This window comes from Epinephelus lanceolatus, chromosome 12 (assembly GCF_041903045.1).
Source record: "Epinephelus lanceolatus isolate andai-2023 chromosome 12, ASM4190304v1, whole genome shotgun sequence".
In the NCBI taxonomy this organism is placed as follows: Eukaryota; Metazoa; Chordata; class Actinopteri; order Perciformes; family Serranidae; genus Epinephelus; species Epinephelus lanceolatus.
In genome coordinates, this window is record NC_135745.1 from 24,972,098 (window position 1) to 25,116,276 (window position 144,179).

General features: G+C 42.3%; 2 protein-coding genes across 4 annotated transcripts in view; both read right to left on the minus strand.

Moving 5' to 3' along the window:
- The window catches only part of c8b (complement component 8, beta polypeptide), a 12,303-nt gene extending 11,702 nt beyond the window's left edge, over positions 1-601 (minus strand). The window contains exons 1-2 of the mRNA XM_033650283.2: positions 443-601; positions 4-151 (exon numbers count right to left, since the gene is read on the minus strand). Coding sequence (XP_033506174.2) covers positions 4-151; positions 443-525 — 231 coding nt within the window. The 5' untranslated portion in view covers positions 526-601. The remainder of the gene's footprint in view (positions 1-3; positions 152-442) is intronic.
- Positions 602-3,053: 2,452 nt separating this feature from the next.
- Positions 3,054-71,974, minus strand: LOC117271832 (disabled homolog 1). 3 transcript variants are annotated; one of them, XM_078173151.1, is made up of 16 exons: positions 71,602-71,974; positions 45,712-45,927; positions 45,308-45,616; positions 32,970-33,109; positions 27,667-27,765; positions 25,047-25,178; positions 24,516-24,635; positions 23,986-24,024; positions 18,762-18,827; positions 16,014-16,073; positions 14,041-14,088; positions 13,683-13,791; positions 11,683-12,330; positions 7,489-7,616; positions 6,949-7,055; positions 3,054-4,675 (listed from the first exon to the last, which is right to left on the minus strand). In XM_078173151.1, exons 3-15 carry the CDS (start codon positions 45,375-45,377, stop codon positions 6,966-6,968), a joined length of 1,749 nt encoding a protein of 582 aa, XP_078029277.1. In that variant the 5' UTR covers positions 45,378-45,616; positions 45,712-45,927; positions 71,602-71,974; the 3' UTR covers positions 3,054-4,675; positions 6,949-6,965. The 3 variants fall into 3 exon arrangements, with proteins under 3 accessions (XP_078029277.1, XP_078029276.1, XP_078029278.1); XM_078173150.1 differs by having other exon boundaries at positions 45,308-45,927; XM_078173152.1 differs by lacking the exons at positions 16,014-16,073; positions 18,762-18,827 and having other exon boundaries at positions 45,308-45,927.
- Positions 71,975-144,179: the final 72,205 nt, after the last annotated feature.

A 144,179-nucleotide genomic window follows, 5' to 3' on the forward strand; every position in this document is an offset into this window, starting at 1 on the left:
TACCCTTTTCTTCTGACAGGTGTCACAGCGCGACCACGAGCTCCACTCTGATAAAACACAGTCCACAGGATGAACTACCACCTGATGGCCCACTGACCGAGCCTCACGAACACCAGGGTCTCCATCGCTCGCTGTTGTGTCCGCAGCTTCACTGTGATCAAGACAAATCAATTTATTTTAAGACATTTTTAGATGCAAAAGTGTTTTAATTTGATTGGTTACACACAGAACTACTAATGGATCTTAATCAGGAATAATACAGTTGATTTAATACCAAAAAAGTGACATAAATCGCATTTAATCTCACACTGAAAACTGTTTTGGAGCATCAAGTATCAGCATGTCTCTGACAGCAGGACGGTTACCTTAGTTAACCTCTATGTTAATTAGCTTTAACATATTGGCAATCTCTCACTAAACAGGAAGTAAAACTTGCACCTACCTCAGCAGCACCAAGCTCACAGTAACATAGAGTAGAAAGCGCCGCAAACTGAGAGCACTCGTCCGTGTCACCACAGGAAGCATGGCTGTGTGTTATTACGACTGACTGTGGACGAGGAGACGACACTGCTCATCTCTCTATGTAAACACATGCTGATCAATACCGGCCTGGATATGAACTCAGAGCTGCCATTAGACTCAGGGGTGGAGCTAAGTACACAGCGCTGCAGGCCTCAGAGCCACAAGACAAGGTGTCGGGGTTATTAGGTCGACTGTCTGTGTGTGTGTTACTTAATACAAGTGTGACACCAGCGTCAGGTTTACAGTGAAGCAGAGTCTGCAGGCAGGTTTAACAGGAGGTCTAAATGTGTTTGAGTTATCATTAACTTTATTGTGATGAATCTGAAAGGGCAAGGAAACATACTGTAGGTAACATACGACAGTGGTGGAACATAAAGGCGGTGTAATGTGGTAAATTCCTGTATCAGACCTGAAAACATGAGTCATGTTTGTGTTCTGCTGACCTTTAAACTTTGCTCACTGTCACTGATTTGGGATTTTACAGAGTGACACAATCACTCACTCAGTGAAAGCAACACACACACACAATGTCAGGGAATCAATCTAACACGACTCCACGTCTCTACTTGGGAAAATACATGTTGGTGACTGCTATCAAAGGAAACTCTCATCTTACAAAGGGCCTCTTAACGTCCGACACATTGTCAGTGGAAGTCAGAGATGTCAAGTTATGTCCCTCGATTATTCATGATAACCTGTATAAGTGTTGATTTGGTGATCTGTCATTACTGACGTACTGTATGGTGTTCGGAGGTAGAAGTCCTTATAGAGTGACCTCATACAATGGACTGTTTGTGAAGTTCTTTTATTTGAGAGCTCATTTCCTGTTTGATCTTCTTTCTTTCCAATTGTATGTTTTTTTCTTGTTGTTGTTTGCTCCTCTTCAGGTGATTCAGTAACATAATCAGCACTAAAAAGAACAAGTGATGATTATATTAATATCTCATATCACATTACAGTGATTAACTGCAGGGAGGATCTGTGCAGTACTGTGTGAGGACAGCAGCCTCTGTTGGCTGATCTTACCACCAAAATCTAATCAGTTCATTGTTGAGTCCAAGCTGACGTTTGTGCCAAATTTTTACAAAATTCCCTCAAGGCGTTCTTCATGAGAACGAGACAGTTGGATGTACAGACAGACAATGCGAAACCATAATTAAACAAAATAAAAAGTAATCAAACAAGTCACAACCAGAGAGGAGACATCTGCAGAGTCAGTATTGAAGGAAATGGAGGAATGAAATGTGACGCAGGGTGCTGTGCTTTAAAAACAAGTAAAAAACAGAGTTCTGATGAGGAGGTCTGCAGACACGGACTGACTGTCTTGTGTGCAGGGAGCTCACCTGGCCCAGGTGTGTCACATGACGCTGATTGCACTCAAACAAGGTCTGTAGCTCTGAAAGAGGAACACACAGACACAGCAGAGGCACCAAGCAACACCCAAAAAGCAAAACTAAAATGGAAACTTATAAAAACTAAACGAAATTGTAACGCTTATAAACTATAAAAATATAAACTGAAACAATGAAACCAACTGTGGGAACTAACTACAGAAGTAGAAGCAATAGAGAAAGGTAGTTACGATGAGCCCCAGTACATGCTATTATTATTATTATTATTATGAAGCACACACACAGAGTTTTAGGTGTATATATATACATATATATGTATATACATACAAATATATATATAATTTACCAACGATGTGTCTTACTGCCCTTTAATGTTAAATATGCTTGCAGATGTGCCCAGCTTGTCAGTGTTGACAGATTTTGCACCTAAATTAGCTGCTGTAAATCGTATAGTTTATTACATGATTAAACAGAGACTTGACATAGTCATCATTACATATCTGTATCTGACAAAAACTACAAAAGAAAATAGGAAATTATTAGTTTAACTCAATTGTTTTTTATACTTAAATTATAGTTTTTAATTGTTTATGTAGAATAAGCACATCATTTTAATACAATTTTACAAAAACAGAAAGCCACGATGGAGATGGTTTGCCTTTTTGAGGTCATATAGAGAAAATCGCACCATTTTTGATTTACAGTACCATGAGTTCTTCTTTGAGCATGGGCAAATTTCCGGTTGGCAATCGACCTTTCGCTAAGTGTGATGGTCCGACAAGCTGTCAGAGTAACTAACCATATGATCATATTTTTGGAAAAACAAAACAGTGATTCCAGAGAGAAGCAGACAGAGGGGTCTACAGTCTGTGTTTGAAGGATATATCCAGGATGTCAAACTGACTCAGCAGCCACAACAGGTTAAAAAGACAAAGATAGTTAGAAGCTAAAGCCGAACTATAGGCTACAGATCACAGTGTAAAAGTGAACCACCACATCACTGCTGATCGCCACAGAAGACAATGAATATAAAGGGAAACTTTGCTGATATTCAACCAGCTGTGTGGCATCGCAGTGTGTGCAGATGAATGGTGTTTGCAACTGCACTGTCTATATTTACACCCCTGTGTAGAAGTGACATATCTTTAAAGAAAGAAAAAGAAACATGAGCAGAAAACGTGGGAATCACATATTTTATTTGTGACTGAACAGTGGCATGGGTACAGTGTATGGGGAAGTCATAGACGTACAAAAGTCCTTTTTTTTCTCTTTTTCATGACAATTCTTAATTCCATAAATAAAATTTACAAAATATTTTGGACTATTTCTCATTTTTCTTACACGAGCAGGGGTACAGTTACCGTTTGTTATTGTAAGTCTAGCAGTTAATAGTGATATCTCTATTGTTCATATTATATAAAGTCGCCTTTCTTTCTTTTTCGACCGTTTCGACTCGGTGGAGCTGACCTACAATATGCCCAAGTGCTTTGTTACAACAATGACCTGTTTACTGTTTACAAATGACCTGACAAGAGGAACAGTGACTGGACAACGAAAATAAACCTGATAAGGCATCGAAATGCACTCTACTGTCTCCGAGCTTGTGGGTTTACTCTGCTTATTTATTCAAGAAACCAAAGAGATGTGATTTAAAGAGGCAAACTGTAAACAAAGCGACATCAGCTGGAGATGTAGAATATCTAAAAACAAGAATGAAGCAAAATCTGCCTCCTATTTAATAAAAAAACCTGTAACCTTTGAGGAGTCGCAGGGTTTTAAGTCGCTGTCTTTATGTTTGTCGACCCCGTTCATTTCTTTCAAGCTCAAAATGATGAGACAGGTACAGCAGGCTTTATTTTGAATGACCATGTAACACAGATTCACAGTTCATATCTCACCGACCGAACAGAAGAGACATTTTCAGAAGTGAAAAATAAACGGCTGCAAAAGCGAAACAAACATCCAGACGTCAAAGATGGAGGTGCTGGTAGGGCATTGCTTTGAGAGAAACACAGGTAGTTGGCATCCAAGAGGCAGAGAGCTATCGTATGGCACAGAGGCTCGGGTACGGGGGACCGGGGAGATTCTTATTTACAAAATAGATGTTTGGCAAATTTTGATTTTGATGCCTCAAAGTCATTTCGATCCCTCTAATGACTTGGCGTCATCAACTAAGAATTCACAGCTTATAAAATAGGAAAAAGATTTTTTTTTTGTAATTCGTTTCGGGTCTTGGAGGAAGCTGCAGAGAACAGTTTTGCTCACAGCTGAGTCCGCTGAATCCACATCAAGTCTGTTCATGCAAAATCGGTGGAGCAACACGATGAGAACATTTGGCAAAATCCATCTGCTGTGTGCAGTCTCTGCTGGTGGCGGCGGGCAAACCGAAGGTCAACCACATACAGTAGGACGCTGCTCCTCTTTAAAGGTTCCAAAAAATAATTTGCATCATCAGCGTCACCACGGCCGTTTAGCGTATCCTCACAGCTATAAACTCAACAATCCGTTACAGGAGGGCGCCATCGCCTCCCGATCAAAGGTCACTTCCTGGTTGAAAGGTTATGTGATTGGACGATAGAGCCAAAGTCTGGTTGTCATGCTGAGGAGTACAGTACAGTATGTGGCCCTCTGGAGGAGAGCGGATCCTTGGGTAGCCAGCTTATTACAGAACTGCCAAAATATAGGTTGAAAAAAACAGAACAAGTCTGTGTAATCCAGCTGTGAGAGACGCTGCTGCTCGTCTCTCTCGTCTTCTCTCTGTCATGAGCTTCTGTCTTTTTGCCTTTGAGAGCTTCCGTCCCCTGAAAGACAAGAGACCAAATCATGACACCAAACAGGATTAAGATGCATATTCAAGGACAAAATTTCAAAACTTTCAAATGACTTTTCAAGGACACACAATAAAAAATTCCATGACCATTCACAACCAATAATTCTCACTGTGACCTCGTCACATATCAACGTAGTCTGGGTGTGTTGGTTGTTGACGTTTCTGGGACGCCGTGTCAAGTTCTGCCTGCTACATGCATTGTCTTCTTTCAAAATACACTTATGTTTTCACAGGAAATTTAATGTTTACATACAGTCTCTTTCAAAATAAATGCACTACGTCAGTTCAACACCATGAATTGATGTTTTTTCCTTCAACAATAAAAACACGTGGTTAGGTTCTGGAAAAAAGAACAGGGTTTGGCTTTAGAATCTTAGGAGACGTGAACACCGCTCTCTCGGGTGAAAGTCGGTGGTTGTTGGACCACCACCCCTCCCAGCTGCCCCAGTCGGAATTTTGCTGCCTTAACTTTCATCCTTGTCCCGCCATGTTCCCACCTGACGCTGCCAGGTGCTGTTAAACTATAACGGCAACCAGCTGCGTATCATACCGACGTTAAAGGATGTCTTTTTCCATTGGTTTCTGGCGCTGCAAGTCACTGCCCAAGTGCCAGTTTTCGACGACTTCAGAGTGAGACCAGGCTCTCACAGGTTACAGTTAATGATCTTAGACTTTTCTTGTCATGCACTCAATCGATATATTTCTCTTTTAAATCAATGTTGGTGAGCACTTTTCCTTTTCCAACAGTGCTGGACATGCCAGACTGACTAGGGTAACAGACAGGCGCAACAATCACAGATGATCGACTGTCAGCTTGGTGTATCACTGTCTTTAGAACAGTGGTTTCCAACTGGGTCCATTCTGAATGGACCGCAGATGACTAACAAAGTTGTCAAGTTTGTAAAAAACACTTTATTTTGAAGTACAGTGAATTTCAGCACAAAGATTTTATTCTGAAGTGCCGTTTCCTGCTGTAGACTGAGTAACTAACAGACAGCTACTTGACAGAGACAGCACATTAGCTCAGCGACTTGGCCAAATGCAAGTATGACACCTAATATATTAAACTGTGTGGACCTTAAACTAATGACTATGGAGAAATCTGGACCCTGTGGCTGGACCAGTTGGGAACCACTGCTTTGGAGAATCCTTTTATTGTGACCGTGGAGAGGCACACCTGTGTAGTAATGATGCTGTTAAACCAGGGTCTTGACGTGACACACCTGTCAGGTGGATTGGTTATCTTGGAAAAGGAGAAGTGCTCACCAACATGGATTTTAAAAGAGAAATATATCAATTGAGAGCGTGAAAAAAGTTTTAGATCTTTAACTTAAACCTGTGAAATGGGAGCAAAAACAAAAGTGTTGTGTTTCATTTTTTTTCATTGTTAAACAGCTCATTCCAAGGTAAGAAAAACAAAACGATTCTTATTTTCAGGTGATTATGCACTATAGTAAAGATACATATTATATCATATTCCATTTCTGCCAGTATATCCCCCAAATCCTGCACACTGGACTTTTCAGAGAGTTAATGTGTTATGAAATAGCACAGCTAAACCGTGACACATTCTGATGCTCAGATGACCAAACGCTAAAATGGTTGTTTAATTTTGATGTGTTTAAGTTGCAAATTTTATCGTAAAAGCCTGTAAAAGAAGGTGAGATAAATTGTTTATTTAGTACTTATATTGATTTTTCAGTGCTACACATTTAATGTCTCTCTCTCTCTCTGAGTGATCCATGAAAACTGTTCTACACAGTGATGATGTGATCATGTAGGATGCTTCTGACATGTAGCTCCATTTTTTTTCTCTTAAAATATGCACAAAGGCCTCTGGTCCTGGCTTGTTTGAGTTAATACTGTCTTGTAAGCCCATGACACAGTATTAAAAAAATTCATTCATTCATTCATGAAGCTGTATTTGTGCAGTTATGACTCTGACCAGCAGGTGGCAACATTGTGCCTTCCTTATCTTTGGTTTGGGTGATGCAGAAAGGCATAATGACAGAAACTGAACCAAGGCTTTCCTCCAGCTGGCAGTGAACCTCATGAGCAAGGAAAAAGGGAGACAAATGGAAACATAAAGCGAATAAAGAAAGCAGGGTTATGACAAAATTAGAAAGGTGGGAGTCGTGGGACACTGGAGATGAAAAGAGCAGGAGAAAATACATGAAATGCCACAATGTGAAGACAGAAGATTAAACAGGCCAATAAGAGAGGAGGGGACCGTGAAATACCCACTCTGTGTCTGTTGTTCTCTAGCTGTCTTCCTGTGGACAGGTCTGATCCTGCGGAGGATCAGCAGCTCCACTGGGCGCCGGAGAGATCGACTTTGCAACAACAGAGCCCTGAGAGATAGAGGCAGAGCTGTAAAATTTCTGTTTAGCAGGTGACATGCTTTGGCAGAATCAACTATCCTCCAGCATGTGAGGACTCGCAAGATGTGCATCTTTTCCTCCCACATTTCCCAGAAAAACATAGCCAAACATTTAGGATAATGACTGTAATTACCTTCAAACAGCTTTATTATATATGATCTAATCAAGATGCTTAAATCATCTTTGACCTTTCATGTTTAATTGACTTGACATTTTTTCTGAAAAAGGGTAAAATCAATCCTGTTTAGTCGTAGTAATCACGTGACGTTTGACTGCATGTGATTACATTCGATGTACTTGAGAACAGATCATCCGTATGACGATAACAGATTGTAGCATCGGTTGTTAGATCAGATCCATGAATCTTATTGACTGGGATGTGACCCGGGGGGATGGGGCTTACCGATTGTTCCTCCTTGGCGTTGCTGGCGTTGCCCTCTGGGTCTACAGGGGAGAGATCTGTGGCGGGGTCACTGGCCTGGGAGGGGGGGCAGTCTGAAGACGAGCTCTGCTGAGGGGCTGGAGTGGAGGCTGCAGAGACAGGAAATGAGAAACGGTAAATCGCTCTGTAAATTCAGTAAAAGAAGACATGTTAACTTGGCTCCTAAGACTTGTTTACTGTTAAATGCTAATCTGCTCTGTGAATATATCTTAACATGCATAACCTGTACTGAGGAGCACTGGATTCAAATTTAGATCCTGACCTTTATTGCATGTCACCCCCTTGACTCTGTTTTCTATTCTACCTGACATTGTGTATTCTCTACACTATCAAATACAGCACGACTTTTCTGTGGTTGTATTCCCATGGATGGATTACTGAACAGGCCTGCTGGGCACAGACACAGGGGTCCTCCTGGCCTTCATCTACAAAATGTCACTCAAATTACTGACCAGGAAGAGACTCAAAATTTCCCTGAAGAGACACAAAAGATGCAAACAAATTGCAAACAGACATAAAGCCACAAAAAGATGCATAACAACTACAAAGAGATGTCTGTCTTTTGCATAACTGTGACCAGGGACTTGGTGTTTCTCAAAGTCAAGGATCCTTCCTTGGTAGGATGAGTCCTTCCAAGGAAGGATCCTACAGAGGCAAGGCAAGAGTCCCTCCTAGCATTCAGTGGACACACATTGGAACAAGCTAACGAGTGTCTCCAGGTGTGCATCATTAACCCTCTGCAGACTGATGGTGCGTTCGTTTTGTACTCGGAGGTCGGAAATTCCCAGTTCCCAGTCGGACGTTTAAACTCGAACGCACCCTGAGATCGGATTTCCAACTCGGGAACTCAGAGCAACCGCATCAACCCCGACTTAGGAATTCAAGATGGCTGCCAGTCACATACGTAGTAAGTAAACACTCTGCTAAAGTACTGTTTATAGCAATTTTATCTTATTTGTTTATTAGGTCAGCCTCATCTGCAGCGTTCATCAGTTGGAGTGCATGATGGTTTTGAAGCTGTCTATACTCCAAAAGTGCAAGGGCAACAAAGGCTTTCTTGCGGGCGTCCATGTTTTTTTCCGACTTGTCCACTGTTGTCAACTAGAATGCAAAAACTGTTGTCAACTCGGACGTGACGTCATTCCCAATTCCGACTTCCGACCTCCGAGTACAAAACGAATGCACCATAAGGGGGTTTCTGAAACAAATGTCAGCAGTATTTTAAAAGTCAGGTGTATGATATGTATGTTAAAAACAACTGGAGATATTACTCAAAATAAATGACATCTATCTAAATCCTGTTGAGCTCCGTCGTTTCATTGACGAGGCCCTGCCTTCAATTCTTTTCAAGCTAACTGTGCGCAAAGAATTGTGGATACTTTATACCCGCTGAGGACACACACATGCATCCTTTAAAATTCTCTGAATGACGGACTCTGTCCTCAGTTAGACTTTGAAGGATCCTTGACATTGGAGCAGTCCTTAAAGCGGGATTTGATGAAGAAGCATCCTTGAAATTCAGCCATTTAAGGATCCTTCCTTGACTTTGAGAAACACCTGTTGTGTCCCAATCCGCCAATGTGCACGCCCCTTCTTACCTGTCTGATCTCCTTAAATTATATTCAATCCTGTACTCTCAGAAAAAAACAGGCTGCAGGTCCTTTTCCTATCATGCCCTCTTCCTCTAGAATAACCTCCCCATGGACACCAAACAATCTGATGATACTCAGGTCTTTAAATCCAAACTTAAAACTTAAACTTAGTTGGTGATGCTTTGATGACTTCAGGCCTTAAATCTGTTACCATTACCAGTCTCAGTTAATCTATAAAGAAGTATTTCTTGCTGGAAAGATTTTCTTTTGTTTGCGGTAGAAATGCTAAACAGACCTGGGGTCTAGGTACCATGTCTGAAGGGTTATTTTTGGCTCCAAAGGTATCATAACAAAAGTGTTTGGTGGAAACTGGGCTTTAGTTTGGGTTGGAGAATACTGATAGTTCAGTTTTTTGGTTTTTGTTTGGTTAAGTTTAGTTTCAGTTTAAGCAGTGAAGGGGATGAACCGGGTTCGACGGCCCACTGCATAGTTGGCCCAGTGACTTCCTCATCTTTAGTTTTATTTCGGCTGGGATTTCCACCCCTTTTTGTTTCCTTCTTTGAGTTGTAAGTACAGTTCCATTTTGGTAATAATAAAACTTTGTTTGCTTTTCCCCCTGTAAACTGTGTCCGGCATCCTTCATATGTTCCGGTCTCTAGTTGAGCCAGCCATCCTTGTAACACACACTCACACACACACACACACAAAGCTGGTTGAAAATGGGCAAAGTATCCCTTTAGGCCTCGTACTTAGAGTCCATGTTTGTCCATAATATGGTAATTATAATTTGTGAAAACCACAGCATCTATCTGACCCTCCGTATGTTCATTGCCCCACAAGCACAAGCATCCAGGCTGTGGCTGTCGGTGTCTCATTGCAGATGCATGTTGTCCTTGTCTCACTCTCCCTCTGTGTGCTTGTTTTCTTTCTCGGGTCTGTGTGAACGGTGAGCTTGGCCTCTCGTGTGTTTGTGCAGTCTGTCCTCTTTTCAGGTCTCCACAGTGGAAAGGAGGTCATGTAGGTCAGGTACACTTGGCATCTGTAGTTGATCCCAGATCCTTATTTTTCATATGTTTGTCTACAATCTATAATTTTGTAATCCTGATCGTCTACAGTATAATCTTAATGTAAAGGTGTATTCTGAACACGACATCTACTGCACGTCTGTCTGTCCTGTGAGAGGAATACCTCCTCTGTTGCTCCTCCTGACTACTACTACTGTACTACAATAATTTCTTAAAGTTAAATGAAGACAAAACTGAAATCCTGCTTGTCAGCCCGAAAACAAAAAGAGAATTGCTGTTTCGTAATCTGGGGTATTAAACTCCCTGGATTAAATCTGAAGTGACAAGTCTCGACGTGACCCTTGATTCAGATCTAAGCTTGCTTCAAGTCCGACATTAACAAGGTGACGAAAACATAATTTTTCCACCTTGGAAACATAGCTAAGGTACAACCATTTCTAAATGGAAAAGATGCCAAGAAATACATTCATGCCTTTATTTCAAGCTGCCTCGACTACTGTAACACAGTTTTTACTGTCCTCCCAAAAAACACCACTGAGAGACTTCAGCTTGTTCAAAACTCTGCAGCTTGGCTAAGAACCAGAACCAAGAGGAGAGAGCATGTCAGGTCAGTCTGAGCTGCTCTGCACTGACTTCCTGTTACATACAAGACCTACATGGGCTGGGGCCGAGCTACACTGCTAATAGTCTCTTACACAGGTGCCGATGACGTCAGCATGCTGGCTGACTCTGTTAGCTTTGCCTTACACCCGCCTATACCGGAATTGTTGTTCCCTGACGCCGAGCAAACCTGACAAATATCCACACGTTTCTTCGGTGTAGTAGCCTGAGCCATGACTGACTACATTACAAATCCACAGAACAGTACTACGCACCGGTAACCTGCTCTCTGTGTTTCTGGTACGTCTCTGTTACATGTAACACACGTGCCATCACGTGGTCTGGATATCCCCACCCATTTCTGTTACAAAATGAAAGACAAATGTCCCCAGACTCCCATTCTGAAGTAAGGGAGACATTCACACCTACAGGTAATTTAGAGTCACCAATTAACCTGCATGTCTTTGGACTGTGGGAGGAAGCTGGAGTACCTGGAGAAAACCCACACTGACACAGGGAAAACATGCAAACTCTGCACAGAAGGGCTCGCCCACCTTGGGTTTGAACCAGGAACCCTCTTACTGTGAGGCAACAGTGCCAACCACTGCATTTCACAGCAACCCATCCAATACTTTTGGGGAAAATCTCACTCAAAACCACAAATGTGAACCTCATGGTGGAACTACAGGAAAGGCGGGGGGTCACCAAAGTTAGTACAATTCATCATCTGGGAACAATGGATGCCTGTAAAATTTCATGCGAATAGATTTAATAGAAGTTTAGATAGGGCAGCCTGTGGTGTTGCCACCCACAGAGCCCGACTGCTTCAAAGGCTAATCATGGTTTTTGAAATGCTTTATGCTTTTCACATAAATTGGTACAGATGACGGTTTAATAAGATGCTATTATGTAGAGCGACAATAATTAAAAACACTTACGGGATTCAGTGGACGGTGACGTGGATGTACCTGGGCTCAAGGTCATCCTAGAGAGATCAAGGTCACTACAGCTCCCTTCTTCTTCCTGGGTCGCAGCAGCTGAAGGCGGCAGCAGCTGACTGCAGACCAGTGTGTCCGGTACACTCATGAGGCCTGGGGTCCCGCACCTGCTCACCGCTGCTGACGCGACGCCAGATCCCACCCCTGCTGCTCCGGCTCCTGATGTAGAGGTACCCTCGCCTGCGTCTGAGTCCATGCCGAGGCTTTCCTTCCCCAGGCTCAGCTGCCTCTGAAGCAGGGCAGGGTCGGCCGTGTGCTGGGGGCTGGTGATGGCGGAAGAGGGGGCCGATATGTCGCAGGCTTGGGGGCACATGGTGGTAATGGGTACCAGGCCTTGGAGCATGGCAGCTGGTATGGCATGTCCCCCCACGCCCACGGTCTGGGCTGGCATATAGGCCGCCATGGCCGCCCACTGCTGCTGAGTGGCCGGGAATATGTTGGCCTGGCTCCAGATGACCGGCTGACCACCGGGGAGGACTTGAGCCACCTGGAGGGGCCCCTGCACGGGGAAGGCCAGAGTCTGGGCCTGGGCAGGAAACGGCTGCTGTGCCCACTGGGCTGCCTGCACCGGACCCATGGTCATATAACCTGGAACAAGAGGACGAGGAGAAACAATGAACATGATTAAAGGATATGAAGGCAGGAGAAGGAGGTGGACTTTATTACTATTATGAGCGCAGAATACATTTTGTCTCCTATGATTACAAGAACAAACCAACAATTTTCAAAATTGAAACATGTTCCTCTATTAATTTCGCTGGTTTGCAATCTTTGACTAACAATGACAGGCACTCAACGCTGAATTTAATAGACGAAGGGTTTATTAAAGGATAGTATTTGGAAGCTTTTACAGTCTCAAAAATATTATATATCGGCCGTAGAAATGTCCGCCTTCTCTCTCCAATATAATGGAACTACATGGCACTCAGCTTGTGGTGCTAAAGGGCCAAAAAATAAATTTTAAAAACTCACTATCGATGTCTCTTTCCAGAAATCATGACCTGGTTGCTCAAGATAATCCACAGACCTTGATGTGAGCAGTTTCATGTAGGAACTATTTTCTTTCTACTGAACTACATCCACCAACTGTATCACAGCGCATAAGGAAGTGTGCATCTACTGCTAGCTCACCTAGCACCACTGAGGTAGCAGATGTTACACCTCAGCTGAGGGGGATGCCATTAATGTTTATATCTTGCACTATCACAAGCATGAGCCTCTCATCCATGAGTAGATGCATGCTTCCTTCTGCGTGGTGATATGGTTGGTGGATATATTTTGGTAGAAAGAAAATAGTTCCTACATGAAACTGCTCACAACAAGGTCTGTGGATTATCTTGAGTAATCAGGTCATGATTTCTGGAAAGAGACGTTGATGTTGAGTTTTTCAAATGTACCAACAAAATTGTTAAATTACTGTTTTTCTCAATGGAGTCTGGCTTTGAAGAGAGAGCAACATATTGGTTTCAGTTCCCTGTTTCTAACTGCTGTCTGACACTAAGCAAAAGGGGTGAAAATATTGTAAGTATATTGCATACTGAAACTGATATTACTTCTTTTAGGTGACTTAAAAATGTTTTGCAGCACATTGCTTAGCTTCTGTGGCGGTACTCCTGCCTGCTTCTCCAAACTGGGGGCCTGTCGACTGCCATCTATTGTGTGAAATACACTGACTATGGGTAAGTAGCTCATACACCCACTTCAACAAATCCAAACTATCCCTTTAAGAAACATCACGTTACAGTCTCTCCATGGGTTATAGCACGCTGCTGCTTGATGTGCCGTCCTTATAAAAATGGAGGTAAATCCACATCCTGCAAAATCTCGGCATAGCTTTTCACAAACTACACATCAAAGTAAAAACATCCCCACCAGCACTTTATTCTCTTTCATGTTTTGTATTGTGGAAAAGACGCAGCGTTTCAGTCTGGGGTAGCTACCTGACGGCACAGAGGTGGGGCTGAAGGGGGCGTACAACTCAGCGGGAGTGTGCTGCTGCTGGCGGCTGCTCCTGCTAGGGTCCAGTGTGTTGGCAGGTGATGGGGGCATCTGGGAAGCAAAGCACACACACACACACACACACACACACAGATGTCACTACTATCAAAGTCACCTAAAAGTCACTGCGCTGCACATTTATCTTTAATCTGCAGCACTGTCAGATATTCAGGTAATTGAGATCACAGCGTCTGTCCTAATGAAACGACCTCACGTCGCAGATAAAATAATGTAATTTCTCAAACTTGTTTCAATTACACAAAGTTAATGGGGGTTTTAGTTTTGTGTGGTAATACTCACCGAGGGAGGAGTGGACATGTCGCCGAAAAGATCAAAGTGGTTGATGTTCTGCGAGTGGAACCGAGGAGTGAGGGAGAGAGAAAGACAAAGTCCAGTGATACATCACGACAAAGGGATCTGCACAGTCATGAAACCTTGAATTCATCTCCAGATAGGGTATGGTGGTTGCATGGGTGGGTAGGTGTGGGGAGTGAAACCTATTCACAAAGGCAGTTTGTGCTGCGGATGGCAAGAAACAACTATCCCCTCGTTTCATTATCAGAAAATGGATCTAAAATGAATCTTTCATGGCTCGCTATAATTGAGTGGGTAAAAGGCTATTCAGTCCCATAAAACAGGCTCTGATTAGATATTCCTATGTCTGCCAATCAACAGGGGCCCCCCGTGAGAGCCCGGGCCGCTTTATCATGCTGATTCGACTCTGTGAGCAGATACATACACAGAGGAGTGTGTTTATTTCATCAAATCAATGAAAGAAAGAAGCTCCTGGAACCACCCAACCGAGACAATGAGGCCACCTCACCCTATAGGCAGACGTGACCCCTGCTCTAGTCTCCTCTGTCCTCCACTCGCACTACTTAAAGGAGAGAGCGGGACGCGGCTATGGAATGGCTAAGTTGCATGAAATGTCTCTGGGGCCATGCACAAGCAGACAATGAATCACCGTCAAGAAAAAAAAAAGGCACAGAGACACACAGGATTGGCATGCTATAAATAAACACACACAAGCACAAACACACATTTAAACAAAAGAATGAAAAAGGGAGGAATAGCAGCAATCAGTGTTGCTGCTAACAGAGTGTTTATGTCCTCCTTGAGTAAGCTGGGACATGGTGGATCGCATACGGCACTTGGGAACCATTGAGGGGCACAGAATGAGTCTGAATTTGGGATAAAAAAAAAAGGTAAACATTGTACACAGAGGTCTCTCCCTGCAGGCACTGACACACATCAGGGGAGCTCGAGGCTCTCAAAAAGGCTCCAACTGAATGAACAGACAAGCAGTAACACTTAGAGATATGGAAGCGCTGCTGCTACTTATACTGGCATGGGCTGTTTGGGTGAGATAGCGAGAGGGCCGGGACAGTTTATCTGTTTGATATGCTGAGCAACAAGCAACACAAACAGCAGAGAGCAGAGAAGCACTTTGCTAGGGCTGTTTTCAAAAAAAGTTGCGTGGAAATTGTCTCCGGGTGAATGTTTGGCGAGAAATAGGCTTGAATGAATGTTTTTTTTTTTTAAGCGATTTGAGAGATGTAATAGCGTGGTCACTGCATGGTGGTGAAGAACTCATAAAGCCTACCAGGATGAGATGGAATATATTTTCAGTTTGATGAAAGAGGGGGCGGGGGATTAAAATTCTTTTTGTGCTGTTTTCTGATCAGAATGTATCGCTATTCAGCTTTGGCGGCCTCGACTGTATGTAGCCGTGATTACACTGCATGCAGCTCAACCCAGCAACCCACCTCGCCTACAAACCTCTCGTCCTCATCCTCTGAGGAAGACGGAACAGCCACCCCTTTAATTTTTTTCCGAGTCAGTCCGCTGTACCAACCAACTCTGAGCCGAGTTTGTCTCGACCATCTGGTCACGACATGCGTCAGATTCTGCACAGGATTGGATTTTGGAAACGAAGCCTGCCTCTCTAATGTCCTGTGAAATTGCTGACGTGTTTGACTTTGGTTGACCAATCAATTAGTCTTATCTCTTCGAGCAGGCTAGGCATGACCAATGTAGCTTTGTTTCATCGTCATCACAGAAAGCGGATGCAGACATAGATCCCCGTCTGCGCCGTCCAAGGTTTGGGAGATTCAGTTTAGAGCCTGTAGGCTGTACTACATAACTAAAACTATTAAACACAGAAGAGAAGTGTCAAAGGGGGCTCATGGCACTTCCTTCAAGAGGATCTTAGAGAGAGGTTTGCAAGTAGAAGAAGAGTAAAGAAACAAATAATAAAAAATAAAAACACCTACAGTCATGAAATGGCGTTTTGGGACATCATAGATCCCTTCCTTCTGCTGACTGGTTGGGACCTGCATTGGATTGGAGGTCGATTCAAATGTAAGTAACAGAGCAACACCCTTTTTTATGCTTTCTCTGGGTTATTAAAACAGGAGCTTACAAAAGTGAAACATGTCTATTGAAAAAGAAAAAGCTTTCTGCATCAATTTCAATTTTTTTCCTTCTCTTTAAGATGTAATTTTATCTTTTAGAGCAATGGGATTATGCAAATTCTACAGCTGTTTTGTTGAATCAATTCTACTTAAATCAATATTGATTGCAAACAATGCTTGAGGATGGTGCGTGCTGGTTCTGTGAGTATTAAGAAAGCCTATTGTTATTCTGCAACAGTACGTCTCAACTGGTTCATCTGACAGTGCGGAGAAATGCCTCGGCTCTGGCCTCCTTTGTATATTTCTATCACATTTACTTGAACTATCTGTTGCTCTTAACCTCGCTGCCTTTCTCCCCTATCGCTCCCTCCACTGGTTAACTTTCCGTTACATTTTCCCCAAGTCTATTGATCTTGTTTCATTCTGAGATCAAATGGCATGGCAAGTGATTAATCTCTCTCTCTGCATCTTTCATCTTCAGAGGAACGCAAGATACAGAGAGGCAAAAAGAGGAGGAGGAGGAGGAGGGAGAGAGGGAGAAAGAAAGGGAGGGAGGGGGGTGGGATTAAACCAAACGACGGGTCCCTGGAGTCCTAGCTGGTCCTTCAAATGGTCTAAAGCCAAAAGGTCAAAATGTTGGATATATAAAAGGAGCCTGGTAGACAGGCTTCGGGTGATCCAACCAGACTGAACAACTGACCTTGACTCCTCTGCAGCTGTTTTAGACACTACATTAAAGGAATCTTTTTAAACATGACACTCCTGTCTTTTTACTTTTAGCACCTTTAAAGTTCGAATCTTTAAGATTTTCATGAAATTACACAACCATAATTTTTTCAGCAAAGTATTTACACTCTATAATTGCCTCTACATATGGCTGTTTTAATTGGTAGTGGCGGGGTCCGCCATTGCATCTCATTAATGGCATTAACAAACATTAAACATTAACAAAAGACTGACTTTGATGATGTTGTGAAGTACTGTAGGATCATGGGAGTTGCTGACTTTATTGTTAAACAACCACAATTGCAGAAGAAAATCTATACGATATACAGACCAAGAAAGTTATTTAAGTTTTATTTGTGTTACGTTTGGTCTAGTTTTCGCATGTTATGCCATTTTGTTCCTATAAAACAGCTGCAACTAACGTAACATTAACTTGCTAATTTACCATTAGCATGAGATGAGCGAGCTGTATTTGGTTAAAGCTGCCATCTTTTTATTTTCAGCAGCTTTAAAGTTTTAATCCTTAAGATTTTTAATGACATCATACAGCTGTCATTTTTTCAGCAAGAGCCATTCATAGTATTTACATTATGTAACTACCTCTCTATATAGCTGTTTTCATTGGTAGTGGCGGGGTCCGCCATTCCTATACTGAGTTCACATGCATGCATGCATGTAAACAAGTGTAATTTTATCTTATCAATGACCTCAATGTTTAGTGTAGCTCTCATTACACAATATCGGAGCTGTATTTAGTTACTGTTTCACATTAAGCGCACAACAGGTAATTTCTACTTCTAAGGGTCTCTCAATCAAAGCAATAACAAAAGATGGACTCCGATGATGTCGTGAGGTAGCGTGGGATTGTGGGAGTTGTTGTCTTCATTGTTAAACAACCACTATTGAGTTCATGGACGAGAAAATGTGTTAAACTTTTAATCAGGTTTAGTTTAGTTTATTCATGTCATGTAATTTCACTCTAATAAAATAGCCGCAACTTAATGTAACGTTGACTTTAACGTAATGTAATTTTAACTTGCTCTTTTATCATTAGCATTAGATGAGTTACTGTAGCTAATGTGTAACGTATATTGAAATATCGTATCAATAAATTAAGACTACTGGATTACTGTGTTGCAAACTGGAGTGCAATTAATGAGAAAAAAATGCTGTACAACTGTTATTGAGTAAAATTCTGTAATGTATGATTTACGTTGACGTGTCTCCTGGTGTTTCCTGTTTCTGTAGAAGGTACAGCAACTAGAGTGGGTAAAGGTGATATGGCACTTTTGACAGCCGACTAAATGAAATGCACCGTTTTCTCTGGGTTTAAACATTGTTGGAAACATTAGGGCTATTATAAGTTCACAACTCAACAAATTATTAAACTCTGGGCTAGTTATTTTTAGACATTTCGATGTGAATATGTGACATGTTATATCTTTAAAAGTGTTCAACTGGTGACTTTTATTGTGAAGAAGCCACAGAAAATGCAATGTCTTTGTGAACACAGTTAGCGCTGATTTGATGCAGAAAATGACATGGTAACTTTTGAATTTTTTGACAGAGCAGTTTTAAATTATTGCTGGAAGTAACGGACCTAAAGCTTACACTTACCTAAACATGAACTAAATTCTTTTTAATATATCTCAGAGTTCCACTTGGTTCTTTTGGGGATTTTTCTTCAGCTTCTCTCAAACAGACCTTAGTTTGACCTACTCTTGGAACCTCAGAAAATCCTTTCTCCAAAAAAACCAACCTGCACTTTGTAACTTCTTTAAAAAAGGTGCTATAAAGTCATGTTGTTAGTACTGTTACTATTATCATCTATCACAGGGTATGAAGAGGGAGAAGAAAAGGGGGCAATGCTTGTCTTTGTACCTGATAAACGCTCTCCTCTGACTGGGGGCCACGGAGGGGTTCGTGTCCAGCCTCAAACACTATGTACTATAGAACAGAAGTAGTGGGCAAGGCGTAGAGGTGCAGAGAATAATGAGATGGGAAGACAGAGAGAAAGGTTGGTATATAAAATGGGGAGATACAACGAGGGGGCGATACATGACGAGAATAAATGAAAGCACAGGGGAGCGAGGATGGCGTCGAGTGGGGAGTGAAATGAGATCACGAATATGAAGGGTGAAAAAAAATGGGGCATGGGAAAGAGGAATGGGGAAAATGTGAAGAGAAAGAAAAAAAGAGTGAGGTGGGAAGAGGAAAGAGCACAAGTATAATAGGTCAGGCAGTAGTTCAAGGCAATGTGGAGGTCTAGAGGTCTCCCTTCAACATCAGCAATATGATGCTCCACCTCTTTGAGAGAAAATTGACCCAGAGGTCAGAATATTCGCTTCAGATCCAGGAGTGAAGTCCCAGATCGGTCAGTATCTCCTCTTAAGATTGATGCCCTTGTGAATTTCAAATTAAAGGCATAGTTTGACATTTTGGCAAATACATTTCTTGTCCAAAGTAAGATGAAAGGATGGACACCTTTCTCATATCTGTGTGGTAAATATGTAGCTGGAGCCAGAGGTGCTTAGGTTAGCTTAGCATAAAGGGGCTGCAAACATGCTATGTTTTTTACACCCTCGAATTCATTGTGTTCAATGAAGTCGTGCAGCAGGCGCATTCAAACACCAGAGCAACACCGCCACGGCGTGCACCTGTTCCTGAGTGCCTATTTTTCAGGGCACAGTGGCTGCGCCCTTTGATAAAATGAGTTCAACTTTTGGAACACAACAGCGCGCACTGCATGTCATGTGGCAAGGACCAACCAATCACAGCTGACAGATATATTTCCCTTCTTCCATAAAAATTCAATCTGATAAACAGAAAAGTTGATCATGTTAGTGCAGGGCTACCTGGAGCTTTACATCTGTCCCACAGACGATAGACCTACACACTTATAAACAGCACCTGAAAGTAGATCAGCTCTGTACTCAGGATTTCAGGTAAATAGGCTATAATATGGCAATTGTTAAGGTTGCTTAGCAACCTCAGATGCAACCTGCTGCTGCGCTCTTTAAAGCTGGCACAAAAATGGTACAAGAGTAGCACCCAGAGCCTGACCTTGTGTTTTCAAGGCAGTTAAAGATGCAGCATGTGTACAGCCCCTCGGACTGGAAACAGTTAGCCTTGTTCTGTCCGATTGTAATAAAAATCCCAGCTCAACAGTGTTAATCTGGGCAACAACCTATTTTTTAAGACGCCAATGAAACTAGAAATAAATAAAAATCAACCATTGAAAACAAGAATTATCACAAATAAACTATATTTGTCATCAATGAATAAAAACCAAAGATGGACAAATGGACAAATGAGCTACTTGATGCAAAATCTTATTAAACAACCTGCATTTGTCTGTAGAATCAGTATCCTCCACTGCCCAAAACATCTCTTGCTGCACTACTGTAAGAAATGTCTAACACTCAGTAACATTTTGTCTCTATCAGTAACGTTTTCTGACATTACAAAACATTTATGAACTTCTTCTGTAATCTACTGAGTTAAGAGAGCTGGCAGCAAAACAGCTGGGAAAACTACAAAAACGTGCAGGCAGCACACCAACATTTATAAAAAGATAAGTGCTGTGGACAACCAACCATCTAAATCTTCCTCTAAATGTTCCCTTCGAAATATCATTTATTAGCTTCTCCTCTCGATCTACCCCAGACAATAAAATGTACTTTAAATGAGCTGTATGTGAAATTCAGAGCATATCTATGATTTGGAGGTTGTTTGCACATGGCTATCAACATGGCAGCTAATGGTGCTAACAACAAAAACAGCGCTAACAACAGCAACAATGCTGACATAGCTAGTGGTGTTATTGTGGGGGGAGCAGAGGGTGGATGTTACGCATCCACAACGACCTCATTCTGCTTGTGTGGGAGGGGACGGTGCTATCAGTGGTAATCGTCCTATGAGCGCGATTAGCTAGCCGGTGGGATACACACACAAGGACGACATGCATGCTCTGCCAGACTTTGCTCCCTACATCAAAGGGCAGAGAAGGTCAGACTACAACACACACAGAGGGAATGTGACTTCATTCTCTGCTCAGGACGTCATTACCCCACCACATATTTACACCATAGCTTTAGTGTTTGCTGTTATAATAATGCTCTGAACGCCGTATACAGCTTGAATGACCAAGTGAGTGAACTCAGTTTCTGAATGATGAGGCGCTCTGCAGTGGAGCAAACAGGTAGCAGCGGTAATGCTAATGCTAACAGCAGAGAGCGAGTTACACAGTGTGTGCACTGTGTAAGCAGCAAAAAGATGCCTTTATCAGTAACCCCGCAATAGACGAAAACGACATCTGTAACCATGGTAACTGTATACAACAAAGATGGTGACAACTGTAGTCTCAAAATGCTTAGAAGACAGCAAAAAAAAAAAAAAAAAAAAAAAAAAAAGACAAAAATTTGACTAAAACTTTATGACTAAAGCTAAAATGTCTTATTTTTATTGACTAAAACCAACAACAACCAAACATATAAAACTGGACTAAAACGAATTCATGTTTGTCAAAAGAATAAAAATAATCAAGTGCTAAAGTTGACACGTAGGTGGATTTTGTTACGTTCGAACAGAACCAAGCTAATTGTTTTCCCCTATTTCCAGTCTTTATTCTAGGCTAGGCTAATTGGCTGTCGGCTCCAGCTACATATTCACTGCTCGTACATGAGAGTGTTGTTCATCTTATCAACAAATGTGAAGAAAAAGTGTATTTCCCAAAATGTCAAAGTACTCCTTTAAAGGAATACTTCACCCACAAAATCACCATTTGTTTATCATTTGCTCACCATGTGTTCACGTTGAATTTGTGAAGAAAACTTTTTTTTTCTCGTATGCCTCAGCAGTGAACGAAGAATCCAAAAACAGAGAAAAGTCTTGATGAATTTAAGTCAAAGGCAACTGCATTGAAAAACAGCAAGACTATATCAAAACATCCATTAGTGGCGTGCCTGGGCATGTGTTTGCTTTGTAACTAACCTGGAGTTTCATTTATAAAGCAATGTGTAGGACAAAAGCCAAAAAATGGCATGCACCAAAAAATATTCAATAATTTTTACAGTCGGCAGTTAATGTATTGAACCCATAGTTAGTATACAGAGGGAGAAAGTCAGTGTAGATAGGAGGTCGAGTTGGTGGATGGGTCAGAGAAACACAGGCTTTTGCCCAGAACACCATTGTGTGGGTGTTGTGTGAAAATAACTGTCAATGTTGACTTCTCTACTCTACTCTATGTCCCGCACCTAACAAACAAAGTCATTTTTAACCAAAAACACGATCTTTTCCTGAACCCAACCAAGTAGTTTTGGTGCCTAAACCTAACTGTGTCACCACCGCGTAATTTAACACACAACACATAATGTGGTGTTACGACGCCATAGTCATTTTAATGCATTTCTCTGAGACCTAATTATTTTTAACTCTACTCATGCATTCCATTGAAGGTGCTTTCAGGCCTAGAGGTGTCTTGCTTTGGTCTGAATCAGGGACTAATGTTGTTACAAAGTGGCATAATTGCCTAGAGTTGGTTCGTGTTCTCACGGCAGCATTTACAAGCAGACCAGATCAAATGCCTTGTGTGAGAAAACTGCTCTTGATTGGTCAGTAACATCCAGGAAGTAAACCAAACGTTGAAGAAGAGTACACTTGCAAGATAAATGTGACATTTCATAATGTCACAATGGAGGGACAACTACGCAGGTTGATTTTAGTGCTGTTCATCGTGGACTATATTGCTGTCATTGTTCATTTTAGTCAAACCATACAGTTTGAAAACGAGGCGCGGCTCCAACTAGAAAACAATGTTTTGATGCATTGGATGTGCTGAATGTGCATATTAAGGCAGTACAGGAGGAGGTGCACATTAATAATCCTCCAGGACTGTAACATGCTCATGTTTAACCCAAACAATGTGTCATGTGACTGCAGTTGATTCGGATCAAGGTCGGAACACGTTCTCACCACAAACGAACTGCACCAGGGTTAATTTGTAACTGGACTGAGACCACCTCTTCAAGAAGGTCTTGGTCCTGTTGTTTTGGTGCGCACCCAAGTGCAATTGTTGTGTTTCCACCTGCCCAAACGAATCACACTTAGGGGGCAAACCAACTTGAGTTCAACTGAACAGAACCAAACAGGGCAGGTGTGAAAGCACCCAGAGTTGCACATGCAGGGTACTCATCCATGCGTGAGACTGTTTATGCAGAAGTGTTTTAAATAGTGAGGTTTCAGCAAACATGCATGTGTGTGGGAAATACTGAGCATACGACTGGATAAATGCGACTTGGATTATACTGCACGAGTTGTATAAGAGTTTGTAAATAGATGTTTTTATTTAGTTTTAAACACGGCCCCCCTTTTCTCTAATTCAGCAAAAATCTTAGCAGTTTGTGGATTCTTTGTTCACAGTGGAGGCATGCGAGAAAAACAAAGTATTCTTCTTGAATTCAACGCAACACAGGCTGAGAAATCATATACAAATGGTCATTTTCTGGGTGAAGTATTCCCCTAAGATTCTGGCCACAGTCTGGAGTTTTGTCAACCAACATCAACATAATCGAAAGCTGCAAATGGAATGACTTTATGCAAAACACACTTCAAGAGCAAAGAACAGGGGTGATCTGGGAGGTGGTTGGACGTACCACTGAACATAGCATTCAGAGTAAGAGTTAGTGTTGTCTGTATTCAGTGTGAGCAAACACAGAGAAAAAAAAGTCATGTTCAGCCAAATAAATGCACAGGGCAAAAAGAGGAGGGGATAACAACCAGTCAGGGGGGCATGTCTTTGGAAGAAATCAGAACATTGACACAGATCAACTTAAAAAATATGGTTTTACAACACTGCACTGGCAAATGGGAGTTGAATGGTTGAACAAAACTGTCCACTAGGATGGTCTACTGTGTATTACTGGAATGGTGGAATATCATGAATCATTAATTCAAGCAGATCAGTGACTGGAGGAGATATTTAAATTAAGGATTAATTGTTGTTTTTTTAATTCCAAGCTTTAGGAGTGAAAACAGCACCAGTGAAGCTAGAAAAGCATCAAAGTCAGCAGTGTTTGGTTCCTGCTCTGTGAGCCTACAGACCTACCTGGTAAACTGGATCGTCCACTTCGTCCTCCAGGATGGTCTGTGCAGTGGTGGAACAGAAGGCAGATGACACATTTTGTTTTTTCATCAGTAAGACAGTGCAGCCCAATTTAGAGTCTCATTAGAAAATAAATGGAGGGAAGACAGAAAACAAAAATGCATTCATCTCAGTCTGTCTTTTCCTGCGAGTAAGCATAATTACACACCGACAGTGTGTTGCCTTTTAATGAAACAGTGATTTGGTATATTGCAGACACCTACGCAGCATACATTTGCTGTCACACATACCTGACTCCAGTAAAAAAACACAGCATCTAAACCTGTTGCATTTCCATAATATTTAGACATTCAGCATAGAAATCAACAGTGCGGACAAACACAGTCTGCGATGCACTTCAGAGGAAGCTTGAGAGTGTTAAGATTTCTGTTGTGTGAATGAAATGCTGGCTGAGATATAATGTGTGATCTCGCCTCCGAATGGGAACTGAAACTGAGAAAAAAAAAAAAAAGAGGCAGAAAATGTGCTCCTACCTGGTAGACTGCCTGCTCACACTGTTTGTCCTTCTGGGCTTTCTTCTCCATCTCCTCCCGCTGTTTAATGTCATAGATGAGAGTGAAGAGGTCGCGCAGGTCAATGATGAGAGGCTCCGCCTGGACGAGAGAAAAGGGACAAGAAAATGAAGGAGAGTGAAGGAAAGATGGAGAGGAAATGAACAAATATAAAAAAGAGATGACAGAAAAGAAGGGGAGGAGTATAGTAATGAGATCATGGTCAATGAAGAGCAATGTTTGGGAAATTATCTTAAAGGGATAGTTCTTAAACTGATACTGATTTTTTTTTAGGTGGCTAAAGTACATTTTCCTGTTGTCCCCGTCCATAGCAGCACAATGCTTAACTTAACTAACCAAACTGGGGGCATGCCAATTTACATCTACTGTCATTAACACACTGACTATGGGTAAGTGACTTGGTTTTGAACTGCTCTCAAAGATTTGAGCCTTGACTTAGATTTGCCTAAAAATAACTTTAAAACAGCTCCAGCAGAGTGGAAAAGTACCCACCGACTGTGCAGTCTTGATGGCCACAAACTTGTGGTGGCCCTCCTTTCCGCAGACGTAGCCAAAGGCCCGGTGGTCCCTGGTGTCCTTGGCGATGTAGCTGATCTCGTGGACTGAGTGGTGATGCATGAGCACCTACGTGGCAGAGATGTAAGCTGTTACAGGAACGAGTAGAGAGTAATCATACAGTCTACTGTATGTCTCGCAGCCCTGAAAGAGACAACTCAGCATCAATGTCTCTTTACAGAAATTATGACCCGGTTACTCAAGATAATCCACAGACCTTGTTGTGAGCAATTTCATGTAGGAACTATTTTCTTTCTTCCAAACTACACCTGCCAACTGTATCATCGTGCAGAAGGAAGTGTGCATCTACTCAGCTAGCACCACTGAGCTAGCTAACGTCATAGCTCAGTAGAGGAGGACACCATTAATGCTTATATCTCATGAAATCACGACCACAAGCCTCTCATCCATGAGTAGATGCACGCTTCCTTCTGCGCTGTGATACGGTTGGCAGGTGTAGCTCGATAGAAAGAAAATAGTTCCTACATGAAACTGCTCACAACAAGGTCTGTGGATTATCTTCAGTAACCAGGTCATGATTTCTGGAAAGAGACATTGATGTTGAGTTTTTCAAATGTATTTTTTGGCACTTTAAGCACCACAAGCTGAGTGACATCTAGTTTTATTATATTGGAGAGAAGGCAGACATCTCTATGGCTGATATCTCAACACTCTGCAACTCACACCAAAACAGTCTAGACTGATAAATCGCACGACAGGTAAAAAGAAAAATATTGTGATTTTGGGGTGATCTGTCCCTTTAAAGATGCATAAAACATGCCTTGTTTCATCTCTGCCTTTTTTTACAAGTACAAGTACTGTACACTGTGTTGGCAGGAAAAGTAGGTCAAACCTACTTTAAACATCTTTGCATATTGTTGAGCCAAACGCAACCAACCAACACAGAGGGAGCAGAAAAGTCTCTGAGAGAGGGAGGAGAGATACAAGGCTGTTCAAACCTCTGTTGCACAGAAAATATAGATACTAGTTAGAAATTTAGTAGCTAATCAAGCAGCAAGATGTTTGTTTTGTGCTGTTCCGTCAGATTGAGTCAATCTTTGATATCAGCAGGATTTGAGATGCTGTGAGACAATCCCTTTTTTTAAATCGACTGCATTATGTCTTCACACCAATTCTGACTGATGGGCAGCTCTGAAACACTGATCGAAAAATAGACACTCCCAAAATAAGCTCACAAAACATAAACACACACCCATATATACACCCTGAAGATAATTCAGCTGTCACTCAGGAACACCCACTTGCCGCTCCACTATTAGCAGAGATAAGCTGAGGCGCTGGGGAGGAGCTTTCACTTGAATATTAGCCGATATTCAGCGGGGAGCATCGCTGGTAACGCCTCAGATTAATGTAAAAATACAAAACTAATATGACTAGTCTACTCGATTCAGCGGAGAATCATGTCAGCTTTACATAAAGTATTTCCATCTAAATGCTTGCTGACGCGGCCTGCACTGGAGTGATCCCCGTTTCCCCATAATAACTCAAGAGGGATATTAAGTGTGGAGTGTTATTCACTGCCAGTAATCAGTAAATAAAATGAGGAGCATTAGGGGGCATGATTTCCAAAACAACAAATGAGCTTGTCAAAAAGCTGGGGAGCTGGTTGGTGGTGGAGGGGGGGCTTAATGTTTCTTTCTCATAGCAGGCGAAAGACACGCCACTATCACTACCAGTCATATTGAAAAGAGATTTTATCAAAGATTTTTTTTGGGGGGGGAGAAGACGGTTGGTGGTAGGGCGGGGGTCGGCAGCCACGGGACAAACTCTGTTGCATAATTATCAGTTTAGCTCTAACGACAGCTGAGGTGGAGCCGTGGTGTAATTAGCATTAGCGGCAATGATCATTAAGGGGTGGAACTGAGTGCTAATTATCGGTTAGCGCTGATGAGCAGAGTGGGCCTATCTAGCCAACACAACGCCCCAGGACGGGGGAGAGCCGAGCCCCTCGATCATCCTGTAATGGAACAGCAGGCCTCTGAGTCCGCAAGGGGGATGGAAGCCAGGATGGAGGCGGAAACAGCCCGTCTCATAACATCACCATAACATTGCTCACTGCGCTATCATTAGCAGGCAGACAGGGCCCCAGTGATCTTAAGTAGGTCCTGCAGCATACCCCTAATCTTACTATGAGTTAAACCAGTTTACTCAGGGTCAAATATCGAATGCAAGACCTGTAATTTAATGCTGTCAAGTTCAATCTTTATGAGCTAAAGGGCAATCTGTCCTGTGGAAATCATGCTGTTGCTCATTTTGCATTGATATTTGAAGAGGAATCTGGATTTTTCACATATGCAGAGATGGTTTTATGTGAGTGCAACCTTGTGAATCATCTTCCCTCTGCTCAGGTATTGTACTGATATGTCAACCGTGCCAGCCGGGCTTACAAGATGGCGGCCCTGGTAGCCGTTGTGAACTGAACCGTGCGAGCGTCTGCCCTCTGGATGTCCTATACTGTAGGCTCACAGTGCAGCAGCTGGCGGAGGCCTGGCGGTGCGGCTCTGCCACGCGGCCCTCTCGCTGACATGCTACTCACCCCTGATCTTTCACAGTAAATCTTGATCCCGCCGAAAGAGACCGTCAAGAACACTCTCTGCTTGTGCTCCCCTTTGGAACGTGCCGAGGACGCCATTCCCTGTAGGAGATTAAAGGAAACGACATGAGGAGATGAAAGGATATGAGCTCAGCATGGGAGACAGTGAGCCTTCTTCTCTTCCGACTCAGGTGAGTGTGACAGTGGGAGATGGGGGAGAGACTGGGAGGGGATTCGGGGGGGGGAAATTGGAGGGGTAGGGTGACAGGAGTTACATAAAGTGTGATAGGACAGAATGTTCTTTCATGTGCTGTTTCTTGAAGCTTCACTCTCACAGGAATTCACACGTTGACTTGTGCAGCGAGTCTTATTATTATTGCGGCCCTTTTTTTCCCCGAGTACCCTTTTTTCTCTCCCCTTTCTTGAAGTAGGTTTACTGCACTTCAACGTGACACACTCGAGTGCTAGCTAACAACAATAAGGTGAGATTTGCTGACAGAATGGATCGCGCTGCTGACCGACCGGCTCGCTCCGACAACTCCGACACATTGTGCTGACTGAACATCCAATCCAGCCTTTGAAGTACGTTTTTTCCCATGGATCTCGGCGGCTCCCCTTTTTCTTATATTCTCAGCTCTAATAAAGAAAACAATTAACATTTCCACCGTGTTCCATTTGACGCGACCTGTGTGCTTGACATGTCTTTCATAGAACAAAGCCTGCGGGTGAGGAGAGGAGGGAAGAAGGGAAAAGAGGAGAGGAGATAAGAGGAGAAGAAAGACCTGCCTGCTGCGCTGAGTGCGTCTGACAAAACTGCAGGCCCAGTAACACTGATGAGTGGTCGACCTCTTCTGTACATCAGCTACCCTCCACTTCACTTTTTTTTTTCTTTTAAGGCTTAGCTAATATTTAATACTCGAGCCATAACAGGTCACATTAATCACCATCAACCCCTGCCTCTGCAGGGCGATGTTAAAGGGACAGTTCACCCCAAAATCAAAAGTACATATTTTTCCTCTAACCTGTAGTGCTAATTATCAGCCTAGATTGTTTTAGTGTGAGTTGCCAAATCAGCCGTACAAATATCTGCCTTCTCTCCAGCATAATTAACTAGATGGCACTCAGCTTGTGGTGCTCAAAGCGTAAAAAATAAATACATTTGAAAAACTCATCAGCAATGTCTCTTTACAGAACTCATGACCCAGTTACTCAAGATAATCCACAGACCTTGCTGTAAACAACCTTTTCTTTCCACAGAACTACACCCGGCAACCATATCACCACGTAGAAGGAAGTGTGCATCTACTCACAGACGAGAGATGTAAACATTAATGGCGTCCTCCTTGGCTGAGCTGTAATGTTAGCTAGCTCTGTGTTGCTAGGTGAGCTAGCAGTAGATGCATGCTTCCTTCTGTGCAGTGATACGGTCGCTGGGTGTAGCTCCGAAGAGCGAAAATAGTTCTTACTAGGGGTGTAAATCACAAGTTTCATAATAATATTATGAAACTTCTTTGGACAATGGAACAGTATTTGCTAATATCAAAATGTGCCACAATATGATTTCGATTCGATTCAGTTCAGGGGCTTGTGACTGATATGAGACAGTATCACTGCATACCCTCATTGCTTTTTTTTCTTTGCTTATCTGCCCGGCAATAGCCCACTAGCACTGTTTAAATGTTTAGGATGAAGGTGCGTTTAGACGGAAATGGTGACAGACATACCATGAGAATTTCAAAATAAAGGCATATCTGAAAGATGACGATACATATCGATGTTCTCATTTTGTATTAGTGATATTAAACAGTTGATCATTGAAGCGATTTATCAATCCAGACTGATGTATTGTTATACCGGTAGTTCTATGCAATCTCGAAACCCATCGGCTATCATCTGATGATGATAAAGCCTCTGGGGCAACGGCTAATATTCCAGGAGATCTGGTACAGCCAGCGACTATCTGGGCCGTGACTTCCTCTTCTGTTTGCTGGTCATTGTTTACGGTTTGTTTAGCAACTTGAGACCGGTCCAGACAACATTTCGGCTAATTTATAAAGAGCTATCTGCAGATAAATTACAAAAAAGCAAACAACAAGCTAAATCATGATCAGACAATAGGTGACGGATTCCGAGATTGCAATTTTTCCAACGCATTCAGTTTAGCTCTTTTGCTTTCCACACGGACTGTATACCCGCAAGAAACCAAAGCCCATTCAAGCACTACAAGCCGAGTGCCATCTATTTTCATTATATTATTGGAGAAAAGGCAGACATCTTTACAGCTGATATCTGTAACATTGGACCACTCACACCAAAACTATCTAGATTGATAAACAGCACTACAGATGAGGGTAACAATATGTATTTTTGATTTTTGGGGTGAACTCTCCCTTTAAAGGAAAAATACCCATTCATCTTCATACAAATAAATGTACACTCATATAAGAAAATGATAGGCTGAAGGGATAAAGTGGGTATAAAGAGGGGAAGGGTAAAGAGAGGAGGATAAAGAGCAGAACAAGGAACAGGGATAAGGAAGAGATGAAGTAAGTGAGAAAGAGGCGGGCGGGCGGGTGAGTCGATATATGTTGTCAATCAGCGATCGGCTTCTCCATTTGGTGGATTAGTCCTCAAGACAACAAGAGGCAGCTCAATAGAGACCCCGTCCCCTCTTCTATCCTCTGCCCATATAATAGCAGGTCTGTATCGACTGCCCCGTTGACTGTAACTGGCTAGTGGTTGGTGACTGCTGGAGTCATATGGAGGGCAGTACTGAAATGTCAGATCCAGGCAGGGAAAAAGTTGTTTTATTGGACATATCGCTTGGAATGGATATTGGTGATGAGAGGCTTTGCCTTCTGGCTATACCGCTCCTCTCATGGGGCTTCCCACACATTTAAGCTGCAGCGAAGTGTGTGAGAAGATACTTAAAAAGCCATGCATATACGTCCTCTTTTTGAGGAGGATTTATCCCGTAGCCACCTACTGCAAAGATGCTTATGTGCTGCTTTTCTCCGCAACAAAGAGAGTGATAAGTATTTCCTGCCTTTTACTTTGGAGCCAGTAAACACAGCTGGCATTTAAGAGGATACAGAATAAAGTTTTGAGAAGAGGAAGCATTCTATTTCTGAGCAATATGTCATATTGATATTTGACAGTTTGCCAAACCCCTCCCCTGAATAGCAACTGTCCAATTATAGCTTAGCAGCTGCAACTAGGTTCTATCAAGCTTTGGACTTCTCCACACGTTGAAGCGATGTGTTACTCACATATTTGGCATTTGAAAAGTTAGGATGAAGTTTTTATCTCGGAGAGCTTTCCGTTCATCAAACAAACACTCTCACTTTTGACAGTGCCCTCTGTGCATCTACAATGAAAATAATGGCTTTGAGGGTGCAAATTTTGTGGCACATATAGCAAGCCCTAACAGTGCTGACCAAGCTAACAGCATTAACCTGGGAGAGAACCAGAGGGTGACCACTATACTTCTGCAACAACGCCACTCTGTCACTGTTAGTTGGGACTGCATTATCAGCAGTAAATGTCTTATGAACACAGTGCAGCCAGTGGGATAGGCACACAGCAATTTACATGCACTAACATGCACACACGACCAGCCCAGCTACCACAACAAAGAATAGAGAGGCGTGGATTACAACATGCACAGAAGGAGCACGATTTTGTTCTCTGCTCAGGACGCCATTACTCCATTATATCTTTTCAAAGCAGATAACTGTTTGCTGCTATATTAATGCTCTGATTGTCACAAACATCTGCTTTATTTGGTGTCTAACTAGAGCTGGTAAAAAACATGGATGTATAAAGAGAACTGGATGCAGCATTCATTCTTATAAAAGTTGCTCAGTGGTGCATGAAGCCCAAAACATTTAACTGTCGCTAAAAAAATTAGCTAGATGATCAGTGCTGCTTCAGCATCATTGGGCCACAGAGCAAGAGCACTAGAGACTTCCACCAGCGGAGCCAGCTATGTCCAGTTTAGCGCTACGCTAGCTTGAATTGGGATAAAACGATTTAATCTTGCGGCTCAAATGTTAACAGACCAAATGGATCTAATCCTGGAACAAGTCATTTTGTGAAGGCTGTGACACTCAAAAAAGTTTATCCCCTCATTTACAGACGCCTCTTTCACAATCGAAGTCTACAGGAAAAAGGTTTTTTGGGCCCAGTGGCATCACGTGACAGGCTTGGAAGTTGTAATATTGTGTGGACACTATGAAAATTGGTGTCAGAGCCTGGCGCACTTCCTGCAGGGCCTGGGGAAAGCTGCTAGCGTTCATCGTCATTCCAGCAGTTGACGACTGATGACACTGATGGTCACCAGTTAGAAATGAGAAGCCTGCTTTAGTCTATAACTGTCTGACGTCAAGGACCCATTGTTCAGAAAATTACTCAGAATATCAGGTGGGGAAATTTCATTGTGATATGCACATGTACGAGAACTGAAACCTTGGGAGCGGGAAGGAACAGTGAATTTACAGTATATGTATGTATAAGTCAACAAACTTATATTCTCAGCCCTTTCATCTACAATCACTAGTATTCAGATCTTCTTCCAACTTACTGTAGGGCTGAATTCGACCTAATTCTCTTGCAACATTCTGTAAAGAAGACTGGCTAAAATATTATCTGGGTCACATTATCACAGTTTGTATATGTGCTACAAGTGTAACCTCGTGGACTTTGCTGTAAAAATAGAAGGCTGTGACTGACATGAGAAGACATTCAAGAGGCAGACAAATTGGGGGGGGGGGGGGGGGGGGGGGGGTAGCGTTCTTGCAGTCACACACTAAAAAGTGAAAATTTCCCACATTAGTGATATAAGTGTCTCAGAATGGGAAGCCAGTTTGCCTCCAAGGTCAAAAAAGCTGTATGAATAAATGCGGAGAGCTTTGAGCAATACTAAAAATACAGCAGCCTATTAGAGGGAAAATAAAGTACAAAGCTGCAACCATTTTGCAAAAGATATAAAAGCAACGTTACAGTAGCTACACGACAAAGAGCTACGGGATAATGCGGTCGGACTTTTATTTGTTCCGTCTGGTCAGTTCTTTACGGAGCTTCAGTGAGTCATATACAGGACAAGACAGCTCCCATGACTCATTCAACGGACACTACAGACATGCCCGAGCATGCCTTTTCCAAATCTGACTGCGATGAGTGAAGAGACTCAATGATGTCCCCGTAGACACACACACACACACACACACACACACACACACAGAAGTCTGCACACACACACACACACACACACACACACACACACACACACACACAGAAGTCTGCACCTTCAGCTTCATCATGGAGTCCTGGCACAGCTTGTCCCCGCGCGCCGCTGTCACCTCATCAATCCCGATCAGCTTGGCCTTGTAGCGCACGCCATCTCCACGGAAACGCTTAATAAGCCCCGCCTCACTGCGGTCCTGACCTGCGGCAGGAGAGAGAAGAAGAGAGAAGAAGAGGGGATAAGAAATAAGGAGGTGAAAATGAAAGCGAGTGATTACAGCAAACAAGGTTGTAAACTCAACTGAATCCTACAACTTTAGTATCATGCCCTGCTTGAGGTATAGAGGCTACTCCGTGTGTGTGTGTGTGTGTGTGTGTGTGTGTGTGTGAGTTGGCTGCTCTGGTATAAATATTTATGGAATAGGAAATGCAGAATGAATTGCAAATTAGCAGCAGCGAGCAAAGATTGAAAGAAAATTGAACTCGAGATTGAAAATGAAGTTGGATAAAGCCGGTGGACTAAATGAGAAAACAACTGGAACATTGAGAACACTTTGCCGTCACCTATTGCACGGCGTTCACGCTGAAAGGCTCGGGTGGAAGGTTACGGGGGTGGCTAAGTCGGGGGGTGCTTGCTCCTACGCCTCACCCACGCCCACGGTTCCCATGGGTGCTATTGGTGGTGACAAACCAGCTTGAATGGCCACTATTGAGAGGAATCATCTCGGTCCAGCGCTCACCCATAATCCACCAGGCCCTCCCTGGGTGATGGATGTAGGGTGGTGGGACGGGTGGTGTGGCATGGGAGGGGGACATTTGCAAATGTGTGTCTGGTTGGCCTCGGGCTTTTTAATGTCATCCCCTCCCTTCCTCCCTCCCATTCCTGTTGCTGATTATTCTGTCTGTCAATCTCTGCAGCTGCCCTGACACCACCTTGACACCGACACCTTCCTCATTTTGTCTCTGCGCTATCTGCCGTCGCGCTTTTTTGATTATGAGGGTGTGAGCCTCGAGCGCTGTCTCGTGCATCTGCAAATGTGTAAACCAGCCCCTCGTAACCTGCGCAGGGTTTGTCAGACACAAACTCCTGCCGCATTTATATGACGAGATAGCAAAATCAAGGTCACCACCACCTTTGAGAATTTAACAGTTTTCAGGTCCCTTGCTCACTCGATTCTAGGTCACGAGACTGTACAGTGCATCAGTTAACGGCACATTTAAGTAGCTGTCTAAGCCGTGTGCGAGAAGAGAAGGTTTAATATCTCTAACACAGACTGTCAGGCTGCACTCAAAGACCCTATTATACCAATATGACCTTATTCCACCCAGAAACACACGGCACTGCCTTCCATGCTGCACAGGTGTAGATTTCAGGGTGAACTGAGGGGGCACGTCCCCCTCAATGTTTAAAACATGCGCTTTGTCCCTCTCAATAAAAACAAACAATTAAAGACATTTCCACCATGAACTGATACAGAAAGGCACAGAATGCAGGAAATTAAGTGTTCACAATTTTGTGGCAGATGACCCCCAAACTGGCCGTCTCATATGTGTCCCCAGGGATGCATGATATATATCGGGCCATAGATTATCAGTAATAATGGGAAATTTATAGTATTATCTATTATTCTGGTAATAAAATTATAACCGATAAACAGAGGTGATAATACAAAGCCAAATTGCTTTCACTGACGTAACTAGCGCAGCATCTACACTGTGGATAAACACAGAGAAGAAGAAGAGCAAGCGCAGCATGCTAACTACAGAGCCAAACATGCAGCCACCAGTGTGGACGTTTTTCTGAGTTTTAGAGGAAGACAACACAATTGTGCCAGGGGCAGTGTCCTGCACGGGGCTGGGTAGACAGATGACCCGCAAAAAGCTGTGTCACGGTTAAATATGTATATATATAAATTCATGGGTACGGGCATGGGTAAAAATGAACTACACGCGGGTGGGCAGCGGGTGAGAGCAAGAATATATCTTTTATTTTCTAGAATAAAACAAATGAAAAATATGAGGGTTTTTTTTTTAAGATTTTTTTTGGCCATTTTGCCTTTATTGGACAGGACAGGTAAGCGTGAAGGGGGAGAGAGAGAGGAGGGATGACATGCAGCAAAGGGCCACAGGCTGGATTCGAACCCGGGCCACTGCGGCAACAGCCTTGTACATGGGATGCTTGCTCTGCCACTAAACCACAGGCGCCCATATCCAACACATATCCAACCTCTGACCCCACTGTCAAACTCGTCACTGACATGGAGGACTCCAGTGATGAAACTTTGCAGCCCAAGAATGAGGTGGCAGCCTGCATTGAGTTCAAGACACCTTTTTTATTGCTTCTTGATCTCAGTCACATTCAAAGACTAAATCTGTGTGTAAGTATGAGAGAGTATAAGAGAACTTTCTGTTTCCATTGGTAATTTTGTTTTGTTTTCAGCTCCACTGATGTGTGGGGTGCCACAGGGATCTATTCTTGGTCCCATTTTGTTTTCCCTTTATATGCCTCCATTAGAAAGCATTATCAGTCATTTTAATGGGGTATCCTACCACTGTTACACTGATGACATGCAAATCTACCTGGCCTTTAAGCCAGATAATGTTAGCTCTCTGAGGGCTTTAATGGTTTAATGAGTGCCTCTTTGCCATCAAGAAATGGATGACTTGTAATTTTCTGCAGCTAAACTCAGATGAAACAGAAGTAATAATCTTTGGCCCTGATCACCTAGCAAGAAAATTACAATTTGTTTGGTCCACTGGCAACGAAAATATAGAATCTACAGCAAGAAATTTATGACTTTTTATTCTCAACTAAACTTTGAACCACATGTCAACAATCTCATACAAACCTGCTACTTCCACCTAAGAAATACTACAACACTAAATCAGCTGTGTCTTTTGCAAACCTTAAAAAGGCTTATTCATGATTTTGTATTCTCATGCCTTGACCACTACAATGCTTCAAATTGTTTGTCATTAATATAGGCCTATATTTTATCTACAAGTGCACGTCACACACTGAGCGAGCCGCCTGTTAATGACGCTGTCAGCAAAGCAGTAATGATTGTGCTAAGTGGCTAATGGGCATGTAGCTACTTCCATGTTTCAGATGATACGTCATGTTTGTAGTCGACCAATGAAGATGAGTTTACATATCACCTTGGGTTCGTCCTTCACCTTCTCAAAATGATCCCAGCCTTTGGATTTCCTGCCCAACATGTTATTAACTAGCCTCTGGAATAACTGCAGGTACCAGCCCTGGAAATTAGGGGTCACACACATGCCGTGTGTAGAGCTGATCTTCTTCCAGGCGCTGTTTATAAGTGTGTAGGCCTTATCGTCCGTGGGACAGATGTAAAGCTCTGGGTAGCCCTGCACTAACATGATCAACTTTTCCGTATTTATCAGACTGAATATTTACAGAAAAAGGGGAAGATATCTGTTGGCTGTGAGTGGTTTGTAACGTGACTCCTGTCTGACTGCTGAGCGTGGCCTCTTCCTGTGTCTGTCCTTTCAAATTAGGGTCTTGATTTATTTTGACAATGCGCGGCTCTTAATAGAGTTCCATGTTTTTTTGTTTATTTTGATTTGTTTTTTTCTGCGACTAAGCGACCAATGAAATCTTGCCGACTTATAACCTTTCTGGTTGACGAACGTTTGGCTGACTATTAGGGGGCAGCCCTAATATACACAAACACAGATGATATTTCTTCTTCCATTCTTGCAATTTACAAGGAAACATCAAAAACTAAAATTAGAAATTTAGAAAAAAAAAAGAGCAAATTAAGTGGCTTGTGCAAAAGTCTATGTTCGAATGCAGGCACTTGTCTTGGCTATGCACACCCTCTCACTAATTCATGAGGGCACAATTCTCTAAAGGGGGGGAGGGCTCGATGATGCTAAAGTCATTAAAGTCTCTAAGCAAGTGAATGTCAAATCTGGGTCTAATTCAGAACTGTTTCTTAGCCAGAGGATAATGAGTCTTATATACAGCCGCCGTGTACTTCTGAACATTAACAAGTCTGACGTGCACACACGTAGAGAAATTAACCCACTTTGATGACAAACTCACTCAAAAGACTGCAGACGTTGCTATGGATGTGCTGTTGCTTAAACCCTGCAGGACAGATGCAAGAGAGGGCTGACTCCTACGATAATTATTGCTGTACCTTATTCAAAGCATCCCTCATACAGCTACTGTAGTCTATTCATACAGTATTATGTATTCCATCCAGATTTTACTGACTCATACACTAATGTAATGTAAAATGCATGCTGCTCCAGTTGCATTTTAAACACGATCGGTCCAATTCAGTGCGGCTCTCTCAGATGAGCTCTAACCAGATGTTCTGTGCCATTTGTTTCTTTACATACAGCGCGCCATTTCCCCTAATAACACTTCAGGAGAGATTTAGAGGTTTATGCACAGATCCTCAAAAAAGTAGGCCTTGCATACCGAATGAGAGTCTTGACACAGTGGCATAACTCGTACGCTACGTGCTCAGGGTTCAGATCAAGACGAGCGAGTGTGCTGTATTTGAAAACTAAAGAGCTGCAGGGCATGCTGTTTCATGTTGTTACACACTGTAAGAAAGGAGAAGAGAGCAGGAGAAGGTGTGTGTGTGAGTGTGTGTGTGTGAAGGGGGGTGACACATATTCCTCTGGCTTTCTGGATTTACAATTACCCAAGGTTGACAATATTTCAGGCCCATAAGCCTGATGCTCATAATTTGTCTGACAGAGGGCTGCCTAAAGCATTGTCTACTGTTAGTAAGTGTATCCTACACATGGGACAACATGCCTGCCATTTGGGAGTCCTGGTGGTCTGAGATGCTGGGTTAGAATCCAGCCTTTGTCTCATCTCTCGCCTCCCAATATTTCCTATATGACAATATATTGTCCCAGAAGTAATTGCGATAACGATATTACTGTCAGTTTGACACCATTTTATGCCACAGATATAATCACAATAGCATAATAATGCCAGTATACGTGTTCAAAGAGCATTGAACTCTTCCTAAGAATATTCAGACAATGGACTTAAAATAATAAAAAGTAATAAAGTAATAAACACCTCTTAATATATACGAGTACATGTATAGGAGTAGCCCGATATTACTCAGTTTTAAAGTTAATACAAAATTTGGCTAGCAAAAACAAAACCAAGTGAAGCCTGATACAATTAATAGACAAGCTTAGAGAAGCTCCAGGAACGCCGCATTTATCCCTATAATCTCGCCAGTGCGCTGCAGTCAGCTCTTGGGTGTGGATGACCTGGGAGTTGGGTGGTTTGCTAGTGGATTTATGAAGGATGAAGTTGTTGGAAGGTAAAACTACAAACAACAGACTTCTTGGTTGTTGCCAGAGGTTGGCAAGCTAATGACTATCAGGTTGTGCCACTTGCACTCCAAAAGAGCAGCTGTAGGCCACCCGTTAACTATGCTGTGTCGTCTTCAAGTTTGGTTTTATCTTTTTCGGACTGTTGAAAGAAGCTTCATCAATCCGGTCTCACTCCCAACTTGTAAAATACCGAGGCTTGGTCAGTGACCCTTAGCACCAGATACCAAGGCGCCCTTCAGCAGCAGTATGAGATGCACCAGGTGTAGGCATTTTAGTGCACTGACCAACTGCCGTGGTATAAAGAGCGAGAAAGTCTGCATAGGGTGGGCTGGAGGGGAAGTGGATAGGTCAAACAAACTTTTGACTTTCACCCAGGAGCCTGCTGTTTGTGTCCACTGTCAAACCAAAGGTTAATCGATTTTAATTTTAATAACAACATAGTGTGCTAATATGTGTAGCCTACTATGCTAATGACGTATATCCCAAAAAGTTAAAGTATGTTAGTAACAGCGTCATATTTTGACGTGTAAGGCCACTGACCAAGCATCAGTATCAGTTGTAAGTGGAAATGTGTTGGCTTCATGTTGGCTAAAATGTTCTTCTGTAAACATGCATGTAAACACAACAGGCAATATCAAGGTCAGCAAACTGATCGAGGTCATGTCCATATATTGTGCGACGAGTCAGTAATGTTATGGTGACAGCCCTACTGTTGCCCTCATTTTTCAACGACCTAATAAAGACTTAAACGCCATAAAAAAGCCAAATCTTCAAAAAAAAAAAAAAAAAAAGGAGCTGAGATTTAACAGCCAGGACATCAGAGGGCTTCAAATCAAACGCTACAATCACCCACCTGACACACAGGCCCTGCACCAGGACCATGGAGAGAACAATTACTGTTCGCCCTGCTCCATACTGTTTCAGGGCTTGTCTCTGATCACAGTGTTGCATCCTCGCCACACTAGAACACTAGAATGGGGACAGTGAAGGGACAGATGGCAACAGATGGAGAGTCAGAAGTGCCCCTCCAGATATAAGGACTTGGCAACAAGAAACTTTTTGTTGGGGTTCTGGGCATCGAGGCAGCTTAACCTTTGAACTTTTCTGAGTGTGTATCTGTGTCCGCCTGTCTCTTCCTGTCAATGTCCCTGTCTACTAGATGGCCACACACGCCATGCATTATCCTATAATGAGAGTTTATACTATTGCCAACTGAGCCTCAAGTTCACCTACAAACGACGTACAATGTTAACCGTTATTTTGTGCGTCTCTGCACAGGACATTTGATGTCTCATGAAATGAAAACACTAGGTATGTCCTATCAGCACAGGGGGCTGATGACTTTAAGCAGCAGTAAAGAGAATGGATGTCTGAGGAAGGCAAATCTGTCCTCGCCATCTGCCTCCCCCATGTGCACCAAATAACTTTAATAAGCCTCAGCAAACACACAGACACACACTTACAAACATTAACAGCAGCACGTGTGCCCTCGTCCACCGATGTCAAAATTCCTCCACCCAACTTTGGCATCACAGAGCAGATCGAGGACTCGGTTTAATGACTGATCGTTAAAGCAGTTACAGAGTTAATGAGGGGCATTGTGCACATCGTCGATGCAGACCATTGAGTCACTGTAGAGTTACTGATGTGAGCCTGGTGGTGATGGGCGAGATCCTTCTTTAGGTAGGAGCTCCATGATGCTATTATCAAATTCATGGTGCAGCAGTGGGATGAACATTCAGTACCAGAAAATGATTTGGTCAAATGTGGGAAATAGTGTTTGAATAGGGTGAAATGGTTACTATTTGTACTGCCACTTACAATCTTTCCAATGTCATACATCCAGTACGAGTGCTGACTGGTGATTTCATCTTTTTTCTGCCTCCCTCTGTCTCTTTCTGTGTCTGTTTGCTGCGTCTTCGTCCTTCTCCTCCTCCTTTCTCAGTGTCTCTCTGTCCTCTATTCCTTGTCTTTCTTTTTGAAATGAATCGTTTTTTTTGGAACACAGATTACAGTGGGAGAGCAACAGTTGCTATGGAGATAGAGCAAAGTCACGCATGTAAAGCAATTCTGTTGATGGATAGAGGGGAGCTTTGGCTTTACCGTGGCAGTCGGAGTTTGCTGCTGTGAGGTTTTGAGAGGAATGACAATCTATGACATCCCTAAAACAAAACACAAGACAGTGTGTGTGGTGTCACGCTAAATGTTCTATTTTCCTCTAAAAAACGTTCTCTATTAAATTATGAAGCAATAATCAAAACATAAGCATCACATGCATTGAAGAATAATTATTATTATCAAATCTTTTAAGTCTCTCTCTGTCTTTCCGTCTATCTTTCAATTTTTTTGAAAACCATTTATCTGATCGACTTGGCTGGTATATTGTTAGGCCTCGAGGAACTGCAGTGTGAAGTGTGAGCTCTTGTGGTCTATGTATTAGTAGCGCATTATGTACACACTGTGTAGAGTATTGAGAGGGATTCCCTATAGAGTGTTGCAGGAATGAGTCCTTAAACCCAGAAATGAGTTCTGGTTCTCTCGTCTTGAAGTTAATGTTTTTTTAATAGGTTTTTGATTAGAAATAAGATTTGTGTTTAACATAAGCCTAAGAGATTTTCTTGTTTTGTTCTTCGACATAAAACACTTCAGTAAGTATCCCAAAAAGCAGGATGCTCACAAGTGGCTAAATGAGACTACAGAACAACATCATGACGAACACAGACTCGTTTTGGTGGCGACGTTCAGGTCATGCAACCGTGGTGTAGTTTGTTAATAGCATAACGTTAGCTTTTTACCTCTGGCAATTGCATTAATGCCTCAAAAATCATGAAGTGATGTTCATTTGTAAGATTATCTTGCTGAACAAAATGCATTAGTATCATAATGTTTCTTTGTCACAGGGCTTATTTTCTACCATAATCCAAAATCCAATGGGAAAATCCCATAGGCTTCTTGTAGAGTAGAAAAGGCATTGCTAACTTCTGGGCTGGCCAACAAAACACCATTATCACTGCACCAACCTATTAACTGTTGCACTGCTGAATGGCATGTTGAGCACAGCTTGATTTCCATTGCTTGCTACAGTACTTTCAACAACAGATGAAGAAAGAGAAACCAGGGATGTTACACTCAAACATTTAACGTCAGTGATCTAACCTTCATAATGAATTCTTTTGTTTCCAGGAATAAAAGTTCATAAAGTTCTTGCATGAGCTCTTCCACCCAAATAACTGGTATACTCTATAGCCTCGTTTCCACCTTTTGATATAGTACCTTTGGAACCAAAAGTAACCCTTCAGACATGGTATCTAGACCCTAGATCTGTTTAGTGTTTTCACCGCAAACAGTCCTCTTAAATGTGGCCGGGGCTGTTGTCACTCACTGCTCACTCCAGCACTTGCTATATTTCTTATAGAAGGAACGTCTGCAGTTGCAACTGTTGCACGCCAACAATTTCAGAACAAAATAAAACAGGCTGCAGTGAGAGTCTCTCTCCATGGGATATTTAAAAATAGAGGGTTTGTGCAGTTAGTCCTTCTCAGGCAAGCGCAGTAACGATGCTCCGCGATCCTTTTTTTTTTCTCTAAGTGATGATTTGAATATACAAAGTTCACATAATCCGGTCGAAATGAATACATATATTTTTAACTGTTTAAAGACTGACACATTACGAAAAGTCTGTGGCATCCAAGAGAGACAAAAACACCACCTAAACTAATGGTCAAAGTTGTCATACTGAAATTCAAGGTGTGTTGATGGATTCATGTTGTCAACTCATGAATTGAGTAACATTACAAGTAAATGTTCCACCTTTAAAGTTGCCGACAGTCGGCCCAGTGAATTGAGTTTATTTTCTCAGACTACAGCTGCTTTGAGAGGCAGCAAAACATCCTTTCATTTTGATAGTTACAGTTTACTCATGTAAAACTTGCCATGGTATGAACAGTGGTTACAAAACCAGCCACAGCTTGGCCCTGAGCAGAGGGATTGTCTGCTATAGACCAATGAACAGACTGCAGTGTTCACAGCTCCACCTTTTAGTACCAGATCTGTGTGCTAGGTACCCCAACAGAAGGGGGACCAAAAATGGGGACGGTACAGAACGATTCCATTGGTACCATCCACAACTTTTCACAGTGGAGACAGAAAAAATAGTACTGAACTAAACTGAACCGCACCAGACTGCACGGTTGAAAAGAGGTTTTTCATTGCTCGGGGATGCAACTATGTGATGGCAGATGCATTGCTCAGGACTCAAAGAAGTGCAGTGTCGAGTTAGAAGTTGTTTGGATGAGCTGTTCTTGAGAAAGCTGCAAGCAGCAGTACTGGAGGCCAAGCAATTGCCGTGTTCTGAACAGGCACATTTCAAACAAGCACTGCACTAGTCTTATAAAAACCCCAAAACCTGAACTTCCTACTAGGGTAAAAGCATGACCTGCCTTACTACCCTAACCTAGCTCACTACTCATGTCTAAACCTGACCAACTCAACCAACGAAGGCAATGAGTACTATCCATACGGCCCATCACCAAGATACAGATAGACACACTGGGTTTTGGTATTTTCATGGAAAATGTTGACGAGATGAAAAATACAGTAGCTGCAACCTCATCCTTTAAATCACACCAATCTCCTCTGTTGCTTCCCCCTATATGAGTATCAACAGTGCTTTGTCTAAACACATGTCATCAACATGATCCCCTGTAGTGTCCTTCACCTGCCCCAGCCTGAGTACAAACACCTCCAGCCGCGCTGCCTGACACTCTGCATGCATTTATGTTGCCCCATTTCCATTTATATGGATCTAAATAGCATCTTTGCTGATTGTGACAATGGTCCCTGCAGCACATGTGATTAACATGAGGCTGATAGCCTGTGCTGATAGCCCCCTCCAATGAGCCGCATGGCCACGTGTGTAATAGCCCCCTCCCTCCGCTCCCCCCCCCCCCACTTAACTCAAATCAATGGGCCCTCCTCCAGCCTGGCCATTTATCTGAGCGAGCCGACAGGGCCAGTGAAACAGCCACAGAGGACCTGGCCCCACGGCCTCGTTACAGCCAGCCCGCAGAAGCCAGATTTACTGGACTAGCTGGAGTGGCTTTATTCATGGATGGAGAAATGAGGGGGAAAAAAAGATGGAGAGAGGGAGGGCACACGCTACAGCATCCTCTTCTTGCTCACATCCTTCCCCCCCTCCCTGTGGATCTCATTCTTTCTACCTCTCAATCCCCTCTTCTTTCCTCCTCTCAGCCAATTCAATCCCATTTCAATCTCCCAGTGAAGTTTCGGAGAATGCCTCGTCCTATTACATCACTTATGCTGTTCATCAAAGCGACAGGGTGTGAATTACCCTGTCCATGACACCTAAATCATGGCGGCACCAAACCCTGGGGCTACATGGAATAGCTGTTACTACATCTGGATCCCTGGGATGAGACAGGGAGCCTCTCGGCGGGCTTGACTGAGTGAAGCTTCTCTCCAAGTAGTCCAGCGTTATTTAGCTCCATCCAAACATGACTTAAAGTTATGTTTACTGTCTGCCAAACATGAGAAAGCTGCCAGTTTACCATTCTGTCCTGACTCCCTTTTCTACAGGGAGTACTGGGCCGTCAGCACTAGACTGTTTTCTTACATGAGTCTTCATTATACTATTGTTGCTTCAACGCTAGGCATGCCAGTTTTGGTTAACTTTGCTTTTGACAGGCCAAGACCCATTAATCAGTAACTAATTGGCTAATTTTTAAGAAAAAATGAACAAAACTCAAAATTATATAAAATACACGAAGCCTTTCCTTTTAGTCTGGCGCTTCATTGACTCAATTTGAGCTCTAGCCAGGCCACCAGGAAGTGTACCAGGCTTTGGAGCCAATTTTCGTAGTGGCCAAAAAGTGGTACTGCAATTTCCGGGGTCCTTCACATGATGCCATGGTGCCCAAAACGACTTTTTCCCATTGACTTACATTGGGAAAAGAGACGTCAATAAATCAGTGGATAATTTTTTTTGGGGGTCCAAACCCCTGTGAAATGACTTATTCCACTATCAAAATTTAATCCATTTGGTTTGATAACATTTGGAAAGTCTAAAAGAGCCACAAGATTAAATAATTTTATCCCCATTCAAGTTCATGAAGTGCTAAACTGGAAGTTAGACGCTTGGTGGCTGTAAGTCTCTAGTGCGTCTGCTCTATGGGCCCTGTGATGTGGAAGCAGCGTCAATCACCTGGGTAATTTCATACTGTGGAAAAGAGCTTTTTTGGTTTCATGCTCCACTGAGCAGCTTTCATGGGAAGAAGTTCGCAAGTTTCTTAATACACCCATGACTTTAGCACCACATTTCAAAAAGCTATCCATTTAGAGGTGGTGAAAGTTTAATGTTTTGTGATGTAAATGTAAACGCATTTTTTTTTTTTTTTTTTCATTTTTATGTTAGCCTTTGCTGCTCTGCAATGCGCACTAGCCGGGTCAGGTGGGAGCAAGCTAGCAGTGCTGCTCATTCGCCATTACCGTGGGATGATGTTGCTACAGAAACATCGTCGCCACCACTGGTCCCGCCAAGGTGGACCCAGTGAGTAAGCGGCTACGTTTGAGACGCAAAAGCGTCACCACTAGCCATGCTGACACTGTTAACGGTGCTGACAGAGTGATGCTAAAGGGGGTTTGTGGCTTACAACTGAGCTGCATACTCACAGGGGTGACCTGAGGGGGGACCAGAGGGGTGGGCACAATGTTTCCACAGCAATGCTGTTAGGTCAGGATGATGTTACAAGCAGAATTGGCCAAATGAGTAGCTAGCTCCCACCTAACCCAGCTGGTGCACAGTGGCCAAGGATAGCTAACCAGTGGAGATCAGGGGAAAGGGCAGTGGGCACTTTGTTTCCACTTGTTAACGCGGCTAGCTGTCTGTCTTCCACCGCACCCTGGTGGTGTGTAGTGCAGTAAACTGAAGAGTAGAAAGATGAACACGTAAAATACCATGGTTAACTGGTCAACAATATCCTCAGCGGTTAACCACTGTCATCCTTAATTAACACATTTGTTTGGCAAGTAGCATCTTACATACCTTTGATCCTCCTGGACTCCTTTCGCTGGCTGGTTTTGACACCCGGCTGGAGCTCGGCCTCCGCTGACATCCTCCACTGCTGGGTCCCTTGTCCTGCTTACAGCAGATCCACCATGGGTTAGCAGCACACTAGCTAATCCTCCCAACTCCCAGTGTCCAATTCCCCCACACTCCAGTCTTTCTTACAGTCGCTCTTTGGTGGAGAAAATCTCATTCAAATCCATGATGAGATGTCTGGTACTCCTCAATAAATGAAGATCCAGCATTGATGGCTACGCTCTGTCACTGCTGGCCCATGGCATACGAGCACTGCCGAACAACACATGAAAAGATGATTGAGTTACGAGCTAGGAGATCCTCTCGAGAGCAGCCTCAGATCAGATTTGACATCTTCTGGAGTGTACCTGAGTTCTCTCCTTGAAGGTCAAGTATCACATGGTCCACTGTTGCTCTTTTCTGAGGGTCCACCTATTACTCAGGAGTAATTCCCTCTGGGGGGACACTGCAACATCGATTGAATCAAATATTGTTCTTCAGAGTAGGTCAGGAGTGGATATTACACTTTGGTGGAGCACTTCAGATACAGTCCGACAGTCCATCACAGTCACTTGCTCCGAGCACTGCAAGGCGGAGAGACAGGAATGACAGTTAATGTTAAGATGGAGGTGCTTAAGAATTAAAATGACATAAACACATGGCCCTTGATCACTCATTACAACATTAATTTCAAACACAAAATGGCAGGCACCAATTTAACAAATCAACAAAGATGTTATTATCTCTTCTGGATCATCAATCCTTAATGAGTGTGAGGAAAACGTGGGCCCACCCTGTAAGGAGACCCGTGGCAACGTACTTGACGCTCTTGCTTTATGTACAGCTTGTGAGTAAACACAGTACATTAAAGCATGACCGGTGCTTCTGTGCATAAAAAGCAAATTTTCAGAAGATGGATTGTTAATGCTCACAGCTCTGGCCAATGGCACGAGAGGAGGGGAAGTAGCAGAGAGCGATGAATGACAGGCTGTTTCAGAGCAAACTGTGGTGGAAATCCTGGCACAGTCGTCTATAAACTGGAACCCCCCACATTGTGCTTTAATGCCCTTGAATCATCCACTGCTAACACGGGGGCCATGCCAAGCTGGCACCGCGGCTGGCACCGCTTCTGTTGGCATGGTGATGGGCCATTGTTGGAGAAAGAGGCCTTCAGCTTACCCCGGCCTGAAAAGAGCTGCTGCACATCGAGCACCGGGCACACATTATCCTGTTTGACATTGTTTGACATTGTGAGACTGTGTGGTGAGAATGAGTGTGATCTGAGCGTCATTTTAAACATATTTGTAAGACAAGCCATTTTATTTCAAAGCTCCGTATTTTTTCAACACTGTGTCTCCTCCTGGAACTGACAGAAAGATGACTTGTTAAATGGTCACACAAATTACAAATAACACATTCTTTCACTTCGTGTACCTGCATTTTTTGCCCAGATTGAGACAATGCTCCATAAACAGTGTCCCCTGTTAAATCTGGATTATCCACAGACCTCGATGTGAGCAGTTTTCACTGGAACTACTTTCTATCAATAAATAGTTCCTAAGAATGCTATTCTTAGGGCCTATCGCAGTGAGGATTGTGGATTATCCAGAGTAACTGGGACACAGTCTGTGGATAGAGATGTTGCTGCTGAATTTTTCAGATGTCATTTTTCAATGTTTTGAGTTCCCCAAATGGAAACCCTCCTCCACTGTGTTGTGGTGGTGTCAGAAATCTCAGAGACTGTTACCTGTAAACCTGGCTGGTAGCCACTTACCTAAGAAAAACATCTAAAAATCTATATGTTACTATTGTACCATTTATCCAAACACGTCCAATCTAATCAACAGAATAGGTGATTTGCCAATGACTCCCACAATGTGACATATGACTGTTGCAGAGAACCAGTGACAGGCATAGTTTTAAATATTTGGCTAATGTTATGAAAGATAGCGGTTAGGCACCAAAACTACTTTATTAGGCTAAGAAAAACAGTCAGGGTTTAGGCTAAAATGAGTATGTTTGTTTTGTAACTTACAAAACATACGTAAGTAACGTACTCAACTTAACAAACAGCGGTCTCCTGGGTCCCCCGTCTGTTTGACTCATCCACCCACCCTGACCTCCTCTGTATATAGAGTGGCACCTCTTTTTTTTTCTGTTTGATTGTTTTTTAAAAGAGGCATGACGATAAAGTATATCGTATCGTAACCCTATCAAACCTTATCATATCGTATTGCATCGCATCTTATCCTGCCCTCTTCTGCCTTACTCTACCTTCGATTGGCTTGCTCTGACATTTTTATCCTAACCCTTATCAGTCTCCGTCCTCTTGCCTAAACCTAACCTATCCAACAAACAAAGGCAACAAGTACTAGCCAATCACAGGGAGAGTAGGGTGGGTCATTCCTTCACCACTGTATGAAAAAAGTGCTATGTGCTATGTTGACTTTGTAGCTCTTTAAGGCAATGGTCACACATGAGCAAATGCAGGCTTGTAACCATAGCCTGCCGAAGTTCACCAAAGTTAACTCCACACGATGCAAACATGCAAATTTACTTTGCAAATTCTGGAGCAATTTTTTTCATTGTTTTGCACATGAAATGAACAGGAGGCAAATATTCGCCAATGTTGATTTCATGCACGTGTATCCGCAACCTTATACTACGTCACCTGACTTCCTCTTTTGCTCCTGTCATAATTACTAAGGCTACTAGTGGTTGCCACCAAACAATAAATGTTAATATGAGTTGTAATAGGCTGCTTGCACAGACAACCTATACAACCGTTTTTTGGGGGTGGATGGTTGGATTTATCCTGAAGAGGGATACGAATATTACAGAATGTAACGTACAGGGTTCTAAGGTCACAAATGGGGTTACAAGACTAGATACTGCTGTAATGGAAACCTTCCAGATAAACCTTTTTTTCAGTGTAGAGATGCATAGCTTTGTGCAGTCCTGTATGTATGCATTAAACAAATTGATGTATGAAATAGCCTCTTTACAGCTATCTGCCTCATTTTCATCCCGCAGACAAGTCCTTCAACCCTCCCATTATTCCAAAATGAACTATGATGTTAAGACACATTTCATTTCCTTTAACAACAGGTCATTGCGGTTGCTTCATCACCACCGGTTCTCCTTGTGCATGACTGTCTAGACCATGTGTCACCCTTCATGTGTGCTTATGAGGCAGATAATGTCACCCAGGTCTGGGCGAAGGGGCAATCTCCCCATAAGAACGTCTCAGATGGAGCCTTGGAGTGCCAGCGATGGGAGAAGTATTTTCCATGTCACAAAGAACCTTATCAGAATGTAATTTTCATTACCAACGAGGGAGATATGCCTCATTGTATTAGACGGAAGAGCGATTTAATGTGATGTACGGCTGCTTGTCAAAACCAATGCTATCTAGGTCACCCAGACTCCCCAATCTGCTCTGTGTTTTAACAGCTCCCAGTGTCTCTTATGATTTGGGTCAGAGTTAACGAGCATCACTCGTTTCTCCAGCTACTCTCAACTGCGAGGGGATGTCAAAAGCCCTTGACAAAAGCCACCCTTTATTTATTAATTTGTTCATTTTAGTACTACCTTTCTCAAGCGCAAAGGAAAACTTCCTTGAGGGAAGTCAATTTGATTTCTGCTTGCCTTTCTTTATTCCCTTCCATCAAGCCGCCGCCGTCTTTGTCTCCGTCTGCCAGCGTTTCACAAATCATCTCTTGAGATGTTTGTTTCCTGCTTGCGTCAGACTCTTTGCCCCGTAACCGGATTACTGAACAAAAACAGGCATGCAGTGTGAGAACCTGATGTATGGCAACTCTCTCTTCCTTAACATGAGGCATATCAATCATGCAAGCTATTGATTTTTCAGGAGAGGACTTGAGCGTATACCTTGACAAGGTGAACTCGGCCCCCAGGGCAACATGCAGGTGCATATATCTTGTCATGCAGTGTCAGTGTAGTGGGATGAGATGTGATCTGAATCTTTTTCAAGATGGGGAACAAGTCGTTCTTCGTTGTTTTGATCAAGATTGTCAGAAAGATGCCTACAACCTTTAGTGAGTTGATGTACAGGTCAATCAAAACGCTACCAGTCACATAAAAAATAACAGAGTGTAGTTACTGCTTTCACTGCTTCATAATTATGTAATTAATGCACATACTGCTTGACGTAATAATTTGGTTGCAATGAAATAAAAACTGTAATTTAGATTTATGTTGCAGAGAGACAAGAGTTGTAATTTACAACAAATAGATTGAGTTCTATCTTCCCAGTTGCCTCTGTGGATGAGAATGATTCATTAAGGCTGATCAGATTTTCAGTCATGTTTACCATCTCTGAAATATAATGGGCAATCACTGAACACTTGCTGATTTTTAAATCTGATCATTCTTGAGATTTTTTTTTTTAAGCTCCGGCATTCTTGTAAGTCACATTTCCTCCTGAGACCTGTGTTTAATAGACTGCACAATCAACCTCATATTGTGAGACAAGCCTCCGTGCATCCTGCCACCGATGAGTAACAAAGGTGGAACAGCCATCTATCACTGGATATGGCCAATTACACCTCCATTCACTGTGGTCCCGATGGAAGGCGCAGTCTGTGCTCTCCAGTTTGCGTGCGGCTGCTGAGGACCGGGGACGCCCCCCATCCACCAGACCGTCTCCATCTCTTCCTGGCCAAGGCTGGCATGGCCTGGGGCCGGTGCAACGTTTGTTCGACAGACCGGCTTTGGCACCTCGCGCTGGTCATCTTTGTTACAAAATGCCCCCCAGCTTATGGAGTGGGACACAACTGTCACAACCTGGTCGAGCAATGCTCCTCTGAATAGCCCTGCTGTGTTACCTTGTGTCATCTATGGCAGCAGAGGCCGGCCAGCTACTGCTATATCCTCTCTTTACATAAAGCCTTTAGTCAGTACTGTTGTGTTTATTTTTCCAAGGCTGGACATTTTATATTAATCTGAAACAGCTCTTATCACAGCCTAACAATCGACAATAAGATCGTCTTCTGTGGCCTTCCAAGTGGCTGATAACCGTTGAATCAAATATAAGGTTAATTTGTTTTTAGACAACCGGACTGCCAGAAGAAATGTTGGCATTGTATGTTTCTGCAAACCACTGATGAGTAACATTTACACATTATTATGTAGCGGATACATTGAAACTTAATGTGGCAACAATGCTTTGGTTAAAGTACGGTTAGATGTAGGCACAAAAACCACTTGTTTATAGTTAGGTAAAAATCATGTGCGCAAGTGCGCACCGCTCTGCCGCCGAGCTGAGCGGGCGCGCGAGAGGGCGCATGTCACGGCGTCTGCACGCTGTGATGACACCTCGGCGACGTGCGTCCAATAGCAGAGAAGAGCCTGAAGTAGACCCGGAAGCGGTCGCTACAGCTCCATGGTGACCGCTTCCGAGCCTGAAGTAGACCCGGAAGCGGTCACCATGGAGCTGTAGCTCCTGAACGAGCCTGTACTCCCCCAAATCCTGTCCTCTGTGCCCTACCCCTCTGTGGGTGCTGCGAAAGCTCTGTGTGAAAGAGGCTTAAGTCCTGCAGAGTTTCAGAGGACCTGGAGAATGTTTTAGGATAGTAATAACATTATATAAGATAATCATATTGCGAAGATAATATATATAAGATAATAACATTAAAGACAAAATTAAATTGCAATAGGCCTACTTTTTCAAAACTTGATGATTTTACCTTTCTGTACATTTTGTATACAAATTCATTAAATAATTTTGCTTGTAAATGTCTATTTGCATCACGTTTATTACGGAAAACACATTATTTGATCAATTTACATTGTGGCCCTAAAGTTCTTTGTGCGCTCCTTACTTTTTCAACTTAGAAGCACATGTGCTCCTTGGGAAAAAAGTTAGCGTCAAGCCCTGGTTATGTAAGTGTTCATACAGGGAAGCTTATGTACCTATAAAATTATGCATTGATAGACTGATTTACAGTGTCTTTCACAAAACTATGGGAAAAACAATTTTTGGGGCCCACAGGACTACGCGATGGATCTGGCAGTTGTAATCATATGGTTTGGCCACTGTCAAATGCTTGCTGTTCCTGTATCTAGTTCTTTTTATACATCCATGCATTTACCATCTTTTTAGTTTACAGTGTTAGAATGTTGGCATTTACTATTTAGCACTAAGTACAGATGAAGCTAATGGGAATGTCATTAGCTTTGCAAGTGTTTAGTCATGAACATTTAAGTCTTGATGATGGCGCTAGATGAAGACTTAAGTTATCAGCAACTTTATTTCAGTTCATCTTAAGGGGGGAAATGAATATGTGAACCAAATTTCATGGCAATCCATTAAATAGTTTTTGGGATATTTCGCTCAAAGCAACAAACATGAACTCCATGGTGGTAATACCAGAAAAGTCAAATCACAAAATTCAATAGGATACATGATCCGAGTTGTCAGTAGGTGGTTGCGCAAAAGACCAACCGACAGACTGACTGAACCACACAGCTAGAATGGTTAAAAACCTAGCGGCAACCTCCAGGTGCCAAGAACTACAGTTCCTCTAATGGCCACTTGAGGCTGGCTTCAAAAGCAAGTCAATCCTCATAGACCTCCGTGTTAAAATATCCATCTTTACAGTAAAAATAAACATGTTTACAGCCTGGTGCAAAAACAGTTTTGGTCTTGACAGCTAATTTAAACATTTGTGACAACTGTACGAGGGGTGAATTTTTGTATACCTCATCTGTTTACATTTTATTAAGGCTTGAAATTATGCATAGGTAAGGATGGATCCAGGCATCACTACAGTCTGCGTCACCCATCTCTCTTGCACAGCTCCACCCTTTTGTTCAAATATGGTCACTTCTGGCTCCAAAAAATCAAAATGGCGACTGCTGAAATGCTGAAATCGAGGCTTCAAAACGGCAGTCCACAAACCTATGGATGACGTAACTACGTCCAAACTAAGTAAATTACCAAGCTCTCTTTTAGCTAGCACAAAGCAAGCAACATTTACACCAAGGGGAAGCAGAAGAAATGGGGACAGTGACCCTGTATTGACATGGTACTATAAATTAAACAATTCCTTGTGACTTCTGCAAGGATTTATGTGAAGGAAAGCTAAAATATTGCAGCTAAAGCAGTAGAAGGACCTCTCCTTTCTTCTTCTCCTCCTCCTCTGCCTTGCTGGCCTTCCAGGGGGAACTGATAGCCTCTGAGCTCAGGCTGTTCAGCCACGGCCCATTAGTTCACCTCATTCTGACAAGATGGAGGGCCTCTGACGATGGAACAGTCAAGTGTGCGAGCGGAGGAGGAGGGGAGGGAAGAAAATACATACAAAAAAATTCAGTTTGGGCATTTGAAGCGCTCTCGTCTACTTTCTGAGGGAAAGGGAGGCCTCATTGCTTCAGGTTCAGCAGCTACAGCTGGTAAACTAAATAAGCATTGCCACACAGTTGCTTTGCCGTGCAGATTTATGTCAGCACAGGCCTTGGAGCTGTGCACTCAGTTAGGCGTGGCTCCAACATGGCCGGGCAGAGCTGCGCAGAGGGCAGTGAGGAGCTGCCCTCTGAAGTGCTCCTGCATTATCCTTTTACCAGCTCAGCTGCAGGATAACTGGGCCCAATTTAAGATGGAAGAAGAGCGAGGACACGATGTGTGTGCGTGTGTGAAGGGGGGGGTGGTCTCTTCAAGTCTGAGACATGACATAAATGAACAAACACATTCGCGCTCACACAGCAGAGGTCTCAAGATGCAAATATTAATGGGGTTTATTTTGAAGGTTTGCATTTCTTAGGCTGCTTCTGCCTCTATAACAGACACATTCAGGCTAATAAAGTGTCACCAGCTCCCTATGGTGACAGTAAACAATAGCGTGAAAACAAGATACATTTCCTCCTTTTTTATTCATCTAATTCCACCCACCGAATACAGCAGGTCTGGAAACATAGCCGGCGTGAGACTCCCGGACCCCTCTCAGAACAGTTAATTGGTGGATCTGTCTCTCCAAAACACCTCCTCTGATGTTACTCTGTGGCTTCCCCGAGGAGTCTTTAATTCACTGTTGATTTGGTTTGTTGTTGTGCTGTGTCTCAGCGTCTGAACAGTGTGTTAAAACAGCCTATTTACCACGTTCGGTGGGAGAGAGAACTGGGCAGGCTCCAGAAGGCCTGGACAAACACCATGCTACCTCACAGCCAAGCTCTTCTCCTTCTGTCTCTCTTTTCCTCTCTTTTTGATTTGCTCTGTATTTATCATTTTTAATCTAAACAGCCTTTTTTTTTACTCTTTCAATTTCATCTTTACCTCTTTTTTTTTCTCTCCTCCCACTCCTGTTCTCTCCTGCCCTCTTTTTCTTTGTCTCCCTCCCTTCCAACATAATGCCTATTTGTGAAAAGAGGTTGAAGCATGTTTTATTTTGCTGCCACCCCCACCCCTGCCTTCCTTTGTGGGTTACAAAAGAACTGTGGATACCTTGGTTTGGTCATTATTTCATGCGGAGAGTAATTAATGAGACAATTAGGGACTTTTCCCTCCCTCTGTGTTCCCTTTGAACTAAATAAATAGCCAAAAGGTGTCCTCTTTAATTGCACGTGGGTCATGGATATAATTTAGATACGCAAGCAGCCTCTTTATGAAACTCGACTGTGAGTAACCGTTTCACCGTTTGTTGTCCTGACTGCATTCATGTCTTAAAAAGACACAAATTTGATTCAGCAGCACTGTGGACAGGCAATATGACTATCAAGCACAACAGCGATCCAGTGAAGCTGAGATGAAAGTTGCCATGATCAAAACTGCAGAGCACAAAAACATTACCTGCAGTCTGCGGGACAGCATTAATGAAGCTGAAGTGAAGCACCACACACTCGTTTCAAAACAGGAACCTTTTCGTTTTTCTACTTGCTGTCACAGTGTCTTATTGATGTTGTCATGATGTGACATACCTCATACACAAAGTGTTGGGGAGTAGTTTCGCTTAATGTAAATGAAACAGCAGTGTGACATATTTTGGACTAATGCAAGTCAAACTTTTTAGGTCCTAATTACTGTTGTCATTTTGAGCCTACTGAGGGACTGTATGGAAATTATCGGAGACGGGGGGGGGGGGGGGGGGGGGGGGGGGGGGCAGAACTGAAACTTCTCCCAATTGTAGGGGAATTACGGTGGCCGACGCGGAAACAGGAATGGCCTATCTAAAGCTAGAGTTTGATTTGTCCATTCTAATCTACTGAAGAAGCAACACAGCGGACTCTGTGGAAGAGGACCATACTGTAAATAGATATAACCGGCTCATTCTAAGGTGACGAATAATTACAATTTTCCGGTGATTATTAACTAATGAAACCACAATTGTGAATATTTTATATGATTTCTGCCAATAGGTTCCCTTAAATCCTACACACAGGACCTTTAAGCATAGAGCTGCGCCAGTGCTCACTTTATTTACTCGCTGACAGTGATAATAGCTGTAAAGTCAGTAGCTATTGGCCGGAGTGTTTGACAAACAGGACGTTGGTAAATGCTCATTTCCATGTCAGCTCAGCAAACCACAGATTAGTTACATTTGTATGTTTCATACGTATCATATCAACGTTTCTAAAGTGACGTAGTTCGGATGACATGTTTATGAGCTGACTTTGTCATCACGAAGAAGAGCAACTGAGTTGGCTGCCACGCCGCATCCAGCAGCAGACTAACAAACAACAAAAGTGGTATTTTTTACCAAGAGGTCGGACATTTCCAGCATGTTTGTGCCCACAAAACTGGGTATTTTAAGCTAAAACATGATGTTTTCCAAACCCGAACCAAGTGGGTTTTGGGCCTAAACTCAACCACATTTTAACAACAGCGTAGTCACAACATCAAATTGAAATGTAAGTTTCAAGATAAGTTTCCGTAGTTTGCAAAAATGTACTATGTCAACAATTATTTTGGCAACTGGGGTGTCCATATTTTTTATTTCTAATTTGCAATTTAGTTATTATTGTGAAAATAACTGTTCCATTCACATACATAATTTTTAGTCTACTATTCACTGTCTTTTAGCTCTGTTTTGGTCTCTACCAACTCCTGAGGGAAATATCTGGCTCTTTAGTAGCTAAATGCTCCACTACGCTCATCACTTAGTCATTAACTTTGTATGTGTGCTGTTTCGGTACTGAGCAGGTGGGTCTGTAAAGCTTTTCATTGAAAACAGCTGTCTGCTGTGACTGAGAACAACAATGAGAACGGTGAGAGTGCACCAAAACAGCAAAAATGCAACAGGTTTTCACTCCCAACTCAACAAATAGACTGTGACTATTATGCTCTAGGTACCCCTCTAGCTTCCTGTCAGTTTCAGGTTGATACATACATACAGTGTTTTTTAAAACTAAACTTCACAGGAAAATTCGGAACCACAGCTACTTAAGGTTTAGGCAACACAACGACTTGGTTAGGTTAAGAATAAGATCATGGCTTGGGTTACAAGACGCTGACTTTTGGTTCCACACAAGACACATACTGCACTCCCCTGGGTGAAATTTGTGATTGTTTGACCCATCCATCCACCCAGACCTCCTCTCTTCTTGGACTTTCTTGCTCTGTATAATACGTCAGTTGCTAATATTACGAGGGATGGGTTTACGTTGGAGTTAATTGAAAGCCTGGTGAATCTCATTCAGACAGTAAAGGTGTGATATCTAACAAATTAGTGCCCCACGAATGGAGTTGTCATGTTACGCTCGGTTAGGTTTCGTAAAAGACACAAGGCTGGCCCCATGTCACGTACTTAATGTAAATTTATGTAGTTAACGTAAAGTTATGAAGGTAATTTTTAGGCAAGTAAAGCTCTGTAGGTTAGGTTTAGGACAAGAAACGTGGTGATGACGTACCTTAAAATAACTCCAAGTTCCTGGAGGAAAGTCCTGTGTTTGTTTGCCCCATCCACTTCCTTAACCTGCCTCCTTAAGCAGATTGTCACTCTTTATGCTACTTCCATCTTTACTCCCATCAGCACTTGGTCACATGAACGCAGCCTTCATAATAATGTGGGTTATATTCGAATTACTGCCTTATGATTACATGGGCTGCATAGGAATTCTTTTGCACTATTGTAGGTATACTTATGAACAATGCATGAGAACAGCCTGCAGTAACACAGGCCAGAGTCCTGCACGGGTCCAGTTTTCAAGATCCGCCCCGACCCGACCCGGCGACGTACAAACCCGCACCTGAACCGCAAACCCGCGCGTCAGGCCAATTAGTAGCGCAACCCGGTCCGACCCGTTGAAACACGACCCGCAGCCCGACCCATAACCCGGATTTAAAGTAATCATTTTGGGTCATATTGGCTGAATATTGAACAGCATATCGCCACAGTTAAGGTGCCAGTGAGTAAACAACGACCTGAATGAAGCAGCTCTCACAATAAAAACCTGACTTCAGCTCCATCATCAACCCTCTGTGTTCTTCTACCATACAAGTGTAAAAGCACTCGTTTGTTACGTTTAATGCTTTTAAACTTTTAATCTATGTAAAGGAACTTTACATGTATAGCCTAATAATAGACTTACTTTCAGTCCAGAGCGACGTTCAGCAGTTACGAGCTGTCACGTGTTTTTGGAATCCATCAAGGAGAGAAGTAATCCATCAGGGAAACACTTCAGAAACATTATAAATTGATAGTTGTACGTTTTATCCACTTATTTCTTAAATACCTAAATAATTATTTACTATTTTGGAAGCGGCGCTTGTTAGACAGTGGCAGCCATGTTGATTCTGTCGTCCAATCACAAATTGTATTATTAGATGGTGAAACGCGTGTAAACAGCTGAACCAATGACCGTTGCGAAATAGCAGAGGCGATCCTCAGAGAGTAAATAATGACCAAGATAGTTATCAGTAGTTTACCGAACTAATGACTGATGTGTTTATCTAAAACCCGCGATTGACCCGCATGTTATTTTTTCCACCCAGATCCGAACCCGGGAAAAAATGTTTTTTTAAAAACCACCCGCAAATCAGCTGTTTTTACCCGACCCAGTGCAGGACTCTGACACAGGCAGAGGGGTGTGACAAAGTGTTAGTGCTTGATGACCCGGGAATGAGTACCGCTTGAATGTTGCGGGTTAACCAGCGAAGCAATGAGCTGAAAATTACTTTAAAATTTTGTTAAGACGAGGGGAGCTGCAGATTCAGATGATAATTCTCTGTAGTTTTACAACTATGAGCAACCCCTTTTCACATTCACATCTTTTTTTTAAAGATATTTTTTGGGCATTTTTTGCCTTTAATGGACAGGACAGTTAAGTGTGAAAGGGGGAGAGAGAGAGAGAGAGGGGATGACATGCAGCAAAGGGCCACAGGCTGGACTCGAACCCGGGTGTGGAGTTCCTTTCACACTGCTGCGTCTGGCAGAAATACGCCTGAGAGGAAATATAGCAGTGACTGACATTACATTCAAAAGAAAGTTAGCACGTGTAATGCTTCTTGCTGTGATCACGTAGATGGGTTATGTGGTTTACTTTCATGACTATACGAGTTTCTTGTAGGCAGCTGTAGGAGCTCTTCAAAACACGGAAAGGATTATTTTTCTCCAAATAAACTACTGCTCTTGTTAACATCCCAATTAGTGATATTTTGCATTGATGTGATTTTGTTTTTGCAGCTGTACTGTAGATATCATCACTTCCACAAAGTACTTTTAACTTTGTCTCTCTTGAGGGCGCCTTTGTTGAAGCTCAACTTCTCCCACTGTTAAGTAACAGGTGTCTCGTAAAGCTGTACTTTTAAAGAAGCTTACACACACACTCACACATAAACTGTCTATTCCCCTGACTACAATACAGTATGTGCGGGTGTAATTAGTGAATGTCCCACCACACCTCAACGTCTCTCATTAATCTCTCATGAGTGATTAGGCTGCTGCGACGTATGGAACCACGGGAGGTATGAAACCGGGTGTGAAACTGTTGTCATCTCATATGTTATCGCACTCCGGAGACCGGGAGGATTAAACTACGCCGGGCACAGCCCATTGGCAGCTAATCATGCCGCTAATGATAAGTGAAATATTCGACTGCCTCTCATTACAATGGTATCGCAAGGTCAAGATCTCACACAGATCGCGAACACACACAAACAGTGCCACTGTTGTCTCTCCGAGGCGCCGCTTCTTCAGTCGCTCATGTTTTGTATAAACCCAGAGCAGAGGCCTGGTATAAGCCTGAGTGAAGCCTTCTGAATATGACACTTGATGGCTGATTAGAGCAAAACATCAGGGTAGCCTCCAACTGTGATGCTCTGATGAGAAGTGATCCAAAGGGTCTCGTCAGAAGACGTCATGCTGACCGCCGTTGCAGTGCCAGATGCTTTTCGTCAGTGCAGCTCCACATCAAAAAAACAGAATCTGTTCCCTGCAGGCGCCACAACGAGAGAGATCTCCATTTAATTAAAAAAGGTACAAAGTTACAAATTAGAGCAGCTGCAATTACTCTGCCTGGGCAGACATTTAGGAGAATCAAATGTCAGCAGCTATTAAGAGTGAAAAGTTCATTTAGCATTTTACTTACATGTCAGATATGATTGTCCCTGAGTTAAAGGAATATGTCACCCCCAAATGAATGAATGTATATCACCCTGTTTGTTTGTTTGTGTTATTGTGTGACTTTGGTTTTTTAAGGTGTTAGTTCAGATTCTCTGAAATCACACAAAAACAATAAGGATTTAACAGATCGAGGCAGTGGTAGACCAGCAGCGCCCGTGTTCAGCGAGGTAAAATGACTGTTTTTGTAAGTGGAGTCTGGTTGAAGACAGCATTATGTTTCACTGTCAGTTCAGTTCTCAACTAGAAAGGGCTGTGTGTTTGTGAAATACTGAGCATACGATTGGATAAATGAGACTTAGATTGTACTGCACAAGTTGTGTGGAAGTTCGTAAATGGATGTTTTGATATAGTTGTGCTGTTGTTAAACGTGGACCCCTACGACTTCAAATCACAGAATTTTTTTTGGATTCTTTGTTCGCTGTGTAGGTATGCAAGAAAAACAAAGTTTTCCTCACAAATTCAAAGTATTACAGGGTGAGTATCTGATATACGAATAGTCATTTAGGGGGTGAAGTGTTTCTTTAAGGTTTGGGAAAGGCCATGGTTTTGAGTACCTAAACGAAATGTTGTTTTTGAGTATTTTGCAGACATGTTGAGTATGGACATTTTGTGATTTAGAAAAGTTTTGTAAATGTTTGCTTATTATGTTGAAGAAAATGCATTCTTGGAACCCATCGACTGTATTTGGCGTCTGACTTCCGGCAGACGGCGATACGGCATTCCGGTTTGATTTGGGTGGAGGAGGCGAATTTCCGTTTCCGACTTCCGTTTATATATAAGTAAATATGCTGAACCACTGCGATGGATTCAGAGTTTGCAGTGACGCCAATAATGTTCCACCTCGTTAGTTCACCGCACAGACCATTTAACCTGGCAACAACTGCAGCCGGCTCAAACGTGATTGGTCAATATCACGTGGACTACAACCGGAAACCAGGGCTCTTCCGCTCTTCTTCCGGAGGCAAGATCTCCGGGGTTTGCCTACAGACTCTACATTCACTGAATGTAGAGTCTGTATATAGAGACTAACTAAAATGTAACTGAGGTGTCATGTTTTCCTACATCTCTACAGTGTAGTAACTGAAAGATGCATTAAATAGTCAGAGATAATGGACTATTCTGCTCACTTGGCCTTGTCCTCCATGTTGGCCACATGAGAGTAACACCAACAGACAACCTACTGGCTTAATCTAATTCATTATACGCTCAGTTGCCAGTTTATTTGGTACACAAAACTAAAACTAATGCAGTCTAAGACAACAGTCCTGCAGTATATTCTACCATCACCAAGGTTATAATGCTCAGTTTCTGTTGATGTGAGTGTGGAGGTATTTTGGAGGCTGCAGTTGTTGGTACGATTGAATTGTTTTGCATTACTCTGACAGGAGTTTCTTTTCTATAAATAAAGCTGAACTAAATATCAGAAACACAACAAACAGCCTCCGAAATGACCATTAAGTTAAATCAACACCTCTTTTAAAACAGTTTCACTGAAGAGCTGCTTCCTTTGTGTGCGAGTGAATAAACTTTTATTGTCATTTAATGTTTGATTACTCACAACTGTAAATGATCCAAACGGGGGGAGATGTGCTGCGCTCAATAAGGAAAAACATGAATCAGAGGATGTGAAATCGCATGAGAATTGAGTTTGATAGCTCCTCTAGGCTGAACTAAACATCTCAATTACCTCCAGGGGGTTGAAAAAGCACTACAGTAAGGAGATGTGGCAGATACAATATTTAAATTGACTGCCAGTGGAAGAAAAACCCTGCTAAGCTTATATTTGATTACATATTTTATAGAACACAAACACAAATGCACGCACAAATGCACCTCAGCCACTGTAGAGCCTGCTGCTGCCAGCCCGCCACACTATTATAATCATCAGCCACATATGGAGCTGCTGTCCCGCCTGTGGGGAATAAGGTTGTAGAATGGGCCAACGGGATGAAACCGAAAGGACCTCACTACTCAGAGGTGATGAATGCTCTGCTGCTTATGGAGCCTCCTGTAGTGCATCTGTGAAAGCAGATGAATGGGGAGGAGAGGCTGATAAATTGGGTCACACGAACGTAGCGTTTCTGGGTAATGCGGTGAAAACGCTGGAGGAGTGCAGTTGGGTGGCTGCACGTGCCTACAACTAGGGCAGAGCTGCTCCAACTTGACTCGATTTCCTTTCTTTGGCTCCTCTCGTGCTCCTGGCATTATTGAAAAGTTACGCTTTTAATTGCAAAAACACACTCTGTTTTTTTTTTCATTTCTTGAAGTCACTCCCTCAAAACAACTCGCATAAAATTAAAATAGACCCAAATAAAAACAGCCTTGTTGGTTGATGGTTTGCTCCATGGCTTCACAAACAAATTCTAGGTTGATGCTTATATTCAGGGACATAGTATTAATATGTATTGCACCATTTTTGCATGTCAGTCAATTGTGCAGTAACTAATTTGTTGAAAATTCAACATTAAAGTGTAACTTTGGTATTTTTCAACCTGTTTTTGTGTCTAAGTGAATAATTGTAACCACAGTTTTTGAAAGTGGTCCAGTATTGGATGAGAGGCAGCTGCAAAACAGGCTGCAGTGTATCCACTTGGGGCATGTTTTCACCATCTAAATTTGCTTGTTTTTGGCACTGACAGACTCAGATTGTTTTTGTAAGTGTCTGAAAACATTATGAAAAGGATCCCTACTGAGAAACAAAACTTTGTTTTTTTTTACCTTTGATCCAGTCGGTTTGTTACTGTCTTCCTTGAACCACTTAACTAACTTCACAATGAGGCTTCTCCATGAGCGAGACTTGGTTAGACACAATAACAAACAGACTGGATCAACAAAAGATAAAGAAAAATTTATAATTTCTCTGTAGGGGTCCTTCCCACAATGCCGTCAGACACTCGTACTAACAATCCAAGCCTGTTAGTGGCAAAAACAAACACTATAAGCAGACATAAATTGACAGTGTATAATTGCCCTGAGTGGTTGCAGCCTATTTCGCCACTGCAGCTGCACCAACTCCAAAAACTGCTGTTCCCATTCATCATTTCCACACAAAAACATGGGAAAACTGGGTCAAGGTTGAGATATACCGAAGTGTCCCTTTAATTTATCTTCAAAAAGTTAATTTCCTCTGAAAATCATAGAATGATTAAGTATCTAAATGCTTAAAATAATTATTATGAATCTTGATTTCAGATATTTGTTCCTCTGTTACAGATTTCTCTGCATAAAATGGACAAATATAAGATCCAGTGACATAAAAAACCCCCCAAAACATTTTATCCTGTGCCCCTGCATTAATTGTTTCTCTGAATAGGTCAAATTCCATAAAACTTCAATTATAAGCAGAGTCCCAATTAAATCCTGAGTCCCTTTTACTAACTTTTAATAGAAGTTCTTTGGTTTTATAAAACTAGGTTGTTGGCTCCTTCAAATTATGTGTCCATTCCTCAATTACCCTGTAAGTCATTCATATTCCTTTAGTCTATAAGGGTCTTCGGATCAAAAGAATGAAGAGTTTTTCATAAAAATGAATCAAAGTTGTGAGCACTATTTTAACAGCATAAAGTGGTGATGTGTCGGTATGCCTGGTGCCGTAACCCATCATGAATGATTCATAATTGATATATCATCTAAAGCCTAACTTTTATTCAAGTAATATTCATACTGGTTTGAATAAACAATGTGATTGTATTTCCTGATCTTTGCTGAAGAACAGTTTTGTGTGAAACGAATTAAAGTCCTGTCCCGTGTAGAAGCCTGTCCCAAATGTAGGCCTGCTGATTTCAGTGATTTAAGCAAATACTACCCCGGCCAATAATTGAAGTTTTACGGTAAGAGTATTTTGAGTCATTTCAAGTGTTGGTATATCAAAATCCCCTTCTTTTAGCTTCCTGTTTTAGGGTTCAACATATTCGATGACACATCCTGCACTCACTAGCAGATAGATAAACATAGCCAATCAAAAGGAATTTGGGATGATCAGCTGAGCTACCTCATTATGTACTGTAAAAGTGCACTTAACCCATTGTGGTAGTAGATGGTTATATCTAGTTATGTCATGGGTCGGAGGAGTGTGGCTTAATATATACATTTCTAACTCCTTCTAGACCTCCTAATCTAACGAAGCAACATATCCTTATATAATGGTTTGTTTGATATCTAACAAATTAGTACCCAGCGAATGGAGTTGTCATGTTACATACTTAGTGTAATGTTATATAGGTTGGGTTTAGCTGAGGGAAGTTACCTAGGTTAGGTTTAGGAAAAGAAACATGGTGACGATGTACCTCAAAATAACTTAAAGTTATAAACACTGGTCTCTTGGGGGTAAGTCCTGTGTTTGTTTGACCCAAGCACCACCCCTACCTGTCTCCTTAAGCAGACTTTCTCCTTTTATACTGCTTCCTTCTTTACTCCCCATTGGTCACCTGATTGCAGCCTTCCCAATAACGTGGGTTACATATAAATTCTGGTACGTTACTTTTCGTAGGTATACGTACAAACAGAGCATGAGAACAGCCTGAACAATGCAGGCGACAGAGATGGGGATGAAGGCCAGCAGTCCTCTGCACATATTGATCATGATTTGATCAAATCCCTGTGGAAATGTTACCTGATCATATATTTAATTTCACTCAAAAATAAATAAATAAAAGACACCCAAACTGTTGTTTCACAGGGCCTTTAAAGGCCCAGTGTGTAAAATGGGTTGAAAACAGTTGAAAACAGTGACATCAGTGGTCAAATTCTAGATTGCAGGGCTCACTCGCTCACCCCTCCCGTTGGGTAAATGACGGTGGCCTCGTAGGGACAAAAAGCCTTGCGCACGACTTTTTCAGGAGTAGGTCTATCTAGCGACGAGGTGAATGTTTATTTAGAAATCTAAGCCATGTTACGATATTGTAATGAATCCCTCACGAGCAGGAGACCAGAGGAGCGTTCGGGAAAAAGGCCCGTTTATTTGAGCACTCCAGAAACTCTGGTAACACTCCAGTCCGTCCCAAACTCTGACTCTTCTAGCGTAACAGACACACTTAATAACTTTACACACAAACTCGTTTGCCATACTAAGTGGGGACCCCCCTCCCCTCTCTGCTACGCCAATCTCCAGCCCGCACACTGACTGACAGCGTAGCCGGTAAACAGTGCTCAGCTGTTTATTTAGCCTAGCAATATCTCCGGACTATAGTAGCTGCAATGGACGACTTTGAACGCGATTTTGAAGAGTTTCTTGTAGCGGACACAGACCCAGAGCCATACCTGTTTGAGCCGGAGCACACAGATGAGGAACTCCATGTGTTTGATGCTGAGCGGGTGAGAAGAGAGGCTGAATGCACAGAATGGGATTCAGTGCTACTGCTGCCATTGTTGGGGAGATATATCACCAGGAGGAAAAGCGCCGCAGAGAGTGCATCACAAGGAGTGAAGTTGCGTCTTCTTTTCCTCGCAGATGACGGTTCGGGTTCATTCTCTCCTGTTGCGTGGTAAGTATGGTCCATTCGCAAACTTTATAACTAAAAAAACTTTTCACTACTCTCTATCGACGAACTACTAACACTCTCTGCTGTTTCTTTCTCCTTCTTCTTCCCTTCCGCTGTCTTCGTTGGTTCATTTATACACATGAAACGCGTTCTCTGGCTGGCTGGATTGTCCACTCGGTCTGCTGTACGTACATGGCGGCGCAAGATGGCGACCTCTCTAAAGCAAGGCCCTTGATATATATATATATATAAAAGCATAATTATAAGGCTACGAAAACCAAACGAATTTTATTTTATAGCGATCATACACTTGTATAAACATATTAATGGGTAGAATATTCAGATTCAGATTCAGATTGACAATAAACCATGCCAAATATTACACACTGGCCCTTTAAAAGATAAATGAATTGAAATATCTGAATGTCAGCGTGACATAAATCTGTGGCAGCTTTGACAGCAAATTAGCAGTATCGACCTTTAAAAAAATGCGTAAACGTCAATCATTAACACTTATCATGTGCCAGTTTACATGTACAGACAGTCTGTGTATGCCACATCATCTCACATCACATATCTGGAGCTTTGTGCGTTCATTGCTTTTGTTCTCTTTTTGGACTGCGCTCAGCTCCCATCTAATTTCATTAATTTAGGGTTGTGGAAGAGCTTGATTGGGCGGTGGGGGCACGGAGGAAAGGGTGAGGGGGTCCTTTACCTTGGCACAGATAAGAAGACAAACTAGATTTGAGGGCGGATAGATCTTGTCGGCAGCACACGCCGCCTCTTGGCAAGTAAAGCGAAGTCGATATTGAGCGGGGGCCTTTCTTACCTCCTAAGATTTACAGTATCTGGAGCTCCACAGCCTCATACTTCAGTAGATGGATGAGCATTTCATTCGGAGCCAACTGGCACAACATGAGTTGAGCTGAAGGTCATTGTGACTCATTTCCAGCACGGAAGCTGGGTGGCTGGAGACAGAGCCGCTAAATCTCTACTACTGCCTTGTTTTAATAGTACAAAGACGATGGCTCTGTGAAAAGTACTGTACAGCACTGGTGCAACACACATGTACAGAGTGTACAGTGCCAAAGACGGTTGAGAGTACAGTAGTAGGGAGTGGGTACAGATTGCCGTAGAACCTCGAGGCATATGGCAGGGCGCCCCATGCCTCCCAGCTAATTGAGTCCTAATGAATCACTGGTTTGGCATGCTACATGTCCCTTGTGATGGCTGGTGTCATTGATGCATTGAAGATGCCCAGTCCTCTGGAAGTGAAGCGGGCAGTGACGGCTGCTCCGGCTGAACATGGGAGGCAGACCGACACTGCTGGCTTCACACTGAACACTTCACTCACTCACCAGATGTTACAGGTCAAGGCACAAGGATTACTAGCTGCCCGGCTCCACACAATGGAAATAATTGTGTGATGGGCTGGCAATTCACTGGCCCATTTGATTCCAGTAACACTCTCTATAGTGGCGGGGTCGCGGCCTCATTGTCAACTCAACAGGGTCAGTGTGATAAAGGAAATAACTGTGGGAAAACACTTGTAGTCAGTGGTGCCTGACTGCAGTTTCTGCATGATTTACATATATATCTATAATTGACCAAAGTCCATGTGAATTGATGGACACGTTAATTACGCATTAATTGCCATTAGCAACAATTATTATTACTCGACAGATAACTTACACTTCTCTTTTTTTCAACATGTAATTCAATAATAAAGAGCATTCTGATAAGGTTTGATGCTTCTGTAAACAGAATGGTCTACTTACATAATGTCTAAATGGATATTGGAAAGCATTTAATGAATTCATATGTAACAAGATACAAACGGAAATAGAGTTGCAATCTACAGTCTCATTACATTATGAAAAAAAAAACAGAGTTTAATGTGCAAGATAATATCTTCTATTCTCTGGGGTCTGTGTTCAGTTTTAAAAGGGTGGGTTTAAATGCTCATTTAAACATTTTCCAATATCAGGTTTTATATTTCGCACAACAGCTTACTGGTGTCTGAGTAAAAAGTGAGGAGTGTTTCTGTTATACTGTGAGGTCTATCTAAACATTTTTTTTTCTTTCAACCCAATCACCAGAATAAATATTGGCACTGTACATTTCTGCAAACCCTGGATATTTGTACATTATTATGGAGTGTATATGTTCAAATTTTACATTTCTATAGACTGTAGGATAAAGTTTGGGCTTTAAATACCCAGTTTTGTGGCAGGACCCCTGATGGAAAGGCAGCAAAGTCTTGGCAAAAAAACCAATCCTTTTTGTGGCACTATCCTGGCAGGAAATTCAGCAATGTCTCTGTAAAAAACAACCGCTTTTTGTAGCACTATTGCAGCTGGAAATGTGGAAGAAAAAACAACAGTTTTTATCGGTACTATCCTGGCAGAAACTGCATCAATGTCTTGGTCTAAAACATCTACTTTTCGTGGCACTATCACAGCTGAAAATGCAGCAATGTTCTGGTAAAAAACAATCCCCTTTTGGGCTCTATCCTGGCAGAAAATGCAGCAATGTCTCTGTTAAAACAACTTCTTTTTGTGTGACTATTGCAGCTAGAAATGCAGCAATGTTTTGGTAAAAAAAAAAAAAAAAAGAAAGAAAAAAAAGAAAAGAAAAAGAAAAACATTTTTCACAGCACTAACCTGCCAGAAAATGCAACAATGTCACAGTAAAAAACAGCCGCTTTTCATGCTGCTATCGCAGCTGGAAATGCAGCAAATGCATGTGTCAGTAAGGAACAACCCCTTTTGTGGCACTATCTCTGGTGGAAGCACAAGGGAGATTGCTAAAAAACAAAACACCTACATTTGGTGGCTAAAAAGCTGCCAGAAAAGTTTTGGCAACACTGTGGTTAACATTTGGTTGGATTTAGGTTTTAAAACACTTCGAAAAAGATCATGTTTTGGGGGGATAATCCCCACTGGAAAAGCAGCAATGTCTCAGTAAAAAAACTGCTTTTCATGCCACTATCCTGCTGACAGGTTGCTACATTACACCCAAGTTTGGAGCCCAAAAAGTGACTGTGAGCACAGCAATGAATAACCTGAAAAAAACAACCAGTTTTGTTGTTTGTTGGTCTCAGTGGTCTGCAGTTGTCTGTAGTATGGTAGGCATGTCGTCAAGGTAGAGTATATGATACGTATCTTAAGTATCCATAATTTGCAGAAATGTACAATGCCACCATCTGGGCTGTTTCTTTGCAGGACAATTCTCCTGGAAAATGTTTCAGTCACGGTTTGACATTTTGGGGATTTCTATTTACTTTGTTGTTGAGTTACACAAGAAGATCGATACCACTGTTACGATGGTACGCTAAAAATGAAGTTCCTGGAAATGTACGGTTAGCTTAGTGTAGCCTAAAGAGTGGAAACAGGAGGACACAACCATCCTGACTCCTTCCAAAGGTAAGAAAATCGGCCTTGCAGCACTTCTAAAGCTCACCAATTAAAACTTTACGCTTGTTTGTTTAATCTGTACAAAAACTAAAGCGTAAAAACAATTGTTTTATGGAGGTTTGGTGCCAGACCATTTGTTGGCTGGGGCCATGTTGCAAGGCAACCAGCAGAGACTCCAGGAAGTGGTCCCAGCCAAGAAATAATCTGGCACATAACCCCCATAAAACAGCAAACTGTTCTACACTGCGATTTTTGTAAGGATGTTCTCATCTCACTCTTGGCAAGAAAGTGAATTAAAGTATTTCCCAAAATGTCAAAATATCCCTTTAAACTTCCCTTGAGGGAGATCTGAGCTCCTTATCTGTGCCTCCTCTTACAGCTTGTAGCTTGAGTCTTTGCTTCTGACACATTTGGTTGCCACCACCCTCCCGTTGCACTCTCAACTTCAGATGCACCTGTCATGTTGATTACACTCCCGACGGAGCGTGTGCATCATTCAGCATCCTGAATGCACCGCTATCTGAGCAATCTTTCTTTTTTGTTCAACCGAGGCAGCTGGGATCACCTCTGACCTGCCTCTGCCAAGGGCCATATCTCCATTAATGAGGAGACTGGATGTTTTAAGGCCACCAGCAAAATGAGAACTCAGACACAATCTTGCAAGCTCATTAAAACTACTTTTATGAAATATTTAGGCCACTCCAGCAATCGTGTGTCTAATGCTGAAACGCTACATTTATGTCAGTGTAACCCCTCTTCGTTAGATGCATTATCTCAGAGCACTTGGAGAAATCTCAAGGGAGTTCAACTTAAGGTAATGCCACTGCAATATGAAGACAAACAACAAATGTGATAACGCACCAGGCTTTAGCAAGACAAAAGCCAAGAGGTAACACTATGGCAAATGGGCGAGACAAACCCAAAGGATTACAGGAGTGCAAAACAACAACCAGCCCAAATGTTGTCCCTGCTTTGTTGTAATTGTGCCGAGATAACATGAAAAAGAAATAACCAAACCACTTTCACCATTTTACAATAATTGCGAAAGGGGGAAAAGGCATTATGGTCTTAATCGGATAAGATATAGCTCACATATCCACTCACTGCTTTTGCTGTCAGGAGCTAAATTAAGTGTCTTGATTCCACTGGGAGACCCAACAAAGAAGCCCTTATTGAAGAAGTTAATGCTCTCTAGTGTTTTGTTCAGCTCCAAATTAAGCCCCACAACTCACACTGGGCTGCAAAGAACTGTCTTGGGATGACAACTGGAAATTGTACTGTATGTGTGTGAGTGTGTCTGTGTGTGCAACACATGTGTCCTACAATCGAGCCAGCAGTGAGTGCAGCTTAGGATCTGTTGCAGAACATCCTCTGTAAGGAGATTATAATAGGCAGTTTGGCCGATCGGCAGAAGTCGCAGATGAACTCTGGCACCAATGTCAAAAACGCTAACGCCCGCCCTTTGCTTACACTCCGCCTAGCCGCAACATAAACACGACTTATGGTCATCTGAGCCGACGAGATGTAGGCAAGCAACGTTATTTCTCCATCAGCTTGTTTTATAGCTGCTAGCTGTTTTGTTACTGCTTTTCCACAGCAATAGTCAAGGCCATTTTCCATCTAGGCCTGTTCTTACATAAGCACTCAAGCATAAAACACAGGACATCATGACAGACATATGCTCCAGTACTGAACTGTGCATCTGAACTGGTCATGTTGGCTCATATTCAGTTTTAACCAAGGGGGGATTTGAGGTCTGATTGGCTAAAATCATTGAAAATCATGGAAGGAATGGGTTAAATATTCCACCAGTAGCTCCTCGTATAGATACTTTAAGGGATAGTTCAGATTTTTTTTAAGTGAGGCTGTATGGGATTCTTATCCATAGACAGAATGTTACAAACCATCAGTTGGCACAACACCAGTTTGGAGAAGCAGGCTGGAGTCCAACATGGAAGCTGTAATGTACTGCTGTAGAGGGGGTCAAAACATTTTTTAGCCACCTAATAAGTGTTTAGTGTTTGGTGTATTAAGAGTATTCTTACCACTCTACTTTGATGTCAGACAGGAATTTCCCGGGAAAATGAAGCTGTTATTTTGCTCTCTTCAAAGCCAGACTGCATTGAGAAAAACAGTGATTTAACATCCCTGAACACAGGAGTTGCTGGTCTACAGCTGCCACCATCAGTCAGTTTATTTGTGTCATTCTGTGACTTTGGTGTTTAAAGGTTAGTTTGGATTCACCACAGGCACAAAACAACAACAAAACTAGCTACCCAATCAAAGCTGCGGTAGACCAGCTGCTCCCGTGTTCAGAGAGCCAAAATTACTGTTTTTCTCAATGGAGTCTGGTGGCTTTGACAAGAGTATAGATGGGGAAGTGAAGCCATTAACGGCCTCCCCATTGAAACAGACTGTCTGATGGAAAGGTAAAGCAGTGAAAATACTCTAAATATAGTGGACAGTTAATCTGATACTGACTGTTTTTAGGTGGCTGAAATGTGTTTTGCTGCTGCTTCCGTCCACAGCCGTACTTTGCTTTGCTTCCGTGTTGGACATCAGCCTGCTTCTCTAAACTGGCGTGCCAACTGACATCTACTGTATGTCATACACTGACTATGTAGCATAAGCACCCCATACAACTCCACTTAAAAAAAAAATCCGAACTATCCCTTTAAGAAATTGTTTCAGTATTAGTGTTACAACAAAATATTCTGCAGAGCAAACCTATTTTTCACTTTTGGGACTCAAATAAGATCAAATAACTCGTTCATATGATTATTTTAAAGTGCTGGTGGGTCAGTATGGATACATATGACACCTAAAGGACATGGCAGACTATAAAAAGTTGAATCCAAATGTGTTCTGTGCAAGAAAATGCGAATCATTTGCCGATCCATCCACCTCTCATCGGGAAAATCCAAATGTGGGCGCAACTGCAGCCCTGACGCAGTTAGACTTCCCCCACGACAGATGCTTCCACAATTAGCAGGATAGTTTTTATCCCCACATTGACCCATGAGCACGAAGACCACAGGACTCACTCTTGTACAGGCCTATGCGCTGCCTTGAAGCAGACTTTGGCTCAGCGCTGCCGGTCAGACCGGTGCCGCTGCGCTGCGCAGCGCGCTCCCATCTAACCATCCATCCACAGGTACTCATCCCCGTCAATGCAGCCCGCTGAGCATTTTCCCCCGTTTCAGAACAGCGATCAATACATTTATCAACATATGCGTCATCATGCACTCAGCATCAGAGCCGGTTAACACGCAGTCGTTTGAAGATGACTTACTGCTGTTGCAGCAGGACATCTCTTCATTTGAATATTTGTGGAGGGAGGGGGGGGGGGACGAGGCTGGAAAAGCTTTGAGCTTGTATCTTTACTGACATCTATACAGCAATATAACCTACACATGAGAGTCATGCATCGAAATCATTTCAAAACGACATTTCCAATTTGTGCGCAATTCAATATGGGACAGCAGGCTGACAGCCGACCGGCGTTTGCGCTTTAAAGGACTCCACATTCAAATCCACCAAAGCAACATCGATGATCTGTCTCACGAGCTCATTTCTGATCCCATTTGTGTCATTTCCATCACATATGTGACTGTTCCTCAGTCATCCGTGGCGGACTGTTCCGCAACCCATTCTCATTCAGCGGCCAACGCATCCTATCCATAAATCCTGACATGTCGCGGGAGCTGCCTCGCATCCTTAAACAGCCCTACAGTTTCACAATTTTTAAAACACCGCTTGTTAATAGAGAAGCTCGAGATGCCACTCACCTTTTCTCAGCGGATGCTTCTCTGGAGTGTCCCATTTATGCGTTTTAATCCACATCTGTGTCCCCTTCATCTGAGCGCTCTATTTCCCCCCCAATGAGAGGAGAGAGGAGACAGGGAGAGGGAGAGAGCGTGTTTAAGAAAATCCATTTGTTAATTCCATTTGCCGGACACACAAGGTGAAATCACATTGCCTCGCTTTTTTTTCTCTTTTACATGTTCAAAATTCTTGCTCAATTCTAAGATCCCGTAAAGCCCTATCTTCTTCCCCCCTCTCTCCAGCTCTGAAGTTGCCTGGTTACCCCTGTTTCTCATTCAAGGAGGCTGAGGGCTGCATACAGCGGCCAATCATAGCAGCAGCCGGAGAGATTAACTATTTCTTGGCTCCACTATTCTAGACTCAGGCGAAAATGAGGAGAGTGGGCGGGGAAACTGGGCCCCCGGTGACAGAAAAAAAATTAAAATGCACAGAGAATAATGTAGAGAGGGGATCCGTTAGAGGGAGAATGTGTGGAAGGGGGGGGAGGGGACAGGGGGATTAAACATTTTCGAAAAATAAAGGCTTGGGAAGAGGAGGAGGGACCAGTTGCCACTTCTCACTATAACAAAGATGTAAGTGAGTGATATTCCAGCTTCTCAGGATGTTATGCAAACTGCAGTGGAGCAGCCTCCTTCTCCTCCAGTGGACAATGGGTCTTAAAGGAGCAGAAATCCGTCTCATTTCTGAAATCCCCAAAAAGCAATCCATCAGGGTAATTGATCGCCCCCCTTTAACCAGCCATCCGTCAACTCTCTCTCCTCCCCCTCCTCCCTCTTCCCTCACCCCTGTCCCACTCAGGTCTCCTCATCATAGGCCGTATTGATTTCAATTCCCCCCCTCCAGCCGGGGTGAAAGGTGTAAGGGAGCGAGCCAGCTTCAATCACCGGTACATGGCACGTGGGGGCGTAATGACCCCCCACCTTCACTGCTGCTACATCCAGGTCGAGCAACCTCACACACCTACTGTATGACAGCCTTGACCTTTGTGAGTGGCTGCAGCCTGCGCACCAGTGGCTTCAGACCGGCCCCGACAGGGGGGCCATGCAGAAGTGCTGGTGCATTATGGGGGCACAGTCGGGGGTCCTGACAGCGTGGCAACAAGCTTCTCAAAGAGACAGTATGAGGGGGGGGTGGCCCATGTGTGGGGGCGTGCACAAGACTGTCTGGGACATTCCAGCAGTAGTGTTGTGTAGCCAGATCTATCTCCACAGAGCTGCGTCAGAGCTACAGAAAAGTCTGGGATCACAGACCATCATTCTGCTATGGAGAAAAAACAACACATTCTCACTCCGACCTTGTCGCATGTCGACGTTTGGTCATGGACTTTCCACATTCCACACACAACTGCAAGATACCCTGGGTGTGTTGGTCGTTGATGTCCTGGGACACTGTGTCAAGTTCTGCCTGTTATATCCATTGTCTTCTTTCAAAATACACTTCCATTTTCACAGGAAATTTACTGTTTACATACAGTCTCTTTCAAAATAAACACAATACGTCAGTAAAACTCTGTGAATTGACATTTTTTTTGCCTTCAACGACAGTCTTTTGGGACACAAGCACCGCTCTCTCGGGTGAAGGTCAGTGTTTGTTGGACCCATCCACCACCCCTCCCGCCAGCCCCACTCGGACTTTTGCTGCCTTAACTTTTAACCTTGTCCCACCGTGTTTCCCCTGATGCTGCTGGGTGCCGTTAAACTATAATGGCAAATGGCTGCATGTCATGCCGACGTTCAAGGACGCCTTTTTTCATTGGTTTCTGACACTTCAAGTCACTGCCCAAGCGTCAGATTTCGACGACTTCGGAGTGAGACCAGGCACGAAAAAAACGTTCTGGCTTGTTTGTGTTTCTTTAAACCAATCACAGTTGTCTTGGGCGCCACTATGCCCAGCATGCAGTGATGGTGCTCTTGCAAAACAATGTCCGGGGGTTAACTTGTTTGGGTGGAACAGTTGCATGTGTGGAGGCGACACTGTCATTAAAATGGCTACGTAAAAGAGGAAAAAAAAATCCAATCCTACGCCACCTTGTGATTCAAGTTTAAAGGAACAGTGTAAAATATTCCTGGGGATTTAGTGCCATCTAGTGGTGAGGATTGCAAATTTCAACCAGCTGAAACTTTTCCCAGTTAGAATTCCTTCAGTTTCATCTCCAAAACAAACGGCTCAGGTGGTTAAAACCGGTAAAAACAATGAATAAAGCAGTTTCACATTACGAATCAGTGTTTCTCCTACCCTGTTTGTCACGTTGGAGACCGGCAGCTAGCTTAGCACCTGCTAATGTGTGCTCACCTTCTTTCTCTGATAACGTAAGATCCAGATGTTCAGGTTCTCACCGGGAGCTGACCAGCTGCAAAATACAGTGGCCGTCACAAAAACGCATAGCGCCCTTTCTACAGTAAGTGTTTGGTTTGACAATTCAGCGCTACTTTAGAAACATGGCAGTGCAACATGTCTATCTCTTTGGACGAGGACTTGCTTCCAATGTAGGCCTAAACAGCTCATTCTAAGGTAATGAAAACAACAATTCTTATTTTCAGGTGATTATAAATGAAAGAAAACATACTTGTATGCCCCTGAATCTTACACACTGGATTTTTAGATGATAAGAAATACAATCATAATTTGATAATCAGTGCCATTTTTTGTTACATCTTAAATGTCATTGAAAAGGCATTTAAGAGATTCCACATTACAAAAAGATGTCAGTCATATCTGATTCATGCTTCGGAGCAAAAAGAGTTCACACGCGATTAAATGAAAAGTTTCTCTTTTCATTTGTTGTTGTTATGTTGCAGCCGCTGTGTATGCTTGATGCATCGCTGGCTACACTCCATCCCACAGATTACAAATGAAAACAACAGTGTTGGGGTCCTCCCTCCCCCCACTGCCGGACGAGAGCTGTGCACGCGCATGTGTGTGTGTGGGTGTACAGTTGTGTGTGCAACACACAGGCAGAAGTACACACACTCGCACACACACTTAGCGGTTGATTGACGTGTAGCTCTTGGCTTGAACACAGCTTAATCCCGCTGCTTTCACAGATGGACTCAGTCTTCCTCTTTTTGTCTGGTGTCACCAGCAGTGGCATGTTATACATTTACACACACACACACACACACACACACTGTACAGTACCATGTACTTTTGTTTACTGGAGAGGGAGGCTGCTGTGTGGATTCTAATCCCCCTCTGTAACCCGCCCTCCCTTTAGCGGCCACCCCTGCTACTGCACATACACACTCACACACACGCACACACACAAACACACACACAAACGCATCTACTCTTTGGTCATTAAAAAAACAAAGGAGGTCAGTATCAGGCAGCTGGGTCCTGTGAAGCGAGAGTTAATCCTCATTTTCAAGGCCCACAGACAAAAAGAAGCCTCACAGATGAAATGTTTCATGAGTCACACATGAACACATCGCTCCTGTGCCACCTTGTTCATCCATGCATCCATCCTTCCGTCCACCTTCACAACAACAGAGAGAGTGTGTTGTTGTTTGGGCTCTTCGTAGGTTGCCGCGGTGTATTATTAGCACGAATCAAATGGGGAGGAAAGATTAGACTCCCCCCCCCCCCCAAATCGTATTCCACTTCTGCAAAGGCTTTGATTTCCATGTAGATGGAGGCGTGTTGATAACGTCGGGGAACTGCCCCGGAGAAATGAGGCAGAGCGATAAGATAAGGCAAGCAGATCCCCATCCAGACAAAAAAGACAAAGAGAAGAGTCATCACCCCACATGGCGGTTAATCTCCATTCAATCCAGAGATTACCGCAGTCAAAATTCTCATCACTGCACCCCAGCAAATGATTAGTCATTCCCAGAGGAATGGTTAACTGGTGCCCCCCCTCCTCCGTGAAATCTTGGAGTGAAAGCTGATCAATAACTAGTTGCTGGTTACAATGACAGAGTAGCAGTTTTGGGATCACAACACATGTACTTCAAGAGCACACACACACACACACACACACACACACACACACACACAAAATGCTGATTTGCGACAGTGTTTCCCAGCCTGCCAACTTACTAAAGACTTGACCACTGATTAGTCCATTCAGCTGTGTTCTTGACACAAGTAAAGAGTCAACAGAATGAGCACGCTCTCCAGGAGAGAGGCCTTTTTTCTCAGCATTGTGCTTGGCCTAAACTGACTTCTATGCTAATGGACTGTTTTAATCGAGTCTAATCGTATTGTCATATCAGCATGCGAGCAATTAGTATTCAGAGAGGGATGGCGGGGAGAAGCCTGACATCGATAAATGACACGTGACCCTTGACCCCCACTGCTACGGCTGCTGAAAAGTTCCTCTTCTTTTATCAGTCTCACCCCAGGCCTCTTCATTTCCTGTAGCATGGCTAATCATAATGCACTCACACACCAGCAGGTCCAGAGGCCACACTCCTCAGGGGACGGAGCGCCAAGCACCTGTGGTAAAGTAATATACCCTTTTTTTTGCTGAGGGAGATAAGCAAGGTGTTCAAGCTAACTGCCAGGTCATGTGTAGATTTTTCACACACATATGTCATGCTAACATGTAGTGTACATTCTTCTAAATGAGAAACATGTTGTAGCATAACTCCTAACACTGTTTTAAAGCTGCACTAATCAATATTTTTATACTGACAGTACATCAAATGACCATGTTTGATAAGAAAGAGTTGCTTAGTGACCATCAATCAGGTCCTGCTGCTAAGCACCAGGCTTGGGCCCACCTTCGGTGCTGGGACCCATGCTGGAAAATTACATGTGTTATCCAATTGGGCAACTCAGGGCTGAATAATAAAGCCAATGCAGAAGTGCCAAAAACTGCAGTTCTTTGAATGGCCACACGAGGCTGACTCCAAAACAGAGTAAATCCCCACAGACCCCCCATGTAAAAAATGCCCAACTTACAGGAGAAATAAACATGTTTACAGCCTGGTACAAAAAAAGTTTTTGGTCCCCATCGTTGATTTCCCACTTAATGACAACTGTATGGGGGGTAAATGTTTATATAACTCACCACTTTACATTTTGTTAAGGCTTAAAGTTATACATAATTAACTTATTACATTACTATGTACTATTAACTACTATGACATAATTAAACATGATTAAACATAGCAAAAACTTAGATGTGTGACTGGTGTCCATAGATCCAATAAATATATGGATGATGACTCTAGTGTCCAATGCAAGAAGTGCACTTTTTTACAGATGGATAGAAACCTTACAGAAACTACCTGTACCTATTCGCTTGGAACATTGCCGGGACAGAACCGACCTGTCAGGTACATGGCATGTTTTGTGAAATATTTAATTAAAAAGACGTATGAACGAAACATAATAACGATCTGACTGTATATAAAGTAAAACCATATTTTAGCAGAATAACATTACTCAGATTCACAATTTGTTCAAATTAGATAGACAAGTTCTTTTTAATCATACAAACTAACCTGACAACCAATACAGGCAACTGAATTGAATCAAATAGCCTGTTAGCTAGTTAGCAGCCTGTTAGCTAAGCTAGCACACTGTCATACGGTCTCTCCAAAATCCACCACAAAATTTAAATTTTTTAATGTATTCAGAGCAGATTCCAGACTGAAATATGATTAGGGGGAGTAGTTTCGCAGACACATCGAATATCACAGAGATTTCCCTAGGAATGAATGGACTTCCAGTTGCCTCATCTCCATACATATACATAAGTGGAAAGGAAAAACACTGAATAAAACAGTTTCATGTTACAAATCAGCGTTTCTCCACTGCTGTTTGGCGAAAACAGGCCGACAACATGGCGATGTCCATAGATGAAAACCCACTCACCGTGTAGATATAAATGTCAAATTCCGAGGTAAAAAACAAGATTGTTATTTTCAGGTAACTGTAAAGTCAAGAAAACATACTTATCATATTAGACTCAATTTCTGCCAATATATCCCTCTAAACCTTCACAGTGGAACTTTAGGCAGCAAATAACTTGTTCTAACCGCATGAGTTTGCTAACGTTAGCTAGCTATGCTAATGTTAGCGAACTAATGTCACTACAGCTCACATAAACATTAGTTTGCTAACAGCTTTACCATAGATACCTAACGTTAGCAAACTCACAAGGTTAGTAAAAGTTATTTGCTGCCTAACATTAATATTAGGTTTCAGCATTTACCTTGGTGTTATTGTTGGAGGGCGTGTGGCTTATTCAAACTAATAAACCTATGCTAGCTAATCCTGATGATCATCTCTAGGGGGCATACAATATTTCAGTCTTCCATATCCAAGCTCTGGACTGGAAAAGGTCAGACGGAGGAGGTGGGACCGAGCCTGGAGCTGTGCAGCTAAAAAGTTCTCAACAAACTCGAAGATAATTGTCACTTAACTTTAGTTCCCTAAAGCTTTATGGGGCATTTAGCATCTTCAGCTCATTGTACTGGTTTCCTGCCTCAAACTTTACTGTTACATTTTAGTCTCACAGCTCTCATCAACCTTATTTCCAGCTGTTTCAAGCAAAAATAGCTCTGATAAAACCATTAGATGCTACCTGCTGAGCACCAAACATTAGAAAGACAAAGGTAGCCACGAGCTGACAAACATAGGCTAGTGGAGCATTTAGCAGCTAATGAGCCAGATATTTTTCCTCTGCAGTTGGTGCAGAACAGAAAAGAGGTTGTATGAGTAAATACTGGACTAATAATCGTCAACATGACTCTGCCTTAATGCTCCGTGTCTGCTGGAGGTGTAAAAAGCCAGCTGTTTGGCTAACACGTCTGCCATATCACCTTTTTATGTCAATGCTGAGTGTGTTTACAGCTGGTCCCACTGCTCCCAAGTGGCCGAAAAATCTATTAATACTGCTTTAAGCAACTTTCCACTTGAAAGACTATGTGTGTTGTTAGCACCTTCTTTTCCCTCTCAGTTGTCACTTCAGATGTCTACTCTCAAACAGCAAGGTATTGAATAAGCAGAGAATTAATGCAGCCATACTGCTATAAAACATGTGCAGTGCTGATACTCACCAGGGTTTTAAAAAATGCGTCTGTGTGTTGCGCCACATGTTTAGCTTTGTGTGTGATGCTCTCTGCCATTGTTGCGTCTTGTCTGAGTCTAAAAGCCACAACACCAGCTCATTAATCTCATGTAGCCGGACCAGCTGTCCTGTCAAGGTCATGAAGGTCTGGAGAAAATCTTGCTCATAAAACAAGAGATAATCAGACCATGGAAACTCAGAGGGAGCCACTCTACTGTCTTTGAAAAAAATGGGACCTCTGCTTTACTTTCAGTTTGGGTGGAGGGAAATTTAAGGCTTCTATGTCTTCTAACTAACCCTAGGTTTCTTGAACATGCCTGAAAGTCATGCTTGAATTAAACATTAACCGAAACTCTAACGTCTGTCAAGTGTAAATGCATCATTGCTAAAGACCCTTTTAGGGCCGACGTCACAATGACGTTACTTCATTAGCTGGAGGCAAAACACGACTCTCCACCACAGGGCTGTAGGCTACATAGGAGTCTTAAAATGTTGTCTTGTTGTGTTATTGGGAGCCAGAATAGAAGCAGTCATGGCTCAAAACTTACAATTAATACTATAGCAGCCACCACTGCCCGTCAACAAAAATAAAGACAGCTATGGTTAAATGTGATAAGACAAAAGGACTGGACAGAGGTGATCATCAAAAATACTCAAATGTGCAGCACACTCTTCATATCAGACGTTATGATGTTATATCATAACGTTAAGTGTATTAAGGGTTATCATGTCCACCTCATCAGAAATTGGGGAGGTATTAAGAGGAATACTGGATTTCTCTGTAACGCTAACTTTTTAGCTCATTAGCTAATTTTAGCTTCAATAGCAAAACAAACTGGAGGACACCGTTCAAGTGTCGTCCTCCTTTGTAAGACTGGCATAGTAATCAACCACAAAGCTTCCTGTGACATCATCCATCCACTGAGTGAGAGCATACGGGTCGGCCAGTCTGGTCCCATTGGTCAGTGTTTACTAATTCAAGTAACACTCGCAGTTCCGGCGAGTGAGTGACCTGACATGGTGCGTTTGTAAATTCAGTCTGACGCTCTACACTAAAATGAGAGCCCTGTTGGTCGATGAAACAGAGCGAAACATTGACTCTGCTCGGCGTTCTGATGCTCCGTCTTCCCAGACAGAGTGCCTAGAGTCAGCTTTGCCACTCCTAGAGTGCGGTGTTTTGAATAGTACATTCTGACAGTGCTCTTAATTATTCCAGTTTGTGCGCTCCCACACTCTGAATGAATACTTCCGAAAACACCACTTGCATCATCTTCCTCCATTGTCTACAACAAGCCAACAGAACTTAACAGCTAGCGCAAGCTAAAGTCTGTTTTGTTTTGTCTCCAGCTAAGGCCCGCCCACCAAAAACATCATACTATTTACTAACAGTGAAAGGGTCTATAAAGCAAAATACAAATTAGCAATTTCTTAATCCCCTTTAACAGATTTTAGGAACAGTTCACCCAAAAATCACAAATACAAATATAGATTGGAGATATCAATATTTCCAGCACTCTACAACTCACACCAAAACAGCCTAGGTTGATAAACAGCACTAGAGATAAGAGATAAAATATGCATATTTGATTTTGGGGTGAACTGTCCCTTTAAAATGACCGTGCAGTATGGATGCACTCAGTCTAACCACAGCATGAAGGATACATGCGGTTGAAGCTTAAGCTCAGGGTGTGACTGTTTATTAGCTGCTGATATTAAATCACAAGAACAGGAAATAAAGCAGATGGACAATGACAGGTGCCAGTTTTCATTTTGGGAGAGAAAAAGCAATGGATTCATATCCATCTGCTGAGCTCGCATTTTTAATTAGAAGCGCTAACACAATGTGGTTACATTGCATCTGTACACTATTTGGATACAGGGTAGTGTACAGATTCATCTTCTGCCAGTTATTTGGGGCCTGAACATCTTGATTATTGTCTGTTGTGGAAATTTGGCAGACTTTATGGGCCATTTGCATCTTTTTTTTTTTTTTTCCGCTCCTGCATTCATGCTACATTCCTATTGTTTGTTGACACTATATGAGCAGATATACATATTTCCATAATATTAAATGATAATTTGATTGTTTGTCTCCTGTTAATGGGGCACAGACACAGTAGATGTCTTATGATAAAGGTTAACTATGCAGGAATTGTCAGCTACTGTTTGTAAAAAGAAGGTAGACCCCAGCTTTGTCTGTTTGGTGTTTTGCCCATAGACTATATAAAATAACTGACGTAGCCATTGTGACATCACCCATTTTGACCATCATCATCTTGGATTATTGGAGCCAGAAGCACTGTTGCCAACTTGGTGACTTTCTCACTAGATTTAGCAACTTTTCACACCCTCTCAGCGACTTTATTTCTAAAAGCAACTCGCGATAGATTTAACAACTCACTCAGACCATCAGGAAAAGGAGAGATAAATATATTGTGATTCATTCCCATGCAATGCTCTTATAGCGATCAGTGTCCATGGCTCTCCCGCCATCTCTCCTCTCCTCTGGGTAGGTGCAGGATTGGAGTAGTGAGTTTCTATGGTTACTTTGATGTTCTCCCTCTCTGGATTTAAAAACATGATAAAATTGGTGCACTTAAGTATAAAAGCTACAGCTCTTACGCCATGTTGGGGAGTTTTCTATTGAATCTAATTCAGCAAAGTTTTAATGCTTCCATTAATGCATGATGATGTCACCAATATGCAAATGAGCATGACATTTCTGGTGACTTTTAGTGACTTTTTGAGCTAGTGCTAGCTACTTTCATTGAAAAAGAGTTGGCAACACTGGCCAGAAGTGACCATATTTGGACAAGAGGGTGGAGAGATAACCCTGACGCTAGCTGCTAGCTTGGATGGCATGGTGCATTTACAGCTACGGTTAACTGCGATGATGGTAATGGTCACAAAAAAAGTCTTAAAAGCATTAAAACAAAATGTACTTATTGAAAACCTGAACATCCGACTCCTTAGAGGGTCTTTTAGTACAACCAAACACTGAACAAGATTTTTTAGGTGACCAAAATGTTACGATTAATTGTTGTGAACTACAAGCACTGAATTAGTGACAGCTATAGCTACGCCTATACTGTCAATCTGGGATTATGCCATGTTTACGTTATCGCACCCACCTGTCACTTAAAGCAGCCACACCCTTTACTTTAAGCCTTAATATCATTTAAATGGGTGAGTTATATAAAAATTCACCCCCTGTACAGTTGTCATTAATGTTGAAATTAGCTACAGAAACCAAAACAGTTTTTTTGCACCAGGCTGTAAGCAGGTTAGTGTCTGCTGTGAAGTTGGGGACTTACATTTGGAACCAGACTCAAGTGGCCATTTGAGCAACTGCAGTTTATAGCATCGGCTTCATTTTTCAGACCCAGAGATTGCCTCTTCATTTCACCTTGCTTTTTTAATTTTTTTCCTCAGCGCTGTGTCCACGATTTCCTGAGCCTCCTATTGGATGTGCTGCTTACGGTCTGGCTCTTGAGGTGCTACCTTTTTATGAAGTCTCAACCTTACCTATGCACTGTGCCCAGGAACTTCCCAAACACAGCAAAATAAAAGGAAAATTAGAAATTTCCACAACAAAGTTTGGCTGTGTGCCTGCTACCACCACTGATTTCAAGAAAACCATACCAGTTATCAAAATGCCCATTTAGCCCAATAAAGTCCCAAGTCTTCTGAAACATTAAAAGTTTTAATAATTTTTCATGTCCAAGTATGATTATTTGGTTTAGCCTTAAAGAGGAATGATTTTAGCTCTGTTCATGTCGAATTCTTGACAATCTCCTAGTACATTCATGGGAAATTTAATGCAGTTTTTGCGATTTCCATAAATGCAGTTTGGTGAATCTCTGAGAGAAGTCACAGAACACCATTCCTAATTATTCGGCATGTTTTGATGTTTTTCTTTGCCAATGTGCTGGCAACACTGCAAGACGAGCATCATGCCAAAAATTTTATAGAGGAAGAATAAGAAATAAGCCCAACAAATAATATATAGTTTGCCGTCTGCTGCACAGCACGCACCCCAATAAGAAAATACAGGCAGAAGGTCTCTGCAGGTAAGTACACTGACACACACTTCTAGTGGGTCATAAGTGATGATTGAGAGGGATTACTTTTGTATTAATTTCATTGTTTTGCAGGAAAATCCTGAATTGTATACCTTTAACATGTTTTATCACTTATCTTTTAAACCTATCAACAGGTCAGTCCCCCATCTACAGGTGATATGAGTCTGAATATTTCACTACACGTGAAGAAACAGCGAGGTGGTGTCTTTGCCCAATCAGCAACTCTGAGCACACAACAGCTTCTTCGGGGTACCATGGAAACACACGACACCCCGCTCATGTCCGGTTTATCAAAGAGGCTCTTTATGTTAGCGAGTGCACTGAGTATTTAGTATTTCACACACAAGCACGTATTGTACGCACTCTTTCCACCCACACATCACTGTGATCAAATTGTCACAGGGGCCTGATGACAGAGACAATGTGACAGTGTGTGATTTATTGTGTCGGCAGAGAAAGTAAAAGAGGGTAATTGAGGGGTGAACGGAGGAAACAAAGTTTGCAGGTGTCAGCGTAACTTTGTCTGCCATCAAAAGGACTATGATGAATTTATTCATGGGTGGGTGACGCTGCCAAGTCAAGGACAAACACCATATAATTACCCCATAAATTTAGGAAGTGATTAATTCTAAATTCCAGCTATTTAATTAAAATATGCAAATAGACAGCCATCGTCGTAACATGCGACACACTTAGCAGAGTAACAAAGTTTGACTGGAGTTCAGTCACTTTTGAACAGCCTAAAAAAAGAAACACACACACACTCACACACACACACACTACATCTGTCTCCATTGCACATTTGCGCCATTGCGCATCACTGATTTACTGAGCACATTTGGGTCCAACAGTGGTGACTCAAGCAAGCTGACTCCTTCAAAGCAGAAGAAGAGTTGGAGAGCCATTACAGATATAATTGGATTTCATTTCAACCATGTGAGTGGAAAAAAGACTTGTCACCACCCTGGAGAAAATGGAGCCAAAAAATACAATCATTGTATTTACTGCACTGCATAGAGGGGGAGTGTTTGTGTATATGTACAGATGTGTTTCACACCGTGTGCCTCCGCCTGTGTGTGTCTGTGTTTGTGTTTTTCAGTGGGTCGTGTGGGTGTGTGTTGCACATCTCGCCGCGTAAAATCCCAAGAGACACACACACAAGTGTCAAATGAATCCAGAGAAAGAGAGAGAAATGGGTTTCCCTGACGCTCTTTAAAGCGATGCATCAGAGAGGGACAAATTGAAGACAGTAAATGCAGGACAGGAGGGAACCGCAGCTTCAGCCGGGCCTCTACACTTTCGGAAATAAGCCTCGCAAATTGTATATCATGTCTGTCACTGTTGCCACAGCAAAATGCCCATCTTGACAAGACCTTCAGCGCACGGAGCCCCGAAACTGACAAAAAGGCCATCAGACATGCACTTAAAGATGGAGATAATGTTATGATGATAGAGGGATGGTTTAATGCTTTAGCTGCTGTTCCATGAGTTTATACAGTGAAGCTGCATTCATGAAATAACTGTAGACTCATAAGAACAATACACATTAGTCCATCATGATAACCCACTGTTAGCCCTCTCAATTGCTCTATTGATGTTACACACACATAAGCACATGTATAAATCCTGCATTGTACATTTTTGCAACCCACGGATATATTACATTTGCACATTATTATGTAGCTGATATAATGAAACACTGTTGTGAACATGTGGTTAGGTTTAGGCACATAAACCACTTGGTTAATGTTGTCTTTTTTTATAACTTGTTAGTTTTTAGTAGGATTTTTTTGTTTCACTATTACATCTCTTCATTTTATTATTTTATTTTATCATTAATTTTTGCTATTTTATCTCTTTTCCTTTCCATTTTTATTTTATTTTTTGTATTTTTTTTTCTAATTTATATAATTCATTTGACCGTTTGTTTATTTTTTATTACCATTATTGTTTCCTTTTTTTAATTATTATTTCTCACTTAATTTTACCATCTCTCTATCTCTCCATGTCTGGAAATGAGGATGATTGAAACTTAGACAAAATATCCAGTTTTGAAGGCACAATCCTGACAGGACATGCAGCAATGTCTCTGCAAAAAACAACCACTTTTTGTTGTACTACGCCCTCTGAAAAAAAAAAAAGGCGGTGGGTCACTACAAAACACCCACGTTTGGCGGCTATGAAGCAGCTGGAAACACAGCAATGACTCGCCAAATTGTGCTGTTTGTTGGTCTCCGACAGGGTTCTGCAGCTTGGCAGCCATCTTGCCAAGGTGACACACCATTCATCATCCCCCTCCACCACCCGATGACAAAGTCAGCTCATATACTACGTCACTTTGAAAACACTGATATGATACATTGGTGAACTGTGCAGATGTAACGTATTTGTGGTTTGCAGAAAGTACAATGGCAACATTTTCTTCGGGCGACTGGGCTGATCCAGGACCAATCTCTGATCTGAACATTCATGGACACGCTCATCTCATTATCAGTATGAGGAAAACTGGAAGTGTTTCGTGGGGAACAAGGACTTAAATAATTAAATCTGCACCAAGACAAAAAAAAAGAGCTGAAAAATAAAATAAGATAGTGAAACATAAATCGGGGAGTAAAACAAATGCATGCACTCACATCCTTCACATTTCTTTTTACACTGCAGTTTAATTATTTAAGTAACAATATTATTTATTTATGTATTCATATATATTTTGGACTTGTCTGATCATGTTATAAAAGATACACTTATCCGTCCAGTAGAGTTGTTGAGTGGAGTTGAGAAAAACATATCAGTAGGGTGGAGATTATTTCATATATTTCCAATGCAATTCAACATGGTTTAAACATTTTGTGCCTATCTTGACATTATAGCTGGGGTAGGCAGTTTGGGGGAAATGGCGTAAAAGCAAAAAACAAAAACAAATTCCACCATATTTTGAAAATACAGCCTCCTCCTCCAGCTCTCCCCTCTCTCATTTTAATAATCCTGATTGCATCAACAATAACTTAACAGGCTTTAAAGCTCCTTGAGATGACACACTGTGATTTGAGGCTCTAGCTAACATTAGCTAGACAAACATGAACGTGAATTAGCCACAGCTGTGAGCCTTTGGCTTCTGTTAGCAGAAGGCTAAACTATTAGCAACATTTTCTCTCCATCTCTTAAACACCTGACTGATACTGACATGTTTTATTTTGTTTATTGTCAGACTCTCTTTTAGACTCTTTTTTTGGTTTGCAGTGTAGGCAGGTGTTGCTGGAATAGCAACTTTCTCTGCAGGATTCTCCACCTTTGAATCAGGCTTTCACCATCTGAGGGGACGTGCCTGTGCATCTGCATTTGTAGAACCAACCCATTCCCAGGTTGTCAAATACCACTGCTTTGTCATGGCCCTTGCCATCTCATAAGGACCCACAGGGCACCCTTTAGTGTCTCCTTGTGACGCACAGCTGAAAAACATTGTAACATGTCGTTAATGTTGTGAAACAGTTGCGATTAGGTTAAGGCAACAAAACTACTTGGTCAGGTTTGGAGAAAAGATCATGTTTAGCGTTAAAGTTAAGTGCGTATGTTACGAAACATGAGGGACGTCAATGTGCAACGACTGTACATACATTATGCAATGTTGTATTAAAACAAGAATGGCTTTAGGTTTCACACAAGACACAAAATGTGGTCTCCTGGGTGAAAGTCTTGTTTTGCTTGACCTGTCCACCTCTTGCTCTATGCAGACTTTCTCGTTCTTCTTACTACGTCAGTTGCTCTCAGTGTCAATTATTGTTGCAGATGGATTTACACTGGAGTTAAAAGCCCAGTGTGTCTCATAGAGGCACTACAGGTTGCCTTTGGCATCAATATTACACGCGGAGGGGTGTGACAAAGTGTCATGGCTGGTGGAAAAGCCAATAGGAATGCCCTGTAATTTGCCAAAGTCTGATGTCACAGCTAGATTTTCTGAAGCCTGAAAACAGAGCTAAGAGGAGGTGCAGAGGTCTATTTTCCCTCAGCCCACCTGGATTACAACATGCTCAAAGTTTATTATGAGATTTTTGTCCAATGATGCACAAAAACTACCTATTGCAATTTTAACGCAGCAACCTGCCATATTTTAAGACATTAACATTTTTGAAACAGGTGAAGAAGCTTTGTAAACAAGTCAGATCTCCTCATTTGTTGCCACATGCTCTCACTTTTTTTTTTTTTGAGGAAAACAAGATGTTAGGACTCAATCCTAGATAAATGATGAGCAGAGATGGGTGTATTTTGCAGCGCGGCACCCAGATGCCACACCGGTCTTTTAGGAACATGCCAGAAAAGTGGAGCTCCGCACGGGGAGTTGAGGCGAGGGAGGAGGGAGCCTGGGAGCATTTGATTTCCCATCAAGCACATCCAAATGCCTTCAGACCTCCCCTTCACATCCCTGACAGGCACACCTACATACACATCTTCGCATCATCACACTCCTGTGCACATGCAGACAGATGGGTGCAGCTGCTGCACACCTCTCTGTGTCTAACTGACATATATATTTAACCACCCACACGTACTTTACATGACACACACGCACGCAAGATGCAAATTGAGGCACACTGACACACAGGCAGGTTTTTCCACTCGCTGCTCCACGTGTGCAGGGCTGCCCCGAGATATTCACCAGAGATTTGGGAGTTTAAATAGTGCAGAGCCCAGATTGGAAGCTTTGATCGTCATGCAGGAGTCAGCTCACCAAAATGTTGATGATGGGTTATTTAGAAGCTGGAGGCTGCTTTGGACAAACACACACCACTACAGACTGAGCCTGCTTCTCTGGCATGTGCAGTCTGGGTTTCCCTCTCCTCCCACCGAATCCCCATCTCCATCCTAAATGTGCCAACCTTTTGTTTAGAGAGTTTTTATCTGGCAGAATATGAAGCTTGACAATACACAGAAATGATAATAAGGCTCCTCTTCTGATATTTCCAGGCTCTGACCCAGTTTTGATTTGTTCCACGGGGGGCGATACATTGCTTCAGAACACAACTCTAAATCCTAATAAATAGTGAATCCGCTCTATAATTACACCAGAAACTTTCCCGGTGCAAAGAAGCGATGTTTGATGGTGGATTGCTGGATTTCATCTAAGCCGGCCAGCCAAGTGTGATATTTGCAACCTACTTGGAAAGGAAATGATTTGCAGGTACATGAGGAAATGAGCCGGATTGAGAGGGATGCTACATGTGTGCAAGTGTCTTTGAAGGAGGAGGAGAGAGGCGGGATCTGAGGGAAGCAGTGAGTGACACAAGGAGACACAAAGGTAGAGGACAGTGGGAGTAAAAATGAAAAATAGATACAGAAAGGGCCAGATGGAGGTTTGAATATTCTGCTAACTGCCATCCCTCCACATGTACTGTAGCGTGACGTGCGGCTGTCGCCATAACCTGCCCGATGAAGGATGAGGTAGATGCGTAATGGTGTAGGAGAGGAACTCAAATGTCAGTCGGTAATGGGCAGCCTGTTATATTAATCCCAGTCAGGGGCCTCCTTAAGACTCCAACATCCTTGGGGAGGAGTGTCATAAAAAATAACGCAGTAAAGAGAACTGTGTAGCAATGCAGCATGAAAAATGCCCTCCATCTGCAGTGACTCAGCCAGTGAATCCAAGGTAAAGAGGAATATGTTTGCCCTCTCTTTTTCTCCTCTCATCTCCACGCTCCCTCCCTCTGTCTGTCTCTCCGTCTCGCTCTCCACACACGCTTCAGCTCATAGACTCGTGTCCACACGGACAAAAAGGGAGACACTTGCTTTAGCACATTATCAAGGCCTGCGCACGTTCATCGGGTCCCGCGTATGTACATACGATTCCAGTCACTGTCCTCAAATAGACATATGAATTCATGCACCCTTGCTCAAACAATCACCACTCTCTTTCCTTTTCTAAATCAAACAGCAGATGCAGGCGTTTTCTTCTTCTACCCCCTCCAGTTAGCTAATCTGTTAATTCCACATTCCCTGGGTGAGACAGACAATAAGGACCATGGGCTCCAACGTTAAAACCCCCGGCTATCCGATCTACATGGTGAGACTGTCTATTGTTACGGGGCTTTCTAATGTAAATAGGCAGTGTAAACAACAATCACTACATGCTACTGTCCTAGATAGATACTACTGTGCACCGCAACGCCATTAAGCACAAAGACATATTTACGCATGACTGAGTACGCTCACATTCATAAGTTGCAGTAGACCGTAGTGAGGCCGAGGACAGCACATGCATAAACAAGCATGAACTCTCTTTCAGATGAAGTTCACAGTTACTACGTTTAGATGCACAAAATATGCTGGGTGTTTTGTCCTTATTCTATAAAAGACAATATTCATACTAAGCTCTTTACATGGCTAATGAAAATGACTGTTGTGCATACTCCCAACATGTCGTTTATCAGATCAAAATACGTAGAAGTGGAACATGTTGGAACACTTGTTGGAACGTGCAAACACAGCCTACCTCTTTCATTCCTTAAGCCACCTACCTGAAAAGGTTGGTGTTGCCATATTGGTGAATATCCAAAAACCTGTTGATGTCCAAGTCTTTCATCATGTGTAAAGGTAGTGTGTAAGATTTAGGGGGGTTTAGTGGCATCTAGCTGTGAAGATTGTACATTGTGACCAGCTGAAACTTCTCCCGGTTAGAAAGAAAGAGGTTTTAACCTGGAGCTGAATTGTCTGCAATGGTCTCTTCCTCTCCAAAATAAACAGACCAGGTGATTTAAACAGGTAAAAACACTGAATAAACCAGTTTCACGTCACAAATCAGTGTTTCTTCTACCCTGTTTGGCAAGTTGCAGATGGCCTGTAGGCATAGCACCTATAAAAGTGTGCTCACCTTATTTCTAATCCAGTCATTTGGGAGGTTTCTACTGGGAGCTGAATTATCCGCAGAGGTTTCTTCCTCTCAAAAACAACTGGAGCTTGTGATTTAAACCAGAAAAAACACTGAATAAAGCAGTTTCACGTTAAAAAAACCCTGCTTTTTCTGACGCTGCTCATTGCAGAGGGACTGCTAACTATGGTGGCCAACATGAAAACGCTGATGGCCCAGTCCAGGGGCAGTATTTCATTTGTCTGTTCTGGGCTACTGTAGAAACATGGCAGTGCAACATGACGAGGATCCGCTCCCTATGTAGATATAAACGGCTCTTTCAAACGTAACGAAAATACAATTATTTTTTTTCTTATTTTTTACTTTCTAATGCCAATATATTCCCCTTAATCCTACACACTGTACCTTGTAGGCTTTCCTTTAGGGCATGCATCTCTACTCCACAGCCTTGCAAACTGCTGGCTAGTTGGTTTATGTACAAAGCATCCATGACAAGGCATGGAGCTGACCGTAAACAGACTTGAGGCTGTGTGTCGCAAACTGCGGAAAAAACCCCAGTTGAGACACATATTCTGAATGGCCTGTAAACATGTACAAATAATGCTTCTAAAACCTGAATAATATCGACATATCCCATGTCTTCGGAAAATGCTACACTAGGAATATCCAAACAGAATCTGCTGTTTACATGACCTGTATGAAATTCAGAATATTGTCATATTCAGAGTTATGTGGAATATCTGTGTTCATGTAGACTTGTCAGTCAGTGTGGAAAGTGCACTGTGCGTCATTCAGTGTCCTGAACTGTTTACAGTGGCATATAGTCCCACAATAAAAGCCTCTACCTCTTGAGGGGATGTAAACATTCACTGAAGGTGTGTGAATAAATCCTGGTATTTATGAAACCACTCAAATTTAATGAGCAGTGAATGGAAGCATATCATCGCTTCTTCCTGTTTGCCAAGGCAGTCTGAGCATGTTTATTTCCAGGATGTGTTACCTTTGCATGACTTCACCCCGCGCCGTGATAAGTTTGCTGATTTTTTGATTTTCAAACCAGTGCACCTGTAATTCGAGGAGCGACTCCTTGTTTGCCGGCTCGTGTTGCATTGAAAATCCCTGAACAAAAGTGGGGATTTTCTTTTTTTTCTTTTACAGATGACATAGCATCCACGTGCTGTTTTCGGGTTTTGAATCTTATCCTGTTTTTGATCATATCTGGGAAATGACATTTACACAGAACACAGAGCAGCCTGGTTATTCATACGCATTTCTGATCATCTGTATCAGTTCAGGTGCGTTTGTCTCTGTCGTGTCTGTGCCGACTGAGAGAGTGCAGCAGCTGAGGAAGAACCCTGTAACCTGTTTTTGACTTCCTGGCCTCTGCTGCCTTCACTGTGCTGCTGGAATGAGCTTCTCCTTTATCTGATCCCCAGTAAGAGCGAAGAAACGGTCTATCCTCCACATTTCCATTGTCAGACACATGCTTTCATTTCAGCATATAGCCCATCATTGCATCATTTATGATCATATTTTTTGTCTTACTGACTGACTATTACATAATTTAAGTAGCAGACGCACTGCAAACACAACATGGAATGTGTGCAGGAGATCACAGGATCCTGGTTTCCTTTGGAGTTCTCCAGTTTACATGTAGGCCATTTTCACAGCAGACATTTTGACTTGTCATATGCCACATTCACATTGTATATTTAAGACGGTAATTATGAACAGCAGAGTGGGGGAAAAACATTAATGTCAGCTGTCAAGTTGTAATTCAATGAGTCGGAGATATCAGGAAGTTCTGGCAGCGACATTATCTCCCATTGAAAGAAAAGAAGAAGTGTCAACAAACCCGTTTCAATGTGGTCGTGCAGCAACAACCACGGGTAGCTACAGCTCAATGAAATCTTTTATTAACAGTTATACAGTCGATTGTGGTTGATTTTAAAGAAGCTATATGCTGTTTGTTGCTGGGTTGTTTTGATGAATAAGTGCTTGAAATTTGTAACACATCAAAAGTAGGTCATTTAGGTACAGTGGCGTATTAGGACCATTGTAGGTAAATACACAGCTGGAGGAGGGGGGTAATATTACCTAGAAAAAACTCAAAATTTCCCAGATTAAAGTGGTAAATTTAGGAGAAAAAACTCACAAATTTATGAGACAGATACTGAATACTAGTCTCGCTCACCGGACCTTTCTCAAGAAAAGAAAGGTCTGGCTGGGCCGACTCTCACTTTGAGATTGGAGAAAAAAACGCCCCAGCTGCTTGTATTTCTTTCAACCAATCACAATCGTTCTGGGCGGTGCCACAGCAACGGTGCGCTTGCAAAAATATTGCCTGGGGGAAACAGGTTTTGGTGTAACACACCCACAAAAATATCTCCTACAGGACGCGAACCATGGCAGAAAAATGGCTACATCCCCGCAAGATCAAACACCGCAAAAGTTAGTAAAGGACGTGCTGAAAACGGTTGAAAACTGCACAACCGGAGGTGGTAGGGCGAGACTTCAGCGAGTGGCTCGTTCCGCCCAATGAGAGGCTGATCTATGCAGCGAATTTCCACCCACTCAGACTACTGAATACTCTCTGAGATTATAAAGGAAAAGATCATGAGAAAAATGCCTTCAGGACCTTCTGACAGAAAGTCAGGTGTCATATAAATAAAGGGAGGAGTCATGGTGGATGAATGAGTCATGCATAGGACTTTCACCCAGGAGAGCTGAAGTTTGTGTCGTGTGGGAGCCAACGTTATTTTACACACTGTGTACATAAATGTTAGCAGAAAAGCTTAATAGGCCTGTTCGCATTAACGTCATATTCTAACCTTGCTTGAACACCCAGGGAGGACGTCCAGCTCATGGCCAGGTAACATCCCAGATGCCGACACAACTTTCGTTTTGAAATAATTTTTGAACCATAAAGGGACGTCTTGATTGAAAACTATGAGTCGTTGTGTTTTGCTTACCTTGGGATGAGCTGTTTATATGTAGCCTAAGTACGGAGGAGGTCCTCTTCTTCGGAGACTGTCACATTGTTTCTACAGTAGCCCAGAATGGACAAACCAAACAATAGATAGGGCCATTCATGTTTTTGCTGTTGTTCTCCTACACACTTGCCATATGACAGAAATTTCAGTTGATCGCAATTTGCAACCTTACCTCTAGATGCCACTAAATTCCTCACTCTAAACCTTAAAGAATGAAATTTCACAGTTACTTAAATGCCAACATGGTTAAGTTGCAACAATCACAGCAATATAGTCCACGATGAGCAGCGCTAATATAAACCTGTGTAGTTGTTCCTCCATTGTGACATTAGAAAGTGTCACATTTATCTTGCAAGTGTACTCTTCTTCAACGTTTTGTTTACTTCCTGGATTTTTCCCACATGGAAATTCTGACCAATCAAGATCAGCTTTCTTGCACAAGCCATTTTATCTGGTCCACTTGTAAATGCTGCCGTGACAACACGAACCAACCTTTGTAGCAAAATCAGTCCCTGATTCAGACCAAAGCAAGACAACTCTAGGTCTGAAAACCATCTTCCATCTTCATGTGAACTGTACAAACAATCTTGGGATGCCTTAGCTATTGGTCTGAGACAAAAAGCCTCCAGGGTTTGCGGTCAATATTTCAAGGGCTCTGAAGTAGTCAGCAGATATCCAGGCCAAGACTTCATCTTTTGTGCAGCACTCATTGTTTACAGTTTGACTAGCAACTTGAGACAGGTCCCAACAACATTTCAGCTTATCTCTATACACAGATATCCACATATGTATGCAAACAAATAATAAAAAACAAAATCATCAACAGATGATAGCTAATGGGTTGCATTTCTGTCAATGTGTTCCACATCTTCTGCTCTCCACATGGACTGTTTTCCTGCAGGCAACCAAAGCTCGCTGGTCAATACCACTCAGGCTACAAACAAAAGCCAAAATGCTTCCAATACCAAAATCTTGTCCCGTTGCCTACAGATTCTGCACACACACACACACACACACACACACACACACACAGATATCTGTGTGTAGACCATTTGATGTGGTTGAAAGCTCCAGAAAAAGCTGGCAAGTGGACCCTAAATCGGGATTGTTTTGCTAAACCAGGTGAAATTTGGTTAAAAAATTACATTTGTTTAACTGTTATTTGCATTTAAATGACTTTATTTCCTAACCACACACTGGTTTACTTGGGTATTGTATATGCACACACATGCAGTAAATGCTGTGGGAGCCTAATGCAAATAATTCTGCACTAGAATAAATAATATTTCCCTTCCATTGACATACTGACACCCTTCCTGACATTAAAATAAACCCACAGTTGTGCACTTTCTGCACACATGAGAACACATGCAGGCAAGTCAGAGGGAGAGAGGGAGAGAGCACGACAGCTTCTGCCGTGGCCTCACTCATCCGTGGCCTGCTCCGATGCAGATGTGCTCTCTACCTCGTTAACCTCGACCAATGGGAGCTGCCCGCGCGCAGCTGTGCGGCCGACATGCCGCTCTGCCTCACCAGACTGCGGCGCTGGCACGAGGAGCCCACTGGCACCAAGTCAACACATACTCACATGCTTGGACACATGTATGTACACATACAGTACACGCTAGTGCTCACACACACACACACACACAAACACACAAACGACTAGAGAGTGCTCAGACATGACTGTGTTTTCAAACAGGATGCACCTCTGCTCAGACTCGGAGCATCTCGCTGCACAGTGTGCTGGCATGTATTACACGCAGTCACCTTGTTCAAGGCCAGAAATAAATAGGTAATTTATTGACAGGGGCGGGTTTCCTCATCACATTCAATTACACTTTGCGAGGGGCCTGTAGAAATTTATATCTATTCCTATAATGTTCACAGTGGCTCTGAATCCTGCAGGGCTGCAGCTACTACTACCGCCCGCTTTACAGTAACCATAGCAACTACTTGGGGCTACCAGGGCTTTGAGGGGAGGAAGGTCAAGGGTTGAGTTCTGTTCAGTGGAGAAATCAAATCTGCTCTTTGCCTAGGCAGCAGCACTGAAGATTGATGTCCAGCAGGAGAGGAATCTGTGGAGTGAGTTGCTTTGAGGGGTTCAGGCTGCTCTGACCCGGGCTAAAATCTGCTGCCCATGCCCACTGTGACTGAGTGCCTATCTGACTGATGCAGAGGCTTTCCTGTCTGCTGAATCAAGATGTTTTTATCTGCCTGCGTGAACGTCCTGAAACATCAGAGGATTGGAAATGCTGGATTTATTCCAGGCTACTCTCGGTCAATCAGTTTGCAGTCTGTTGATTTGTCTCTTTTTGCCTTTTACATCAGAAGCGAACCCACAGGTGGTCGCTTACTTTACTGTAGCCATGGCAACTGCCCACAGAAAGCCGGGAGTGTTTGGCGTAGAGTAGAAGAAGAAGGAAAAAAACCCTTCACTTACCTTTAGAGGGGCAGCTCCTTGATGAGCGTGGGTGGTTTCTCCTTTGCTAAGTGCATTTTAGGCTCTGACGGACCTCTGACTCAGAACAAAATGGACACTGCCCGCTGCCCCCTGTCAGCCCAGGTGGGCCACGTTCATTCCCCCCTCAAGGCCGATCCACAGATGGGCTGAGCCAAAAGGGGGGCGAGTTGTGGGGGTGGAGGGAACTGGGCACAGTCCTGGCACGGAGGAGCCGAGCCATCTGCCTGTCAGGACTGCTCCATTTCAGACCCCTGCTCTGGCTCTCCAGTGTTCCCACCACAGATGGACAGCCTTCAGAAAGGTGTTAGTCATGCCTGGGCTGCAACACAGTGACACTAGGAGGGCCGTACAGTCTGGCTATCATTAAAGCAAAGGCTGAGCGAAGAAAGCAGGATGGAGGGAGGAGTAAATCGGCTGTGTGTTTGAACAGGTTAAAGGGGTTACGACGAAGAGCAGGGACCAGTCAGTAAATGATACTTGCACACAACATTGAGTAAACACTGTGTGGATACCAGATTTTAAAGGAACAGTGTGTGAGATTTAGGGGGATTTCGTGGCATCTAGCAGTGAGGATTGCAGATTCTCCCAGTTAGAATTCCTTCAGTGTTTTTACAGGGAGCCGAATTATCTACCCAGGTGTCTTCCTCTCTAAAACAAACTGTCCAGGGGTCTAATTTATAAAACACTGCGTACGCCCCAAAATGAGGCCTGAAGACAGGACATTGATGACGCAGATGGTGAGGTGGAAACATGATTGTAGAAATTGTTGAATATTTTTTGGCGCATGGCCATTTTTAGGTTTTGTCCAGCGTACATTTTTAGTATGGATCTTATGCATTGTTTTATAAATGAGACCCCAGGTGATTTAAATAGGAAAAAAAAAAACAAAACTGAATAAAGCAGTTTCACGTTACAAATCAGTGTTTCTCCAGTGCTGTTGGGCATGTCGGAGACTAGCTGCTAGCCTAGCATCTGCTAACGTGCTTACTTTTTTTCTGATAACATAAGATCCAGACATTCAGGAGGTTTCTCCTGGAGCCGAATTATCAACAGCGGTCTCTTCCTCTCCAAAACAAATGGACCGGGTGATTTAAACTGGTAAATCACAGAATAAAGCAGTTTGACGTTAAAAATCAGTGTTTCTCCTATGCCGTTTGGCATGTCGGAGATAACCTGCTAGCCTAGCACCTGCTAACATGTTTCTTTTTTGTTTTTCTTTTCTCTGATAACTTAAGATCTAGATGTTCAGGAGGTTTTTATCGGTCTCTGCGTCACACATACGAAACAGGTGATTGAAACCGGTAAAAACACAGAATAAAGTAGTTTCATGTTAAAAAAAAATCAGTTTGTCTGACGCTGCTTGTTGCGGAGAGGCTGCTAACTATGGTGGCAACATAAAAATACAAAAAAAAACCAAAGACGTGAATGGCCCCATCTAGAGCCAGTGTTTGGTTTGTCAGTTCAGGGCAACTCTAAAAACATGGCGTAGATGAAGACCTGCTTCTAAGGTAGCAAAAACACAATTTTTATTTTCAGGCAATGATACACTAAAGAAAAATACTTCTATTACAGTTATGCCAATATATCCCCCTAAATCCTACACAGTGGACCTTTAAATGCAGCAGCCCACAACCCCTCATTCTACATCCAGCTCCCACACAGCACCACCACTTCTCTCCCTTTTGTCCTCATTCTCTGGCTCTTACACCCCTGCCTTCCTGTGTCATTTTCCTTTTCACTCCTGTCTCTTGTGTGTTCCCACATGAGCAACGTCTGAACACACAAATGCACTTTATTTTCTCACCTAGGTTTCCTGTCCGTCCGTGCTTTGCTTTCCCCATCGCCCTCCACCCATTCACCTCATTTTAGCCTCACTTTTCCCTCATCACATCATTTCTTTTTGACCTTTTATTTCTCCTCCCCTCTCCTCTCCACTCTCCCTGTCAGTGGTAGCCCCATCACTAATCCGTTGGGATGCAGTGCAGCATCTCTGCCGGGGTTTTCTGGAAGTGGATTTGTAAGAGAAACACCAGTAAGCCTCTCGCTCCCCCTGTCTTAATGGCAGATTAGAGCCTTGCTCTGGCATTAAGTCGACAAACACACAGAGCCGTCGCGGAGCCTCGCAGGCAGGTACAGGAGTAAGGTGGAGAAGCTCGGGGAGAGACTCGACATCTGTCAGAAAAGTGGGAGCGAGAAAACAGGGGTAAAAAGAGGGGGGAGGGCGATCATCGTAAACTAAACATAAGCTGCTTAATGTACCACCTGCTAATTCAATTTTTCACAGGAGAAGAAACAGGTATGGTGAAAACGCACATGAACCCCCCGCGTGTTTACCTTTTCATGGTGATGTTGCCATGTTCGCAGAGGTTGACCTTTTTTCAAGACGTTGGGTTTGATTGCTGCTCATACTGGCGGAGTATTTTTGTCCCCCTGTGCAGCAAATATAGACCATGTTTGCAGTTAATGTCACATGACACAGGTGGTATTTTAATACAAAGGGAAAAGGTTTGTAGAATCTTAATCTCATACCAAAGTTTTTGCTGCTGCTTTTAAACTTTAAGATGTAATTGCATATGATGATTTATAAAAAACAAATCTCTATGTTTCATATTTGTCAAATATATAAAATCTCCATGACTGAATTTAAATTATGTACTTTCTCTGGAGCTATATCTGAAGGTGTGAATTAAAGAAGATATTTCACTTATCACATTTTGATCTTTCTAAAAGCAGCCAAAGCTTTTAAACTCTGGACTGAGTCAGGCTAGCTGTTTCCCTCTGTTTCCAGTCTTTGTGCTAAGCTAAGCTAACTGGCAATGGGCAGTAGCTCCATATTTACTGTGCAGACACCAGTCATCATTATCGTCCTTCTCATCTAACTCTGCAAGAAAGCCACTAAGTGTATCTAACAAAATGTTTTCTGCTAGACATTGTGTTACTGATTGGTTAGAACAGATATACCATTTTTTCTTTTTTTACTTTTTCTTTTCTCAACATTCAGTGGCAGAACACATTTTCACTATAAAAAGCTGTGTGGTTCATAGAAAGTAATGATGTCTTTTTAAAGAAGCAGCCAAAGGAGCAGCAGCAGTTTGTTTGGAATAAGTAAAACTGCCAAGTTTAGATGAGCGGAGATACGCTCCGTGGCTATTCCTGCCCCCACAGGAGTTCAAACCTCAACATAAACTGAGTGAGAAAAGAAAGAAACTGAGCATTGACAAGACAACAAACAAGATAAGATGGAAGTGAGAAGAAATACGAACAAATGTCTCTTCGCTCTACAAATCACAATGTCAGTCTGTCAGTCGAACACTTGGGTCCAGCCTGAATAATCTCAGCAGCTATTAAATGGAGTTCCATGAGATCTTATACAGACATTCACAGTGTTCAGAGGATGAAGGCCAACCAATCAGCAGAAGAAATGTTGGCAATGTACATTTCAGCAATGTAAGTTATTAGAGCAGATATGTTGAAGCTTTACATTTGTTTACATTTCTAACAATGCCGTGGGTAGTGTGGCATTATGTTTAGGCACAAACACTAATTTTCGTTGGATAAAGGTCATATTTTGGTTTTCTGGGGGCTGAAGATGCTGATGATGTCTTGCTAGAAGCACCCCATTTTGATGGCACAATCATCGCTGGAATTGGTGCAATTGTCTCACTAAAAGCACACTATTTTGATGGCACGATTGCTGCTAGAAATGCTGCCAGTATCTTGCTAAAAAGCCCCTCATTTTGGTGCCACAATCGCTGCTGCAAATACCGCCTACGTCTCCCACCCTGTTTTGTTAGCACAATTGCGGCTGGAAATGCTAATGATGTCTTACAGGAAGCATTCCGTTTTGGTCGCACAATCTGCTTGAAATGCTACCAATGTCTCACTAAAAAGTATCCCATTTGATGGCACAATCACAGCTGCAAATGCTGCCTATGTGTTGCTAACAACACCATGTTTTGATGGAATAATCGCCGCAGGAAATGCTGCCAAACACCCTGCTTTGGCAGCACAACCACTGCTGGAAATGCCACTGATGTCTCGCTAAAAAACACCATGTTTTGATGGCACCATTGCCACGGGAAATGCTGTTGATGTCTTGCGAAAAAGCACCCATTTTGGTGGCACAGTCGCCACTGGAAATGCGGCTGAAGTCTTCCAAAAAAGCCCCCCTTTTGTTCTTTGTTGGTCTCAAACAGTGGTCTGCAGCCTGGCAGCCATCTTGCCTAGGTGTCATGCAATCCACGGTCTCCTCCAGGCCCTAATGACAAAGTCAGCTCATATAACACGTCAGTTTAGAAATATTGAAATGTTTGTATGAGGCGTACCAATGTAAAGTGTCCACGGTTTGCAGAAATGTACAGTGCCAACATTTTCTTCTGTTGATTCGACTAATGAAAGATTTTGATTGCCTCTATCACCACCAAGAGGTGGAATTCTTGTCTTTTAGTTAAATGTCTACACAACTATTGGATGGATTACTACAGAATTAGGAACAGATATCCACAGTGCCCAGAGAATGAATTCAGGAAACTTTGGTGATGCCCTACTGAGACTTTTGTCACAAACTGTTGTGCGTTTTTCTACGAAAAGTAATGCACCAAAATTCGTACATATCCCATGTTATCATGAGTTGGCATTCTGTGCATAGCCCACCTATTTTAGAAGGGTGTGATCACGTCACAAATGCGCAGATGGTAGTAAACAAGGAAGCGGGTTAGGGAGGTGGATGGGTCATAAAACACAGGACTTTTCCCATGAGACAGGTGTTTAAAACCATGTGAAATTTGAGTGAATATTGTCTGCGTTTTAGGGTACATCTTCACCATGTTTGTTTTCCCTAAACCTAATGAGTGGGGCGCTAATTCATAGAATATCATACAAACTGTTGTATGAGGATACGGTGGTTGTCATAGGTCAAGACTCTAGAAGGACCTTCTTCTAGTTCTGACCGCAAGCATTAGCGATACATTATAATGTTATTGACTTGATTTTTGTTATCAAATTTATTTTCATTCTGTTGTGATTCTTTTCGATGAGATAGCTATAAGTATAACTAAGTGGACATTACTGTGTTTGAGCTGAGAAAATTAAGTTCCGATGGTTTCTTCACCATCTCTAATTTAACAGGCCGTGATCATTTTGTTTAGAGGGTATGTGGACAGGCTGTACCTGTAACCATCAACATCACCACACCTACAGCTCCACTCTTCAAATACCAGAAATCTTGTCAATCATTACTCATAGTAAGCACGTACTAAAATCCCTACCCACACTGGGTCGTTCCGGACCCGACACTGAGAACCAGCTGTCGACACACTCCCATCATGGACGTCTTCATCTGCTGATCCTGCAGATGATCAGACAGCTGGACGCTGCTGCCTCTTCGCTCCTGTGGCCGCTGTATGACACAGTCAGAGGGACTAACCTAACCTTGTGTGCCAGGTGAGGTGGGCTGACAGCAGAACAGGACAGAGGGCTTGTTACTGGGTCAGCGCTGTGAACCGGCACTGCGGCTCACACACCTGACCTACATTACGCTTCATGTAGCCTGGGTGATCCGCGCTCCGGTATGCAGGAGTCTCTAGACAGAGTTTGGAAAACATCAGATGAGCTATAGTACTGCTAGACGGAGAGCGTACCTGATGTGTATGTTTACTGCACTTGCTCATACATTTTTCTTTTAGTTCAGTGATACTTTGATGTGTTTTCTGTAAAATAATTTAGGTGAAAAATATGATATAAGCATCTTGGGTTTTTCGTTATGTTTGCAGCCTTCCAATCAAAAATACCACTACTTTAAAGAAGTATGACACATTGATGAGGATCTAATTTAAAAAACAAAATGTACGACCAAATTAAGAGACTTTCAAGCAATAATTTGAAGCCTGTTAGCTCATTTACAACCTATTTAGGGAGAAAATTGACATAGTTATACAAGATATGAAAAAAAATCTATAATTTTACATCTTATATACTGGTAAAATGTGTCAGAAGTCAGAACTGACTGATAATTTTAATGATAAACGCACTTCTTTTTAAGTAATTATTCAGATTCAGCATCCTCAGCTTCTTCCCCCACAACGTCTTCTTTAAATATACAAAACTTTCATCCTCATTAGAGCTGTGATACAAATTGAAATCAATATGGCACTACCACAGAATGATATGTGAGCAGCCTTATTTATTCATAGAGAAAACATCAGTGGCGTCTCAAGTCATGTAGCGGTTGGACACAATATTCCGTCTGATCCCACAGCAGACAGATTTATTTTGATTGTAATGTGTGCCTCTCATAAGGGGAGGAGTGGGATGTGTGTGAGTGAAGGAATCATGAGAGTGAATTTGCGTGGGTGCCAGAAATGTGTAGTTTTTAATCTTTATAATATTCCTGAAATATTTGGTTCCTCAAACAGGGGATGTTGCAGGCGTGGTAGGTGTGTTACAATTTTTGGTCTCTATTTAGTCTCTGTCTCTAAAACTTGTAAACTTGCAGACACACTTATTAAAGAGTTAATGTGCTCATTTTTGACTGGAACACAAGACTGATGGATAATTCTTGCTTAATGTGCACAATGATTGACAGGATTAATGTAACTGCAGTGGTTGAAGTGCTCAGTGGGTACTTAGTTTGTTTCCCTTTACTATAATACTATTATACCAATGCCATAGTAAATGCTCATTTCTGTTTTGCTGGCAGGTTTAAAGAGACTTGGAACAAAGCACACTTGCCTTGGTTAAAGGTAGAGATGCAAGACAATATTGGCAAGCAAGTATCGGCTGATATCGGCTTTTAAATGAACTCTCAGAATCAGCCAACATGCTTTTACTTACTTTGCACAATGAATGACTATTACATTATGTTGAAAAGTACTGCATTTCATGTCTCCATCAGCTGGTGGGCCATCATGATAAGAGTATGCATGCATAATATGATGTTAATTCCACTACAGAAGAGACTGGATGATCACTAAAATTAGGTGGGGAAAAAAGTGGATATATCAATATCAGTATCGGTTATTGACCCAATAAGTTATAACATATCGGCATCATTTGACTAATATCCCACAGAAGTCGGGCGATATTGAGAAAACATGTTGTTTGAGATGTTGAGACGACACAATAGTACAGTGGTTAGCATTGTCACTTCACAGTAAGAGGGTTTCTGGTACGAACCCGGGGTGGGGGAGCCCTTCTGTGCGGAGTTTGCATGTTCTTCCTGTGTCAGTGTGGGTTTTCTCCAGGTGCTCAGTCCAAATGATTAATTGGTGACTCTAAATTGCCCGCTTGAATGGTTGTATGTCTATGTGTCAACTTTGTGATAGTCTGGTGACCTGACCAGGGTGTACCCTGCCTCTCGCCCAGTGTCAGCTTGGATAGGCTCCAGCACCCCCGCGACCCCCAACAGGATAAGCGGTTACGTAAAATGAATGAACAGATGACTGAATATCGATTTAGAATAGCCTTGGTAGTAGTGTCCATCGTGTCTTTGATGTTCGCCATTGTTGTTATTACTCCCCGTTGGTTCTGGCGCACTGATTGGCACTGCTTGAGTACTGCCCATGGTGCTGTTGGCTATTTGAGCCCCCCTGCGGTGCTCATTGGTTGTTTTTCATTTTAACCAAGAAACTGCTGTTTCATGCACGATGCCAAACAAATCAGTCAACCTAAATTCAGCAGAGTGGGCAGATTCAAAGGTCTGGCCCCAAGTAAACATCACTACTTTTGATAACAACTGAGTGGACGTTTCCATTTTGAACCCTGAAGAAAACACAGAAGGACCTGCCCTTTAACCATTGTCCTTAATAAGTGTGTAATTCAAATTAAACTTGCAGGATACTATAGCAAAAGTCTGTTGTGCTTTCTGTTATGTCACCAGTAAATCTTCAAAGATTAAACACACTGCAGCGTTCTTATTTTGTTGATATCTGTTGATATCAGTTAAAAGAACTGTAGTGCACGGCTGACTTGTAAAGTAAATATGTAGGTAAAGACATGCATGTGTTGTTGTGTTTGTGTGTCTCCGCCAGCTACTGACTCCTATTGCACATATGTAGCTATGTGTTTTGATGTGTGGGTCCCTCCTTTGTGGAGAGCCTATTAGTGGGACAAAAGCACATGTTTCCCTTTTCATTTGAAAGAGATCATTGGATTTGCACAAAGGCAACCCAATTTAGACATCTCTAACAAAGCTCGCCTTCTTCCTCCCTCTCCCCTCTGCCTCACTCTCTGTCTCTGTCTCACATACATTCGCACATTTGCATGCTCTTTGAGGAAGTGGCGGTTCTCATCCAAAAGCCCAAGCTGTGAGAAAAGGGGATTGTGGAGGCAAGCGACTGAGGGGACAGAATTAGTGGGAAACAGAGAGACAGAGCGACAGAGAGGTGTGTATGGGTGAGAAAGGTCCCCTGAAGAAGCTTAAGTCCGCCCTGTTTTAAAACGCTTTGATCTCGCTCTGAAGCCGCTCACCCTAGAGTTAACACTGTTGCTTTATTAAGGACCTACTCTCCTCTGCTCCGCTCTCAGCTCTGTCAACACTTTTTTTTTTTTTATTTTGGAGCTCAAATTAGCAATTCAAATGGAGGCTATTTGGATATGCTCGCCCAGCTTCCTCCCCTCGGCTTTCCAGGCAGTTTGACAATATTTTTGTTAAGCCCCATTTCCCCCTAACGCAACTGTAGCAACGGGGGAGAGAGAGGAGATGGGTAGATGGGTAGATAGAGGGGAGGGCGGGGGGGACGGAGGGAGGGAGGGCGAGCATATGTAGCGAGTGTTAGTGTGGAAGGTCAAATAGGAGACAGAGTGGCCCTTGCCATTTGGCGTGTTCTCTCCGCTAAGCTAATATGAGGGATAATGACGGTTATTGGAATAATATGGTCTCGTTTAAAGCTGAAAGGTTTAAATTCATTCAGGGATTATAACGCAGCGCCACCCTGCCATTAGATGATGAGACTGTTTTTTTACACTCGCCGGCTGACCTGAAGGACACAATGTACAGCTGAACCCTCACACTGTTTTCAATTAAATTCCCAAAATGTGACAATTTCTCCCTTCAGAGAAAAATGTCTCTTAAAGCTGCACTAGTTAATATTTTATGATAACAGTGGATTAAAGTGTGATGTGAAAGGTGTTGCCCATAGTGCTGAACCCACAGAGAATTATCACAAAACAGTTTTCCTCAGCTCCATGGAGTTTTTCTGGTTGTAATTAAGCCAATTGTTTTGATTTTGGTGCCTGGAATTTTACTGTTTTGGTTCATTCTCATTGCCCTTATCAACTTTGTTTTCAGCAGTAGAGAGCAGCCATCTTGAATGGAAGAAAAAGCTCTGAAAACCTGCTGCACAGTCGGGGTGTAAAGATCCATCGATCTGGATTGATTGTTTCGATTCAATGATCAACGATCCATATCATCATCTTTAGGTGATGCCTTTATTTTGAAATTCTGTGTCACCGTCAAACAGCAGCAGGCAGAAAATGACAAGCAGCCAACGGAAAGACAACAAGGTTAACTCTATTTACTCATGAATAAATCAGCATTGTGGAAGTGTTTTTAATTTCTGAGAAAATACAGTTCAACGACAGAGCACATGTCGTATGTAAGCAATGCCGTTACGACATAAAACATGACGTAACATTACCTGCCTGGCTGGGCCTCTCACCCCACTAGCTTCTTGCAGTGACGCAGCAACATTAGCTGCTCTGTTTCAACAACGTTTGGCTGAAAAGACGTGAATATGCCCGCTGAAATTCAACTTTGCTGTTCTGTCAATAGTGGCGCATTAACAGTGGAGCATTAAGCTGTTAAAGAGACAGATTTTTCTCAGGAGGTGGTGGAGACCAAAAACAGAGCTAAAAGCAAGTTAATATTGGACTTAGATTTGTCAGGTGGACAGAGACACAACTCCAGATGAATGCCAATGTTGCTTCACTGCAGGATGTGTCAATAAAACACTGCCAACACTGAAAACATTGCCGACATTTTTGTAATAAAAACTTAACAAGGTGATTCATTTTGTGCTCTTTGCTCGTTTTTCTGTTATAGAATGCATTAATGCAGCTTTAAAATCACGACCACGACTCATGTTGGAAAGAAGTGAAATTAAGCAGTGAGGAATAAACATCTTGTGAAAAAAATTCAAATTTCTTAATTTTGATAGACACAGGAAGAACTGAATAGAGTGCTGCATATTCAGAGATTTTAATTATCATTATAAAGTATTTATTCACATATTGGATATTAGAGGTCAAATGGCTTTCAGCCACGGTCATGGTCACTAAACTTGTGAGCATTTTAATATTTAGACTCACCTCTGTCTCATATTTGTTATGTAAAATAAATCTATGCTGTAACAGCTCAGAAGCTCTCTGTTCTCTCTGTTTAAAGTGGGCAAATAAACTCCAGCCAAATAAAAATGAATAAACACTCAACTATACATGAAAGAAAAATGGGTAAGAGGGCTTAACCTTGATTCAGTTATTGGCAAAATGGGGAAGATACACATCCACCAATCCATGGAGATGGAGGGAATTCTCCTGAAAAAATCTGATTTGTCTCTTTATTACACCCATACTAAAGCAGACTAAGCTTGGATGCAGGGATTTTTTTCTTAATGCACCGCAGAGATTTTTCATTTTCAAGCATATACATTGGATTGATCTGAATAACTTCAGTGTACTTGAAGTATGCACTGTGCAGCGGTATTATCTAAGAAAATAGGATCGGGACTCGGTATCAGCAGATAATCGATATTAAATGACTCGGATCAGGATCAGGGGCAAAAAACTTTATAACTCACTGTCACTCAACACTCCTGGACATCCCAGGAACGCACCTGCAAAATCCATGAGTGCGGACATTTAGACTCACCCCTAGTGAGCCCGAGCCCACCCTCTCTTCTAAATATGGTCACTTTTGGCTCTAAAAAACAAGATGGTGACAGCCAAAATGCCAAACAGGAGTCTACAAAACCAATGTCATGGTGGCTACACCCATTATTTTATACAGTCTATGAGACATGTACATGTATATTGAGACTGCAAGAAGAACTGTAAGACAATGGGAAAAATGGACATTATACAAGAAAATAATGCCATATGGAACAGAGTACGGCTGGGCGATATGGACAAAAATTGATCTTGTTATTTACAGGTTGACTGGCAATACATGATGTATATTTCGATATTTTCTACAAAACGGGCTACATGTTTTCAGGTGCAAGTCAAAGCCACATTTGAGATGTCACAAGCAGTTTCATAAAATCAGACTGTGATAAAATAGATGCAAAGAAAAAGATTCTAGTCCCCTGTTTGAAAACATGCAGCTGCACCACAGTTAGACCTCCAAAACACAAGTCGGCGATTCGGTTTCTGTGAAGTGCTGTAAAGTTTAATTGATTCAGAACACACATTAAACATGGCTTAATAGCGACGGTTTCAAACACAAGTACACAAATCGGCTTCATTGTAACTCGCAGCATTCACAGACAAAACATTTGTCCTTTGCTGAACACATTTTCCCCACAAATACAACATGCTAATGTTTTTAGCACAAGCCTATGGCATTCTAAATTGTATAAATTAGCCTTGTGGCTAGCGGACTTTCGTCTACTCATATGAAGCCAGGGACAACAGCAACATGTAACAAAGGTAACGTTACAAAATTCAGCTCCATTACAACTCACAAGGTTCACCAGCAAAACAACTGTCTTATAAAACACATTATTAAACACGTTTTCCAAACAAATATAACATGCTAACGTTATTAGCACAAGCCTATGGCATTTTACATTGCATAAAATAGCCTAGCGACTAGCGAAGATTTTCTCTGCTCATATGAAGCCAGGATAAATCACACACAAGACTTATAATGCTATTTTATTGGAGGCTTTACTGTATTCGCAATTTATTGTTTCTTATCTGTGAAATTAAAGTAAATAAAAGCTTTGTTTCTACTGAGAGGGAAAAAACATACCAGCATATTTCCCTAACAGTTTTTTGTTACATTTTTGTTAATGTTACCAGTTTCTTGCTGATAAAGATTCATATGGAAAAAACACACTCCAGTAAGCTCCAGTGAATCAACCAATCATTCCTTCTGGGTTTACCTTGGTGGTGAGGCCAGTCTATAGAGAGTGATGAAAGCAGCAGGAAGATCCCATAACGAGTGAAGTCACACCACGATGGCTTTAAACATTACGATTAAAGGTACTTTAAAGCAGAGTAAACACAAACACTCACACCCAAGGCTGTACTCATTAGCAGGCGTGCACATGCTCATCATGTACAAGAATACGTGCATTAGCCAATAGTCTTTTGTACAAACACACAGTCTGAGATGAAAGAATCAAACAAACACACACACAACTTCTCACTCTTCCAAACATCTTCTAGAGGACATGAGGGTGAAATTAAATATTATATTCTCTACTCTGTGTGAGATGTGGGGAGATATAACAACAACAGCTAATGAAGCGGATGATATATCTCCCTCATGTGTGCGGCCTCTATCCCCAGCTCAGCCACAGAAGCCAAAACTGTGGCTGGGCTGGCACGGCCCGTCCAATTTAACTCCATCAGATTGTATGTTTGTGCAGTATTATCCAAAACAAATAGAGGCGGGCGAGGGGGGGAAAGTGACAGTTAAATGCTAATTCAATATGTCTCCGTCCTGTCAATCAGGTCCGACTGATTAGCGGCGCTTGTTCGTTTAAATGTGTTGTATCACCTCCTTGCCAAAATATAATGTGATCCTTTCATGCGTGGTAGGGCCCGGGCTGCAGCGCAGTGCTAAGTCAGCACTCTAGTTAATAAGTCCTTTTCATTAAACAAGCGATCATTAAACATTCATTCATTCACTCATCCTCATTTGCATTTTCTCATCATAAAAGCATTCATGAAACATTCATTTGTTCACTTGTTCTCATTTGCATGGTTTCAAATGCATTCTTCAAGGAATGAATAGGGCAGGAGCAGGCAGAGAGCGCAGGGAGGACACAAGTGAGGATGAGAAAGAGGACACGGAGAGGCCGAGGAGATTGTTATTACTCCGTTTGGACCATCTGTCCTGTAAATGACAGTAGAAATTAGATTATGTTTCCCCTCATCATTATGTAGAGGCACTCGCCATGTAACAAAAATTGCCTGTTGCACAATGCAGGGCCGCGATATGAAAACAAATCATTTCTGGTATCAAAGCATGCCGAGATGGGAAACTCATTCTTGGTTGTGGCTGAATAACGCACCTGCACGAGCAAACGACATCCCATTTTGAAGATGATGCGACTGGATAACAGTTACGCCGCTCTGTGCAGCTGCCCATATAACCATATCCCAAATAATAAATATTGCAATAATATACAACGAGGTCACGCATATGACAATACACTGCATCTTTTTAGTTCGTTTCCATTTGATCCATATTGTATGATCGAGCTCCTCCCTACATGCTCCCCCCCCCTCTCATGAACAGGCTACACATCAAAGACATATTCAACAAATCCTCTGTGAAATAGAGCAGCTTTGCTCCATGCAACATTGCTCTGGGTGCAACTCCCAGTACACACAGTATGGTTTGTATATGTATGTGAATGTCAATGTGATAAATTGAATACCGATGATGTGGCGGGCGAGAGATCATCGTCATACGTCTGTAACCCTGGGAGCATTCTGCATCCTCCATCCTCTCTTCATTACCTTCTCCTCCTTTCCTTTTAACTTGTGCCGTCAGGGGAGACATCAATCTGAGTGACAGGTTGTGTGATCCTCCTTCTGGGCTTGGTGGGAGAAGGAGGGCTGTCAACATAAATATCCTTCCTGGATTTGTGGCGGACATGGAGCAGCCATGGCCACCATGAATCTTCATTCATGATCACAGGCGGAAAAACAGGAGCCCATCAGCATGGCTGAAAACCTCGCCATCACCCGCAGACACCACCCTCTCCTCCTCCCCTCTGCAAACTACATGATCAATACTGTCAGGTTGGTGCTTGTTCTTGATTGTTTGCCCATTTTTATTTCCACACAGGCGGATAATGCAGACAGGCGGCCGTGTCTCCTGGTGGCTTTTCTTCCTGAAACAAGCTCAAACACTTTTCTATGAACTGTATCTGCATTCATGTTGATGTAGAGGGCGAACTCGAGGCATTTAACCATCTCAGGTCCAAACATATCATGAGATAATGGGAAGTAATGACAGAAATTATAATAACTACCCCAAAGGATACCTCCTAAACTCAAAGGCCACATCTGGCGTCTCCTTATGTTATCTGGTAGCTGCTGTCAATATATCTGTATGAAGGAGGTCCCTGTTAGTGGCAACAATTAGTGTTGAGTTAACGAACAAAACACATACAAATAAGAGAAGGGCACTTGGAGAGCACAGACCTCTGCCAAGGTAATATGCCCTGTCTCGCAATGTAATAAAATTAAAGATAATTTGTGTATCTGCCCTGCAATACGGATCCTGTCCAAAATTTACTGGGTTCTTCCTTGGCCCCTGCTTCAACCTTTCATTAAGTTTCTTAAAATGAGGCCAGTCATTTTTTCATAATTGAAAACCAAAAATAAACCAAAACTAGGGCTGCAGATGACTCAGAATTACAGTACAGGCCAAAAGTTTGGACACACCTTCTCATTCAATGCGTTTTCTTTATTTTCATGACTATTTACATTGTAGATTCTCACTGAAGGCATCAGAACTATGAATGAACACATGTGGAGTTATGTACTTAACAAAAAAAGGTGAAATAACTGAAAACATGTTTTATATTCTAGTTTCTTCAAAATAGCCACCCTTTGCTCTGATTACTGCTTTGCACACTCTTGGCATTCTCTCCATGAGCTTCAAGAGGTAGTCACCTGAAATGGTTTCCACTTCACAGGTGTGCCTTATCAGGGTTAATTAGTGGAATTTCTTGCTTTATCAATGGGGTTGGGACCATCAGTTGTGTTGTGCAGAAGTCAGGTTAATACACAGCCGACAGCCCTATTGGACAACTGTTAAAATTCATATTATGGCAAGAACCAATCAGCTAACTAAAGAAAAACGAGTGGCCATCATTACTTTAAGAAATGAAGGTCAGTCAGTCCGGAAAATTGCAAAAACTTTAAATGTGTCCCCAAGTGGAGTCGCAAAAACCATCAAGCGCTACAACGAAACTGGCACACATGAGGACCGACCCAGGAAAGGAAGACCAAGAGTCACCTCTGCTTCTGAGGATAAGTTCATCCGAGTCACCAGCCTCAGAAATCGCAAGTTAACAGCAGCTCAGATCAGAGACCAGATGAATGCCACACAGAGTTCTAGCAGCAGACCCATCTCTAGAACAACTGTTAAGAGGAGACTGCGCGAATTAGGCCTTCGTGGTCAAATAGCTGCTAGGAAACCACTGCTAAGGAGAGGCAACAAGCAGAAGAGATTTGTTTGGGCCAAGAAACACAAGGAATGGACATTAGACCAGTGGAAATCTGTGCTTTGGTCTGATGAGTCCAAATTTGAGCTCTTTGGTTCCAACCGCCGTATCTTTGTGAGACGCAGAAAAGGTGAACGGATGGATTCCACATGCCTGGTTCCCACTGTGAAGCATGGAGGAGGAGGTGTGATGGTGTGGGGGTGTTTTGCTGGTGACACTGTTGGGGATTTATTCAAAATTGAAGGCACACTGAACCAGCATGGCTACCACAGCATCCTGCAGCGACATGCCATCCCATCCGGTTTGCGTTTAGTTGGATGATCATTTATTTTTCAACAGGACAATGACCCCAAACACACCTCCAGGCTGTGTAAGGGCTATTTGACCAAGAAGGAGAGTGATGGAGTGCTGCGGCAGATGACCTGGCCTCCACAGTCACCGGACCTGAACCCAATCGAGATGGTTTGGGGTGAGCTGGACCGCAGAGTGAAGGCAAAGGGGCCAACAAGTGCTAAACACCTCTGGGAACTCCTTCAAGACTGTTGGAAAACCATTTCAGGTGACTACCTCTTGAAGCTCATGGAGAGAATGCCAAGAGTGTGCAAAGCAGTAATCAGAGCAAAGGGTGGCTATTTTGAAGAAACTAGAATATAAAACATGTTTTCAGTTATTTCACCTTTTTTTGTTAAGTACATAACTCCACATGTGTTCATTCATAGTTTTGATGCCTTCAGTGAGAATCTACAATGTAAATAGTCATGAAAATAAAGAAAACGCATTGAATGAGAAGGTGTGTCCAAACTTTTGGCCTGTACTGTATGTCAGTCAAATCAGATTCAGCCGTTAAATACGAATAGTCAATGATTCTTTTTTTCTATATCAAGTTCAGAGCGTGACATTGGCGTTCACGTAATACAGTAAACAAACTAATGGTGCTAAGGATGGATCTGAAATGTGCAACATTTTTTGCTGACACTAGATATCAAATAAAAGCCAGAGACTGTGTCGTAAGTATCTGTGATAAATAGATAAATAGGTAAATTCACCACTTCCAAGCAGAAGAGAGAAAATCAATAAATAATAATAATAAAAATAATAATAATCTCTGAGCCTTACAGTTCTCCTCTGTGCCGCTGCATCGTGTCTACAGACATCTGTTTCAAAGCGTAGCGTGACAGTCAAGAGTGCTCAATCTGCAGCAAAATGTAGGGACCAAATCTTCCACAGAAGTACACTGCACAGCACACTGACAAGCCAAAAAAGACTCGAAGCTATCTCAGTCGACTGAGGGGTCTCCGACTGATGATTAAAATCTCCGGACCAAAAACATAACCTGCTTGGCGGAGGCAATCTTGGAACTCATCAGCTATCATCTGATGATGATAAAGCCTCTAGGAGCGATGGCAAATACTTTGTGCTGATCCGATGTAGTCAGCGGATATCCAGGCCACGACTTACTCTTCAGTGCACCAGTCATTTCTGCATTTTTACATTACCAAAGGTTTATGACAAAATCACTTGACGACACCAACTCCCGTGAGTGCACAGTGACAGAGGAGAGATGCTGTGCTGCTGCCAGAGGAGCCGCTGAATGAGTTCCCTCTGAGCAGTAGGTCACTAAAAGAGTCTGAGAAGTCCGGGGCTGTTCATAAAACATTCAGGACGCCACAGTTTATTCCACACTATTGAAGCTGCTCCTCTTTTTGGAACCACAGCGGAGTTGGTAATAATTTCACTTTCAGCCACACTTGTTTTTGCTGTGGGTTACAGTATGACGTCAGTGTCAACAAGTCGAAATATCGGGAGTATCAAAACATGAATTTTTCATATGATATAAAAAATTATACCAGTATCGTGAAGGAGATGATATGCCACACCCCTACCACTCGGACTACAAAGGGAAACCAGAACACTTCTGATACTAAAATCTTGTCCTGTTGCCCACAGATTCTGCAAACACATGTAGATACTGTATCTGTAATCTGAGATGTGTGAGTAAAAACATGTCTGACAGATCGCAGTCTGTACACGGGGTAGGTTACTCTCACCCAGATGCGCTCTCAGCTACCGAAATTTGGCATCATGAATGGGTACTTGGTTTGGTACCCTAACCTATTCTTTTAAGCTCTGATTTGGTCTCCACTGACTCCTGACGTGAAACATCTATCATAACAGCTAAAATAATCCACTATGTTTACCGTAGGTAGTTGCTTCGTTTCTTGTTGACCATAACACCAAAACACTGATTTGAAAAATGCTAAAAAAAAAAAAAAAAAATGATGCAGAGCTGAGGGGCGGAGTTTGGATGATAAATGTGTTTATTATGAAGAGTGACACATTTCACAGCACATGATTAGTACAGATTTAAAGTTTTTTGCTCAGGTCCTATTTTCTCAATATGTTTTTTGAACAATGATGATAGTCTCACTCAGTCTATTGAGTTTATTAAACTTCAAAGAGGGATAGCTGGTCTAAACTACAAGCTGTAATTTATGTTCAGTTTCAAACTGTTGGTATATCAGTGTTTACCACTTTTCCTTCAGTTCCCATTTACATCACATTTCCATGCTGTTGCTTTGCCTTCTTAATTTATATGTAGTCATTTTTCAATTATACACCCAGATGCACACAGTGACATTAACGTTGCAGCTCAGTGGGGAGTGACAAACCCCGAGGCCTCATTTGTTAAAGAAACTCGGGCACAAACATTGCTCCTGTGACCAAAGTCACAAAGTTAGTTTGTTTTAATGAAAAACTGATCTTGAAGCTACAATACTCCAAAACCAAAATAAATTAATTTCTGAGCGTGAGCTCACCCAAAGCCTTGACTAATTCTAAAAAATGATAAACTGTAAACATTTGGGAACAATTAATGACCCTGAGGCCACTGCTTCGTACCAATTGAACTGCGCTGAAAAAACAGATTTTGTTTCCCAATTCATCTGCAGAATGAGCAGCACCAACAGAGGTACAGGAAGGTTAGAGGATTCATTGGCACAGAAAGCCTTCAGGCAACACACCATCTTTTTCTCTTTCACCTTGTTCGTCCACGGCCAGTTACAGCAGATGCAGCTTATTGCACTCTGTCTTCCTCCCTGGGACGTTATTAAAGATTACAGGAGATAATCGCCGTGGCATCATGCCGGATGCTGGGATCAGGAAGCACAATATCATCACATACAGAGCAGTTCACTTGGGGAATACTGGACTGCTCCCATGTGTGGGATCTGCCTATAAGTCCGACAACTGTTACAAGATAACACTGCGCTGCCAGATGCAGTTAAAGGGGGGCTTAAAGGTATAGTACGTGATTCAAATGTACAGTACAGGCCAAAAGTTTGGACACACCTTCTCATTCAATGCGTTTTCTTTATTTTCATGACTATTTACATTGTAGATTCTCACTGAAGGCATCAGAACTATGAATGAACACATGTGGAGTTATGTACTTAACAAAAAAAGGTGAAATAACTGAAAACATGTTTTATATTCTAGTTTCTTCAAAATAGCCACCCTTTGCTCTGATTACTGCTTTGCACACTCTTGGCATTCTCTCCATGAGCTTCAAGAGGTAGTCACCTGAAATGGTTTCCACTTCACAGGTGTGCCTTATCAGGGTTAATTAGTGGAATTTCTTGCTTTATCAATGGGGTTGGGACCATCAGTTGTGTTGTGCAGAAGTCAGGTTAATACACAGCCGACAGCCCTATTGGACAACTGTTAAAATTCATATTATGGCAAGAACCAATCAGCTAACTAAAGAAAAACGAGTGGCCATCATTACTTTAAGAAATGAAGGTCAGTCAGTCCGGAAAATTGCAAAAACTTTAAATGTGTCCCCAAGTGGAGTCGCAAAAACCATCAAGCGCTACAACGAAACTGGCACACATGAGGACCGACCCAGGAAAGGAAGACCAAGAGTCACCTCTGCTTCTGAGGATAAGTTCATCCGAGTCACCAGCCTCAGAAATCGCAAGTTAACAGCAGCTCAGATCAGAGACCAGATGAATGCCACACAGAGTTCTAGCAGCAGACCCATCTCTAGAACAACTGTTAAGAGGAGACTGCGCCAATCAGGCCTTCATGGTCAAATAGCTGCTAGGAAACCACTGCTAAGGAGAGGCAACAAGCAGAAGAGATTTGTTTGGGCCAAGAAACACAAGGAATGGACATTAGACCAGTGGAAATCTGTGCTTTGGTCTGATGAGTCCAAATTTGAGATCTTTGGTTCCAACCGCCGTGTCTTTGTGAGACGCAGAAAAGGTGAACAGATGGATTCCACATGCCTGGTTCCCACTGTGAAGCATGGAGGAGGAGGTGTGATGGTGTGGGGGTGTTTTGCTGGTGACACTGTTGGGGATTTATTCAAAATTGAAGGCACACTGAACCAGCATGGCTACCACAGCATCCTGCAGCGACATGCCATCCCATCCGGTTTGTGTTTAGTTGGACAATCATTTATTTTTCAACAGGACAATGACCCCAAACACACCTCCAGGCTGTGTAAGGGCTATTTGACCAAGAAGGAGAGTGATGGAGTGCTGCAGCAGATGACCTGGCCTCCACAGTCACCGGACCTGAACCCAATCGAGATGGTTTGGGATGAGCTGGACCGCAGAGTGAAGGCAAAGGGGCCAACAAGTGCTAAACACCTCTGGGAACTCCTTCAAGACTGTTGGAAAACCATTTCAGGTGACTACCTCTTGAAGCTCATGGAGAGAATGCCAAGAGTGTGCAAAGCAGTAATCAGAGCAAAGGGTGGCTATTTTGAAGAAACTAGAATATAAAACATGTTTTCAGTTATTTCACCTTTTTTTGTTAAGTACATAACTCCACATGTGTTCATTCATAGTTTTGATGCCTTCAGTGAGAATCTACAATGTAAATAGTCATGAAAATAAAGAAAACGCATTGAATGAGAAGGTGTGTCCAAACTTTTGGCCTGTACTGTATATAAAAGGGTCAACCCACCAATAAAAATTCAAAACAGAGGGTTTGAATCTGCTGCTAAGACTCACAAACTGATTAACAGGCCCCTAAACACAGGGTCTAACGTAAGACAACAACTAAAACTAAAGTATCAATGTTTTTATATGGTGTTAATGCCTGTTCACAACAGTGATGCTTACAAACACTAGTTAGATTTGATTAGCTCTTAGACAGTTAGATGAGAAGGTCAATATCACTTTCATGTCAGCACGATAAATATAAAGCTACAGCTAGCAGCCACTTAGCCTAGCTTAGCACAAAGACTAGGGGAAACAGCTAGCCTGGCTGTGTCTAAATATAACAAAATCCGACTACCAGCACTTCTAAAACTTTCTGATGAACATGTTTCATTTGTTTAAAGGGCAATTCCCCCTAACACAAAGACACATGTTTTTCCTCTTACCTGTAGTGCTATTTATCAGTCTAAATTGTTTTTGTGTGAGTTGCAGAGTGTTGCAGCTATCAGCTGTAGAGACGTCTGCCTTCTCTCCAGTATAATGGAACTAAATGGCACTCGGCTTGTGGTGCTCAAAGCGCTAAAAATATACATTTGAAAAACTCAAACTCATCAATGTCTCTTTCCAGAAATCATGACCTGGTTACTCAAGATAATCCACAGACCTTGTACAATTACACCTGCGTGTATCTACTCATGGACAAGAGGCTCGTGCTCATGACAGTGCCAGATGTAAACATTAATGGCGTCCTCCGCCGAGCTGTATAGTTAGCTAGCTCAATTGACCCTTCGCTAAGTCCCGTTCTTGGTCGCAGACTGACCAATCATAATGTAGCATTGGGCCGGCTCAGACCAGGGTCCGACAACAACACAGCTCTAACGCAATCGTTTCAGATTTCCTTCATTTTCAGGCTGGTTTTGTGGATTTGGAGTTAAATGTTGTCGTCTGTTAATGATACTCGTTACCTGGAGAGGTTGGAAAAAGATATATATGTTTCTCCCCTGTTCCAAAACCAAAATCAAACGCTGAAAAGTGTAGGGTTAGCTAGCTAGCTACTGAAGATATAGCCTACTGAATATACACATGATGCTTTTGCTTTTTAATGATTATAACGGTGAATAAATACCAACCCTGCTGTACAGGAACCAGTGAAGGGAAGCAGGTAAAGTTGCCAATATTAAACCAGCTGTGTGTCATCGCAGTGTGTGCAGATGAACAGTGTTTGGCTTCCTCTGGTGCCCCCTTACCCTCCGCTGGACCAATGGCGGAGGTCCAGTGGCAGGGGGCATGGGGAAAACCAAACACAGTTCATCTGCACATACGGCGATGACACACAGCTGGTTAAATATCAGCGAAATATCACTTTTTTAACATTGTCTTTTGCCTCAATGTGGTGGTTCACTTTTACACTGTGATCTGTAGCCTATAGTTCGGCTTTAGCTTCTAACTATCTTTGTCTTTTTAACCTGTTGTTGCTGCTGAGTCAGTTTCACATCCTGGATACATCCTTCAAACGCAGACTGTAGACCCCTCTGTCTGCTTCTCTCTGGAATCACTGTTTCATTTTTACAAAACGATGATAATATTTCTCAAGAAGTGCAGTTAGTTACAGTGTGGGCTCCATGCTTACTCTGACAGCTTGTCGGACCATCACGATGGGGTGGGGCTTAGCGAAAGGTCAATTGTATTTGGAAAGTGATAAGCTATTTCATTAATACAGAGCCACACTTTGATCTTGACAGCCGAGTTTAGCTCAAATTTATATTAAAAAACTGTGTACCACATAGCTATATCACATTCCAGTATGTGTTTGCATACAGTACACATCCATAGGGATTTGCAAGTTTATGTTCCCTGCATTTAAATGACCTTCCATAACTGCAAAACACCAGCTGAAAACATGTCACTGCCGTCAGAGGAAAACACAGAGCCTCTGCCTATCTATCACTGTGTGCAAGGCAGCTTATCAGTGGCCTATCATTGTCTGAGCCAGAGCCATGGACACCTGCTCTGCAGAGTCACACACAGGGAGGAGAGGAAGCCACCTGAATACAAATCAGACTGTTGAGCACAAGGAGGGGCAGGGATGATAGGGAGAGACAGAGAGACTGCAGGCTTTGGTTAGGGAACTAGAAACAGTTAATTAGCAAGGATGCACATAATGCTATCTACTCCAACGCCTCCCTTCCCCTACAAACAGCTTCCTCCGTGTGACTGCAGGTGCTGAAGGGAATCATCAGGATGATCGACTCACGCAACAAGCTCTTAAAACTGCCGATGAATAGACCTCTTTTTTACTGTATTGACTTTTCATCTGGTAGATTTTACATTATTGATGAATACGTGTCAAGAAAGCAACTGACTAATGATGATGTGGTTTCTGTAGCAGCAGCCTCAGACAAGACAGACCTCACAGATTTGTGTTTTTGGTAAATTCACGTCCGAACAGTTGGCTGTTTTGCTCGCCTGGGTTGCGTAACGACCACAGCTGACTCATAAACACAGCAACCTCTAATTAATATTTTGTTGAGTACCCGAAGCAAGGTCATTATCGCAACACTTCAGTTGTAATCACGGCTGCTCGGCGCTGACGTTGTACAGGCAGAGGGTGAGATATAAATATTCTGTTCTTCTCTGTGAAGGCTGTTTGATTTTAAACTACAGCCTCTGGTAGAATATTAACAGTCTGTAGCAAATGGAGGAACCAGTTTATAACCTCTGATGTCTTTTTTATTGTTAGAGGAAGGAACAGACTACACCATTATCATGTATAACAAATCTATGACTGACAGAGTCTGAAATTAAGTTTTTGGTTCAGCTGCCAATAGCAGGGCAGTATAAAATATTTACCATCCAGAGTTAGTTTTGAAATAAATTTGCATTAATAAACCATTAAACTTGTTTTCTATGGCGTTGCATAGCAGTCTATCATTATCATAGAGCAGTCTATTATTCTGATTAAATCAGATTTAGAGCTGTTTTTAAATGCTCTCCCTCTTCCTCTCCTATAAATAAAATCAACAAAACTGTAAATATCTAATATAAACAACTACTAAATTTAGTGAAGACATTAATGGTCCCAAAAGGATGAATACACTTATTGCTTTCACATTTTTGATTCTGAATAACTGAAATCCTGATCACTGGACGGATTGACATACAATTTGGTGAAGACATTGTTCCTTATAGTATGAATTTTCAGAACTTTGGTGATTGCCTGGTGTTCCATCTATCATTAGGTCAAAATTTGAATCTGTCTTACACCAGCACCAGGTGTCAAAATGACGTTAGATGTTAGACTCTTATTTCGGACAGACATTAAATTTTGGTTAGTATGATACTCAGGTTGACGATATTTTAAATAACGATGATATAATTTCACTTTGTGTTAACGTTAACATCATGGCATTTAGCAGATGTTGGGTTAGGTACTCCACATGGAACATTTGGAGGACATTGGATTTTTGTTAATTAACAACACACTTAAAACCAATGAAGTATAGGTGTCATCTGTTGTCAGTATTCTGCATCATCTGACACTGGTATTGGACATTCTTCTCACATTGAATTTTGGTCACCCAAGGTCACAACCTAAATTCAACCAAATATCAATGTCTGAAGATGATGGTGACCAGCTGGGTTGCTTTAATACCAAGCCCCTGCAAAACTTCAACACCTATCAGCCTCAGATTTGGGCTGCAATCAAACAGTCTCTTTTGTTAAGGAAGGTTCCTGAATGAATTCACTGGAAGAATCTGAGTTACAGCCATGATAAGAGCTGGCTGAATTCTCTAAATGCTCAGTCAAGGTGCTTCAGTGCGACCCTTTTTTATCTCCTTTAGCATCGAGAAATTACACTAGACCATCCTTTATCAAAAGAAAGGAGAGAATGCTGTCCCGCAATTCCTTATGGCAGCAACATTGAAAGCGACACACCATTTGGGCATTCACAAAAACAAATGATATGCCTAACAATTAGAGAGAATAGGAAAGTGCAGCTGGTACCGGTGTGTCGATAATGCGAAAAAATAGGGGTGTGCCTTATCATGTCATTCACATGGATACCGGTGTAATTTTTACTATCATATGATAAATTCACATCGTGATACTCTATATATACTAATATTTCAACTTCGACATATAAACATCATACTGTCCCCCACGGCAACAACAAGCATGACTGAAAGCAAAAATATTTCAGACTCTGCGGTGGTTCCAAAAAGAGGAGCAGCTTCAGTAATGTGGAATAAACTGTGGCATCCTGAATGTTTTATGAACAGCCCCGGACTTCTCAGACTCTTTTAGTGACTTGCCGCTCGGAGGGAACTCATTCAGTGGCTCCTCTGGCAGCAGCACAGCATCTCTGTCTGTGTCGCCCGATCCCAGGGGACATTTTTTGTATTTGGGAGCTGTTTAAATGTGTAATTTGTGGTAGATTTTATTTTGTTGAACTATCAATATTGTATACAGAATCTGAATCTCACTCTGAGTTACTGTTATTTACAAACTAAAGAAATGAGAGATCATTTTTGTTTAGTTTTTACTGAATATTTGAAGAAAACTGTATCACTTATTTTGTTGGAATTCTGTGTTCTTAAATTACTAACATATATTTTTTTATCGTCAAGAATATCATTATTGCAAAAAGAACCTGAATATTGTGATATTATTTTAGGGCCGTATTGCCCACCCCTACTTGTTAGCAACCGCCTTTTTTAAGACACACGAAAGCTTAAGAGTTCACAGTGGGGTATTTACTGACGTATTCTGTGTTCACAAACATGAAAGTCTCTTAAGCTGGTGTTAAACACAGCCCCTATTTCAGGCATCTAACCAAAAACCCACAGACTCTGAGACAAGGAAACCATGAGTGGTAAAATGCTAACTCATTTCCAGGTTTTAGGACTCATTCCTGGGGCACTCTATATAATGAAGATGTGCTTTCAGTAGTCCATCTTCAGGACATTGTAGTTTCACCAGGGCAGACCCACGTCAATAACATCCGCCATCGCATGATTGCAGAGCGTAGTGTAAGTGCAGTTGGATTCTCTTTGCACCGTTGTCTTTCTTAAGTTCTTATGATTATAATGAATTTTTTTCTTTGACTGTTCAACCGCAGCCATGCATTTAGTACAGTGCTAATAACCTGATGTTAGTGTGCTAAAATGCTAGTCTAAGTTGGTGAACGTAGTAACCATTGTACCTGCTGAAGATCAGCATATTGTCACTATGAACATGTTAACATGCTGATGTTAGCATTTAGCTCAAACCACCACTGTGCTTAAGTACAGCCTCACTCAGCCACTAGCCGCTAAGTATAGCTTTCTGGTGTAAGAGTGAGACAGATCCTTTTGTTTCGTGTGAGAGCTCATTAAGTGGTTGTCTATTCTTCATGTAAGTGGTTGATACTGCAGTGGGAGGTAATGACAGAGAAGGAGCCTTAACAGAGCTGAAACCCTTTTCATGATTGATGTCTTCAAGCATTGTGTATTTATCCCACCATACACCGGTTTCACCTTAAAGTGGAAAAAACAACTCCCCCCCCCCCCCCCCCCCCCCCCCCCCCCCCCCAATGGTGTCTCCAAATGGTATTATTGTTGGTAACACTGTCAAAAAGGCAATCACATCACTTTCTGTTCTCCTCAGAACCTACCACAGGGCTCTTGTGCTTTTATGGCTTGAGTCTCTACAGTTACTTTGGTTGTTCCACCGTCTGTCATTTCCACTACTTCTACGTCAATAGTGGTATCTTATTTTTTGATTAAACAGTCTCAACTCACTTACTCGCTTTTTACAGAGCTCTGTTTTTATCGAACAGGCTTCATCAGCAGATGGAGTTCTCATCTTTACAGACAACTGAACACCTCTCCACCTGGTGATGAAGTCAAGTTTATTTACATAGCACATTTAAAAGCTACCAGAGTTGAAGACAGTCAGTAAGTTTACATGCAAAGTTAAGTAGAGCTACGGTTATATCTCAACTAGGCCAATTAACTGGACTACTGTCCTTTTCCTAGTGTACAAGCACAGGAGGGGAATCAATTTATTGACAGAAGTATGTCTGACTCTGCTACAGTACGTAGCAAAAGGTCCCCTTTCGACTTGTTAGTGAATTACACCACAGACCAAGCAATCGACAAACAAGTTAGCTATGGTTAGCTAGCAGCAAACTGAATTCAAAGTGGACAACCTCACAGCTCTGTACATTTCATCCATCCAAAAATGCACGGATCTGGATGTAGACTTTGCCATGTTGTTACCAGCTTCTTCTTCTGTTACACATTTAATGCTTTCAACTTCGGGGTCAAAGCCCGGGGCAAACACTGTGGAGCATGCACCAAGCGTCTCATCCAGTTTGGGTCCGATTGACTGTATACATGCAGGAATAATCTGACTCTCAATCACATTATCTGGGTGTGTTAGTTCGACTTTAAGAAATTCAGTTGGACTAAGATGTTCACAAGTATTTTAAAAGTCTGGTTTTAGTCTTGACTAACACAATAAATTGATTTTTTCTAATGTCATGCAACCTTACTGTGTGATTTAGGCTGGAACGAGCATGTGGGTGGACCTTGAGTTGAGATAGTTGTGTAAACTGCTATTTAAGGTCAAGAAAGAACTGTTATCTCACCTAGTATATTATTGTTTATTACTTATACTATTAACTTATGCTGGTCATATTATGAAATGATATAAAACAATACAGTATACAACAACAGATACAGTGGGAGTCTAGTCATAGTTAGGGACTAGTGATGGGTGGTCCAATTCTTTTTACAGTTCCGGTTCCTTGGAGTTGATATATGTTAGTGTATCGAACCTTTCAGACTTTTTGAGTTTTAATACATTTTGCATCATATGGTGTTGCGTCTCTGTTACACTCTGTTAGTACATGCACGTTCGACATCTAGTGCTGCCTGCCCCACAAACATTCTCCTCAGTGCAGTACCACTCATGTGTAGGTTTACATAAATAAAGCTAATATTCATTTTAATGCATTTCAGCATCCCACGAAGGCCATGTAGGCTTCTTTGAGGGCAAGTAGTGCTGCAGACATCTCAAAAACCCCCGCAGCCTTGTGCTGCATTCATTATGCAGAAAAATCTGAAAAATGCGCCCCCCATCATATTTCATGGCTCACCTGATCTGCTTCCTTTGCGCTTCATTATCAACGTGTTGTTTAAAGGCTCTGAGCAATAAAATACAACATATCATCTTAACACACTGAACTCAGAAGAATGACCGTCCGAGGAGTACATGAATGCACCATTGGCCTTGGCTGGCGGAGGTCTCAAGCGGAGTCCTATTTAAACGGTCAACAACCAGTTATCTCTGTCAACTGTCAATGCAGCAGGCGTTCTTCCAGGGCAAGCACAATACGTCCAACCTCGAGAGAATGGTTCACTCAGTCTTGTTCAATGAGTGTTGCTGCGCGGCTGTCTGAACTGGAGTCCAATTCAATCGCATCTCGTTCACCCACACACAGTGTGAGCGGTTCCCTGCAGTAACTGCAAGTGGGAGGAGGAATTCATGAGACATTTGACAGGCTGACCCTGTATATATTTGACACTTAAAGGAGTCGTTCAAAAAGATTTGTTGGATCATTTTTGACCATCACTATTAGGAACATGTTCAGTAAAAGGGAAAACAGTCCTTTCCCTGTGCCTGTAAATCCTGGGAAAGCAAGGTTTTTAAACTAATATAAAATACACTATTGCATTTACTATACATATATGATCAGCTAAACTTGCAACACTATTAGAACCCTACAGCCATTAACACTAACTAGCATCATGTTTAATTAATTTTATGCATGTTTAAAGACAGTAAAGCAGCGCTTAAGTTACTCAGTGACATTCCGTTCTCCTGATGTGCTACCATCATATCACGCAGGGATCTGTAACCTTAATAACGAAAGGTACTTGGAGGCTCATAACTTTGTGTTTACCAGTGGATAAACAATCTAAAACTGTTTGGATAAAGCACAAGATCCTTTTTGTTTAATCAAAAACAGCCCCAAAATTGCTACTGCCAAACCAACCAAACTCCATTTAAATAAACAGTAATTTTAGGGTGTATAGAGCCAGCATGTTTTATCATTAACTGGGTAAATTAAGGGTTTATTTAAACCAAACCAGAGTTGGTGATTGTTGGAACAGTGGAGTGAAGTGTGTTTTACGATGATAAAATGATGTTTATTTAAATAGAGCTTGGTGGGTTGATGATAGTGAGTTTGAGGCTGTTTTTGGTCAAACAAAAAGGATCTTAAACTTTAAGAAATAAAGGTCTATCTCTGTAGGGATCCTTTCAATAATCTTGTCAGACATTTAGGACAATCTGAGCCTGTTGGTGGCAAAAAAAGCACTTTTAATGGACGTGAACTGATGGTCCAACATGCCCTGAGTGGTTACATTGCAGCCTGGCCACTGCTCTCCCTCAATACTGGACAACTTTAAAAAAATGTTGTTTTTTGTTAGACACAAAAACATGGGAAAATAGGTTCCAAAATTCTTTAATTAAGTTTATTTGACGTGCAGAAAGCCACACACAAGTCCTCAACATGGGAGCAAATGCTTTGATTTCATCATCAGCGCAAAAGGATGTGAGGTTGTGTGGGCACAGCACTGTATGACACGATGGTCAACACAATGTGAAGCAACACTGTGTGACACAACATGTCATATTTGTATTTAATCAGTGTCAGTAATCAGTATTACATTTTTCATTGGCATGGAAATTAACCTAACAAGGTCAGGATTACTGCAGAGATTAATTAATTTAACCAAATAGGAGGATGACAACACGCACACGCACACATGCACACGCACACACACACACACACACACACACACCACAACCTGATGTTTTCCAGTTCTTTATAACAGTATTAACTGGTACAGGCACACCATGACCATGAACCTTAATCTCAACCAATTTTCCAGAACAAACACAATGTCACCTCCCACATATGCAAATCCTCCTATCATCATCATCTGAAAAATTCATTAAAACCCCCCTGGCCCTACCCCTACCTGTCTCCACTAATGGCATGTCGCATGCATAATGTATGAGAGTAATATAATATTATAGATTTTGTAATGCGGATCCACCTGTGTAGCAAAACACAGAGGGGTGCTGTAAGTACTCTCTGGCATGCATTTCAATTTCAAAGTGGATACACTTTGCATGGAGTCACCTGATCAAACATGTCAAATTGAACCATGCATCAGTGGCAGTGAAGCCGTGGCGGCCTCGTGGGGCAATGCGGGCTTCCCTCCCCATCACTTCATCCCCAGCATTGATTTGATGTGAACTTGGACCATCTGTCCTGCGTTAATTGCACATGTGCTGCTATGTAGCCTCATTGGTGGGCTGCACTACAGAGGGACTCATAATAAAAGTCTGTGTTTTCTCTCCCAGCAGGCAGTCCCCTATGGTTTTCTTGATAATGGGTGAATGTGAGAGGTTCATTTACTCCCAAACAGTCGGTCACCAGTCAAGCAAAAACATGGAATTCAATGGCTGATCCAAATTTGAAATCTCACCAGAAAAGAATAAGCAATGTGTTGCATTTGCAGCAGTAATCAAAGCACATAATCAATCAAAAGGCTTGTTCTCAGTCTCAGCCTTGCTTTAAAAAGCTGTTGTTGACTGTCTGCAAATGCATCCCTCACATTTTTTATGCAGTTTTAGAGCTGCGGTAGAGCAGGGTTTGGACTTTCTGAATAATAATAAGTGGCTAAAGGGGAGATTTAGTCAGAGTGCATTCATCTCGCTGGCTCGGCTGTGGGTGACATCGCTTTCCCCTCTTCCTGCTCTTGGTCTTTTTCCCTCTGCCGTGAACAAGCACTCATTGAAAACAGCAGGGCTGTCCCCTCTGACTTTAATATTACATGGTCGAGATGAGGCGAACACAGGGCAACAGTGAGGAGAAGATATTTTGATGTCGAATGATCACGGACAATCCCAGAGCAGCTGAGCTGAGAGGAAGGAGGTGAAGCCGAGCGGGCCAGAAAGACAGAGCGAGGGAGAGAGAAAGAGAGCACAAGAAGAGACAGAAGGCAACAGAGTGCAGGAGAGAGGGAAAGCTGGGAAATAAGACAAAAGAAAGGGGGAATGAAAGAGAGATGTAAGAGTGCAAAACAGAGAGCAAAAGTGCAGAAATAAGACAAGAGAGAGTGAGAATGAAAGAGAGATGTAAGGAGAGGGAGACGCTGTGATCTTCTGTCTCTCTACAGTGAGAAAAGGAACAAGGCCGTCCTGATGGACCAGGGGAATTGGAAAACAGAGAACAGCCATTTCCCAGTCTTGACAGGTGTCATGTAGAGTTCCACAGTGCATGATGTTGGCTTTCTGACACACATATATAGACATTCAGTTGAAGTGAAATGCCAATTCTTCCCTGCACTGTAGTCAACTGGGGTTCCTAATGGCATTCACAATTTGAATGGTATTTTTTGTTTTATTCATGTATGAGCTTTTGGAGGGTGATAATCTAGGTTATCCATTAACTCAAATTACAGTTAAACCTCCATTTTTGTAATCAAAAATAATGTAAAAGTGTTTTTAAACTGTATTATTAATAGTACTCCACTGATTTAGCATCGCCCTACTTAAACAATGTCAGACTCATGGCACAGAAAAAAGGATCTAAATAGATGCAACAGATTCAGAGATATATCCTTGTTAACCCCCTATTTTTCTTGTCACAACCCGTTGCGTTCATTACCCACAATGCGACCCAAACACTGACACTGCCGTCAAAGATTCAGGTGTGTTATCAGGCCCCCTGGAAAGCAGCTCAGCCTTGCGATCAATTTTTCAGGCAATATATTGCAGGCAAAAAAAATACCCTGCGGCTAAAAACGCATTTTCCCCATTGACGAACATTATAAAAGAGACATTCGTATATATATATATATATATATATATATATATCCTTTATTTAACCAGGTAAAAGACCCATTGAGATTAAAAATCTCCTTTTCAAGAGTGACCTGGCTAAGAGGGCAGCATAAAACATTGTTACAACAAGTTACAACAAGGCAAAGAGACATAAACAACTGTCCAACAAATGATTAAAAACCACAGTATGCAATTAACATGAGATACAAGGTCCAGAATAAGAACAAATATGATGTGAGTACAATTTCCAAAATGATTTAGAAACAGACACATTAACTTAAAGAGCAAATTTCTCGATCCTTTAAAATCGTCTTAAACTCCCCCACAGTGATCAGCTCTGCCAGTTTCAGATCCTTCTGAAGATTATTCCAAGACGAAGGAACAACATATTTAAAAGCTTATTTGCCAAGTTCTGTTCTCACCCTCGGAACCAGCATTTGAAGAATATTATGAGAGCGAAGGCCATATTGATTGTAGTTTCTGTATGTCTGTAGACAGATAAGAGGGAACCAGGCCAAGAATAGATTTACATGTGAAAACCAACCAATGCAAGAGCCTGCCAACATACGAAGAAGGACATTTAGCAGTGGCATACAGAGTACAGTGGTGTATGTGATTTCCGCAACCAGTAAAAAGCGCAAAGTACAATGGCACACAGTGTCTAACTTCTTTAGACACTGGTCAGGGGCATTCATGAAAAGCAAATCCTCATAATCCAGCAGAGGTAAAAAAAGTTGCAGATATCAAGTGTCTCCTTGCCTGAAGGGAGAAGTTAGATTTAATTTTAAAAAAGAAGCCCAATTTAAATTTCAGCTTGGAGACAAGGTTTTCAATATGTGATTTAAAAGACAAGTTCTGATCAGTGATGATTATGGGGCCATTATGGTAGCAAAATAGCTGCAAATGTGTATCTCAATCTGTGTGTGCATAATCAGATTTGTACATGTGTAAAATAATTTGTAAAAGCGTAATAAAGTTTGTGAATGTGTACAAAAATCTGCAAATGTGTATTTAGAATCTGTGTGTGCGTAATCAGATATGTAAATGTGTAAAAAAAATCTACAAATCTGTATTCAGATTTGCAAGTGTATTGCGATCTGTAAATCTGTACAATGATCTGTAAATGCGTACAACAATCTGTAAATCTGTACAACGATCTGTAAATCTGTACACAGATCTGCAAATGCGTACAGAGATCCGTAAATATGTAGACAGATTTGTAAATACCTATGTCTTCAGCTTTAACTCAGTCGGGCCTCTCAATTGGCTCTCTTTGTACACGTGATTTTTGCTACTCTTCTGCCGTGTGAGATCCACAAATGCGTGAGAAAATTTGTGTCTGTGACTCAAAGTGTGCGTCACCCTGAGCACAGGCTGACAGGCTCAAGCTGCCGCGACCTTCAGATTGTTTTGCCCTGAGCACAGGCTCACAGGCGCTACTTTGCTGCGCTGTTTTTTCTGTTGTATGGACAGGCTGCAGCCTTGGAGGCCTATGGATTCTCGTTTGCTCTCTGTAAGTACATGTTCAGGTTTTTTGCAGTAGTTGTCATGAGTAACTTAGTATTGCCAAGCTTTGTTAAAATAAAGTCAGTAACTTTATCTATGAAGACATTGTCTGCTCAGCCTCAGCTCACCGAGCAAAAGCTAGTGAGCGGCAGCTTTTACAAATTATTTTACACATGTACAAATCTGATTACGCACACGCAGATTGAGATACACATTTGCAGCTATTTTGCTACCATAATGGCCCTATAATCATCACTGATCAGAACTTGTCTTTTAAATCACATATTGAAAACCTTGTCTCCAAGCTGAAAGTTAAATTGGGCTTCTTTTTTAAAATGAAATCTAACTTCTCCCTTCAGGCAAGGAGACACTTGATATCTGCAACTTTTTTTTACCTGTGCTGGATTATGAGGATTTGCTTTTCATGAATGCCCCTGACCAGTGTCTAAACAAGTTAGACACTGTGTGCCATTGTACTTTGCGCTTTTTTACTGGTTGCGGAAATCACATACACCACTGTACTCTGTATGCCACTGCTAAATGTCCTTCTTTGTATGTTGGCAGGCTCTTGCATGTGAGTACAATTTCCAAAATGATTTAGAAACAGACACATTAACTTAAAGAGTAAATTTTTCGATCCTTTAAAATCGTCTTAAACTCCCCCACAGTGATCAGCTCTGCCAGTTTCAGATCCTTCTGAAGATTATTCCAAGACGAAGGAACAACATATTTAAAAGCTTATTTGCCAAGTTCTGTTCTCACCCTCGGAACCAACATTTGAAGAATATTATGAGAGCGAAGGCCATATTGATTGTAGTTTCTGCATGTCTGTAGACAGATAAGAGGGAACCAGGCCAAGAATAGATTTACATGTGAAAACCAACAAATGCAAGAGCCTGCCAACATACGAAGAAGGACATTTAGCAGTGGCATACAGAGTACAGTGGTGTATGTGATTTCCGCAACCAGTAAAAAAGCGCAAAGTACAATGGCACATAGTGTCTAACTTCTTTAGACACTGGTCAGGGGCATTCATGAAAAGCAAATCCTCATAATCCAGCAGAGGTAAAAAAAGTTGCAGATATCAAGTGTCTCCTTGCCTGAAGGGAGAAGTTAGATTTAATTTTAAAAAAGAAGCCCAATTTAAATTTCAGCTTGGAGACAAGGTTTTCAATATGTGATTTAAAAGACAAGTTCTGATCAGTGATGATTATGGGGCCATTATGGTAGCAAAATAGCTGCAAATGCGTATCTCAATCTGCGTGTGCGTAATCAGATTTGTACATGTGTAAAATAATTTGTAAAAGCGTAATAAAGTTTGTGAATGTGTACAAAAATCTGTAAATGTGTATTTAGAATCTGTGTGTACGTAATCAGATATGTAAATGTGTAAAAAAATAATCTACAAATCTGTATTCAGATTTGCAAGTGTACATATATATATATATTCATATACAGTACAGGCCAAAAGTTTGGACACACCTTCTCATTCAATGCGTTTTCTTTATTTTCATGACTATTTACATTGTAGATTCTCACTGAAGGCATCAAAACTATGAATGAACACGTGGAGTTATGTACTTAACAAAAAAAGGTGAAATGACTGAAAACATGTTTTATATTCTAGTTTCTTCAAAATAGCCACCCTTTGCTCTGATTACTGCTTTGCACACTCTTGGCATTCTCTCCATGAGCTTCAAGAGGTAGTCACCTGAAATGGTTTTCCAACAGTCTTGAAGGAGTTCCCAGAGGTGTTTAGCACTTGTTGGCCCCTTTGCCTTCACTCTGCGGTCCAGCTCACCCCAAACCATCTCGATTGGGTTCAGGTCCGGTGACTGTGGAGGCCAGGTCATCTGCTGCAGCACTCCATCACTCTCCTTCTTGGTCAAATAGCCCTTACACAGCCTGGAGGTGTGTTTGGGGTCATTGTCCTGTTGAAAAATAAATGATCGTCCAACTAAACGCAAACCGGATGGGATGGCATGTTGCTGCAGGATGCTGTGGTAGCCATGCTGGTTCAGTGTGCCTTCAATTTTGAATAAATCCCCAACAGTGTCACCAGCAAAACACCCCCACACCATCACACCTCCTCCTCCATGCTTCACAGTGGGAACCAGGCATGTGGAATCCATCCGTTCACCTTTTCTGCGTCTCACAAAGACACGGCGGTTGGAACCAAAGATCTCAAATTTGGACTCATCAGACCAAAGCACAGATTTCCACTGGTCTAATGTCCATTCCTTGTGTTTCTTGGCCCAAACAAATCTCTTCTGCTTGTTGCCTCTCCTTAGCAGTGGTTTCCTAGCAGCTATTTGACCATGAAGGCCTGATTGGCGCAGTCTCCTCTTAACAGTTGTTCTAGAGATGGGTCTGCTGCTAGAACTCTGTGTGGCATTCATCTGGTCTCTGATCTGAGCTGCTGTTAACTTGCGATTTCTGAGGCTGGTGACTCGGATGAACTTATCCTCAGAAGCAGAGGTGACTCTTGGTCTTCCTTTCCTGGGTCGGTCCTCATGTGTGCCAGTTTCGTTGTAGCGCTTGATGGTTTTTGCGACTCCACTTGGGGACACATTTAAAGTTTTTGCAATTTTCCGGACTGACTGACCTTCATTTCTTAAAGTAATGATGGCCACTCGTTTTTCTTTAGTTAGCTGATTGGTTCTTGCCATAATATGAATTTTAACAGTTGTCCAATAGGGCTGTCGGCTGTGTATTAACCTGACTTCTGCACAACACAACTGATGGTCCCAACCCCATTGATAAAGCAAGAAATTCCACTAATTAACCCTGATAAGGCACACCTGTGAAGTGGAAACCATTTCAGGTGACTACCTCTTGAAGCTCATGGAGAGAATGCCAAGAGTGTGCAAAGCAGTAATCAGAGCAAAGGGTGGCTATTTTGAAGAAACTAGAATATAAAACATGTTTTCAGTCATTTCACCTTTTTTTGTTAAGTACATAACTCCACGTGTTCATTCATAGTTTTGATGCCTTCAGTGAGAATCTACAATGTAAATAGTCATGAAAATAAAGAAAACGCATTGAATGAGAAGGTGTGTCCAAACTTTTGGCCTGTACTGTATGTATATATGTATGTATATATATATATACAGTACAGGCCAGAGTCACCTCTGCTTCTGAGGATAAGTTCATCCGAGTCACCAGCCTCAGAAATCACAAGTTAACAGCAGCTCAGATCAGAGACCAGATGAATGCCACACAGAGTTCTAGCAGCAGACCCATCTCTAGAACAACTGTTAAGAGGAGACTGCGCCAATCAGGCCTTCATGGTCAAATAGCTGCTAGGAAACCACTGCTAAGGAGAGGCAACAAGCAGAAGAGATTTGTTTGGGCCAAGAAACACAAGGAATGGACATTAGACCAGTGGAAATCTGTGCTTTGGTCTGATGAGTCCAAATTTGAGATCTTTGGTTCCAACCACCGTGTCTTTGTGAGACACAGAAAAGGTGAACGGATGGATTCCACATGCCTGGTTCCCACTGTGAAGCATGGAGGAGGAGGTGTGATGGTGTGGGGGTGTTTTGCTGGTGACACTGTTGGGGATTTATTCAAAATTGAAGGCACACTGAACCAGCATGGCTACCACAGCATCCTGCAGCGACATGCCATCCCATCCGGTTTGCGTTTAGTTGGACGATCATTTATTTTTCAACAGGACAATGACCCCAAACACACCTCCAGGCTGTGTAAGGGCTATTTGACCAAGAAGGAGAGTGATGGAGTGCTGCGGCAGATGACCTGGCCTCCACAGTCACCGGACCTGAACCCAATCGAGATGGTTTGGGGTGAGCTGGACCGCAGAGTGAAGGCAAAGGGGCCAACAAGTGCTAAACACCTCTGGGAACTCCTTCAAGACTGTTGGAAAACCATTTCAGGTGACTACCTCTTGAAGCTCATCGAGAGAATGCCAAGAGTGTGCAAAGCAGTAATCAGAGCAAAGGGTGGCTATTTTGAAGAAACTAGAATATAAAACATGTTTTCAGTTATTTCACCTTTTTTTGTTAAGTACATAACTCCACGTGTTCATTCATAGTTTTGATGCCTTCAGTGAGAATCTACAATGTAAATAGTCATGAAAATAAAGAAAACGCATTGAATGAGAAGGTGTGTCCAAACTTTTGGCCTGTACTGTATATATATATATATATATATATATATATATACACACATACATACACACGAATGTCTCTATATATATACACGAATGTCTCTTTTATAATGTTCGTTAATGGGGAAAATGCGTTTTTAGCCACAGGGTATTTTTTTGCCTGCAATATATTGCCTGAAAAATTGATTGCAAGGCTGAGCTGCTTTCCTGGGGGCCTGATAACACACCTGAATCTTCGATGGCAGTGTCAGTGTTTGGGTTGCATTGTGGGTAATGAACGCACCAGGTTGTGACAAGAAAAATAGGGGGTTAACAAGGATATATCTCTGAATCTGCTGCATCTATTTAGATCCTTTTTGCAGCTATTTTGCTACCATAATGGCCCCATAGATGATACTTGTACGTTATAACCATTTCAATTTCAATCCCTTGTGTAGTTAGTTATCTTTGGAAGATCAGATGTTAAGTTTTTGCCATTTGAAAATAACATGAATTTGGATTTTTCTGCATCTAGCACCAACTTAAGTTGAATTAAGTGGGTCTGAGCAACATCAAAGGCAGACTGCAAGTATTCCAGAGCTTTAACGACTGAAGGGGATGAACAATAGATGAGGGTATCATCTGCGTAAAAATGATAAGCAGCATTTGATAAATTGTCACAGAGATTATTTACACATATAAAAAACAACAATGGCCCCAGTATAGCACCCTGAGGAACACCATTTAACACTGGGAGGAAGGCAGAGCAAGACCCAGCAGACTGAACGCACTGTGTTCTACTGAACAAATAATTAGGGGTTGTAAAACTGTTGAAAGGACACCTCAGGTCAATTTTGACTCTTTCTATGTTATAGAATTCTATGTTATCAATAGTGGTCCATGTTTACTTTAATTCATGAGGAATATTTTTTTGGATTCTCCGTTCACCATGGAGGCATGTGAGACAAACAAGTTTTCTTCACAAATTCAAGATTAAGCGGTGAATAACTAAGAAACAGTCAATCTGCGGGGGAAGTATTCCTTCAATTTGTACGCAAGTTCAGTACATAAAGTAGTTAAGTAGGCCATGTAAGTAAATATGCGTACGCAACTTAAAATAAGTCAACAATGTCTTTTGGTTTCACATGGGACATGAATAGCGGTCTCCTGGGTAAAGTCCTGTTTTTGTTTGACACATCCGTCCACCTCAACCTTTTCCCAATGTGGAATCTGTTGCTCTTTATACTGTGTCACCCAACTTCCTTCTTTGCTCCCGTCATCATTACTACTGCCACTAGAGGTTGCTGGCAAACAATAAATGTAAAATAAACTGCTTGTAAAGCCGACCTTCACCGCCGTTTTTGGGGGAGTACAGTCTGGATAGATAGTTTTGTGCAAATACATTTCAAAGTGAAATTTTTTGACTGGCTACATAAAAAATTCTCTGGCAAGCTCTCTGCACTGGCACCCCACTGTGTTGATGGAATGACCATTCAAATTAATGAGGAGCCTCTGTTTTTTCACACAAGTTGCTCTGAACGCCACTTTAGTTTGAATCTCATATGATGAAACCATTAACAGTTCCTCTGAAAATGTTGAGTAATTACTTGAGTAATATATATATATTTTTTTCAAATTAAATTTGGGTTTCTTAAATTCTATGCAACATACCAAGAAAGGGCCAACCAAGAACCATTTAAGACCTGCCATCCCGTCTACTCTGGGCTGATGCTGAACCGTTAAGTCAGTCTGTATTAGACTGCATTAGCAAAGCTGGTGAGGGATCTTGTTGGCTTCCTGCTGAGAGCTGAAAAGTCAGCCTTCACTCTGCCCCGCATATTTCTTGCTAGCCGGGTAAGGAGCGCAATCATGAAACAAAAACTATGAAATATAAATGTATCCCTTTAGGTTTCTGATTCTGTTTTTCAAAGGAGCACAAAGGAAATGTGATTCTCAGAGCAGACATGAACGGTGTAGTTGGACTTCATAGGGTCAGACATAAGAGTTCTGCAAGTCACTTTGGAAAATTCACTATGACCCATCTCTTTAATGTTAAAAAGCACTGGGGGAAACCTGTCTAATAAAGTCATGCAGTTCTTCCTGTGCATGTCTGACAACACAGCGTGCAACACCATCTCCGTTTCCACAGCAGGAGCAGCGGAGGATGCCAGGCACCTCTCCTGAGAAACAATTAACCCTGAACTTCAGAGGAGAACAATGATTAGCATGTGAGCGTACGGCTTTGGGGGGGGGGGGGAAACGACTTGGGTTCTCCTACAGTTATACTATTGATCCCTTACATAACTAAGCACTGAATTACATAACATTTTTGTGCTCTCAGGATACCCCACCCCCATGGCTGCCCCACATCACCCGGTTCGCACACACATACACACATTATGTCTCTTCCCCCTGCTTTTTTGCATTTGATTTTTCTTTCCTTCGCTGCAGTAACCTCATTTGGACCGCTGGGCTAATTAAAGGGTCCACAAACCAGAGTAAGAGCCCGCCATATGTTCTAACCGACAGTAACTCCAGAGTGTCACAACCTGGAGCATCAGACATGCTGGAGCTGTTAGAGCTGAACTGAAATACATTACAGCCTTCTGCTCACCTCGACCAAATCATAAAACCCTGTGAATCTCCTTTAACTAATATTAATTTAATGTGCATCCTACTGTGCTTTTATGGTGCGTAATGATAACTGTGCCACTGTGCATTACACATTATATGCAAAGAATACTGCATGCTGTCATTTCATGGAATAGCTCTTTTGAAAACAAAGGACAAAAATTGAGGTTAAAATGTATAAAAAAAAAGAATTAACAAGTAACTGTAAAAGGCAGGGAAACAAAAAGAGACTAAGAAATGAAAGACTGCAGAAAGGCATCCCAATAAAACACAGTATATGAAGTGAATTAAAACATGATACTTGCTCTTGCAGCCTGAGCTCCTGAGGCGAAGCAGCCTATAGGGGCCCTGACGGCATAAGCACTGGTCGCCTTTAATCTTTAGTCTCCATTAAAGGGAAGCAAAAAGAGCATCAGCTGAGACTTGCAGAAAGCTCACAGGCTCATAAGAGAGCAAAAGCCTTTGCAAGAAGTAGGGACCAGGTGCAAAGCTTCAAAGTAATAGATCAAATCTTTAAATCCATTCCCAAATAACAGGACAGTAAAATGTGAGAGAAATGGTTCGACTGCATATAGGCCTGACTTATAACTTAATGAAATAAATTCAAAAAATCAATGTGGAAAATCTGGACATGCTTCTTAAACATGTTCAGTTTAAAGGGCTCCAATTTTATACATGAAAATCACTATCTTCATCATGTGGGTCGGTGACGGGATGTGTTTGGACCCAAATGCAGTGCACAGGAGAGCAAGAACAGTTGGTAGTGATGTTAAATGCCACAGCACGCAGGGATGGGACAGGGCAGGTAATCAGCACACAATACAGTTCAACACTCCAGTAAAGTCTCTCCAAAAAGTCCGTAGCAGCCCAGCTGGTTTGGCGGGCCAAACTGGGCCGGGAGGCAGGCAAGTGCGCAATGACGTTTCCCCAAACACATACACAGTTTGGTTCAATAACAGGCAATGGTACCAGGGAACGTAGTCGTGAAGGCCAGAAATCCAAAACCAGGTAAGTAGGGGACAGGCAGAGGGTCGAGAAGCCAGCAGGTGAGTACTCACAGGACGCAGACACAATGGCAAGTGTGGTGACACAGTGGAAGTCTCTGGACCGCAGGACACCTCAACTAAGCAGATAGGAACACTGTAGCATCGTCGTCGGATGGTAATGCCAAGCCAACACTGGTAAACAGGAACAAAGGACGCAGAAGCAGATCTCGCGGTCAGGGACTGAAGGCTGTTGCGTTTACTGGGAATCAGATGAAGCTGGCAGGGTCAGCAACAGAAAATCAGTCCAGAGTAAAGTGCTGGAAAGTCTTGCATGAGTGAGGCTGGGGTATACTGGCTGTGAGTAATGAGGAACAGGTGAATTGAGTTGCCTTGATGAGGTGGGTGTGACTAGCACTGAGGCGGAAAACCAGGATGAATGGAAAATTACCAACCAGGAGCTGGGTGACTGTGCATGCAGAGAAGAGCAGGTGACCAGGATTGTGAATACAGTTACTACATCCACTTCTATAGCTTTACATTAACCTAAGAGATGTGAGTAATCTGACTCTGCATTAGCAAACTGATGGGGCAAGTAGCCCAAGACAACCCAGTTTTACTGCCCATCAATAAAGCCAGTAAATGACTGTGATGTCTTTAAAGCTGAGATATTCTCTATTAACCATGGATGAAATAACTACTTGTATGTAAAGGGGGCGCTTGTGGTGACGAATCCACAGGAAATTATCAGGTGCAGGTCATAGTTTTGGTTTTACGGCTTACAACTTTGCAGTTTTGGTTCAGTCTCACCGCTCTCATGTGAGTCAATGTCAGCCACTGCTGGCAGCAGTTTCAACAAAAAAAAGGTCTATACCTACTGTTCTCTACCTGCCCAGCACAAAACCGCAGACAAATTTAGCAACTAGCTGGTGAACATAGCGGAGCATTTAGCAGCTGAAGAGCCAGATATTTCCCTCAGAAGTTGGTGGATAGTAGAGTTGAGTCGGTTCTCTGTAATACCAATTCGGTTCGGTGCTCTGTCTTGGACCGTTTTTTTTTGTTTTGTTTTTTTTCTGAGACCTACCGGACCGCATACGTCCTTTTACAGCCTATACTTGGGCGGAACGTATGCAGAGCGGACGCTGCGGAGGTCCGCCCGGACTAAAAGCGGCCGTCCGCAAGCCCTGTGCGCGCGTGGACTCCGCTCCGCAACACCAGTGTCACAGAAAAGACTGCTCGGCATGTATTTTTCACATTGCGGGGATTTTTCACTGACATTTTTACAGAAAACTACAACACGGAAGTGCGCTCGACTATGGAAGCCCGAATGACTGTGGACATTCCTCGCGCAGTCTGCTCCACTTATAGTACGCCCGAGTCTGTGAGCACCTGTGTCTGCCTCTTCGCCAAGCGCACAGCAAGCAGGAGAGAGAGGGGGGTGGGGCGGGGACTGAGCTAGGGGGTGCGAGTGCGCATGCGCCAAGGCCTCTGCTGTAGCCTGGAGTTTGTTTAACAGTGACGGGGAGTCGATAATAGCGAACAATTTAGTTTCAAAGAAAACAAAGAATGTGCCAATATGGCAACACTTTGGATTTGAGCCAGACGATGGAGGCAACCCTTGTTTGCACTGATTGAGTAAGCTGCAAAATTTATTTGTAAGGAATAAAAGAAACAATGTGTTACTGTCTCTGTTGTCTTGTTTTTATTTTAAATGAGTCAATTGCGCCCCCAAGTGGCAAAAATCCGGTATTACTGACTTGATGCAGTTTTTCACAAAAACCGGACCGTTTGTTTTTTTTCTCATACCGACCCCTAGTGGAGAGCAAAACAGAGCTTAAAGGAGAGTGAATATTGGATCAACATTCACCTTGTGGCCAGAAACCTGACTGCCCTGAGCCTGTATTTTCATCTTATTTTGCCATGGTTAGGACGTTTGTGGGCGTGTAGCCACTAACAGTTTGCAGGCAAGGTCAGGATTTTATACAAAGGTAGCAACCAGACTGTAAGCAGCACCCAGGGTTTCCCGCACATTCATTTATTTGGCCCACAACAATATCAACATCTGGCAGAACATAATGATTTTCTGTTTTTGGAGCTGGACCATTCATTAGGTGCACAGTGGGAATATATATACCATTGAATTACTAATTGCATCACACTCTCAGGGCTCAGAGCATTCTCTGGGCACTGACGGAGCAGCAAAACATCAGGCACAGTGAAAATGAAACTAAACAGTTCATTGCGCTGGTTCTAAAAATTTGCTTTCACTCGCCTCTGCAGCAGCAGTTTCTCTCGTCCATTGATCTGATCAGATCTGATCAGCCATACTCGCATCAACGGGTCAATTATCAACCCTATTAATCAAACTATATAAAGTGCTGCTGAGGAAAACAACCTCAAGGAGAGCTCCTCCTGTGCTACGTTCAGAACAAACCTCTGAATTTAGAGAGGTGACACAAATAGACACACAAAAAGTAAAAAAAACTGGAAAGTTTGCTGGCCTGTATCACCTACTGCCACACGTATAAGCTATGAAAATTGCGGACACATTGCAGAAACCCCCTCATGCAGATAAAGAAAGGCAAAACGCTAAGCGGACAGAGCTCTTTCCAAAACAAGAGTAATTCTGGGTTTGGCTGTCACTTTCACTCTGCTGGCGGGCACCAAAAGAGAGGATGGTGATGAAGAGCAATGCAGAGTTGGCTTGGGCTCTGTTGGACAGGTAGGTGGTGACGGTGGACTTAGTTAGCTCTCAGTATCGACTTTTTCATTACAACAACGTTCCTACTATTGTAGCTTGCATAGCATAGCTTCTTCCTGCATAGTATACCTTTAAGTGTCTACTAGGTGGACTTGTTTGCCCTCAGTTATAGAATCTAACGAATGACTCATTGGGCAAAAGTAATACTGTTTGCAATTCTGTATTCTGACCGATTTAGATATCACAGAAATAAATCGTTAGCTTATTACCTCATGGCCAAACATGCTCTCTTACAGCAATCAGTCCTGACTGCACTCTGTGAAAGCACCTGTCCTCTAAATATATGGTTGGATTATAGTATGAAGGTGCAAGGCTGCATTGTAGTGATTCTGAAAATATGTAGAAATCTACATTCATCCCTTGATACACTGCGGAGAGTCTTTTTATTTCAAAGTACAAATTAAGAGCCTCCACTGTACTACAAAATCAAAAGCAATGAGAAAAAAAAACTTTAACTGTACAAAATTTGTCATTACTTTTTAAAAACTGGAAGTAGAAAAACTGGAGGCATTCAGAAACACAGAAAGCTGTTAAGATCAAACAGAAAACTATATCTTACAATATCTGACTTCTAAAAGAAAATTTGCTTGGTATTATTCTGACTTACAACAAGGCAAGTCTTGCTCCATTTCTTTTTTTTTTTTTTTTTGCTGTCGGGGTTTTAATCACAGTATAGGTTGACGTTCACATCATGACCTTACAGTAATTAATTACACTCAACTGTTAATCTTATATAACCTCGAGACCTCCTCACAACCTATTTAACACCCTGTCAGCACAGGGCAACACCCTGTCTGCTCGGCTGGGCAGTCATTGTACAGTAAAGACTCAGGAGAAAATAAATAGTCTAAAAAATGAAGGGCAAATAAAGAGTCGTGGAGGCTTTTCTCTCATATGTACAGCTCATGTAATGAGGGTCATAGTGCCCCGGGCTACTCAACTGTACAGACAGGAAAAATAATTTAATTCATGAAGGAGGGAGGGAGTAGTAGTAGCTTTCCATATCAAAGAGGGTTGGGCAGCATTTTGTTTGAGAGGCACATTTTCAAATTCTACAAACTCAATATTCTCTCTTTGATTAAAATTCCAAGCGTCTGCCCTGCCTCTTCGCCTGATTGGTGTGTCAAGGGGGTTTCCAGACAAAGGTAGGGATTCAGCTCCTTGAGGCAATTGACGGTTTCGAGTGTTAAGTGCAGTGGGAATCTGTGGGGGTGCACTATGCAAAAAAAAACTTCAGACAGCAAATCCCAAATGCATTGTAGGGTTTGTGTTCCTTGTATGGTGGAGAGACACAGCAGTGTCAGACAGAAGGGCTTGTGTTTTAAGTTTGATCTTTTCTGTGTCATGGCACCAGCCTCATAGGCTGAAACGGCCTTAGCGTGGCAGCGCTCACTCCTCCACAGGATTTCCACTCACCAGAGCAAACGTCTATCAGATCAGACACATTAAGAAGCTAATTGTCCCCCTTGGGTTGGACTGTTCATTATCTGAGCCAGTGCACAGGATTCAGTGAAGCAGGAGCAGAAATAGAGGCCACGGCAGGCTGACATATACAAACATGGTCAGTGGCTCCGTAAACCACAAACAGACATCAACACAGACAGCCTGTGGTTGTACTCTGCTTCCACGCAGTGCCTGGTATCAGTCTGTAAAAGGAAAATTGTCAGCTACAGTTTGGACTCTCTTCACTAAGCACATAACCTGCTTGCAAAAATATTAAAAATCACCTCAATATTCTAATTTCAATGTTTCCCAGATGGGGGTACTCGTAGCCATAGGGGTACTTTGGAGTATTGCAGGAGGTGCATGAGACTGTTTTTAAAATGTTAATTTAAAAAATATCAGTCATGCATAATTCCTAAAATAATTGTATCACTTAATTTTAACTTCAACTCATCAAAAAGACACAGTTTAATCAAACAGTTATGCCCTCTTAGTGTTATTGCACGATGACAGAAAATTGGTTTATCATGAATTAAGTGATCAATTCTAAACATCTGAAATGTAGCACTGAAGTGTTTTTCAGTAACAAGGTTGTCACGAGGTAAATCAGACACTGATGGTGCAGCACCGTATTAGTCGTCTTTAAAAGTAGGGTATCAGCACTCGATACCTTTAACCCAGCTGGCATCCAATGTCATTAGATGCTAAAATTTGGGTGAATTTAGGTCATATCACTGTGTGACCAAAATTCAACGCCAGGACAACATCTCATAATAATGTCAATTTGATGTAGAATATTTATGACAGATGTTGATATTTTGTTGGTTTTAAGTTGTGTCAAACATCTTCCAAATGTGGTTATGTCAACGTCTATACAATTTCAAATTCGGTTTTGTTGTTTTTACGATTATTTTTTGGCTTTTTGCCTTAAATTGATAGGAAAGCAAATGGTGAGAGAGAGGGGATGACATGCAGCAAAAGACCATGGACTGGAATCTAACCCGTATCGCTGCGTCAGAGACACAGTACATGGGGCACCCGCACTATCAGGTGAGCTACTGAGCACCCCAACAACTTAACATCGTTGGACAAGGTTTCAACGGTATGATAACTATCAATAAAAATACTGCAGTTTCACGGTATCACGGCATTATGGAATTCATATTATTATCAGTCAGAATGACCCTTAAAGGAATGAAAACTGAAGGTTTATTGTTGGCTGAACAAACGTTTAATTACTATAATTAAAACTTGAAACAATTTTGTTAATTGAGGTATGTGTAAAAAGTCTCTACTTAATTAAAATAACTAAAATAAAAGAGGCAATTCAATGTCAAGTTGCATTTTTTTTCATAAATAAGCAACTATGCACACTACGATAACAATCAAATTTTATATCACAGTATACCTTGAAACCGGTATATTGCTGCAACCCTAGTTGGACATTTACAATCCTGTCAACCGGATTTTCATTCCAACCAAAATTATACATCTGTCCACCGTAAGAGTCCAACATCTTTCTGATGTCATATTGACATCTGATGCCAGCTGGATAGGTACCGACAACAATAACCCAGTAGTATAATAAGTAGAATCTAAACTCCTCCGTCAAACAGTTCCTGTTTTTGACCCCTTTTGCGCCAGGGGTCTGATCCCAGACTGTCCCAACTTTCCACCTGATCAGCAAGCTAACCTAGCAGCAGTTGCTAACAACCAACAACAAGCCATTAAACAGCCACAACAAACCCACACAGACAACGAAACATTATTAACAGTAAGGTAACATTAGCCACGTGATGCTAACAGTTAGCCCTGTCACTGAGTTTGTGCAGCCGGGTGGTTCAGGCTAGTCACTACACACATCCCATTCAATTTAATTTTAATTTTAATTTTATATACTTTATTAATCCCCGAGGGGAAATTCAATTTTTCACTCTGTTTGTCAATTACACACAGGTCCGAACACACATATGCACAAACTGGACCTATACATGCACTAAGTGGAGAGATGTCAGAGTGGGCTGCCCATGACAGGCGCTCTGAGTGGTTGGGGGGTTCGGTGCCTTGCTCAGGGGCACCTCGGCAGTGCCCAGGAGGTGAACTGGCACCTCTCCAGCCACCAGTCCACGCTCCATATTTTGGTCCGGACAGGGACTCGAACAGGACCAAAATATGGAGTTATATAAAATAAAATAAAATATGGATTCACATTATGGGAATAAAATGAAGCACTCTTCTGTTATCGGTATCATTTAAAGGTTACTGGTATTGGTACTTGGTGAAGAGGGAGTTGAGCCAGAAGGCGAAGCCTTCATTTTACTGGCCCATCTACGTCCCAACCCTCACCTATCGTCACAAGCTCTGGGTAGTGACTGAAAGAATGAGGTCACGGGTACAAGCAGCTGTAATGAGTTTTCTTCGTGGGGTGGCTGGACTCAGCCTTAAGGCCCGAACATACTCGGACGTACTATAAGTGGAGCGGACTCCGCGAGGAATGTCCGCAGTCATTCGGACTTCCATAGTCGAGCGCACTTCCGCGTTGTAGTTTCCTGTAAAAATGTCCGTGAAAAATCCCCGCGATGTGAAAAATACATGCCGAACAGTCACTGGTGCACGGAACGGAGTCCATGTGGTCGTAAAATCTGAGCTTTGCCTGCACGGGGCTTGCAGACATCCACTTTGAGTCTGTGCGGACCTCTGCGGAGTCCGTTCCACGTATGTTCCGCCCGAGTATGTTCGGGCCTTTAGAGATAGAGTAAGGAGCACAGACATCTGGAGAGAGCTCGGAGTAGAGCCGCTGCTTCTTCATGTCAAAAGGGATCAGATGAGTTGGTTCGGGCATCTGATCAGGATGCCTCCTGGGTGCCTCCTGTTAGAGGAGTTCCACTGGTAGGAGGCCCCGGGGCAGACCCAGAACACACTGGAGGGATTATATAGCTCATCTGGCCTGGGAACACTTTGGGGTCCCCCAGGAGGAGCTGGAAAACGTTGCTGAAGAAAGGGGCATCTGGGGTGCTTTGCTTGGCCTGCTGCCCCTGCGACCCAGCCCAGCATAAGCTGATGAAAATGGATTGATGGATGGTATTGGTACTGGTATCATAATTTTTAAGCAATACCCAGCCCTATCATATACATTATATATAAAGGTGTTTTGCGCTGGTCACAGAGTACTTGAAAAAATATTTGAAAGGAGGTACATTATTGAAAAAAGCTTGAGGAGCACTGTTTTAATTCACTATTGTTTCTTCAATAATACATTCTGCAAAAGACACAGACCGGATAAAAAGCTCTGCCACCCTGATGAAAGCTGGCATTTGCCACATGAGGTGTATTGTTAACTTTAACCATGCACATTAGTCTCCTTTATAAAGCAACTCCAATTCTTTGAAAAGAGTGACACTCCCTTTTCATCGAGAGAAAAAAAAACCTTTCCTGCTCCTCTAGTGGCAGCAGGAGCCATGTTGGACACCATCCAAGCTGACACATATTGGCAGGTGAACATTTAATACTATTCACCCTTCCCCAGTGAACACACAACAACAGTCCCTGCCCCCTTTGAGCTCCAACAAATAACTCCTCTTCATGGCCAACGTGTGTCTTTATTTCCACACACAATTGAGTCATGATGGGATTATCCATTGTGTATACAGCTGCAGTCACAGGATTAGGGATGACTAGAGATGATGGCAGAGAAAACACCGTTCTAACCAACTGCACAACACCAGGCACTGGCTCCACCAATGCCAGCTTAGACAGACCTGAGATCATACCAGGAGTATTATCAACAGATGATAACGTTATACATCTGTTTCTGTGGAAAATATGTGCTCCAAAAGATATCAGAGGAAAGAGGCTGAGCAGGGACATAAACATTTCTCAGTGTGGTGGGGCAGCTCAGTTATGGCAAAATTCATAATCACGGCCGTTTTGGTCAGTATTGAGATCGCCATTATTTAGCACAGTTACTCACTGACTTTGGAAACATCATGCATTTATTGAGCTTTTAAAATACTTAAATGTGATTTGACTGACAAACAAACCAGAGAAATGAATAAAACAAATAACATATACATGTAAACACAGCACTAGAGAAGAGGGAGAGACCCCACACTGTTGGCAGAGAACACTGGACTGTGATCACTCTGAGCGCTATGCATGGGAATGATTTACAATGTAATAAATTCAAATACATATTTCTGTCTTCTTCAACAATGGTCTGAACAAGTCATCAAATTTGTCTCCGGTAACTTTTTAGAAATAAGGTCAATAAGAGGGTCTGAGAAGTCACTAAATGAAGCGAGACAGCAAGTTGGTGACACTGAGCACACCTCTGTAAAGAAAAAGGGTGCGCTAGATTTATAACACAAGACAAAACGAGAGCATCATTGCAAAATGAAATGCAGCACAATAATCATGTTATCTTGATAATATT

Bases quoted from the DNA above. Each gene is read 5' to 3' on its own strand.
- LOC117271832 (XM_078173151.1), bottom strand. From the start codon at position 45,377: ATGTCAGCGGAGGCCGAGCTCCAGCCGGGTGTCAAAACCAGCCAGCGA. The intron at 16,074-18,761 runs GTACAAAGACAA...AATCCAATGCAG, and splicing joins CAGAGGAGAGCGTTTATCAG to GTCCCAACCAGTCAGCAGAA. The intron at 7,617-11,682 runs GTAAGTGTTTTT...CTGTCTCTGCAG, and splicing joins GTCACCGTCCACTGAATCCC to CCTCCACTCCAGCCCCTCAG.